General features: G+C 38.8%; 9 protein-coding genes, 1 long non-coding RNA gene and 1 other non-coding gene across 13 annotated transcripts in view; 7 read left to right on the top strand and 4 right to left on the bottom strand.

Moving 5' to 3' along the window:
• The window catches only part of adam17b (ADAM metallopeptidase domain 17b), a 23,016-nt gene extending 17,139 nt beyond the window's left edge, over positions 1-5,877 (bottom strand). Inside the window, exons 1-8 of the mRNA XM_067383954.1 lie at positions 5,285-5,877; positions 3,050-3,182; positions 2,825-2,958; positions 2,643-2,731; positions 1,572-1,758; positions 1,183-1,310; positions 329-415; positions 143-253 (exon numbers count right to left, since the gene is read on the bottom strand). Of these exons, the coding sequence (XP_067240055.1) occupies positions 143-253; positions 329-415; positions 1,183-1,310; positions 1,572-1,758; positions 2,643-2,731; positions 2,825-2,958; positions 3,050-3,182; positions 5,285-5,372 (957 nt within the window). The 5' untranslated portion in view covers positions 5,373-5,877. The remainder of the gene's footprint in view (positions 1-142; positions 254-328; positions 416-1,182; positions 1,311-1,571; positions 1,759-2,642; positions 2,732-2,824; positions 2,959-3,049; positions 3,183-5,284) is intronic.
• Positions 5,878-6,590: 713 nt separating this feature from the next.
• ywhaqa (tyrosine 3-monooxygenase/tryptophan 5-monooxygenase activation protein, theta polypeptide a) lies at positions 6,591-24,331 on the bottom strand. The gene is made up of 6 exons (XM_067383952.1): positions 24,255-24,331; positions 23,152-23,576; positions 13,357-13,480; positions 10,601-10,764; positions 7,850-7,945; positions 6,591-7,686 (listed from the first exon to the last, which is right to left on the bottom strand). Exons 2-6 carry the CDS (start codon positions 23,443-23,445, stop codon positions 7,627-7,629), a joined length of 738 nt encoding a protein of 245 aa, XP_067240053.1. The 5' UTR covers positions 23,446-23,576; positions 24,255-24,331; the 3' UTR covers positions 6,591-7,626.
• Positions 24,332-51,640: 27,309 nt separating this feature from the next.
• Positions 51,641-61,784, top strand: taf1b (TATA box binding protein (Tbp)-associated factor, RNA polymerase I, B). Its single transcript, XM_067383051.1, has 15 exons — positions 51,641-51,733; positions 51,831-51,929; positions 52,205-52,292; positions 52,396-52,493; positions 52,989-53,081; positions 55,036-55,144; positions 55,242-55,386; positions 59,110-59,209; positions 59,297-59,444; positions 59,556-59,733; positions 59,869-59,906; positions 59,985-60,066; positions 60,149-60,219; positions 60,305-60,539; positions 60,682-61,784. Exons 1-15 carry the CDS (start codon positions 51,716-51,718, stop codon positions 60,911-60,913), a joined length of 1,734 nt encoding a protein of 577 aa, XP_067239152.1. The 5' UTR covers positions 51,641-51,715; the 3' UTR covers positions 60,914-61,784.
• Positions 61,785-66,784: 5,000 nt separating this feature from the next.
• Positions 66,785-67,790, bottom strand: LOC137018423 (uncharacterized). The gene is made up of 3 exons (XR_010894907.1): positions 67,676-67,790; positions 67,171-67,321; positions 66,785-67,031 (listed from the first exon to the last, which is right to left on the bottom strand). It is a non-coding gene; the product is annotated as an uncharacterized lncRNA (long non-coding RNA).
• A 247-nt stretch (positions 67,791-68,037) lies between these two features.
• Positions 68,038-72,667, top strand: klf11a (Kruppel like factor 11a). Its single transcript, XM_067383050.1, has 4 exons — positions 68,038-68,178; positions 69,097-69,342; positions 70,940-71,816; positions 71,906-72,667. The coding sequence occupies exons 1-4, from the start codon at positions 68,149-68,151 to the stop codon at positions 72,190-72,192; spliced, it is 1,440 nt and encodes a 479-aa protein (XP_067239151.1). The 5' UTR covers positions 68,038-68,148; the 3' UTR covers positions 72,193-72,667.
• A 1,248-nt stretch (positions 72,668-73,915) lies between these two features.
• Positions 73,916-79,744, top strand: rrm2 (ribonucleotide reductase regulatory subunit M2). Of its 2 annotated transcripts, XM_067383049.1 has the most exons (11): positions 73,916-74,290; positions 75,287-75,386; positions 75,581-75,649; positions 76,482-76,628; positions 76,791-76,907; positions 76,994-77,127; positions 77,368-77,462; positions 77,547-77,680; positions 77,783-77,887; positions 78,009-78,122; positions 78,323-79,744. In XM_067383049.1, exons 2-11 carry the CDS (start codon positions 75,294-75,296, stop codon positions 78,473-78,475), a joined length of 1,161 nt encoding a protein of 386 aa, XP_067239150.1. In that variant the 5' UTR covers positions 73,916-74,290; positions 75,287-75,293; the 3' UTR covers positions 78,476-79,744. The 2 variants fall into 2 exon arrangements, with proteins under 2 accessions (XP_067239150.1, XP_067239149.1); XM_067383048.1 differs by lacking the exon at positions 73,916-74,290 and having other exon boundaries at positions 75,027-75,386; positions 78,323-79,742.
• Positions 77,161-77,296, top strand: LOC137019556 (small nucleolar RNA SNORD94). Its single transcript, XR_010895098.1, has one exon. It is a non-coding gene; the product is annotated as a small nucleolar RNA SNORD94 (small nucleolar RNA).
• A 4,984-nt stretch (positions 79,745-84,728) lies between the features above and the next one.
• actc1a (actin alpha cardiac muscle 1a) lies at positions 84,729-88,555 on the top strand. The gene is made up of 9 exons (XM_067383951.1): positions 84,729-84,822; positions 85,612-85,763; positions 85,888-86,016; positions 86,158-86,268; positions 87,247-87,331; positions 87,454-87,615; positions 87,721-87,912; positions 88,026-88,207; positions 88,301-88,555. The coding sequence occupies exons 2-9, from the start codon at positions 85,635-85,637 to the stop codon at positions 88,442-88,444; spliced, it is 1,134 nt and encodes a 377-aa protein (XP_067240052.1). The 5' UTR covers positions 84,729-84,822; positions 85,612-85,634; the 3' UTR covers positions 88,445-88,555.
• Positions 88,556-91,177: 2,622 nt separating this feature from the next.
• Positions 91,178-93,501, top strand: scg5 (secretogranin V). Its single transcript, XM_067383047.1, has 6 exons — positions 91,178-91,292; positions 91,629-91,863; positions 92,003-92,152; positions 92,335-92,447; positions 92,958-93,011; positions 93,177-93,501. The coding sequence occupies exons 2-6, from the start codon at positions 91,641-91,643 to the stop codon at positions 93,291-93,293; spliced, it is 657 nt and encodes a 218-aa protein (XP_067239148.1). The 5' UTR covers positions 91,178-91,292; positions 91,629-91,640; the 3' UTR covers positions 93,294-93,501.
• Positions 93,502-93,714: 213 nt separating this feature from the next.
• Positions 93,715-95,906, top strand: grem1a (gremlin 1a, DAN family BMP antagonist). Its single transcript, XM_067383950.1, has 3 exons — positions 93,715-93,827; positions 94,165-94,718; positions 95,770-95,906. The coding sequence occupies exon 2, from the start codon at positions 94,166-94,168 to the stop codon at positions 94,697-94,699; it is 534 nt and encodes a 177-aa protein (XP_067240051.1). The 5' UTR covers positions 93,715-93,827; position 94,165; the 3' UTR covers positions 94,700-94,718; positions 95,770-95,906.
• Positions 95,907-98,001: 2,095 nt separating this feature from the next.
• On the bottom strand, positions 98,002-136,790 carry fmn1 (formin 1). 2 transcript variants are annotated; one of them, XM_067383948.1, is made up of 17 exons: positions 134,081-136,790; positions 133,655-133,760; positions 132,426-132,487; positions 131,451-132,121; positions 129,412-129,553; positions 128,527-128,614; positions 127,909-127,970; positions 127,152-127,240; positions 120,989-121,118; positions 120,633-120,779; positions 120,427-120,486; positions 112,796-112,916; positions 107,137-107,229; positions 98,819-98,870; positions 98,524-98,673; positions 98,282-98,363; positions 98,002-98,113 (listed from the first exon to the last, which is right to left on the bottom strand). In XM_067383948.1, exons 1-17 carry the CDS (start codon positions 136,022-136,024, stop codon positions 98,069-98,071), a joined length of 4,044 nt encoding a protein of 1,347 aa, XP_067240049.1. In that variant the 5' UTR covers positions 136,025-136,790; the 3' UTR covers positions 98,002-98,068. The 2 variants fall into 2 exon arrangements, with proteins under 2 accessions (XP_067240049.1, XP_067240050.1); XM_067383949.1 differs by lacking the exons at positions 120,989-121,118; positions 127,152-127,240.
• Between the last annotated feature and the right edge of the window lie 7,389 nt (positions 136,791-144,179).

The raw sequence follows: 144,179 nt of genomic DNA, 5'->3' as shown, positions 1-144,179 counted from the left end.
GAAACAATATACAAGTCCTCAATAATATTCTTCGCTCTCAAGTAGAAGCGACTCTCATTGTTACAAATTAGCACAGCTCAGAATACAGAGAGGACGCTTTCATTAATTCAGTCATTCGCTCCCACAGTTCCAGCTTGCTCACCTCCAGGAGCTTCTTGACGTCCCAGACATCTTTGTTCCTCACAGGACTCCCTTTCATGTTGAAGTGGGCACCTCCCGGGTCTACTTGTGTGGGTGTCTTGTTAATTATGATCTGAAAGAGACAAATGCATGTTGCTGGCTCCAAAATAGCATTTCATTGGAGTTCTTCGCCACGAACCATGCTTACCTGCTGAATCTGAACTCCATAACCTTTATACTCTTCATCCCAAGATGTATTGCGGTAAATGTCATCCACACGATCGATCAGCTCAATCTAAACACACCCAAGGCAAAATTTAAATTAAAATTAAAAATTATTTAAAGTTTTTCATTACAATACTGTTCAAAAGTTTGGGGTCAGTAAGATTTTTTTAAGAAGAATTTTTTAAAAGAAGTCTTACCAAGCTTTATTCTCAACATGGGTGCTTTATTTGATCAAAAATATAGTAAAAACAGTAATATTGTGAAAAATTATTTCAATTTAAAACACATTTAAAATAACTGTTCTCTATTTGAATATATTTCAAGATTTGAAATGATGTCAAAGCTGAATTTTCAGCAGTCATTACTCTAGTCTTTACTGTCACATGATCCTTCAGAAATCATTCTAATATGCTGATTTGCTGCTTAAGAAACATTTCTTATTTTATCAATGTTGAAAACAGTTGCTGCTTAATATTTTCGTGGAAACTGATTTTTTTTTTTTTCAGTATTGTTTGATGATTATACAGTTTAAAAGAACAGTGTTTATTTGAAATAGGAATCTTATAACATTATAAATGTCTTTACTGTCAATTTTGATCAATTTAATGCATCCTTGCTGAATAAAAGTATTAATTAAAAAAATCTTGTAAAACCCTAAACTTTGAATGGCATTATATGTCGAACACAAAAATATTTTATTGGTTAGAAATTAGAAATTGGAGTCACTGGTCTAATAACACTGTCCTATTGAAATGAATGTGACAATTTGCATCAGAATGATTTTATGCTCAATTTATGCAGAAATTTGTTTGTGTGTTTCACGAAGACTTTTTATACCAGGTAGTTGAGGGTGGTGCTCTCCTCTCTACGGCCCATGTTTTTGAAAAAACGATAGTCGGCCACAAGCAGCAGAGGGCAGGTGTTTTTACTGTGATCTGGTGTCTGTCTTCTCTCTCTCAGGTGCCCTGTGGAACAGATGCAATGGAGTGAAAAAAAAATAGCAAAAATAGAGAAAGGGGTGAAAAGGCGAGAGACATTAACCATGGGTGACAAAGCAACTATATAAAGTGGTAACTCAAATTACACTGTTTATATTTGGCTCAGATAAGCAGGAAAGGTCACATTTAAACCAGATGTGTTGTTACAGAGAGCCACAGAAGGAGTTTTCAGGATTTAATAACCAGTTTTGACATGTTAAACATCTACAAATTAACACAAAGTCTTACCATCCTCCTCTTCAACTTCATCTAGTGCTCTGGCTGCCCGCACACTCTCTGGCAGCATCTCCATGTCATCTGTGCTGATGTAGCCACATACTTTTGGAGCTGCCAATCGGCTCACGTTCCTGATGTCTTCAGAGCGATATACAAGCAGCCGATGATCATGAGAGTCTTCAATAAACCTCCACAGTGGCTGCAGAAACCAAATGAATGTGTTAATTAAAGGGAACCTATAATGCCTCTTTTACAAGATGTAATATAAGTCTCTGGTGTCCATAGAATGTGTCTGTGAAGTTTCAGCTCAAAATACCCCACAGATCTTTTATTATAGCTTGTCCAATTTGTGTGTGAGCAAAAACACACAATTTTTGTGTGTGTCCCTTTAAATGCAAATGAGCTGCTGCTCCCGGCTTCTTTCCAGAAGAGGGCAGAGCTTTAACAGCTCACGCTTCGGTTGCTCAACAACAAAGCTGGAGAATTTCACGCAGCCAAAATGACGATTGTCAGCCTTACATTGTTCAAACCGGAGTCAAGACACTGATGGAGAGACTCAGGAAGAAGTTACAACTTATAGAATGCATCTGGACATTTCTGAATGGTTAGTGGATAAATTTATGTAGTTGCTGTGGAGTTGATTCGACTAGCGTATGTGCTATCATGTTAATCTTTTGTGCAAATTCCGCATTGAATTGACCCTGGTTTGTGAAGCAGTCCAGCGTAAAATGACAGCATTGCAACAACACTCTTCTACAACAACTCTTCCTCTTCTCTAAAGCAGCCCAACATGGCCTCACCCCCTTTGTTGCATGTTCTTGGGGGCAGGGTTTATGTTAATTATAGGGAAGAAACTATACAAAGAAGAAGCTCGTTGTAGTCCCACCCAGCCATTTGTTGTAATCCTTAAACAGAGAATTCTCCCTTTGCATTGAACTTTGAGCATTGTAACTTTGCAGATGATGTTTATGCTCTAACAGCAACATTACACACTAACTAAAGTTAAAAAAGTGAAATCGCAATGAACCACCCCTTTAATGTATTCTCTTTGCTGAGGTGCGTAAATTTGTGGTGTTATGATACCTCAATGTTGTATTCGGCTTCATCAGTAAGAATATGAGCAGTGAAGTCATTGTCACCAATATGCGCTTGTACGCGGGAATTCTCCTCTCCTACAAATTAGGGAAAAAAACTGCAAATGAAAATTACTAGACCTTAAATTTTTAATGCATTTTAGATATTAAAATACATAGAGTTGCAGTTACCAATGACATGACCAGTGAAGAAGTTTTCTCTCTGGACCTCATACATCTTTTGAGTGCCATCTTCTCCTACTACCACAGCCTTAAAGTCATGAGTGAAGAGCTCTGTGTTGGTTGTCAGGTACAATTTGAAATGCCTGGGGAATATTTAGGAGAGCTTATTAAATGACTGAGCTTTAATCTTGGCAGTAACTGTGTCATGGCGGTTCATGGGCGATGAGTACTCACCTCTGTAACGCAGTGAAACTGAGAAGCCTCTCTGCGTGTGTTTGTGATTGGACATCTCTCTTGCGAACCGAATGCTGTTGAAGATTGGACAGCTGAAGAACATCAAAGTCTGACAGCAATGAGCTGAGCTGGTCTGAAAGAGTCATAGTGAACAACTTTATTCAAGATTCAAGATGACTTTATTGGTTCCTAAGGAAATTTGTCTTGGACAAAAGGCTGCCACATAAAAACAAACAATTGTAGTAAAATAAACACAAAAACAAAACAGACACTACTACTCAATTCACACTGCCTTACATCCTGAATTTAGAAGATTCACTGATAAAGGAATGAAAGAATTTTTATACCTATTCAGGTATAACATCAGGTATAGCGTCTACCTGAAGGGAGTAGTTTGTATTAGGGGTACAGGACATGGGAGGGTTCCGCTAGAATTTTCTTTGCATTTTTAACTATGGCCTTCTCAAAGGGAATTTGGAAGGAAGGAAACTCCCTCACCCCTATCACTTCCATTGCTGTATAAACCAATCTGTTTATTTGTGATTTTAACTTAACTGATATGTTACCAAACCAAGCTACAATTCCATAACGTAACACACTCTCAATCACAGCATGATAAAATAACATCAGTACCCTCTGTCCAACCCCAAACACCCTGAGACTTTGCAAGAAGTACATTCTCTGTTGGATCCTAGTGCAAACATAACTCACATGGATATTCCAAGACAGATTACAGGCAATATGTACACCCTAGTATTGGTATAAATGAACCTGGGTAATACAAGTGTTCTGGAGGATCAATGGAGAATGATCCCCGACATGTCCCTCTGAATTCCGAATTTTACACATTACCCATACTTTTTAAAGTGAAATTATAAGTTTCAAGGAGCAGGGTTTTTTAAAAGTAGGACAAATCTGTGTTTTCTCTCACTCCATAATTGCCAAGAATGGGTTTCTCTCAACTATGGAAGCCTGTTTCTGCCATGGAATAAAAAAATTAAAAAGGTAATTGCAACATTTATATAACAATTCTGGTTTTATTCATATATGTTCATATATCACAATTTTGAGTTTACATCTCACAATTCTGACTTTTTCCCTTCTGAATTCCGAGTTTACATCTCGCAATTCTGACTTTTATCCTTCCGAATTCTGAGTTTACATCTCGCAATTTTGACTCTTCCCCTCTGAATTCTTACTTTGCATCTCTCAATTTTGACTTTTTCTCTCTGAATTCTGAGTTACAATAAGGTATTTGGGAAAAGCACACTATGGCTATGATGATGTCGCAGAAAAAACATAATCTTTCGATTTAAATGTGTTCATAATGTTTTCAAAGTATTCCTATTAGTAGTTTACATCTCGTAATTCTTACTTTTCCCTCTGAATTACGAGTTACCATCTCGCAATTCGGACTTTTTCCCTCTGAATTCCGAGTTTACATCTCGCAATTCTGACTTTTGCCTCTGAATTCCGAATTAACATCTCGCAATTCTGACTTTTTCCCTCTGAATTCCGAGTTTACATCTCACTATTCTGACTTTTTCCCTCTGAATTCCGAGTTTACATCTCGCAATTCTGACTGTTTTCCTTCTGAATTCTGAGTTTACATCTCACAATTCTGACTTTTCCCTCTGAATTCCGAGTTAACATCTCACAATTTTGACTTTTTCCCTCTGAATTCCGAGTTTACATCTCACTATTCTGACTTTTTCCCTCTGAATTCCGAGTTTACATCTCGCAATTCTGACTGTTTTCCTTCTGAATTCTGAGTTTACATCTCACAATTCTGACTTTTCCCTCTGAATTCCGAGTTAACATCTCGCAGTTCTGACTTTTTCCCTCTGAATTCCGACTTTACATCTCGCAGTTCTGACTTTTTCCCTCTGAATTCCGACTTTACATCTCGCAGTTCTGACTTTTTCCCTCTGAATTCCGACTTTACATCTCGCAATTCTGACTTTTTCCCTCTGAATTCCGACTTTACATCTCGCAATTTTGACTTTTCCCCTCTGAATTCCGAGTTTACATCTCGCAATTTTGACTTTTCCCCTCTGAATTCTGACTTTACATCTCTCAATTTTGACTTTTTCCCTCTGAATTCTGAGTTACAGTAAGGTATTTGGGAAAAGCACACTATGGTTATGATGACGTCGCAGAAACAACATAATCTTTCGATTTAAATGTGTTTATAATGTTTTCAAAGTATTCCTACTGGTATCCCCAATAACTCACCGTACTCGTCGTCAAGGACATCTCTAATGGGTCTCCTTGAACACTCCGCCAGGAATAAAGACGCCAGAAAGAAAACGATGCGTTTCATAGCGAGGACGTTAATGTAACATACAGTACTTCACACAGCAACACCATTTAATCCCATGGATTACCAATCTGCGTGAGATCAACATCTGGACATGGCCAAACAAATGCACACGCGCACATCTGGCTGGACAAAAAACAAAGTCACAAAGTATCAAAGAAGAACAAAAACACGCTCACTTCAAGACGCTCTCGTCCATGTCGGTTGATGTTATAAAGAAAAAAGATTCACTCAAAACCAAATCATGCCAACATCTGAGTCTAGCGAAATACCCGGAAGTATTTGATGTGGGATGGATGGATCAGATTCACCGCTCCAGGAAATCACTATTAACTTTATCTACAGATCGTGTTGAAGGCGTTATCAAAACACAAATTTGAAGGGCGGTTGATTTTAAATTCTCGCGTGACAGTACGCAGGGTATTTTAAATGGGTTTTAGAGAGTGTATCCGCGGTATGAGTTACGTAAGAGGATAAACTCTCGGGCTGTGCTCAAAAACTAGCGAGCTGTCTATCTAGACCGCATTTAGTGGGCGTCACAGGCGCGTGAACGCGCCTCTAGTCAGACAGCTCACTAGGTTTTGAGAACAGACTCGGTCTCGTCCAGACTCTATTTTTAAATTCTTACCTCAAACCCCATGAAATTCAGTCTAGCGTCTAGTCTCATTTGAAGGACAGTATACAAGCAGCTATAAATCTTTTATTTAGGAAGCTATTACCACAAACTAAAAGAATTAAATTGATTTGCACAAGTACTAATTATTAGGCTGCCTAAGAACATTTAAACCATCTATGACAGAGTGAAAGAGAAAACAATCGAAATGTGCTGTAATATTTAATATTTAATCATTATTATGTATAGTTTCCTCTTCTGGAAAATGGACCAAAAATACTGATGACTCATCCTGCACTCAATCATTTTGACCAATCATTTGCATTCTAGAATGAAAATATATGATTATAATTAGACATTTCAAAGTCAAGTAATGTAAAGTACTACTGGCTAAAAAAGAAGGGACAAACAAACTTTCTATTTTAACAGGAAATGCATTCTAAAGCAATTTCATGGGATCTTTAAAGAAATCATATTTATTTTGTCACTATTAAAGAAGTCTACAGAATACTACAGAAACCCAGTCAAAATGCATTACATCATCTCACAAAGAATGTAAAAAAGTCACCAGGACAGACTGACATAAAACAAATTTCAAGACAAAACTGTATGGTTTATAAAATGGTCATTTTAATTCAGGTTACATAGCTGTTATGTAGGGCTTGTACATTTTCACAAGGCTTTGGGGGACTACAGTCAATGATTAGTGAAAACAACAGTGGTCCAAATAACTATTGACATCACTTGACAAATCAAACATCCTCTCAACATGTGCATAAACCTGCAATGAAAAGTACTTAACCAAACTGTGGAACATGTATGCAGTATTGGTTCCCATTCCAGTGTATATTGAAAAATGGGCATGCATGATATTTTTTTAATCTTTTTTTTTTTTTTTAATCATCACAAGCCATCGCAAGGTAACACGTTAAAGTGAAAACCATAACCAGGCAGGAGTGTTTCGTGACCTTCAAGATGAAGACATGATTCAAATGGTCTATGGAAAGTGCATACTTGGCTGAGCAATGCTAGCTGACTTGGTACATCAGAAAACAGCCATCTTGCTATCAATACTAAAGCACAGGCTCATTTTAAGCCAACACTATGACAGCCAACAAGACATTTATCTCATTCAAGTGTATGTTAATTTCCCTAGAGAGATGTATAATGGAAGGTGATATAGTAGGACAGGAACTAGCCATGCTTGAGGCAAAACGCTCTGCATTTTGTGAGCGACACTTCCAATATTTCAGTTTACCAGAATATACACACTAGTCGCTGTCACAATTAAAGGACAATTGATTTTATGTGAGGCTAATACTTTTCTACAGCAGACACTGCACATTATGAAGGCCAAAAGGACAAAAACACAAAACTGAGGAATGGAGATGTTACTTTAACTTAATATTTACTTTCATTACAACCACAAGCCAGGTGGTGGAAAATGGAGGGAGAGAGAGAGAGAGAGAGAGAAGAAAAAAAACAGACCGACTGGAATTCCCACACTCACAGCTCATTGGTAATGATCATGGGCTTTTACATGGCTAGAATAATCATAAGTGAAACAATAAGGAATGAAGAAGTGTAAAAAGTTGTCTTTTTCCAGGATTCTTTCTTTAATCTGTGGAGAGAAGATGTGGGCGTTTAGTTCTCTCCTCCGTTTCCTCCTTCACCCTCATCTGCAGTGTTGTCAGAGGTCCATAACTGATTAAAAAAAAGGGGGGACAAAAATGTGTGCTTGAATATTGAACATCTACACTTTGAACTATAAATATAAATGATTATGATATAACTTCTATCAAATCTGCATTCCACAGTCTCAGAGAAGACTATTTTTGTAGGGTCAGTATGACTGTTTGTAACTCACTGTGAGGTTGTCTCTAAGCAGCTGCATGATAAGTGTGCTGTCTTTGTACGAGTCTTCATTCAGTGTATCCAGCTCTGCAATGGCTTCATCAAAGGCCTGCAAGCACAAGGCCACAATAAGTTGAGGTATGTGAACGAACAGTCAAGCCCCTGGTATGTGAACCATGTGCCTGATGAAATTCAAAGCTTGAGGAAAGTATAAAAATCCAGAAGGACAGGTGGGTAAAATTTCCATAGGAATTTCCCTTTCACCGAGTTAAAGGTTTAATAGTAGGTGAAGTAACTACAACCACCTAAAAGAAAAGAAAAATGGCCCTAATCCATTCTGGCATTGTTTTGAGAAAATTCCCAAATAGCTTATTACAGGTAGTCCCACCCCAAACTCATTATTGGTCAAGCTAGAAGCTGATATGTTGGAAAAAGTTAGCATTAAAAGGGAGTGTCCATCCACAAATATAAACTGTCATCATTTACTCACCCTCAATGCCATTCCAAACCCTTAAGACTTTGTTAAATCCTTTTAAAGTATTTTTTATAGTAGTTTTAGTTCACCCAAAAGTGAAAATAATGTCATTTATAACTCACCCTCATGTCGTTCTAGACCTTAGTTCATCTTTGGAACACAAATTAAGATATTCTGATTAAATCCAATGGCTCAGTGAGGCCTCTATATACAGCAATGCCATTGAAAATCTCAATCTTTTTGGCACACAAAAAGTATTCTTGTCGCTTTATAATATTAAGGTTGAACCACTGAACTCACATGAACCGTTTTAAATATTAGTACCTTTATGGATCTTGAGATTTTCAATGGCATTGCTGTCTATAGAGGCCTCACTGAGCCATCGGATTTAATCAGAATATCTTAATTTGTGTTCCAAAGATGAACGAAGAACGGCATGAGGGTGAGTAATAAATGACAATTTTCATTTCTGAAGCCCGAGATGTTTGCCACTTGAAGAGATATGATCGCTTTATATGATGAACAGATAAACAAATACACCACACACTAAAACACATCATTGGTTCTCACACATGCACACACATTTTAGTTTCTGTGTTTACCAAATGTGATGAGCCCCATGTATGATTAAGGCTGGACAATTAATCGAAAAGCAATCGAAACCGAAATTCAGAACCTCTAAAGCAGAGTTCAGACTGCACGATTTTCAAAGTAGTCGGGTCACTGTCCTTTTCACACTGCATGACTATCTTGGCCAGCATTCAGTCGCTGCCGTGTTCACACTGCACGATGGATCGGCGATACGTTTCGCAAACTACGTTTCACAACCAAACACGCGAGATGTGACAAGGAAACAACGCGATATCACGCAAGACCGGAGTTATTATTATTATTATTATTATTAAAAACGGTAGCCGGCAAGAATCTTGCAATACGAATTGCCTGTGTGCTGATTTGCAGCAAAAACAAGAAAAAGAAAAGAAGAATGGAGGAGGAAATGGTTGGGGAGACTGTGGATTGTGTGTTCTGCAATGAGAGTTGGAGGTAAATACATAACTTTTCAATGTGCTGCTGTTGCGGATGGTCAAGCAAAGGTTTGTGCTTTGTTTCTGTTTGATAGAATTGTAATGTTTATCTTAAACAAAGCCATGCTTGATATTGTGGTCTATAACTCCTCCCCGAACTCCCCGCTGATCTGTATCTTGCTCTCTCATTGGCTGTCGGTCATCGCCGATGTAGTTTTCAGTCAGAACACTTTTCACACAGCAGGATTTTAAATCGCAGACAGGTCCAGATATTTAGCATGCCAAATATCTCTCAGATCGCGTCTTTGCTCATTCACACTGCGTGATTGTCACTCGCGTGAACGAGCACCGATTTGCCTGTGATTTCGGGCATTTGTCGGCGATTTCTCAAAACCTGTCGGCGAGCCAAAATCGGGGCTAAAATCGTGCAGTCTGAACTTCGCTTAACTGATGCAATTTTGCCATGTCGGTTATTTTGTTTTTTTAATCTTGTTAATACCTCCCCCTTAAAAACATACTATCGCGTGTGTAGCCACGTGACTCCGCCCCGTCCAGTCAGTGGCATAAAAGCAACACGGAGGTGAACGCCGGTTCAACACGTAGTGATGACGCGTGAGCGTTGAGCCTTGCGTCTTCACTAAACTTTGTCAGTTGTATTTGTTTTAAGGTTTGCCAGTTTGGACATTCAAGTGATTTTATGCGATTGGATGTAAATTATTTCGAGCTATCGTGCTTGCGCAGCTGCATTGTGGCACGAACACTCATATAAACAGTAGCTTCGCAAAACATGACGGTCGCGCGCACAGAGAGGAACACAGAAACTAGTTGTCAGCGCTGTCCTGTGATTTATCACTAAAGTAGCTTAGGAACTCAAAACTTATAGCATATAATTTCCTACTTTTGAAGGAACTATTTACAACTCACAGCTTCACAATTAATAGAGACGGTATGACTAATTCACACACGCAATCACTCATACTGGTACTGTGCTATTTATCTTTATCTGATTTACAATGAGCAGAAATCTGTAAGAAATGTTACGAACCATAGATAAAATAACTGCTGATAGATTGATTACCTGGAATTTCAATGGACAGAAACCTCTCAGGTTTCATTACAAATATCTTAATTTGTTTTTCAAAAGATTAACCAAAGTCTTTTGGGTTTGGAACAACATGAGAGTAATTTACAGATTAAATTAATAATTCCTGATAAATAAGTTTAATAAATAGCAACAGAGTGATGCTGTCATCTAAAATCCTACTTGTTTGGCCAAAGCGCAGGCCTGCTCAGGAGAGTTGAGGATCTCATAGTAGAAGACGGAGAAGTTGAGAGCCAGTCCCAGACGAATGGGGTGTGTGGGCTGCATCTCCTTCTTACTGATGTCAAATGCATCCTGGTAGGCGCCTTGAGAGTTGGTTATCGTTTCTGTAAGGACAAAAAGCATTTATAATTTTAATAAGAATTTGTTAACATAAAGTCTTAAAATTATGTAGTTAAGATCAGAAGTTTGCTGAGACCTCGTAATGAGCCCTGGCCCCCTATTTGAGAATCACTGCTTTCAAAGTTTTGCACCCAAAAATGAAAATTCAGCCTCATGTCATTCCAAACCAAAGACTTTCGTTCATCTTGGGAACAAAAATGAAGGTATTTTTAATAAAATCTGAGCAATTTCTGTCCTTCCATTGACAGTCCACACAAATACCACTTACGACTTTGATGCTTTAAAAAGTTCATAAAGAGATCGTAAAACTAATCCAAATAAATCGAGCGGTTTTCTTAAGAATCATGATCGTCTAATATGACGAACAGATTGAATTTAGGTTTTTATTCACATAAAAACATTGATCACCGAGCATAAACAGAAGCCCAACTGCACTTGACACGAGAGAACAAATCTCATTGGTTCTTGCGGAACCTCAAAAGTGGAACATGAGGGTAATTAATGACAGAATTTTCATTTTTGGGTGAACTAACCCTTTAATACAACAGACTGATGGCATAAGTATGAACATACCTAAGCATTATCAATTACAGAATGCTTTGGTTAAAATATGAAGACATCTAAAACTCATAATGTACAAAAAAAAAAGTCATTCATTTTAAATCAGAGAGAAAAAAACCCTTAAGGTCTTTGATTAAAGATCAATATGGCGAAATATATTATAAGATGCTTGGAAACATATTAGAGGAGGCATATTTTAAACTGGTTCTCCATGGCTGCTCCTGTTCTGTAGCCTGCCAGAAGGGGAATAAAAACCCCAGAAGACTGTCTCCCAGAAGGACAAGCAGCTGACTTGAGGAGGGTGTAGGAGATGGCCTAAGGCAGCTAAATACTCTGCACAGAACCCAAACTCATTCATCTTGAATTTGAAGCCCACAAACCCAATTTAGCCTAGAGCAGAGCACAAGATGCAGCACTGACATGGTTTCCCAAATACAGATTTAATTTATTTAATTCACATCAGAGATGGAAACATTTGTGCTTAAATATGAGGCCATTCTCAGCATTGATGTAGATTCTGAGAGAATGAATGCATCGTGCTGTGTCAGATGCCAAAAGCTCGGTCAGTTTTTGCTTTCACTTTCAGGAAATAATTGACTGTGGTTTGAGACTCCTTCACCAGCATAACTTGTGCAAAGTTTGCATATTGCATGTGTGATATCCATGGGCTCGCCTTTTGTGTGAAATATTTCTTTAAGATAGGACATTTTTCTTCATCACAAACTCTATCTTTGCTCACAAAATGACAGAAAAAGATTCTAATTTCCCATGATAAAACAAAGTAAATACAATAAATAAATTAATTAATAATGAAATAAGTAAACTATTAGATTTTCTTTTTTATGTGTATTCAATCAATGTTGTTGCTTATACAGGATTAATTTTGTTAATCTTACATGAGTTAAATAGATTTCCTGATAGGATTTTTGCATAACCTTTAAATAATGAGAAAAATGTAATTTGATTGTTGACATATAAATATATGTATGTAACCATTCATGTATTGAAATCACATTTTCTGTCTTTTTTTTTTTTTTTTTCAAGATATGATGTTTCTGACAGGAGTTTTTAAAAGAGTGCTAACTGTCTAAGAATGTATTAAGGGGATGAACCGAAGGTTTCAAGCAGGTCGCTGCCAAATGGAGGTTATGCCATACATGTAAACATTAGATTTTGATAGATGAGCATGAAGATATACATGTTACATTTTATTTTTATGCTTAAGTATTGTGTTACTTTTCTGTCATACATTTGGTAAAAAAAAAAAAAAAAAAAAAAGTTTTGTATGCTTTTCCATTTTTCTTTGATGTTGCAAAGCTAATCTACAGTTTCTGTGAGAAACAACTTGAGAATGATGACTCTTTCTGTCGTCAAGGTCAGTTAGCTGGGAAGAAGTTAGGGAGTTAGATAAGATGTTTCCAATTAAAAATTATTTACACACGTCAGCTATTATGGGCTGTTGGTTATTATTATGGGATGTCGAAGAAACGGAAATTGTATAAAAATAGTAAAAAGAAATAGGATGAGTGTTTTTAAGAATAAATTCACTTAATTTTGTTCATTTTTTCAAGACTTAATTTTACATTTGTATCTCAAGTAAATGTATCTTGATTTAAAAAAAATTAATATTTGTGTTGGAAAACAGGACAAATATACTGAGAAAGATATTTTTTGTTGCAATGCATGCAACATTTAATGCCATGACTATATGAATTAATCCCCCGGTTTCACAGACAAGGCTTAAGCTAGTCCAACTGATTCAAACTGATTTTGGGTTTTTTTTTTTGTTTTTATAATCTCAAATGAATTATTTTTTTAAATAGACTGCAAATACATTTTGTCAGAACCTGTGATAAAAGACGTTATTTTGTTTAGCAGTCTATTCAGAATCGTGGGAGATTTGTGATCTTTATTTTAAAGATTTTATCCAGAATCGTGCAGCTCTAAATGCATTATTAAAAAATAACAGGCATATACACCCTTTCTTGACAGCAGAAATGCAGTAAGGCACTTACCCTTCCTGTCATCTCCAGAGGCAACCTCCGCAAGATATCTGTAGTAGTCACCCTTCATCTTTAAATAGAAGACTTTGCTCTCAGCATTTGTTGAGTTCTCGATCAAATATTTGCCCAGCAGTCCCTGAGGGTGGGAAGAGAGAGGATATGTAAGGAAAGACAGATAGAGAGCTTGTTTATCTACTTTAAAGAAAACTGTTACAATTAACTAATTGAGGTGGAAATGGCTGCAGTTTTATGGGACTGTAAATGTGAAATATTCATTGCAAAAGTATGCACAAAGTCTGGTGTATTTTATACTGAGAAATCAAATTCTTTTCCACAACCAGTTTGAGGCCAGTGCACTGATATTCAGCATCTTCCCCAGTTTACAACATTCTGGGCGTTGGTGGTTCAGTGGGGCTGTTAGACAAACCACGCAAACACATAACTGTAAAGCACAGAATGGTGCAGACTTCCTGTGTGACAGCCTAGCCCTTTCATTGCTCAGCCTGTCATTTTAGATCTGCCGAACTAAACTGTGTTCACTTCCCTAATGTGAAACAAAATGAGAAGGAAAAAACAAAAATGTTTTTTTAAAAAAGGAAACTAAAGAGAGAGGAAAATGGAAAAAAGAACAAATGGAGAAATTAAAAAGTAAAAGACTGATATAAGTGCATTTAGTCTAAAGAGGGCAGTCATGGCCCCACATGACCCTGTGATTACACAGTCAGAGCAGCAGCCACATCACATGTGCTTCCTAATGCCTGATTTAACAGCAAGCCTGAGCACTGCAACACACACACACACACACACACACACACACACCTTACCCCTCATACACACACACACACACACACCTTACCCCTCATGACAACACAGACACGGATGTGTCAGAACATAAAATCCACTGTCAGGGGTAAAAAAGAAACCTTAAAATGTTCATAGTGAAGAAACAGTAAAGCTTTCTGGACTTTTTCCCAATGTTTAACAAGCATAAAGCATATAAATATGTGACCCGAAGATTAACTGAATTTTGATGGAATAAAGGTCACTTTTGGGGTGTTTTGGAACAGAAGAAAGCGAAACCACATACAAGCAATCTTGTGTAAAAAAAACAACAAAAAAAAAACCTCAGAAACAGCTACTGTAACCTAAATGAGAAAGCTTAGATTTTCTATTATATATAATTAATACCTGTGATGGCAGAGCTGCATTTTCAGCAGCCATTACTCCAGGTTTCAGTGCCACATGATCCTTCAGAAATCATTCCATTATGCCGATTTGCTGCTCAAGATTTCTTCTTCTTATTATTATTATTATTATTATCAATGCTGAAAACTGTTGTTCTGCTTAAAAGATTTGTAGAAACAGTGATCTATTGTTTCCAAGACTCTTTGAAAAACAGTTTATTTGAAAAATAAATCTTTAAAGTGTCTTTACCAGCCCCTTTAATCAATTTAATGTGTAATTGCATATTAGTGTTGTCAAAAGTGCTGGTACTTCGGTACCAAGTCGGTACAGAAATTTTGAAAATGTGACGATAACCGCATTTCTGTAGTACCGGGAGTACCGAGTATACTGGTATATTCGGTACCCACTGATAGGGCTGTGCCAGTATTTTACATGAATATGACATGAGTGAAGCAGAAGAAATAATAGGTTAACAATAGGCTAATAGGTTAGCAATTAAATGTGACATCGCAGCCATGAAACATTTTGGTTCATGCCGAATGAGGGAGGTAGCCTATGCGAGTTCACACATTTAAGTTTTGCGAATCGCAATCTGGTCACCCGATTATCAGAGAATTTAACAATATTCCATTAGTTATTCCACTGAACCTGGAATCTCTGTTTCTTTTCCCAAATCTTCACTCAAGCAGGGGATTATAAACGTTTCTTCCTTTGGTTCGCTTTTAATTAGGCCTATTATATTCGCATTCTTTACTGTGGTAAAGTAGAAAAAACACCATAGGACAGAAACCTTTTTGCTTGAACGTCAATTTCTATTTAACACAGTTTGAGCTTGTTATCAGACTTTATAATGCATGTCAAGTTTATTTGTATAGCGCGTTTCACACACGCCAGTGTTTTTTAGTTTCGCTTTCTCTGGCAGCGCAAAATCAAACATAGCCTGAATGTCTGAAGATAAAACTAGCTCTTCAGATCTTTTACAACAAGTGTCAGTTGTTTGTAACATCAGATAACAAGATATTAAAGAGAAATGGTCTCTTTCCTGCTCGTGTCCCACATCCCTCTCAAAGCGCCGAGCGGCTATATGACACATCTTTGCGTGGAAACAAAAAAATAATGTTTTTTCGAATAATACTTAACTTTTTTATTATTTAGGTTACCATTATTTACTGATATTTATTTAGTTTAAAATTACATTTTACTGGCTGCTAGGGCTGCACAATCAAACAAATTTCTAATCGCGATTACGATTACGGATGCCACGATTTCGTAATCGTTCAAAGGCCCGATTATAAGGAAAAATATCCACTTAGATTATTCTGCATGTTTAAGAGGTGTGTTATGAGCATGTCACGTTGTGAGAGGCGAATCCCAACTACTTCAGTGTGTAAAAGGTCACCCAGCACAAAAGGAGCGACCAGTGATGTAGGTGTACGCCGATATGTCGAACGCACACGAAACAACAGGACCCGCCATTTTCAAAAAGCAGTGTACACAGCCTAGTGCTGTCAAAAATATCTATATTTCTATATGTATCTATAATGAAATATCAGAAAGGTTATAATACTCCTTTCTTCAGTATCGATACACCGATACCAGCTGCGCGTTCTTGCTGTCCTCTCTGACAGCTAGTTGAGACGCACGCACTCTTCTCATTCAATCGTCTCGTGCTCTCCGGTTTAATAGTAATGGTTTGACCGGGTCTGAATTTCAGCGCGGGATTGCGCATAATTCTATTAATTCTCGCAGATTTCGCGCTCAAATGAAGCGCAGACACACAATAAAGCCGCCTTTGACATACAAGCGCCAACATAAGCTCTTTTTTGCGGATTATTAATGGTCAAATACACTCAGAAACAATGTCACAATGCCCATCATGGTGAGTATTAACGTAAAACAGTTCAGGAAGAATGTGTCTGTCAACTCTTAAAAGGGACAGTAGCCGAATAAACATGCTGCTCTCTACGTTGTTAATGTTAACCAAACAACAAAAGAAATTAAAAAAAACACTTACTGCTCTTGACTGTCGCTTTAATTGATTTAATCTGTATTCAATTTTTATAAGGAAGATTATCCAATGTTATTTTACATTTGATTAGCCTACTTTGTTTCTTTATTAGGTTTCTTACCTGATCACTACTGTTAGACAAAACAAAATAAAGAAAGCAAGCAGTCTATTTAATTTCTATCTTTATTCTATTGTATTTATTTGTGCTATTGTTAGTAATTTGTTCATTTTTTCTTATTTTATTACTGTTAAATTGTTGTTTTTTTTAAATTCAGTTAACCATTTGAAATCAAGCAGACCAAGTAAAAAATTATTATTGCTTAAAACAGTGGTATAAAGCTATTCAAAACATCATTCAATGTAAATTGTGATAATTATAATTAATAATCGCAATTACAATTTCAAGGGAATAATCGACAATTATGATTTTTGTCATAATCGTGCAGCCCTACTGGCTGTAGTGTGTTGTTTCACTGAAGGAATAGCTAAAATAAACATGCACGTCTGTTTCAAAATGGATGTTTGAGAATTTGTTCAAAAAAATTATTTCGATACACATATACATTTTATATATATATACACATATATATACATATATATATATATACATATATATATACATATATATATACATATATATATACATACATATATACATACATATATACATACATATATACATATATATACATACATATATATATATACATATATATATATACATATATATATATACATATATATATACATATATATATATACATATATATATATACATATATATATATACATATATATATATAAATAAATTGGTACAGAGAACCGTAAAATTTTACTGGTATTGGTACCAACTACTGGAATTATAGTATAGTATATATAAAATATTTCTTTCATAAAAAAAAAACTTTTTGAACAGTAGTCTGTTTTATGCAGACTACCACATTCATCATTCCATCAATTCATTCCAGCAATCAAGCATCAATGGGAAAAAAAAAAAACTTTATGTAACATTAGGAAGGATAAAAAAAATAAATAACGCACTCTCATTTTTAATCTCCTAATGCAAGTTCAAGTTTAAACATCAGTGTTTACTGCCTGCTGTTAAAAGCAACTAAACTTAAAATGTCAAATGTCAGTAAAGCAAGCGTGACATTTAACCCCACTGTACACATTAATCTGTCTAACAGCACAGCTCTAATGTCTATGAAGCCAGGGATCACCTTCCTGTTTACCATCCAGTAATCTGGCTGGTACCACCTTAAGAAAAGGAACAGGAACAGGATTTGATAATGAGAGCAAAGAACTGATGCAGCCATGAACACTTCAGTCCAGCTGAACTAAAGGGACTGATCCCGAGTCCCCTGCAAAGTGTAGTGATGGTCAAAGACATTTTAAATGTAGAGATTTTGATGCATCTTTGAGCAATCTGTGGAAGTCTGATGATGAAACTAGCATGACTCTAAGTTGCATAACACTAACAGCCAAACATAATGGAAACAAATAACTAGTCATTTCCCCTGAAGGAACCTGAGGTTAAGTGCCTTCTTCAAGGGCAAAATTGTGAAAGGTCATGGCTTGTTTTGCTTGAACCAGCAGCGTTCAGTGTTTCCACACCATTCACATTAAAACACAAATAGAAATTTTAATTTAAAAGTTGTTTGCAAGACAGATTATATCAATGTTATTTTAATAGTATTTGTATACTATTCTAATATTCATATATATTTTGAATTAGCATTTATTTTTATATTTTCAGTTTTTATTTTAATTTTAACTTACATTTTAGTAACTTAGTATTCTGATTTTGTTTTGGTATGCACCTGATGTCACAGTAGGTGGGAGTCACTGCAGTTACATCCTGAGTGTTACATACTGAGTGGTAAAAAGACAGTGGAAGCGTTGGTGTTCTGCCTGAATGCCGCAAAAGACAACAAAATCACATTTAAAATGTGAAAGAGACTTGCCATTGATCCAGCGTTTATTAAAAAACATCCATTATGATGAGCCTTATGTTCTACAAAGGGGGATGGTTAGATAATGTTAGACAAACCCGGTTTTCCTTACAAAGCAAGTATAGATAAATAGATAGGAGCACAAAGGAGTTCAGTTCACAAAGTGGAACTCTATATCGTCTGTCTGATGCTAACAGTTGACAGTTATCCAGATATCTTTTAAAAGATTGTACAAAACGTATTGAAAACCAGAATATCCATTTATGTCCTGGTCACTTTTATCCCATCTGGAAGTACGACCAAGCGCCGTCAAGTCAAATTTATTAACGCTTCGCAATATACAGTTTCCAGGCGGCTTTACAGAAAGTCATAATGTTGTGTCTATAATACCATAGGGCTTCAACAAAGTTTTAGGGCTGGGCAATTTGACGATATTTAACAATGATACAAGTGATCATCCAGATTTAGATCTACCTATATTGTATTTATAGTGTTGTCTAACAGATAAAGCATTGACAGGCTTTGCTTTATGCATTTCCCTTCCATCAAAATCCATGAAGCAGTAAGTTGTAAGGAACACTGTCGAGTCCAACTGCCTTTGATTTAAGAAGATGATCATGTTTTACTCTCGTTTTCGCAGTTTTTCCACATTAAATCCAGTTATGTTGCAGGATGTTTTGCCACTCAGTCCGGCTCAGTCCATGCTCTGGTGGGAAAGTGATGTCAATGCTAGTGTTGTCAAAAGTACAAATTTCTGAACACAATGGCCAATCAGAGTTGTATGAGCTCAAAGCATCACATTTTTAAAATGGATCCTTTTGACAACACTAGACACCCCCTATATAAATAATATGATTTCGATATTGCTTTAATTTTTTTAAATTCTATTTTAGTTTTAGTAGTTGTAGTACTTACAATTTTTTTTGCAGTTAGTTGCTAAGATATTTCTAATTTTCATTAAATTATTTTATCTAGTAATTATAATTTATTTAGTTTTTTTCTTCAATTTAAAAATTATTTTTAATAGTTTTAGTTAATAACATTGACAAATACATAGCTACTTTTGAATAGCAAGCAATGGACAAAGACCCATTTCAAGTCACATGGTGTAGTTACAGAACCTACCAGCAGGGGCAAACTGGGCCATGCTAACCAGCCAAATCTTGACCCTATGATAGTCACCCTTTACACAAAGAGAAACTTCATAGTCATGACCTTTACTCGACACTCCAATGGATATCCTCCCTGTGTGTCAGCGGCCCCTGACCTTCCTCTCTTCACGCACTCTCTTTTTTTGTCTGACAGGAAACCACTTCTTTTAATGCCCTTCCTCCCGTTCTCTTCAGCATAAAGAGATGCAGAGAAAACGGTGGCTGACATGATGATGTGCACGTCTATTTCCTGCCACCTTGTGAGACATGTAGCCTACAGTATGCATGCACACAATGACTCTCCATTACAGGATGGGCCCTTCATGTTAAGAATACCACTCCGCACAGTCAGACGGATTAGCAAAACACAATCCTGAAACAAACCACGCTATTAAAAAACAGAGCACACTACAACAGTCAACTGCAAAGCAATCCATCGCCACGGAAACTGTCTTAAAGGCTACTTTTAGTAACTGAGGTCATTTGTTTCTAACCACAAATATTTTCTATCTGCAGCATGTGACAATGGTAAAAGCTCCTTTGTTAGACCTGTGAAGAAAGATGCAGATAATGTAAGCTGAACTGATAAGCAAAACTCTTCATTATTAAGAAAAAGCCATTTATGAAGAATTATTTGCTCCCTTCAAGCTGGTTTAACAGACAAACCTTTATAATATAAAGCCCAGCTTGAGTTTAAGTCAAAAAGTCAGAGGTTGCACAACAAAATTATCATTATCCACCACTATGATGGCCTGGGTTGTACATTTTCCATCATGCCCTACCCCAATCCATTTTATCTGTCAGTAAATAAGTATTACACTTGGTATTTCTAACGAACAAGAACTTGTAATCTTTTAGTCTCTTCAAATGCAATGTTGCAGGCTCTTTTTCTTTTATTATGCTCTCGCAATATAAAAGACAACACTCGTCACTCTTGTGATCTGGTCACCTGATTTAATGAACAATATCCCATTAATTACTGCATTGGAATCTTTAGTTTTTCTCTCAAAATCTTTACTCATGTTTCGAAAGTAGGAAAATGCAGCAGACCAAATATATTTTCCTCTCTCAAAATAAAATAAAGCATTTTAAAAGGGTTTGGTCACAATAAAATTGAATATTTTTCATTATTTTCAGTCCCTTGTTCTACACACACATGACTGACTTTATTCTGTGGATAACTAAAGAAGCTATTTTGATATGAAATTTTTTGATATTGGATCTATTGACTTTCAGTGTACGGATAAAAACACATTTTTCTATTTTGTGTTCCACAGGAGAAAAAATGTCACACAGGTTTGGAATGACATGAGGGGGAGCAAATGAAAACAAAATGATTATTTTAAGGTGAACTATCTCTTTAAATTATTTGTCAGACTGTCAATTTCATCACATAACATTAATAGTCTTGTCTGTACTGCAGCAGAATTTCAACAAGTTTGATAAGATGACTGGGCTACCAGGGGAGTGACAGTGGGAATCCAATAGTGATGACACAGAACCTCACTGTCACAGCCTGTGGGAGAAGAGAGAGAAAGATGCTGTACTTCTGCCTGCAATACATATCGATTGTGAGAAGCTGAAGGCTTGGTTCTTGCTCTCTGCACCATTTCTCGGAGGAATCAATTCTCTAATAGTTCCACGAGAGCCTCTTACAACAAGAGCACTGTGATGAGGTGCCAAGCTAGACACTGGAACACTGTATGCGGCTGTTTTTTCCTCTAAATATGCCACGGCTCAACACAGCACTCCTTTTGAGATGAATACGATTCTTCTTAATTCAATGAGGTTAAGGGGGGGAACATAACCACTGGGTTCAATGCTCGTCTGCCATGTACTGCCAGCGATGACACTGCTAACAGTGACTGATCCCTGCTGGTGCTCAAAACCAGTTCCATATCATCGCTAAACCTTAAAGGCTCCATATGTTTATCCATATATAATGATGGTCCATATGTAATACTGATGCATAGAGGTCAGCAAGGAGGGAAAAAAGCTAATAGAAATTAAATATAATGAAAGATCATTCAAAATAGTAATGAATAATAATGGCATATAAAATAACTCACCATGAAATCAACATTTGCAGTTCTTATCTTTTATGGAATACTGCAGTATTTATTATACATGATTTACCCATGCAATTCATGTGATCTTGTAACCTTTAATCAAAACAACTTCCCCTCTCTCTTGCAATGACATCTCTTCTCTGATGACGGGACAATAACCTCTTTTTCCAGCAACCTGCTTAAAACCAACTTTTAAGCTTGCTTTAAACCAACTTTAAAGTTGGCATTAAAAGGAAGCAACAGTCTTTTCTTCCTTATTGTGATTTACGAGTGAAACAGCTTCTCAAACATGCAAAAAAAGTAGGGCAGGACTTGATTTTGTCCATCAAGAATTGACTGGATCATTGTTATTTGCTATTGCTGCGATCTCATGTGACAGGCTGTCCCGTCCTCATGAAAAATGTCATCAGAGAAGAGATGTTGTTAGAAGGAGGAGAAGTTATTTTGTTATTTTTACATATTTAAAAAATAATGATGTTTATGGATAAATCATTTATAATAAATTCTGTGATATTCCATCAAAAAATAAGAATTGTGAATTAGGATTTCATGGTGACTTTAAATGAGTAAAATAGAGTGTCAAAATTTAGTATAGTTAGTATTTAGCCAGCAAAGTGTGTATACAGCATTTTATATAGCCAGATTAGCAAATAAAGAGGCAGTGTAGATTATAGATGTACTGAGTATGGATATAGAAGTATAGATATCTAGTGAATACAGAGTCAGTATTGAGTATAGTTCGGATATAGTTATTACAGTATATTTGAAAAAAAAAAAAAAAAAAAGATTTTTCGATTAATCAGGGATTTTTTATGTGGTTGATTCAACATCGATTCTCAAAAGCCACGAATCGATTTTTCCATATTTATTTCCGCAAACACTGAACATCAGACAACTTGCAAATAATAAAATGAATTCACTTTCACCTCTCCTTGTGAATAAACAGAGAAATTCACACAAATTTGTCTCTAAATGTCACCATTGCGAGTATCCAGGTTAACAGTCATTTATGGTTAGTAGAGAAAACACATTAATGCATCATTATTGGATCCGCGCATTAGTCTTAAAGTGACAGCAACCTAATATTCCTGCAGCTGTCTGTGTTTTTGTTAATCAAACTACCAAAAAAAAAAAAAAAAAAGGAGAATATCACTCATTCTTGTAACTTCAATAAGGATTAACCTTTATTTAATTTGCACAGAAAAGATTATATGCGGTGTTGTTTTACATTTTATTATTCAATTTCTGTACCTGGAAACTACTACTACTACCGAAATCGAATCGAATTGAGATCTTGTGAATCGGAATCGAATCGGGACACCTGAATCGATACCCATCCCTAATAGCGAGTGTAAATTAAAGTCGATATTTATCTAGCATTGAGAGTCAACAGAGCATAGTCAATACGGAGTACATTCGGGCATTATAGAGAACAACCTTACCAACACTTCGTTGCAAATATCGCGTAATTCGGCCTCCACCTTCTCCCTGTACTCCTTCACCATTTGAAGCTTCTTGTCGTTGCCCTCGGTTTTCTGTTCAATACTGGAGATAACCCTCCAGGCCGACCTCCGGGCCCCGACGACGTTCTTGTAGGCGACGGAGAGCAGGTTTCTCTCCTCGTTGGTGAGCTCGGCTCCCTGCTCCGTCACCAGCTTCATGCACGCGGCCATGTCATCGTAGCGCTCCGCCTGCTCCGCCAGCTTGGCTTTCTGAATCAGCTCCGTCTTATCCATGATTTAATCGGCCGTTAAACTCCGGGAAATGGCGAGTCCAGCAAAGAGGGGAGGGAGAGAAAACAGTGTGTATAGGGGGAAAGGAGAAGCTGGCTGGCCAAAGCAGTAATGGTGAAGTAATCCAGGAGCACCTGAGGATAAATTATGACAGTTTTAATCAATCAGATGTTCAGAAGGGACACAGCAATTTGTTCAGATTAATAAATATTATATTTTTATAATATTTTCCGGCTTTTAGCTTGTCAAAAATGTGTTATTATGCTACACAATACATATTTTGTTCAATTTATATCACATGAGGTTTAGAGCCATACACATGGTCGCTACTCTCATATTAACCTCTTTATGTAATTCTCAAAATAAACAGAATAGAGATGTTTGATATTAAATCAATTTCTCCTTCTCGAGTTACTCTCGCTTGTCTAATCTAATACTGTCCAATAGCCAGCCGATGGCTAACCAACTACTAATGGACCACGACGAGCGCCACGATTCCATGTCATTTCCAGCAAACCTGTCCGCTGCTCGTGAAGATATGTTTTAAACATCGTTTAAGATAAATAATGCCAATACATATCAAATATTTGCATTGGCTTTGAATAATGGCCAGTTCACCTGATAGCGCGTGTAATTGAATTGGTTAGCTTGTGACAGCTAACGTTAACGACTGCACTCCTGTCTGACAGGGCTGGAGTTTTACAAAATAATGCCTGGCAGCGAACGCTAAGATCAAACATTATCAAATACATTACATAACTGGAGTAGGGAATAATATACGACGAGGCAAAAAAGTAAGAAAACGTTCCCACCTTGAAGAACGGTACCAATCAGCTACTCCGCGAAAGCTATATCCGCTTTGGGTTGGAGGGAGAAAAGATTCGCCTTCGCCTCAACCGAACATGAAAAGGGGCGTGGCTTTTACAGCGCAAGTCCAATCAGATCATACTTTTTAAATGTCTATCAAGCTATATTGACCAATAGTAGATAAAATATTGAAATAAAGGCGGGATTAGAGGAGGATCACGCTGAGACCATGGAGTTTACGCCAATTAGAGCAAGTGAGAGGACGTCATCCTCACGATGGACACGACCCCCCGATTCTTGTGCACTCAGCGGGCGTGGTAGGATCATTAATTCGGAAAATGAATGGTGTGCAAATGTTTGATATATTTACAACATTGTAAATATGTTATATCCACGTTTACGTCGTATTTTCGATAGAAGTCTAAACATTGCGCTCGCATGTAGCGCTGTCTGCAATAGTGCTCTTATTGACACTGAGTAGTTGGCTGCAGTTTAACTGTATTCTAATCATCTGCTATTATTACACTATACATGGAAGATCTGTATATGCATTGCTTTGAAAAGGTGTCTGCGAAAAATATGTAGTACACCATATTTAAATATGAATATGAATGTAAATGTTTATGGATCAGGACCAGAGCTTTGTATTTCACATTATAATGATTGAAGTAAAATTTTGAATGAATTTGAATGTTCATGAACCCATATGCATCTAATAATCTTTTATAAAATAAGAGGTGGTAGTTTAGGATGTGCATAATTTTTAAGAGCCCAACTGTCCATTAGTTTAATCAATATGTTAGAAGATCATGCATTATAAATGTTCTCAGTAATGATATACCAGTTTACAGAGAACAGACATACATTATGTTGTACTTAATATGTACAATGACTGAATCAAACAGAGTCTGAAAAATGGCTGCAAAGTGGTTGTAAGTGGTTGTAAATTACCACTTTGTGTTCATGCCAGTGAACTATATTCATTATGTCTGACTTAAGATTTTGTGTTTTGATCACTTTCTTCCATTTCTAAGACATTAAATGCTTCAAAGTAAAGAAAAGAAGCACTCATACTTGAATTTTAAATTGAAGTGCCCAAAACATTTCCAGCAAAAGGAATAAAATGGGGGACTGAATTGAAAATAGTGGACCTTTTGCTCCAGGTCACACTCGGCTCCGGTCAGACTTCACAATAGGTCACATGGCCTGCTCTAAAACAGGAAAAACTGCAGCTCAGTTACCGGGAATGATCTCTTGCCCTGTAATCCCATCCTTTTGTTATGCCCCAAGGACTGGAAGGGTGTATGGTGTTTTTATCACTGAATGGGGCCTTTCTGATTCATGACATGGCATTCCTCAACTCCATGATGCGATGTATAAATACTTAACTTTCACTGGATATTCCAACCAGATCATATTTTACTGAATCACAGGAACACAAGGTGAGAGATGCTAATAGGCCTGCACTGCCTTCTGTTTAAATCATACACCACTTCATCTTTCTATATCTTCCACTTTATACTTCCACTTACTTCACTTTATATTCTTCTATCAGGCTTAAAATGATATGGGGATATTACAGTGATAGAGAGCAGTAATACACCGAGCCTCCTTCTCAGCACACATCTAGCCTATACTTGGCTTATCTAACACTCACATGGAGCCTGAGAGCTGTGGAGAATGTGTGAGTCGGCATATGATGATGAGTGCTGGGCATTTATGTGAAGTTTCTGAACTGCTGCACCCGCTCTGGCCTCGCGGCTGTAAAACATTCATAAAGAGCAGAAGGAGAAAGAAGGAGATGGAAAGTGTTCCCTGATTAGAAAAGCCTAAGATAAGGGAGATGTCTCTAATGAGGTAGGCTCCCCATTTGCGAAAATATGGTTTTATGATTATGGTTATATGATTTTCTGGTCCTAAAATAAATAACATATATGATTAATAATTATTTTTGATAATAATACTGATTGAGCAACATAATTTGTGTAACATACAAGAGCATATAGTGATATATTATGTATAGCATCAATTTTTACCATATGAAAATGTTTTGATATAGAAAGATGTTTCTTGAATAACTTTTAGGTACTTCATGAAGCATCTATTTGCTTGTATTACTTAAATATCACTAAATTAATAAATTTGAGTATTTCAAGGTAGACTTGAATTTGTATTATTATTTTATTTTTATTTTTTTCATTTTACTATCTTTATTTTATTTGGCAGCTACAGGAAAACTTTTCTCTTTTTTTTTTCTTTTTTTTACCATTTTTATCACCTTCAACAAAATCAACACTTACAGTCAAACCAAAATTTATTCAGACACCTTGAACATTTAATTCATAAATACAGTTTATTCACTGTAGTTAAAAACATGGTAATAAAATATGACAAAATCTCAGAGTTAAACTGTGTTAGAAAAAAAAAAAATTATGTCAGATAACACTTAAGCAAACATGGTCAGGTCAAAGTGTCTGAATAAGTTTTGGTTCCAAATTTTTATCAATTTTAATCCACTGTGTGAAGAATGTTTGGGTATAATATATGACAGTTTACTTTATTTTGCTAACATCACTTGCATAAATGAACTGTAGTGTCCTGCACCCACTAGTAAAAATATATAAAAAATGTCTGAATAATTTTTGGATTGACTGTTTATACTTCCATGATTTTATAATAATTCTTCTATGTTTTTACTATTTCTTATATCCCTCCCTGTTGTTGCTTGTACTATTCTGGACAATGTTTGAAACTTTGTATTACTATCACTTCTTGTGTTTTTGCCTCCTTAAGATGAATCACTTGTATTCCTCATTTGTAAGTTGCTTTGGATAAAAGCGTCTGCTAAATGAATAAATTAATGAAATAATATCATTTTTTTTTTTGTTTGTTTGTTTTAATTATACAGTGGCATGAAAAAGTATGTGAACCCCTTGCAGAATCTGTGAAAATGAGAATTATTTTAATAAAATAAGAGGGATAATACAAAATACATGTTATTTTTTGTTTAGTACTGTCCTGAGTAAGATATTTTACATAAAAGATGTTTGCATTTAGTTCACAAGACAAAACAATAGCTGAATTTATTAAAATAACCCCATTCATAACAGTATGTGAACCATTGATTCTCAATACTGTGTGTGGTTACCTGATGATCCACGACTGTTTTTTTTTTGTTGTTTTTTTTATGTTTTGTGATGGTTGTTCATGAGTCTGTTGTTTGTCCTGAGCAGTTAAACTGAGCTCTGTTCTTCGGAAAAATCCTCCAGCTCCTGCAGATTCATCAGTTTTCAAGCATTTTTGCATATTTGAACCCTTTCCAGCAGTGACTGTATGATTTTGAGATCTGTGTTTTCATACTGAGGACAACTGTGGGACTCAAACTCAACTATTAAAAAAGGTTCAAACATTCACTGATGCTCCAGAAGGAAACACGATGCATTAAGAGTCGGGGGGTGAAAACTTTTGAACAGGATGAAGATGTCACAATTTTTCTTATTTTGTTTAAGTATCATTGTTTTTCATTTAGTACTGCCCTTCGGAACCTACAGAAGATACTTGTGAAGATACATGTTTCCCGGCAGGAAAATTAAGTACAATTTACCTTGATATTTGAATTCAAAAGTTTTCACCCCTCGGCTCTTAGTGCATTGTGTTTTGTGTTTGAATGTTTGAACCTTTTTTAATAGTTGACTTTGAGTCCCTCAATTGTCCTCAGTGTGAAAAGATGAATCTCAAAATCATACAGCCACTGCTGGAAAGGGTTCAAATATGCAAAAAAGCTTGAAAACTGATGAATCTGCAGGAGCTGGAGGATTTTTCTGAAGAACAGAGCTCAGTTTAACTGCTCAGGACAAACTAGAGACTCATGAACAACCATCACAAAACATAAAAACAGTCGTGGATCATCAGGTAACCACACACAGTATTGAGAATCAATGGTTCACATACTTTTGAATGGGGTTATTTTAATAAATTCAGCTATTGTTTTGTCTTGTGAACTAAATGCAAACATCTTTTATGTAAAATATCTTACTCAGGACAGTACTAAATAAAAAATAACATGCATTTTTGTATGATCTCACTTATTTTATTAAAATAATTCTCATTTTCACAGATTCTGCAAGGGGTTCACATACTTTTTCATGCCACTGTATATCTAAATATTTCTACCTAATATAGGTATTCTCAGTAGCTACATAAACCTAAACTTTTAAATAATATAAAATGTTAGATCAAGTTATTTTTGTCATTGAACCAATCTTTTGGATCAGAAAATTGGGCAGCGCATAACACATACTGTATGTTTTGAGCTTCATAGTGAGTACAGAGCAAGATAAAGCCTTTTAGTGAGATGCATATTGCATTGCTCACACCGTCTCCAATCTTTCCTCCACCTCCTCCCAGCCCGTCTGCTGTCATGCGCGATCACAAACTGGATCAGTCAGGCTGTCGGCTCACACTGTCTGCACAGGCGAGCGTTATTACGTAATGGTTTCTTTTTCAGTGAATAAGAAGGAAAAATGTCCCTGGGCGTTGTCTCGTCTCCTGAAAACCTGCCTGGAAACAAAGATTACTCAGACCTGTTATCATGGCTGTGTAAAATAGTTTCTATTTAAATTTTCTCTCAACCCCACACTGAACTCCAGTGTTACAGCATCCAAAAACAGGGATGTTCCAGAAAAATAAGACTCATCAGAAAAATCATTCTGGGAGTGACCAGAACTGAAGAAACATGAAGAAGCATGTGGAATATGATTCAGATGGGTATACTGTCTTAAATGTGCCTGTGCATGAATGTCCTCTGTGAACCTGTGAACCAACACAGCTGAATCAAAGGCTTTGATGGAATCAAATCTCTGGGGACTATTATCTTGTCATTCCTCTTTTTCTCCACTTTATCATGGCAGCAGTTGAAATTTCCTTTCTGCTTTCCTCTATTAATTATCTGATTTCAGCCTTTGATTATATTGATATTCACAAAGCTCTCTGGCTGCATCACAAATTGTGTTATGATCTGATTTTAAAGAGCCTCCTTTGTTTTGTGGTTATGTAGATACTATGTGATTCATAACCAAAGAAAAAAAGAAATATTACAAAGTACATTAGCATTAGTATTATTCATATATATATATTCCGTGTCAAATCAACCAAATTTCGGACCTTAAAAATAAATATTCCAAAAGAAAAGTTTATCAAGAATGAGAATCTAGAAGGATATTAAGGTCTTTTAAATCTTTTAGAGTTTTAGGCATGACAACTTTAGAAAAACAATATTTATAGCACTCAGGTATGTTCTATGCAGTTGAGCTGATAGAAAAAAGAGATACATTTCAAGTTTTAACATTATTAGTTCTTTAGATATGCCTGTTTAAAATAAATAAGTATCAGCTGTATGCAAAGTCACCCACATTTTGTTTTTGACCACTGAAAATGTGTAGCCTACAATTTACCAATTTACTCATGGAGCCACATTAACATGTCCATATCTCTGGGATTGAATCACTGAGGGCCTTTAAAATGAAGATACCAAAAGGAAAGTTTGTTAAGAACCAGAATCTTAAAGGATATTAATATATCTTTAAAACTTCTTGAGTTACATGCATGCAACTTTGCAACAACTAATTTGCAACAACCATTGGCATATAATGAAACAAAGATTGCTAAAGTCAACAGATTTTACTAATAGACCTAATAATCTCTGTGTAAAAATAAAACAATGATGCTACCATCTTTCTAAAGTCATTTTTACACCCCTCTATTTTGGTTTCAAATCTCAGGTGAAAATTGTAATTTTGACCTCAAAATTATGGATTATTCAGTAAATATAAATCTGTGACATTTAATATTGTGGCTTTCATCACTATTTGTGTTTGTCTTAGTACAGAAAAATATTAACAAAATCAAAAATTTGAGCCGGGGACCTCTGTTTGAGTTGACACAGAATGACACATACATGCTGCCAAAAGAAACCAGTGTCTTGGGGCAGTTGCCAATTTCTTATTCTGGGATCTAAGCTTCAAGATATAAATTTGTATGGGCACATATTATAGAGTTTGGCAATAGCATAGGTTAATTTTCACCACTGGCACCATCTCAATTTAATCTCTCACTTTTCACACTCATAGCTTGTTCAGCTTGGCTGCATATGATAGGCTGAAAATTAAAGAGCGATGGTATGACTTTAACCTTGATTTAACAGTTTCTGATGTTGAAGAGAACAGCATAACCCTGTTAAATTTCTGGGGCCTTCCAAAAGCAGGATGCAGATGGAAGCTCTAGGTGTCATTTCTGAGGTCTCATCATATCTGGGGTGCTTTGATGTATAACACTTGGGCTCAAGTTGTCGCCCTCATTTCGGGCTCTGTCAGTATGCTGCTGGCCGTCAGGTTTCATTTATCACTATGCAGAAGCTGTTAAAGTATTTAGCACTGATGCTAAATATGGCTACTGTGAATGTTCTTACATCTGCATGTATGTGGTTCTGTAAATCCTCAGAAAAATGCGACATGTCAGAAAAGTAATAATGTTACAGAATGTTGGCAAGTTAAAGCCAATCATTATATATAGTCATTATATACTGTATATATTGTTTCTATCGTAACAACTCTTAGCATGGTAATGGATATGACAATGTTAATGTGTTTGGTCTTGGCAGAATAGATCTGCTATGCTGCTGCTGTAGATTATAGCTGTTGTTGTAGATGATTGCTGCTGCTGCAGAACAAGTACAGGAACTTGCTACTGCCAATACACCGATACGGTGCTGCACAAATAGCATATATCATCAACACATAGCAGATACGGGTGGAGCTGGGGAAGGTGGAGGGTTTTAGAGGAACTCTGAAGTTTGCTGCAAACTGCTACAGTGAATGTATCCAGCCATTTAAATGTGTGAGCAACAAGATCATTGGCTGCAGAAGTGACAAGGACATCAGCTTGTGCCAGTAATTAAAGGTGCCCTAGAATTTTTTTTAAAAAGATGTAATATAAGTCTAAGGTGTCCCCTGAATGTGTCTGTGAAGTTTCAGTTCAAAGTACCCCATAGATTTTTTTAATTCATTTTTTTAACTGCCTATTTTGGGGCATAATTAGAAATGAGCCTGTTCAGGGTGTGTGGCCCTTTAAATCTGGTGCTCCACACCCCAAGAGCTTGCGCTTGCCTTAAACAACATAAAAAAAGTATAACATAACTCTCAAAATGGATCTTTACAAAGTGTTCATCATGCAGCATGTCTAATCGCGTAAGTACAGTGATTATTTTGATGTTTACATTTGATTCTGAATGAATTTGAGGCTGTGCTCCGTGGCTAACGGCTAATGCTACACTGTTGGAGAGATTTATAAAGAATGAAGTTGTGTTTATGAATTATACAGACTGCAAGTGTTTAAAAATGAAAATAGCGACGGATCTTGTCTCCGTGAATACCTTAAGAAACGATGGTAACTTTAACCACATTTAACAGTACATTAGCAACATGCTAACGAAACATTTAGAAAGACAATTTACAAATATCACTAAAAATATCATGTTGTCATGAATCATGTCAGTTATTATTGCTCCATCTGCCATTTTTCGCTATTGTCCTTGCTTACTGATTCAGGGGTGCACATCCAGACGTTAATACTGGCTGCCCTTGTCTAATGCTTGAACATGATCTGGCATATGCAAATATTGGGGGCGTACACCCCGACTGTTACGTAAACTGTTCTTCAGAGGTCTTTTAAACAAATCAGATTTATATAAGGAGGAGGAAACAATGGAGTTTGAGACTCACTGTATGTCATTTCCATGTACTGAACTCTTGTTATTTAACTATACCGAGGTAAATTCAATTTTTGAATCTAGGGGCACCTTTAAAGGGTTAGTTCACCCAAAAATGAAAAATGAAAGCAACGAGAATACTTCTTGTGTGCCAAAACCAACCCCCCCAAAATAATGACTTTTCAGCAATATCTAGTGATGGCTGATTTCAAAAGTCGTTATTTTGTTTTGTTTTTTGGTGCACAAAAAGTATTCTTGTCGCTTTATAATATTAAGGTAGAACCACTGTACTCACATGAACTGTTTTAAATATGTCTTTAGTACCTTTGAGAGGTTCAGTGACATTGTTATCAATGGAGGCCTCACTGAGCCATCGGATTTCATCAAAAATATCTTAATTTGTGTTCCGAAGATGAACAAAGGTCTTACCGGTGTAGAACGACATAAAGGTGAGTAATTAATGACAGAATTTTCATTTTTGGGTGAACGAACCCTTTAACGCTGTAATTATCATCAGCTTGCGTTAAGACCCATCAGCCTGCGCCATCAGAGTTTCATGACAGAACTATGTATATAATCCATATTTTTGCTGGCACAAAAGCAATGAGGGGTTTTAAATGTCTACACAATCTCTTGAACTAGCTGTAAATCTCAAATCATAAGAGATTTGTATAGAACAATACAAAATATGGATCAGTATTAAAACCACATTTCTGGTGATTTGGGCGTTCTCTTGTTTAAAGAGAAATTGACTGCCGATGATGCTTCTAGCTAATGCTTTTGTTGCCTACACTGTGTTCTAAAAGTACAATCTGTGATCACAAGCATAATATATAACATACTAGACAGAAGCCAAAGGCAAGGCTTATACTTTGTTGTGGTTTCTGTCAGATGCACACAAATACAAGCGCACACACATGCAAAGGGACATTCTCAGACTTTTTTTCTCTTTCCTTCTTTTTACATCACTAACACACACATTAAAACATTCTTTTGGTTTTTTCTTAGGCATACAATCATGAATTTGCAGCAATTCCATTCAGTGCAAAAATCTTCTCTATCCAGAGCCTGATAGCACATGGTGCTCTAAATTGGCAGAGTACCAACGGGCCTTTCAGTCCAAGAGTGAGTGAAAGGGAAAGCCCACATATGGAGTCCGTAGACCACTCATCCTCAAAGCGTGCCTTAGCTCTCAGGGTAATTAAATATTCATTGCATGCTCAAAAAGACAGTACACGTTTCCTCCATTTTCAAAGTGGCCTTGAAGTGGAACTTATCATATTGGCCATAACTCAATCAGGTTTTCATGTGGTGGTCATCAAGTGCACACATACAGCAGCCTGTCTGGGGAATATGTCTTAGATATTAAATAAACACATAAGTACTTTAACTTTCCAAAGCCATCAGATCTTCTTACTCTCACTGAGATCACTGACTTACTAGGGGCCACTATAGTTCTGTCAACACTAACTCTACTAATCCATTTGTACTGCATACCTTAGTAACTCCATCAGATATAGCTGAGATCAGATTATCTTGTTTCTACAACACACTAATAATACAGAGTGCTGTGCAAATTACTTTTCGTTGGGATCAGTCTTTCATTCTGCATATCCTTCAAATCCTGCATTGTTAATGCACCAATATTAACATTGAAACTTTGAAACAGGTTCATGAGACGTTTTAATAAGACATCTGTATAATTAAAAGGAACAACAGTAGTTAATAGTCTCTTATTGGCCTGTTTAGCTGAGCCATCCATAGAACAAACAAAACAAGCCCTGAAAATTGATAAAAGAACACATATTACACAGACACTTAATATTTAATGATATAAGATGGTTAGTTAATCGTGTTTGATAGATTATACCTTCAATAAAACACTTGAAATGGGTTTTTAAAAGCTGTTTTATGCATCCCTCCTTATCAGTGTTGCCAATTTAGTGATTTTGTCACTAGATTTAGCAACTCTCTCACCCCTTTTGAGTGTTTTTTTCAAAAGCCTAGCGACAAATCTAGCAACTTCTTGGACAAACCTTATCTAGATTCTTATCTCATCTATAGATCACTGATCTATATTTATATAAATCAGTAAATATTGCCATTATGACATTTAGCGATCAGATTTAGCAACTTTCAACTGAAAGCAGTTGGCAACACTGCTCCTCATTGTGTTTCCCTTGTGTGTGTGTGTACGCGTGCTCCAACGGTAAGACAAAGATTTAAAGTTAACAATTCAAGTGTATTTCATCTGCTAACAACCTCAAGTATAATCACTTTCCTGTTTATGCATTGTGTTCCTGCCATATCTGCAAATAAACCTGCCTGTTTGAGTTTTACCTCAGTTCTGGTCATTGTGTCCAAGCCTGACTCTGACAGTTATATAACAGACATTAATCACTTAGTTTAGGGCATTTTTAAATGTGACAATTATATTAATTGCAATTATAATGGTCTACATATTTTATCAATACACATGGATGAATTACACACACAAATAAAGCAGCCTGTACACTATAATAAAATGACTGTTAAAAAAAGAAACAAATTTACACTAAAATTTATATTCAATTTATAGTAAAATACCGTTTTCCACTGAAACAGTAATATACCATAAAAATAATGCATTCTGGGTAATAATTGTCATTTTAAGAAAAGAGGCCTATAGGCTACTTTCTCAAAAACGACAAATAATATTACCCCAAATGCATTGTAATATACAAAAGTAATATACTGTAAAAACAATGCATTCTTGATAATATTTGTCATTTTCAAGAAAGCAGCCTATAGGTTAATTTCTCAAAAATTACTAATATTACCCAGAATGCATTGCTTTTACAGTATATTACTGTTTCAATGGAAAACAGTATTTTACTGTGTAAATTTGTTTACAGTTTTTACATTTATTTTTAGATTGATATTTTTTTTATACTGATTTACAGAAATTATTGTGGCATACCTCAAACTTTCATGAATATTTTAGAGTAATTTATAAGAACAGATTTGCAGTAATTTGTTTGCTTAGTGGATTATGGAGTGGATCCCATTGTGCAGCTTCCCCTTACCACGTTGCTGTTCAAATGAGTAATTGCTTTGAGGACTCTCTGTTGGGTCCTTCAGAAGAGCCTGAAGAGTTGACTATCAATAATTCATGTTTTATCTCAGTTTTGAGAAAGCTCAGGATCACATACATACTGTGTTGCTGCTTCTGCCCACATCACCTCATTATCCAGTGAATGTCTGAATAAACCATATATTTAAGAATATGTTTTGAAATACTACTGCAGCATTATAGTTTAGACAGATTTTTGCAATCTCTCTCTCTCTCTATAAAAAATCACTCTTCTATAACTTTAAAACAGATGAAACAATGACAGCTGGACACTTTAAATTAATTAAATACAAACTCCCATTATATGAACACTGAAGGGGAGTATAAAGCAAAACTGGACACTTAAAGAAGCTTAACCTTGAGGGAGTGAATTGGAGTTGGTGGAAGGACAGTGCCTAGAGCAAAGAAACTAGTGAGACATGCAGCCTCAGTCTGGTCATGAGATTTCATCACTCTAAAAATACATCCTCTCAAAAGCCCAAAGAGCTTTTCTGTGCTTCCAGTACATGTACGTGTGTGTGTGTGTGTGTGTGTGTGTGTGTGTGTGTGTGTGTGTGTGTGTGTGTGTGTGTGTGTGTGTGTGTGTGTGTGTGTGTGTGTGTGTGTGTGTGTGTGTGTGTGTGTGTGTGTGTGTGTGTGTTGAATAATGAAGTGTGAGAGCTGGCAGAGAATGCACAGTATACTGATTCTCCTTAGACAATTCTCCACCAAGCTTTTGCCACATCATTTTGACTCTGCCCCTTTATGGAAATAAGAAGTTATGTTGGGCTCTATTAAAGGGATACTCTAGCCAAAAATGAAAATTATCATTATCATTTACTCACCCTCATGCCATTCCAGATGTATATGACTTTCTTTCTTCAGATGAACACACATCTAATAAAATTGTGTAGTAGCCCAAAAGATGACACTTCAAAAACCACACAAAGCGAACACGATGGTAACCCATATGACCCCACTGGATGAATCAGAGTATTCTGAAGCAGAATGACAGGTAAAATACAAATATTTAAACTTTTAAAGTAGTATTTAATACTAATGGTTTAAACTAATATTTCAAACTTTTTAAACAATAAACCATCACTTTCGACCAACTGTCATAGGTGTGTTCATTAATTCATGCTTGATGTAAATGTCAGAAAGTTGTGAAGAGTGACGCAAACGCGCTGTAAAACTTGAGAAGTGACGGTTCCCTATCACTTCTTGTGCTAACGTAGCACTTCACAATGATCTCATGAACTCACACCTGACAGTTGGCCAGGAACGATGGTTTATAGTTTAAAAAGTGTAAAATATTAGTATTTTTCTCACATATGCCTATCGTTTCACTTTAGAAGACACTGATTAATCCATTGGGGTCATATGGGTTACCATTGTGTTCATTTTGCTTGGTTCTTAAAGGTGCCCTACCTTTTTTTAAAAAGATGTAATATAAGTCTAAGGTGTTCCCTGAATGTGTCTGTGAAGTTTCAGCTCAAAATACCCCATAGATTTTTTTTTTCATTCATTTTTTTAACTGCCTATTTTGGGGCATAATTATAAATGAGCCGATTCAGGGCTACTGGCCCTTTAATTCTCGTGCTCCACGCCCACGGAGCTCGCGCTTGCCTTAAACAGTGCATAAACAAAGTTTACACAGCTAATATAACCCTCAAATGGATCTTTACAAAGTGTTCGTCATGCATGCGGCGGATTATGTGAGTATTGTATACTGTTATATTGTTTAATTTGATTCTGAATGAATTTGAGGCTGTGCTCCATGGCTAACGGCTAATGCTACACTGTTGGAGAGATTTATAAAGAATGAAGTTGTGTTTATGAATTATACAGACTGCAAGTGTTTAAAAATGAAAATAGCGACGGCTCTTGTCTCTGTGAATATAGTAAGACCTATGGTAACTTTAACCACATTTAACAGTACATTAGCAACATGCTAACGAAACATTTAGAAAGACAATTTACAAATATCACTAAAAATATCATGATATCATTCGATCATGTCAGTTATTATTGCTCCATCTGCCATTTTTTGCTATTGTCCTTGCTTGCTTACCTAGTCTGATGATTCAGCTCTGCACAGATCCAGACGTTCTGCCCTTGTCTAATGCCTTTCATAATGTTGGGAACATGGGCTGGCATATGCAAATATTGGGGGCGTACATGCCGACTGTTACGTAACAGTCGGTGTTATGTTGAGATTCGCCTGTTCTTCAGAGGTCTTTTAAACAAATGAGATTTATATAAGAAGGAGGAAACAATGGAGTTTGAGACTCACTGTATGTCTTTTCCATGTACTGAACTCTTGTTATTTAACTATGCCGAGATAAATTCAATTTTTCATTCGAGAGCACCTTTAAAGCATCAAATTTTGGGTTACTATCCACTTGCATTATATGGATTTTCAAAGATTGATTATTTTTCAAAAAACCTTTGTTTTTCTTCATCTGAAGAAATAAGTCATATACATCTGGCATGGCATAAGGGTGAGTAAATGATGACATCATTTTCATTTTTTGGGGTGGAATATCCTTTTAATACTCTCGCTTTCTTCACTTTATTTTTAACCATCTGTAAAAATTTAATCGTTTTCACGGATCCGTGAGAACGGAGATCGTTTTTACAATGTTGTCATCTGTACACAAAGGAAAAACTATTCAATTTTTAGTACATCATTGTACAAACATACAAGTACAAACATGCCCATAGTTTTTACCGAGTTCTCATTCTTTGTTTGTTGGTTTCTGATTAGACACACCTGTTCCTTGTTTTGTTGATTACCTATCTCTGTGTGTTTAAGCCCTCTGTTTGCACATTTCTTGGTTCTGTGTCGTCACTGTTAATGTGTGTAGTATTTCATGTTCTTGTTGTTTATTAAAAGCCTCTTTACTGGAGTACTACTACATGTTATCCTTGAGAGGCACATTTCAGCTGCTGTATACTGAAAAAAAAATGACCAATACACCAATAACCTATCAAGAAACATCCCCATTTTTGCTATTACAGTACAATGACATCTTCATTAACAAAGAAGCAAAATGAAAATAAAATTCAAAAAGCAAATAACAGCAGGAATTGCTATGCTGAATACTACCATCCTGTCTTCCCTTTTCTTATTAGTATTTCTTTTGATGTCACAATATTATGTCTGAATGCTGTTTCGAAACCACTCTGTCCCACCACCTCTAAAATCACACACACTTTCACACATATAAACACAATCATACTGTAGCTAACAAGGGAAGGGTGAGATGTGTGTGAAAAAAAGGAATAAAGGCTGCATAATTCATGTGTGTGGGCAGGTGTCACCGCATTCTGACAAGCCTGAGATTTCTAGTGACTAAAAGCCACAAAACTTTACATTAACAATGATGACGAAGTGATGCTTTGTTCTGACCCTCACCCACTGATGCAACTAATCTATGAGTACATGACCACATGCCAGCAGAGTCATCATGAAATAATGGTGCTATTCTCTAGCTAATGCATGTTAATACCTATATGCGGCAGAAATATTAAACTAATAATGTAGATTGGAGACATATATCTCTATGGAAACAGAAATGTTATTTTGCAGTATATATATTTTTTCTGTGTTTTGCAGAGGTTATCAATCTGAAGTGCAGGTTAATGTTTGACTTGATAATCTCTATGATGTGTGAAAGTGCTATTCAAATAAATGGGTCAAAAGCCATGGCAATAATTACAGTCCTCTGTGAAGAAAGAAGAGTAAAGCACTAACCAAACGCTTGGCACTTTAATCTTCAGATAAATCACTTTCTCACTGCAGAATCACCAGATGCTTCTCTCATGCTTACATATTAAAACAAGAATTAAAATCCCAAGAATTAAAAATTTAAAAAATCATCAGGAATGTAAAAATAAAGCTAAGATGTTGTAAAGTGAATGAAAAAAAAATCAATACTCAAGTACTGTATACAAGTATGAAATATGATATTTGGTGTCAGTAAATATTTAATATTATTTGAATTTATGGATCTTAATACTAAATACTGTTCAATAAGAGTAAGAGGTCGGTAAGATTTTTTTTTATGTTTTTGAAATAAGTCTTTATTTATAAAATACAGTAAAAACGGTAATACTGTGAAATATTATTACAATTTAAAATAACTGTTTTCTATTTGTATATATTTTAAAATGTAATTTATTTCTGTGATGGCAAAGCTGAATTTTCAGCATTGTTACAGTCTTCAGTGTCACATGATCCTTCAGAAATCATTCTAATATGCTGTTTTAGTGCTAAAGAAACATTTCTTATAATTAATCGTTATAATATCGTTTGGATATTATAATATTGGAGATATTGGGAACTTGTGATGTCACGCAGGCAAATGTATTTGCAAATGTATTTGCATATGACCTAGACATCAACGAATAGTTTTACATCATCATACCAAAGGCCCCGCCTACTGGCATTCTACACCAGGGTCGCGTTCCAGTTCGGGTTTTTTTTTATGCCCTTTCCTTGCTAACTTTCAGTCTTGTTGACTCGGATGTAAGTCTCTGCTTGCGATGCATAAGTGTACACTACTGGCGGAACCGACATCCTAAGCCCTTGATCAATTGGAATCCCCTATGGAGTTGATTTTTTTTTTTTCCCCATATGAAATTGTTTAATGCAGCATTCTATATGTATATAGGTGTGTTTGGGTTATTTTAAATATTCCAAAAAATAATTAATCATATTATAGAGTGGGGTAAATTAAAAGCGATATGCGGTGACGTCACAATCGTGTTGCATTGTGGTATATGGAGCTACCATTATAATCACTGAAGCTGCCCGTTCACTTTATTTCATGTGCTTGAGTGCAGACCATAGACTGTAGGTGCAGACAAGAGGACAAATAAAAAGTCTGCTTTGACACATCCTGTTTAAACAGCTCATTTGTATGAGTCTCTCTGTACAGACTTCAGAAGGATACTAGCATCATGGAACAAGTGGATGGTTTGTTTTTAATGGTGTCCTGGCTCGCGTCTGAGGATTATGTTTGTTCAGTGAATTTGACCGCAGATAATTTGGTAAACAAGGCACAGTGTAATGGAGAGTTTGCAAAGAAACTTTTGTGGACCGTTGAAGCAGTCAGCTGTATTGTATCTGAAAGCAGCTACATCGCAATTCTTAAGTTAAGGATTTCATCTTGTCTTGACGGTTTTATAATGTTTTCAAAACACTCACTTGCAATAGCGAGTGGGCATTGATACTGTTTCTCCTATGCAGTGATGTTAGCCAATCATAACAGTGGCTTATACTGACAAGTTTTAAAAGAGCCGCCCCTTAAAATGGACCATTTAAGACAGAGGGACCAAATGAGGGTTGAAAATCATTTTTTATCATATTTGTGTTGTATTGTTTTGTTCAAAAAACTTTATTAACATTATAAGTGAACCTCAAGGAACAAAAATAAAAATCCATGTCATGACAGCACAACTGTTTTCAACATTGCTAATAAAAATAAAAGTTTCTTGAGCACCAACATATTAGAATGATTATCTGAAGGATCATGTGACACTGAAGACTGAAGTAATGGCTGCTGAAAAGTCATTTTTTTTAATAATATTTGACAATTTTACTCTTTGACTATATTTTGCTCAAAAACATGCAGCCTTGGTGAGCACAAGAGACATTTCTCAAGAACATTAAAAAATCTTACTGATCCCACACTTTTGAACGGCAGTGTATTTTGCTTGCAATATATATATATATATATATATATATATATATATATATATATATATATATATATATATATATATATATTGTCAGAATATACAACTTTTAAATGGCTGTTAATGGAGAAAGATGCTTTTTGCAGTCATATGTTGTAGTTACAGCATCTACCAGCAGGAGCAAATGGGGGCATGCAAACTAGTTAAACCATGTCACCTTGGATGAGATAAAATTAGACTAAGCTTTTAAGAAAATCCCACTGTGCTGTTTTATCATTGTTTGCGCATCCCATGAGGACAGGAAATGTAATAGCTCTTATCTTCTCAGTTAGAGATACAGATAACGGTATGCAATTAGATAAATAACAACGCTTTATGAATCAGGCATGAAATGACCCTCCCTAAGGGACATATTAGTAAAACCTGGAAGCCAGTTTTCACCATAACACTTCAAAGTTGCAGTGAACTAGGCTTTATAAGTCATTACATAATCTGGGATGCTTTAATGCAATGTTTTGCACAAACAAACTATTAGCAATAAGCTCAGTACTCTGGAGGGCGATAGAGTTCCCTTCAAATATGTGTTTCACTAAAGCAGATGTGATATTATAAAATTAGTTAGCTAATAAAGCTCATTCAGATTCTTTTTAGATTTTCTTTGTCATGACAGCAGTTGACCTTAACAGAAAAATCAACACAGTCTCATTGCAATTTGTAACTATTTTAAGTTTTGACGAATTGGTGACTAATTCATTTTCACATACTAGGAATTCATGCGAATACACTACCCTGTAAAATAGTTTTCTCATGAGATGGGGCTGGAAAAAAACAGACTGTAGAAGGAGTTTATGCTAATGTCAATAATATAACCTCTTGGGGCAGCATTGAGAACAACATGTATTTTCATTGTATTATGAACAGTTTGACAAATTTTACCCTAACCCTAAATCAAGAGCAGATAAAATTGAGCTTGAGTAGCTAAAAGTGTCTGTGTTCATGTACTTGCGTAGAATAGTTCTTAATTTTGGGCTTAAATTTACACGTGTGCCACTCCAAAACAGAAGAGGCTTTTACTATGCACTGCCCACACAAAGCTTTTGTTCTTTACTATCTTCAAAAGAAATTGAGCATGTTCAAGTGAGGTGTTTTATAAAAGGCTATGCAATTACTGTAAGAGGTGTATTGGAATGTAGTAGACGTGACATACGATGGACCTATTTTTAGTTGGTTGCAAGGAGTTAGTTACCATAGAATTCTTCTTTCTCTTTGCCTCTTTTCTCTCACACATACTCTATCTCTCATTGTCATAGAGTCCACCGGTAGTTGCTATGGAGACAGCCCCCGTTATCCCACGCTTGGTATTGTATTTTGAACAACCCTTTAGCAGGTGGGGGAGCCGTGGAGACCAGATCTGCCGATGGGTATGTACCAATCACAATTTAAGACCTCACAGGGGAACCCTGGGTATTTGCACCTTTTAATGTAATTATGTAAAAAAAGCTGTCTGTTAAGTCTTTAATGACGTGACTGTCTTCGGTTTCAAACACAGCCTTAATAGGCCTAAAATGTTCTCTCATGCTATATTGCTTAATTAAAAGAAAGAAACTATTGGTCATCTGCCACTGCATTACTGTTCAATGAACTCCAGAAAATAATAGGCCACACCCACTTATGGGATTAAATATAGCGTTAGATAAATATGCATGAGTGTCATATTATTAAAATTGTCTATATACCTCTCCTATTATTTCATACATTGTAATAATAGACCTCAATCACAAATAATTTAATACATTTTGTGTATTTATGTGAGCAGAAAATGTACTGAAACTGGTAAGCATGCACATAAAATTGTTTTTGCCGGTTTAAAGGTGCAATGTGTAAATTTAGGAGGATCTATTGACAGAAGTGCAAAATAATATACATAACTATGTTTTCAGTGGTGTATAAAGATGCTACATAATAAACCATTATGTTTTTATTACCTTAGAATGAGCCATTTCTATCTACATACACCGTGGGTCCCCTTACATGTTAAATCGCCATTTTGCGCCAGCATGTTTCTACAGTAGCCCTAAACGGACAAACTGCTCTACAGAGCGCATTTGCTTGGCTTCTCTCTTCTTACGATGACATTTTTGTCCTGTGTTAACTGTGGTACTTTTACTATATTGAAATTCGCAATCTCACCGCTAGATGAAAATTTACAAACTGCACCTTTAATGTTCATAAAGCTGAATTATTCTAAAAGAGAGATAGAGCTTATTATTTGCATAAAATAACACGCAAACCATATCCATATAAGGGTTTTCTCTTCTGAGAGCATGTTCAAGTGCCAATTTTCAAAACCAATTTTGAAAAATGGGGAGATGGGGTAATGTCCTCATAAGTCACCTCTTCTTGTAATAGCTACAGTACAGTCCAAAAGTTTGGAAGCACTAAGATTTTTAATGTTTTTAAAAGAAGTTTCGTCTGCTCACCAAGGCTACATTTATTTAATTAAAAATACAGTAAAAAAACAGTAATATTGTGAAATATTATTACAATTTCATATAACTGTGTACTATTTAAATATATTTGACAAAGTAATTTATTCCTGTGATGCAAAGCTGAATTTTCAGCATCGTTACTCCAGTCTTCAGTGTCACATGATCCTTCAGAAATCATTCTAATATGCTGATTTGCTGCTCAATAAACATTTTCAATGTTGAAAACAGTTGTGTACTTTTTTTTTTCAGGATTCCTTGATGAATAGAAAGTTCAAAAGAACAGCATTTATCTGAAATACAAAGCTTCTGTAGCATTATACACTACCGTTCAAAAGTTTGGGGTCAGTAAGAATTTTTATTTTTATTTTTTTGAAAAGAAATTAAAGAAATTAATACTTTTATTCAGCAAGGATGCATTTAATCAATCAAAAGTGGCAGTAAAGACATTTATAATGTTACAAAAGATTAGATTTCAGATAAACACTGTTCTTTTGAACTTTCCATTCATCAAATAATCCTGAAAAAAAATATTGTACACAAATATTTTGTACAATTGTACACATTAAATGTTTATTGAGCAGCAAATCAGCATATTAGAATGATTTCTGAAGGATCATGTGACACTGGAGTAATAATGCTGAAAATTCAGCTTTGCATCACAGGAATAAATTACTTTGTGAAATATATTCAAATAGAAAACAGTTATTTTAAATTGTAATAATATTTCACAATATTACTGTTTTTACTGTATTTTTAATTAAATAAATGTAGCCTTGGTGAGCAGACGAAACTTCTTTTAAAAACATTAAAAATCTTAGTGGTTCCAAACTTTTGGACTGTACTGTGTGTATATATATATATATATATATAAAATTGTTTTATATAGGCCTAGACTACATGCAATCATGTTTCAGACTAGCTGTGCATATGCATATAGCCTGCATTTTGTCATGTGTTTTGTATATTACTTATTTCTGAAACTTTTTTTAAACATTTGTTTCTTAGGCTACTTGGAATTTGTGGTTCTGAAGGCTTTTGTAAATTAATTGCAAGCTTATTGATGAATAACACCAGCAGTTATAGAAAGTGAATCACTCTCCTCGGAAACTGAAGGAGCCAGCTGAATTTCAAAGGTCATCCCAGGATACTGGGAAATGCCTCATTCCTTTCTGCTGACCACAGTATATTCTAATGGGGCTGGTAGAGTCACGTCAGTCAATTACCGGTCATGCTCAGAGATCCAAATTGCAGTTGTGGGGAAGTAGGAAAGTCTTGAGTCTTTTGTTTACAAAGAAGCAGGAATAAATAGCCATCTGGAAGGAATAAATAGACGCATGGAAATCAAGAATCTGAGCAGCTCATTGATTCAGAGTGTCTTGGAAGTATGTTGAGCTTTAGTGTTGCAGAGATGTGTTAGGCTTACTGCAGATTGTGTTAATCAAACATATGGGACAGTCATACTGACTTCTGCTGTCCTCTAAACATATGCCTGTCCAAAGTATTTCTGAAAGAAAGGAAATGTGTGCAGCTTTTATCACCATGGTAATGGCGGGCTCAGTAAACAGCGGGTCTGCTGACAGGCTACCGCAGTGACTAATGATGGCGATGAGGTCATTTGTTCCAGAGTGATGGGAGGAACTAAAATCTGGTGTGCATGTCTATATGTGCAGCTTCACCCATAGATGTAGTGAAAATGTGTATCGTACTTGTTTAAACTACCGTAGTGTGCTGTACTGTGAAGTGTGGATAATGTTCACAGAAATATGCAGCCTATTATTTACAGACCAGTGTGTAAACAGCTATAAAGATTTTAATGCTGCAAAGTAACACAACAAATATGGTCATGTTTGACTGGCTGTAGAATGTTCTGGATTAAATATAAGATCATATATGTTACATGTGTGTGTTTGTGGACTTTTATGTTGAGTGCCATGTTGTAGTTCTTTGTAGTTTTTCCCCTTGATTAGTCTACCCAGGTGTGTCTCATTATCGTTATCTTGTTAAGCTTGTTTGCCCCTGTGTACATAGCCCTTGTGGTTCGCTTGTACTTGGTCAGTCGATGTTTGGTGTTTCTTGCATTTACATGCTCTCTGTGCTCCCTGGGTTTTGGATTAGTTTGTGTTTGTTTATTAATCATACTCTCTGCACTTAGATCCTCACCTCTGCCTGTTCTCTCCAAACGTTACAAATCGACTGACCAAGCACAAGAGAAACACAAGGGTTATATACACAAGGGCAAACGAGCTTAACAAGATAATGAGGTAACTAGAGACACCTGGAGAAGAACTACAACATGGCACTCAAGGCAGGAAGTAACATAAAAGTCCACAAGCACACACAGGGAACATGTAACAGGCTGAATCCCAAATGGCATCCTCAACCCTCATGGTTTTCCTCTGAGTCCACACTTTTTAGTGACGTAATGCCGCTTTGACTGCCAGGTAAAGTCCTCTGTGTCGCTCACAGACTTGCAGGCTCAGCTGAAGTGCACATCTAGGGCGCACAGCGGCTGCAAAGGGGGTGCTCGCGAGCACCCTTCTGAAACCTAAAATGATGAATGGGAAAAACTACGGTCTTGTGGCAGCTATTGTAAGTCCACAAGTCCGAAAGTGCATAGAGCTGTGCCATTTGGGATTCAGCTAAAGAACTGCAACATGACACTCAAGGCAGGAAGTAACATAAAAGTCCATAAACACACACAGAGAATATGTAACAATGTAACATTTAGATAATTTGCAAGAACAAAATTGTTTTGTCACTTATTTATCAATTTGACTGTCATATTCAAGGCCATTTTGATAGCTCAAAAACATATTTAACCTTGACGCGTCAGGTTGATTCCTCATGACTTTTCATAATTATATGAGAACTGCATAATTTCTCCATGGAACCTATTACATTTGTTTGTAGTCTCTTATCTTTTACCCTTAAAGGGTTAGTTCACCCAAAAATGAAAATTCTGTCATTTATTACTCACGCTCATGCCGTTCCACACCCGTAAGACCTTCGTTAATCTTCAGAACACAAATTAAGATATTTTAGTTGAAATCTGATAGCTTCTTGAGGCCTCCATTGGGAGCAATGGACACTTCCTCTCTCAAGATCCATAAAGGTACTAAAAACATATTTAAATCAGTTCATGCGAGTACAGTGGTTCAATATTATTTAATATTATTAATAATCAATGCTTCAGGAAGCATCGGAGCACAGATGAATTTGTGTGTCAAATCTGCTGTTCAGAGCACCAAAAGTCACGTGATTTCAGCCGTTGGCAGTTTGACACGCGATCTGAATCATGGTTCGACACACTGATTCATTTATGCTCCGGTGCTTCATGAAGCATTGTTTTGAAATCGGCCATCACTAAATAAGTCGTTATTTTGTTTTTTTTGCGTTCCAAAAATATTCTCGTCGCTTTATAATATTAATATTGAACCACTGTACTCACATGAACCGATTTAAATATGTTTTTACCTTTATGGATCTTGAGAGAGGAAGTGTCCATTGCTCCCTATGGAGGCCTCACGGAGCTATCGGATTTCAACTAAAATATCTTAATTTGTGAGGGTAAGTAATAAATGACAGAATTTTCATATTTGGGTGAACTAACCCTCTAACGTTTATTAAAAATAAAAGGGTTGTGTTTTGGCTGGGGTCAAATTTACCCCAAAATGTCACTACATTGAATAGCAGTTATACTTCTGAAATGTTTACTTTGTGATCCAACAAATATGATCCAAGTAAATACTGCAATAAATTTAAATTACTATAACACTGAGGTCTCTGAGACCCCAAACATGAACATACAATCAGAAAATTATTAAAACAGGTAAATTCAAATCATCTGATTAATGTGTAACATTTAGATTCTCTCAGTGAAAAAGGTGGTTGATCCAGACCCCACAAAACATCAGATCCTTTGTGGGCGCATAATTCTAGCAGTTCTGACAGCCTCTTTGAAATGAGAACTGTGCACGGTGCATGCGCTCTCATCTTTGATTATGCATGAACTACCCCCTCCGTTTGCTCCGGCTGCCACTACATGGTGTGGTTGCCATGGTAACCGACGGGACGCAGACCTGAGATGGGCAACAATAGGATTTTCCATGTGTGTTGTGTGTGAGAGCGAGTGAAGATTCTACTGCCTCCACCTCAGCATATCAAAAGATGTATTTGATTATGGATAATATCTGTACAATTGAAGCATGAATTAAGTTATAGATTCAATATTTTAAGCTTATTTAATAAATCATATGTGTTTATTTGCTCCAATTTCATTAGTTAAAACAGCAATGTGTATACAGAAGGTTTTAGTATGTCAATGCAGTGCTTGGCAACATTCATCCCAACTCAACAAAAGAATGCTGCCAGCCAAGATAGGCTGATTACCTGGCTGAAAAGAATATTAGTCCAAGGTAGTTTATGCTGGTTTGGTTCTGGTCTCGTCTGTGAACCATGTTGTTCACCAACAAAAATGTCTTTCTGATGAAGCTGGTTGACCAAGGGAGGTTAACATGGTTAACAGTGATGTGCAGAAGCATCGCTAAAAGTAATTTAAATTAGTTTCACTATATTTCTCATTTTAAATCATGTTGCAAGTTTGTTTGTAATTGCTGTTTTCTTGTGAGTTTTCTATTCACTTTTTCTTCTTGACAGCATTTCAGCAGTAAAGACTCAATAAATCTCTTTTTTTACTCATTTAAAGTTCTTAATTCATAATATGAATAATATATAAGGATTATTCAATTTGATGGAATTTTATACAATGAAATTCGTAATTCGCCTATTTTGGGTTGGTTGTTTGAAACTGATTAAACCGTTTTGAGACGAATTATTATATTGATCCGAGTGGTTTCAGCGTAATGACTCATTCCTAATCGGAGGTTCTTCCAAACCACCTTTCACGTTGCGCATGTAGCCTACTTGTGTTACATTCAGGCTGAGTATAGCTATTTTCATGGTTAGGTTAATAACAGAGAAATGAAAATGTCCCATTTAAATGAATTGGCTGAATTGTTCCACGCACGTTACGTACCTACTACATAGGCCTACACATGTTGAGTGTTACGTTTAGATTAAAGGCACAATTTTTGAATTAAAATATCCAAAACCACTAGAGCAATGTTATATATTTTGTTGACTTGTGTGCTTACATTATCCCAAATGTTTCCAAGAATGTTTAAATCCAGGGAAATAAGCAATTTTAACCAGGACACGGGCCATGTCTGTGCATCGCCTTTCGTTTCTGCTCGCACAACACTCTGCTTCATACTACAGTAATGTTAAAGGTGCCCTAGAACTATTTTTAAAAGATGTAATATAAGTCTAAGGTGTCCCCTGAATGTGTCTGTTAAGTTTCAGCTCAAAATACCCCATAGATTTTTTTTTATTAATTTTTTTAACTGCCTATTTTTATAAAGAAAGTTCAAACAGCTAATGTAACCCTCAAAATGGATCTTTACAAAGTGTTCGTCATGCAGCATGTCTAATCGCGTAAGTACAGTGTTTATTTGGATGTTTACATTGATTCTGTATGAGTTTGAGGCTGTGCTCCGTGGCTAACGGCTAATGCTACACTGTTGGAGAGATTTATAAAGAATGAAGTTGTGTTTATGAATTATACAGACTGCAAGTGTTTAAAAATGAAAATAGCGACGGCTCTTGTCTCTGTGAATATAGTAAGACCTATGGTAACTTTAACCACATTTAACAGTACATTAGCAACATGCTAACGAAACATTTAGAAAGACAATTTACAAATATCACTAAAAATATCATGATATCATTCGATCATGTCAGTTATTATTGCTCCATCTGCCATTTTTTGCTATTGTCCTTGCTTGCTTACCTAGTCTGATGATTCAGCTCTGCACAGATCCGTTCTGCCCTTGTCTAATGCCTTTCATAATGTTGGGAACATGGGCTGGCATATGCAAATATTGGGGGCGTACATCCCGACTGTTACGTAACAGTCGGTGTTATGTTGAGATTCGCCTTTTCTTCGGAAGTCTTTTAAACAAATGAGATTTATATAAGAAGGAGGAAACAATGGAGTTTGAGACTCACTGTATGTCTTTTCTATGTACTGAACTCTTGTTATTTAACTATGCCGAGATAAATTCAATTTTTGAATCTAGGGCACCTTTAATAATCTCATCCATGAACATGATTTCTGCCCAGTCCTGTCCTGATTCTTTTCCATTGGCTGTAGACATGAAGACAACACCTCCTGTGATTCCGCGAAATCAAGGTGTCACCAAGCTACACCTTGAATAAGCTACCTCTAGTAGTGAAAATTTACATAGCGTGACTTTATGTGTTAATATGATAGCAAAGATTGTTTCATGGTCAGGTTTTAATGACAGAGAAAGAGGCATTTCCAGTGAATTGGTTGAACCAGTCTCAGCAGTTTGAGTTGATCAGAAGTGGTCTTAAATTACTTACTGAACTGATCCGGCTTAGCAGTTCCTTCAAACTACCTCACGCGTTGCGTGCTTATACACACGTACCCATTTAGGTTAAGTGTTATAAATATGAGAGTTAATAGTGTTTCATACTCTTTAATTACAGATGAAGTCTACTGTGTGGTGCAGCTCACAACAAGCACTGGCTGGTTTTTGGGCCAACCTCAGCTGCCGTGAACAGCAGGAAGCTGAGTCGTGATGGGAAAAGCAGTGAGAGCATGTAATATTTATACCAGTTAGGAACTAAGTGTACAAGACTCAAGTATAATTTTCTCTTCGCCCACAGCCTCCTACTATCTCTATCCATGCCATGCGACGTCTGTGGGGATGTGTAACGTGCCATACTGGAGGGAGTGCAATCCGCTGCATTATTAGTGTGAAGAATAATACCACCTGGCTGCAGTTACTGACTATTCCTGATTTCCATTGGCAACAATGCTGTGTTTTGCATAGAGAACATGAAAGAAAGCTTGGGAGGCAGTAAACCATGAAATTGGCCCAGTGGTGAAAGAAGCAGCTTTCTTCAAAGAGGTGGGGAGGAGGAAGGGAGGTTTGCTTTGCTGATGCCTACGTGAAAAAAAAAAAAGAAACACACACACACACACACACAAGAAAAACACATAGGCCTATGCACACAAAAGACAAATGTCACATTGCACATTGAATCTCCCTTTATTTTGTCTGGAACATATAATTGCTGATAATGTGTTAAAATTCCCTGCAGCTCTTAATTTTGAACTTTAAATGCATAATCTGTACATAAACATTAATGAATCATATTATAAATATGGTGTGCTTATACGTGGCTGGAGAAATGTCATAAAAATGTAATGTTTGATATGAATACTGCTAATAAGACCATCATATAGACAAGGACACTTTTATAACTGTCATCATGGAGTGAGGAGAACAGTAGGAAAAAAAGAGAATGCTGCTCAGGGTTACTTATTTATTTTGTAAAGGAAATTTGGGGGGAATGGATGCAGTCCAGGTATGGGAACTATGATATTGTTTACGCCCCCAAGGCACTGACAGATTCATGGACTTATACTCCATCTACTGTTCATTGTCCATGATGACATATGTTTTAGTATATGCAGGAGAGACATGGCAGATAAAGTGGTAATAATAATAATAATAACTTATGCATTTGTATTGCCAAAGCAACACCCCCCCCCCCAATAAAAAAAAAACACAATATGTAAATTAATGATAGCAATTGGTACATTAAATCAAATAATAATATAAATAATAAAATAATTGAATTTTTTATTTCTACATACATGATTAAAATTTAAGTCTTATAAATATATAATAAAATTATATTATGTACAATTATTACACAATTGCTCTTTTATGTATTAAGCATATGTACAAAATATAATAATATAATAAAAATAATCAACCAAATTTGAAGTAAATATATAAAATAAGGGATATAATAATTATTCTTTATTTCTACACACAGTGCACAAATATGCATTATTATGATGACCATTATTAGTTTTTTGCGATTTTTTTTAATAAAGTATTTTATTATAATTCATATTTAAGCATGTAATTTTATAATATTCAATTATTACACAGTTTCTTATATTAGGCATATATATATATATATATATATATATATATATATATATATATATATATATATATATATATATATAAAAAGAATGCATTTATTTTTTTATCATAAACGATGCATAAAAAATAAACAATAAAATTAGAAGTAAATATATAACAAAATAATGAATGTCCACAGTAATAAAATAAACTAAAGGTTTAAAACCAATTTTTAAGTCTCAAATAAATTTAGATTACCTTGGACTTTTATTATGAAAATTATGCGTAATTTCCCTTTCCATGCGCTGCTTGATCACAGAAGGCAAACAAAACTGTGTGCGCAGGATGGAAGTTTATATGGAAGTTTTCAGAAGCTCATATTAAAATCATGGACGAAGAATTAACTGTGAGTTTCTCCTAAAGTTAGTCTTGTTTGGCGGTTTGCACTGTTATTTCGATATGGGAGCTTATGATGATGCTGCTTGCTTGATGTCTTCTTCCAGGCTGAATACAGTGAGCCATGTGGCCAGTGCGCTGCTGTGGAATGGGGAGTTTCAGATGGGGGTCACTTCTTCTGCAAGAACTGCCACAATGTGATCGAGGTTGGTAGATAGACACAAATTATTAGATACCCGAAGCTCTCGCGGTCATGGAAATCACAGGGTTTTTTCCCACTGTTTTCCAAGGTTAGAAAATTCTAGAACACTGAACATTTGTGTGGTCGATATACGTGTTTTTCGATTGTAAAATATTTAATATTCTACAGACTCTCATTTTATATGTGGTTTCTATAAAATAATTTTAATTCAGTGATGCAAATGACTGAAATAATTAATGCAATAATATGCAAGTAATATATTTTCACATCTTCTCCTAGAAAACGAAGGAGGTGTTTGATGAGTCCACCCTTCATAGTAAAAACAGCAGGATCTCAGCATTAAAGAAATCCAAGAGAAAGAGAGAGGGTCAGTCAATGTCTTCTGTCCACTTTTGATAAACTGGTATGAGACATTTAGAGTTAAAAAGCACTGTCCTTTACATGATCTCATGTCTTCTGTCTGATTTCAGAGGATGACCGAGAGTGGATGGTATGTGAGGGATTTCAGTTCATCTTGAAACACCAGGCCAAGGCTTTGGTCAGTCTTGGTGTTTGCATGAAGTTTGAGGTTAGTAGCTTTGCCCCCAGTTTCACAGATTAACAGGCATTAAGCTTTGTCCCAGACTAAAATGATGCACTCAAGTAATGTTTTTTCTAAGGCATGTTTTTAAAAACTACTTAAATATCCTATCTGAACTAAGGCCTAATCCTGGCTTAATATAAGTGCTGCTTGCGAAACCAGACCTTAGTTTAATATATCACAGTCTTAAGGCCCTTTCACACCGAACGCCTGCACGATAGGTTTTGCTGACCTGAATGCATTTTCCCTTGTGTGTGTGTATCATTGATTTTTTTAATTTGGCTTTAACCTCAAAAATCGACACACTGGTCAGAAAAAATCTCGCTTTATCACGCTGTGATTTGCTCCGTAGGGATATGTTTTGATTGAAGAGTGTCATTGTGTTGTACATTCACATTATAAATCGCACTCAGTGCGAAAGACCCTGTATAGATGACAAGAAGAAAGTGACTCTGTAAGATCCGTCATATTTTGTTTTGACAGACAGAAGTTGTATGGAATTTCTGGAAGAGATACCTGCAGAGCACACGGCAAGCTTTCACAGAAACTCCAGTGTACACTCCAAGATTTACAGTGGTAAGGTTTATGTTGAATTTTAATGTTGCATTAAATAGAAAAAAATTGGATTTTGTATAGTGTAAAAAAAAATCATCCTCTCTTTGCTCCAATGTTATTTTATTATTATTTATATTCTATTATAGTATTAATATTTTCAATTTGCTTTTATTTATACATTTTCAGTTTTATTTTAAATTAAAGGTACACTGTGTAACCTTTTTTGTTCAAAATTAACAACATTTAAATAGTCAATACATAATCAATCACACAATTAAAAAAAATGCTGAACAGAGTGTGTGCTTGCAAAAAGTGAAAGCGACAGAGCTTGAAATATAACATAATAAAAACAAGAATCAACATTGGTTTGGCTTTTCTGAGATGGACTGAGTGATTTGAAATGTTGTATAAGCCAAAGCAACACAGTGTTTTATTTTGTAAAAGTGACAAGGTATTTTATTGAACTAATAAATTATGTATCTGTCTAACAGAGTTCATTGTAAAGCATTAACTATTGTGAAGGGTAGGGCTGGGCGATGTATCGAATGCTTTTGTCACGCGCATTTCTTCAGTAAAGCCGGTTCCCTGATTGCCGCTAAATCGCCATCACCAGCCCTAGTGAAGGGTAATTTCATTATGGTTGTTGTAGCGCTGTGCTGCTGTTTATTTTCAAGGAAGTACCCTGTCTATTATTGGGTATACTGTAGCTACAGTAATGTCTTCAGCTAGTCAGCTTGAGATCCTTTCCATCTAAACTGGTCATATTTCTTAAGCCTAGTAGTGAATGATTTATGAGCAGCAGGATAATCTCCCTCTTGTTTTTTAGGTAATGAGAGCAGTACACAGAGCCGAAGCACAACCAAAACATATTCATCAAAAAAATGTTCTACTGCAAAATGCATGCAGTTTTGCTTTTTAACCGCTTGAGGGCCAAAAGTTACATAGTGTACCTTTTTAAGTTTGAAAAGTTTGGTTAAGTGCTTTTTGTCATTTTTTTTTTTTTTTTAAAGGTGCCCTAGAATCAAAAATTTAATTTACCTTGGCATAGTTGAATAACAAGAGTTCAGCACATGGAAATGACATACATTGAGTTTCAAACTCCATTGCTTCCTCCTTCTTATGTAAATCTCAATTGTTTAAAAGACCTCCGAAAAACAGGCAAATCTCAACATAACACCAACTGTTACATAGTAACAGTCAAGATCATTAATATAAACGCCCCTAATATTTGCATATGCCAGCTCATGTTCAAGGCATTACACAAGGGCAGCCAGTATTAACGTCTGGATCTGTGCACAGCTGAATCATCAGACTAGGTAAGCAAGCAAGGACAATAGCGAAAAATGGCAGATGGAGCGATAATAGTTGACATGATCCATGATAACATGATTATTTTTCAACAGTGTGTAATGTTAGCTTTAGCACTATCAAACTCATTCAGAATCAAATGTAAACATCCAAATAAATACTATACTCGCATGATCCGACGCATACATGCAGTATGCATGACAAACATCTTGTAAATATCCATTTGAGGGTTATATTAGCTGTGTGAACTTTGTAAATCTTTGGGCCAGGGAGCGCGAGATTTAAAGGGGCCGCAACCTATATCGGTGCATAGTTAATGATGCCCCAAAATAGGCAGTTAAAAAAATTTATAAAAAAAAATCTATGGGGTATTTTGAGCTGAAACTTCAGACACATTCAGGGGACACCTTAGACTTATATTACATCTTGTAAAAACTGGTTATAGGGCACCTTTAATCACTTTTCATATTTCTATTTAGCTGTAATTTATTTGTATTTCAGTTTGAGTAATTTAGTACTTCAACTTATAGTATTTCAGTTAGTTGCCAAGTTGTTCATCTAATATCTATATTTTTTTTGTTTTATTTCAGTAACAAAAAATGATTATTACATGATTTAATTAACAGTAACCACTGCTGTACTTTCTTCCTATCTTTTTGCCCTCAAGTACTCGAAGAAGAAGAAGAGTGAGTCAGAGCCTGACATTCAGAGCGAGCTGTCTTATCACGGTAGTAGTGAGGCTACTTCAGATAATTCGGGAGCGTTGTCATGCTCAGGTATAAATATCATTATGAATATGATTTTCTGTCAGCTCGCACATTTACACCTTATAAAAAAAATGGCAGTTGAGCTGCATTTAGTTTTCTTGCGCAGGTTACACCAGTGAAGGACAGTCATCTCTTGAATCTGCTCTATACCGACATTCATTCCCTCTTATGACCATGCCACGGACGCTGGCCCTGTGCCATCTGGCTCTGCTTTGGGTCCGAGAGGCCATCACTCTGACTGACTTACTGAGGTTTGGAGGATAAACGCTGCTTATTTCGACTCTACGTTCACACTGCAGGCTGAAACGACCCAATTCCGATTTTTTTGCCCCTATGCGACCTGTATCCGATCTTTTCATGACAGTCTGAACGACACAGATCCGATCTTTTCAAATGTGACCCAGGCCACTTGGGTATGTGGTCCTGAATCCGATACGTATCCGATCTTTTGAAATGCGACCTCCGTCTGAACATCCAGACCACATGTATCCGACCTGTACGTCATTGATACGCTACAAATGTCATAATTGTGCGTGGAAGTAGGCGGGAACGAGAAGATAAACAACAACCATGGTGGACGATGCTGCTGAGACCAGTCAATGGCAGGGAAGCGAGGTCACAGATTTAATTAATATTTGGGGTGACAGCTCTATTCAGGCCAAACTCGAGGGCTCTTATCGGAAGCGGGCGGTTTACGAAAACATTTCCAGCGAAATGGCCGAGCGTGGTTACAGACGATCCTGGCTCCAATGCCAGCGAAAAATAAAAAGCATCCGAGCCAAATACAAGGAGGTTAAAGCCTGGAACAAACGAAGTGGCCATCTACTTCCGCATACAACGAGTGACGTCGTTGACCGTTGTGTACTCTTCTGCGCATGTGGGTCACTTTTGGGTCATTTCACGTTCACACAGGAGATCACAAAAGGTCGCATTTAATTGAAAATGTGAACGGCCTTGCAAAAAAATCGAATTTTTTCAAAAAATCGGAATTGAGCATTAAGCCCTGCAGTGTGAACGTAGCCTAATTGCCTTTTGTGACCCATTTACTTCATAATGTGACATTTATGAGTGAAATAGGCCATAGGGCGGGATATGATACTATCATTTGGGATTGTTTGGGTTTGGCTATTAAAGGGTTAGTTCACCCAAAAAATTAAATTTCTGTCATTAAGTCCTCACCCTTATACACAAACCCATAAGACCTTAGTTCATCTTCGGAACACAAATTAAGACATTTTTGATGAAATCCGAGAGTTTTTGTTTTTATTATCCCCCACAGCAACCAATGTAATTACTGTCTTTCAAGGTCCAGAAAAGTGGTAAAGACATAGTCAACATGACTACAGTGGTTCAACCTTTGTTATAAAGCGACAAGAATACTTTTTGTTCTGTTTTTGTGCACAAAATGTATTCTTGTCGCTTCATTACATTAAGGTTGAATCACGTTGATTATTTTAACGAAGTCTTTACTACTTTTCTGGACCTTGAATGTGGTAATTATGTTGTTTTCTATGGGGGATAAAAAAAAATTGGATTTCATCAAAAATATTTTAATTTGTGTTCCCAAGATGAAAGAAGGTCTTACGGGTTTGGAAACTTCATGAGGGTCAGTATTTAAAGGTGCCATCGAATTAAAAATTGAATTTACCTTGGCATAGAGGAATAACAAGAGTTCAGTACATGGAAATGACATACAGTGAGTCTCAAACTCCATTGCTTCCTCATTATATAAACCTCATTTGTTTAAAACGCCTCCGAAAAACAGGCGAATCTCATTAATATGTACGCCCCCAATATTTGCATATGCCAGCCCATGATCAAGGCATTACACAAGGGCAAAACGTCTGGATGAGCACAGCTGAATCATCAGACTAGGTAAACAAGCAAGGATAATGGTAAAAAATGGCAGATGTAGCAATAATAACTGACATGATCAAGAGAGCCATCGCTATTTTCATTTTTTTTAAACACTTGCAGTCTGTATAATTCATAAACACAACTTCATTCTTTATAAATCTCTCCAACAGTGTGTAATGTTAGCTTTAGCCACGGAGCACCATCAAACTCATTCAGAATCAAATGTAAACATCCAAATAAATACTATACTCACAGGAATCGATGTATGCATAACGAACACTTTGTAAAGATCCATTTTGAGAGTTATATTAGCTGTGTGAACATTGTGTTTGCTGTTTAAGGCAGTCGAGAGCTTGCAGGGGCGGGGGAGCAGGAGATTTAAAGGGCCCGTGCGCTTAATTGGTGCATATGTAATTATGGCTCAAAATAGGAAATTAAAATTTAATTAAAAAAAATGTATGGGATATTTATAGCTGAAACTTCACAGACACGTTGAGGGGACATCTTAGACTTAATGCCGCAGATGAATCGCCTTTGATAATGAACGCGATATTGCGTGGCTTATCAGTGAACTATGGATCTGTTTATTAAATTCTGCTCCATTTGAAAGCAGGTGATGGCGATTTAGCGGTAATCAGGGAACCGGCTTTACTGACGAAATGCGCGTGACAATCTCATGCGATATATCGCCCAGCCCTACCTTCATGTCGTTCTACACCGTACCCAAAAATGAAAATTCTGTCATTAAAGGATTAGTCCACTTTCAAATAAAATTTTCCTGATAAGTTACTCACCCCCATGTCATCCATGATGTTCATGTCTTTCTTTCTTCAGTCAAAAAGAAATTAAGGTTTTTGATGAAAACATTCCATGATTTTTCTCCATATAGTGGACTTCAATGGACTCCACTGTTGAAGGTCAAAATTACAGTTTTAGTGCAGCTTTAAACGATACCAGACGTGGAATAAGCGTCTTATCTAGCGAAACGATCGGTCATTTTCTAAAAAGAAAAAGTAAATGTATATGCTTTATATTGTTTTATGGTGTATAAATTTTACCTTAACACCTTTAACCTTATTATTTATTATTCTCAGGTTAGGTAGAGTAAGTCAAATCTGAAACAGTACTTACAATTTGCTCAGAAGACTTCTCTGTGGTCTGTTCGTGCTCAAGGGTTTAGTAATAAAAATAATGGTAGAAAGTTATTTGCAATTAATGGAATAGTAATTTTTAATTATAATTTACCAAAAATATTGGCAAACAAAGGTTATTAACAAAGTTAACAAAACAAAGCAAAGTTTCAATCAAAGGTGTAATCAGCTGGGTTTCTCGTGTTGAGAGACACTGCTCAATCAGTATCTGCCTGGCCAGCCTTCTCATCAGTCTTTTATACTCAAACAGTTCACTGCTGATGTTAAATTCTCGTCTGTTGTCATCAGTTTGAGAATGCCAAGTCTTAATGTATTTTTTTTTTTTAGAAAATGACCAATCGTTTCGCTAGATAAGACTGTTATTCCTCGTCCGGTATCGTTTAAAGCCTTTTTGAAGCTGCACTGAAACTGTAATTTTGACCTTCAACAGTGGAGTCCATTGAAGTCCACTATAAGGAGAATAATCCTGGAATGTTTTCATCAAAAACCTTAATTTCTTTTTGACTGAAGAAAGAAGGACATGGACATCTTGGATGACATGGGGGTGAGTAAATTATCAGGAAAATTTTATTTGAATCCTTTAATTATTCACCTTCATGTCGTTCTACACCCGTAAGACCTTTGTTCATCTTCAGAACACAAATTATTTTTGATTAAATTTAGTTACTTCTGGCCTCCGACTGCAACACAATTACCACTGTCATTCTTTGGAATAACATGCACCAATGAATTGCATGCATGTAAATGGGGTCGATTTTTTTAAAAATTTTATTTCATGCTGACTTGATGCTAATTATGTGTTTGCTTTGCATGGGTCCATGCATGGTATGCACTGTGCAGCATCAAAATGTTGCTTTGCGGTCTTTTCAGCCTGGGTTCAGCATTGTTAGTGATGACATGATGCTTTTTACACTGTGTATACTTGTACAGGATCATTTGAAAAATGTCTGATTTTGTTTTTTGCAGGTTGGTCTCAGAGAGACGTGTCCCTTATATAGACATTCAAGATGTTTTTCCACAGGAGATGAGACTGTTTGGAAGAGATGTCGAATTCTTTCGAGTTCGGGTGAGGATAACGCAACCAGTTCACACTTCTTCAGTCATAAATCAGTGTGTTGTATTTCTAATGGCTGTGACTTCTGGATTTCTACAGAAACTTCCTCTCTACTCAGTGGTCCATAGAGAAGCTTTGTTGCTGGCTAAGATCATGAAATTACCTTCCTTCCCAACGGTTTCTCAGGACTGCCTTCTCCACCCTCTTCCACTCACCGTCCGATATCTGTTGGAAGCAAACCTCCCAGGTGAGTGTTTTTGACTATAATGGAAAATTGTGTCAAATGATGGCTTAATTCTCTTTTTATCTGTTTGTTTGGTTCTCGTTTGACTAGCTGTATGTCTCTGATCCTCCTCAGATGCCCTTCATGTTTGGGTCCACAAGGTTATAAAAGGGGCAGGTATGGATGATGACTCCTATCTGACCTTTGACCCCAACAGAGAGAGCCCTCATCTCGTGCGCTATGAGATTGAGGCAGTAGCTGTCATCATTGTCACCATGAAGCTCCTTTTCAAGTTGGATGATCATGTGGAGTGGTGCGTCACTTTAATTTGTTACTGAGGGTTTTGATGTTATCTTTGGGGTCTAAAAAGGTCTTTTTTATACTTAACTGGCTTTGTAAATTAGAATTTTTTGCTGAATGTTTCTCTTTTTCTCATTAATGTCTCAAGGAAGATATCTGAAGCGGCCAAGAAGAAGAAAAAGGAAGGTAACACTATTTTGCCAGTTTTTATTGTGATGTGTTTCATTATTGGTACCACAACATGCTCTCATACGCTTTTCACAGTCTTCAGGTTAAACAGGTGGTTTGAGATAGTACAACCCGTCTTGGAGAAAGCCAGACAGAATGAGGAACGAGAAGAAGCCCTGTAAGACACAATTATTTCAATAGTTTCCATGACTTTTATTGACAAACGTTTTACTATAATCTTTTCTGTTCTTCTCTTTCAGCCGGAAATGGAAACCCACTAATCCTTTCATTACATCTTTGGGCAGAAAGCACTTAATCATGAAAAAAAGACGTAAGCTGATCTGGTCACATCTCAGTAATGATCTCAGTCGGTATCTCTGTCTGTCATCCAATGCTGTCCACTTTCACATCTCCAGGCATGGCTGATTTTTTGGAGCACAGATTTCGTAGGTTAAGTGAACCTGAACCAGAACAACTGCCTTCCACCACAAAACCTCACTCTAGTTTTCGCTTCAGCTGGGGAAATGAGGAGGGTTCGGATGGACCCAGTATGTATAACAGTCGTTTGAACTGTATCTTCAGCAAAGATGGGTTCAGATACCTCGCCAACCAAAAATACTGGCATCCTGAACTGAGGTTATGCGTATCTAAGTGAGTCATCACAAATGCTTTTTCTCAATGACATATACTATAATACTTTATTATATATTTTATATTATATAATGCAATGTGTAAAATATTTTCTCATACTTTTTTTTCTTTTTTTTCTCTCTTCTTACTTTCCCTTTCATAGGTCATGCGGTGATCATTTCCCCGAAGTTGAGCCCTGGTTGCCCAGGATGTACTCGTGGGTCCTTGATCTTTTCTCTTTCATTCTGGGGGTCCGTCAGGCAGAAGTGCACAAAGCGGTCCTCGACGTTGAGCGTCGCTTCTTGAAAAGAAGTCATTCTGCATTTAAATGGACTTATAAATCCATCCAAAATGAAAAAATGAAGTCCAAAAAAAAAAAAAAAATGTCTAGTTAAGTTGTCATGTAAGACAATGTATGTGTGCATTATTATTTTCAATAGTGTCTTACACAGTTTATCTCTGTTATGAGACTTGGAATGAACAGTGTCTGTTTCCCTCAAAAATGTTACTTTTCTTGTATTTTATATTTTGATTATTTGATCATTTGATTTTGGTTGTAGCTGCACAGATGAACCAGCAGGGGGAGTAATGCGCCTCTCAATTGAGTGTTGATAGATTCTTTTGTCCTGCATCTCACTAAAATGGTTTTGTCTGTGATTTGTGAAAGAAAAATTTATAGTTTTGTAAATAATGGTTCTGGTTATATCTACTGCTTGAGGGTTTTGTGTCTGAGCAGTTTTCTTTTCTTAAAGTCTTTGTATTAAGAGACCTGGGTGAAGGAAACCATTTCACCCTTTTCAGTTCAGACTTGTTTAGGAGAATGTGGCCTTATATTTGACCATACTGTGACTTAAAGTAATTGCATATAATATACATACTCCAGCTGTCCTGTTGCTCTAGATTCTGCTGTCACGAAATTAAATATCATACGTGTCCTTTCAATATGCCTCAATTGTGGCATATTGTATTGCGAAGTGACAAATTTGTTTCTTAAAAATCTCATGAGATATTGAAATAACACCAGATGTGATAAAGCTACTGATGAAAAGAGTTCATATTGTTTTTATTTGTCTGCACATGATTTCTGTCTTTGTTTTGCTGCTTTCAAGATATTTGTTGTACATAATTTCAAGTTGATGGAAACCTGTGTTCAAGAAATGTTTTGGACACACGCTTTATTATAATTGCATTGACGTTATATTATTATTTTCGATATTTCTCTTTCTCTCTCTTACAAAAATGGATGGAAGGAGGGAATAAAAGAAAGGAAAACTTTTGTGTTTATGTTTGAACTTTTTGACCGAAGAGTTGAGTCCCATTAGCTAAAGAGGAGTTGGACTATTTCAGCCAAGAAATAAAACAACCATGTTTCCAGAGAGAAATAAACATTGAAACAGTAAGGCAGGAGTGATGGAGGGAGGAAGAAATTTGAGAAAGACTGAGCCATAGGGGTGGCCGAGAAGGGAAAACCAGGACAGAGCCTGTGTGGTGTCATGGGTGTTTTTCTGGCACTATTTCTCAGCAAAACAGCTGACTGAGCGTGTGTGTATGTAAACATCGTCTACATGCTTTCTGCGTGAAAAGCCCTGACGTGCACAAACGTATACTCAGAAACACTCTTTTTTTCCAGCAAAACAAATTACCCAGCATGCTTTCCAGGGTTGTTTTCCCTTCTCACGTGTAGTGGGGCTGTTTTCCTGGCATGTTTTCTGTTTGACTTGGGTTCTCCCAAACAGACAGCACTATTTTTGAGCTGATCACACGCCGTGGTGCCAAATGGAAAACACTCGGTCTGGGGATCGCACGAGCGGGGTTTAACCTTGGCTTACTGACCAGGGTTTGTGTACACACAGATAAACATGCTAGACCGGCACAATTTCATTGTAAACAAACGACGGTCGTATCTTTAGTGTTTTATCTCACACTTCACTTCCTCTCCTTCCCCCACCTCTGTTTCTTTTCATTCTACTTCGTGTCAGTATTTGACGCTGAAGTTTTAGCTCGTTATGCCTCTTAACTTTTCTTCTGAAAGTGGTCGCAACCATTTATATTGTTTTTCATACTACGAAACTACATTTAGGAAACGTTTTTATAATAGAGTTGACACTTTTCATGTTTTAAGCAGTCTCAAAAGCCACTTCCCCTCAAAATATTGTCTCCTCACATGGTAACATTTGAGCTTCAAGTCAGCAAAACAATAAAACTCTGTAGGCCTAATTCTGAAAAATGTGAGCAAGCATTATTTTCCTGCAGTTTATTTATGGTCATAGGTTAAAGGGCAGTGGACTAACATCTTTAGTGAACTTATCAAGCTCTATTCAATTGATAAACTATCACAACAACAGATATCCATGTCTGGCTAAGACTTACTGCTGAATCAAAAATTATTCAAAACTTTGTGGTAAGATTACAGTAACTTCTTTCTTTCTTTAAGAAAATAATACTTTTATTTAGCACACATGAAACTGATTACAAGGTATTTATAATGTTACAAAAGATTCCTAAAGATCTTATGAATAAATGCTGCTCTTTTGAACTTTCTATTCATTAAGGAAAATCCTGAATTAAATAAAAAGTATCAGTTTCAAGAAAAATATTAAGCAGCACCTGGTTTCTGATGAATAACACTGATAAAATAAGTTTCTTGAGAATCAATTCAGCATATTAAACTAATTTCTAAAGGATCATGTGACACTAAAGACTGAAATAATGGCTGCTGAAAACTCAGCTTTGCCATCACAAGAATAAATTACATTTTAAAATATGTTAAAATACAAAACAATTATTTTAAATTGTAATTATATTTTACTGTATTTTGATCAAATAAATGCAGCCTTTGTAAGCATAAGGGACTTCTTTCAAAAACATTTATTTTAATTGTACAAACCCCAAACTTTTTCAGTAATAAGAAATAAATGCTTACAGACTTTGTGGACTCCTTTGTGTGCATCATGCAAAAATGCTTTGCAAAATATATAACAGACTCACAACGTGCCTTTATCACTAATGCTATGTTAAATCAAGTAGACAGGCCATCATGTTTTAGTTGTGTGCTAGTGTGAGTCAATGTGCATTTATCCATTTATAGGTTGCATATTCAGAACTGAGGGGTGCGAATATTGTGAAAAATGTTCTCATCCTTCTGCGTGAGTCGTGGGTGTGGAGGCGAGCTGTTTGCTCTTACAGTCTCAACTCATGTGATGGTGCCTCTGAGAATTCATGTAACTTACTCAAAATGCTGAGTTAGTTTCATTCCAGTACAAAAACTGTGAGGATAAAGCACCAACACTCTTACTTTGATTTATGATGTTAATTTATCAACATTTATCTCTAACGGCCATGATGGGGAAGATTCAGGCTACGTAACACGGAAAGCATGTTGCATCTCAGAGGTTAAAAGCGAGCCCACCCTTTTTGGATGACCTACTTTTTGAGAACCCCACCTATCTGAGCTGAGCTCAAGTCATTCAGTTCAGACACGCTGCAGCAGCACATTGGATGAAGCCCCAAAGTTTCAACTGTTTTTCCTCAGCAGCCAAAAGCGGACAGCACATCTGCCACCCAACCCTCCTCATAGCCAGTGTTTGCATGCCCTGTTTGGCCTCTCTCTTTCACACACACAGACACACACACTGCCTTCCCTGGCTAGCAGCCTAACCCCCATAAATGGCCTCACTACCCTCCCAAGATTCCACAGTCTCTGGGTTCAAACAGCTCATTCTCGAAAACACAAGCTATGGTGATGAATCTAGAACCTACAAGTTGTGTGTGACGTATAACAGTGCAAAATTTTAGGTCTAACAATTTATATAAAGATTTGTATAATAATGTCTAAGCTTCATTTAAAATGATGTGTGTAAAGCAAAGGTTCTCCAGAACTCTTTATATAATTTTATTCCTCATTAAATAGACTTTACTGACTTTAAAAGTTGTCATAATTACCAAACTAAAAACACATGAATAATTCAAGTAGAAATATCTTGTGAAATATTTTCTATTTAGCACTTGTATTTTATGCTAACATTTTAGTTCTAATTTTAAACAATGTTATTTATACTTACTGAGAAACAAAAATTATTACATTTTCAGTAAGTACTGGAACTCAGTGGGGTTAGCTCTTTATATTTTTATATACCAAATACTTCCTTCTAATATATATTATTATTTATATTTAAATATAACCATTCAGCAGCTGTATTCAGAAATTACTGTGAAAATCGATAAAGAAAATAATTGTGTTATTTAAACACTCAAATGTTTTTTAAGGGAGCAGGTGTCAATCGGAAAAATAAAAAATACAGTCATAACCAAATAACCAATCATTGCATTCGGACCGAATGCAATGATTGGACAAACATTATTTTGGTCCTGAGACTTCCACAGAAGATTATGTACATATTTTAATATTTAGACGACTTCTATTATTGATTGCTATCAGGATGTGAAGAGAGTTTCAACCAGTATAACAAGTGTTTATGAAAAACATTGCCTGACCTCCTTTAATGCTTTTTTCCCCCGAGCAAAGACACATTAATCTGATCAATAGTGACAGTAAAGACTTTTAGAATGTTACAAAAGTTTTCTTTTTCAAATAAATGCTGTTCTTTTGAAATTTCTAAGAATACTGAAATGTATAATGGTTTCCACTAAATTATTAAGTAGCTAGCAGTTTTACTTCTTTCAAAAACATTAAAAAATCTCACTGAACCAAAACTTTTTCTGTGTTTTCAGGATATCTTCTTTCCTCCGTCTTTTACTTTTTCTTACAGCTTTTGCTAAATGAAGACATGTTCCTTATTTACATGGAATCATCTAAAGACCTTTGTGTCTTTTCTCTTTACATGTCACTCCCAGTTTCAACAAATATAAAAACAACAGAAAAACCCCAGTCCTGCTGCTATCAAAATATAGTCTAATAATTATGAAGCAAAACCGGATGTTGCCTTCTAAATCTCCATGCAGTATAAAGAAACGTGTTTCACCAATAAAAGTCCTCTTTTGTTTAAATATTTTTGATGGTTTAAAACTTTAAGAAGGCTTAAAAAGCAATTATTTCGTTATTATGTCCAATTAGTTGTAAATATTTTCTATGGGATTAAAGGTGCCCTAGAATCAAAAATTGAATTTACCTCGGCATAGTTGAATAACAAGAGTTCAGTATACATGGAAATGACATAAAGTGAGTCTCAAACACCATTGTTTCCTCCTTATATAAATCTCATTTGTTTAAAAGACCTCCGAAGAACAGGCAAATCTCAACATAACACTGACTGTTACGCAACAGTCGGGATCATTAATATGTACGCCCCCAATATTTGCATATGCCAGCTCATGTTCAAGGCATTAGACGAGCCAATATTAATGTCTAGGTGAGCACAGCTGAATCATCAGACTAGGTAAGCAAGCAAGAACAACAGCGAAAAATGGCAGATGGAGCAATAATAACTGACATGATCCTTGATATCACGATATTTTTAGTGATATTTGTGAATTGTCTTTCTAAATGTTTCGTTAGCATGTTGCTAATGTACTGTTAAATGTGGTTAAAGTTACCATCGTTTCTTACTGTATTCACGGAGACAAGAGAGCGTCGCTAATTTCATTTTTAAACACTTGCAGTCTGTGTAATTCATAAACACAACTTCATTCTTTATAAATCTCTCCAACAGTGTGTAATGTTAGCTTTAGCCACGAAGCACCATCAAACTCATTCAGAATCAAATGTAAACATCCAAATGAATACTATACTCACATGATCCGAAGCATGCATGCAGCATGCATGACGAACATCTTGTAAAGATCCATTTGAGGGTTATATTAGCTGTGTGAACTTTGTAAATGCACTGTATTATAGTCGAGAGCTCGGGGGGCGGGGGAGTGCACGATTTAAAGGGGCCGCAGCCTGAATCGGTGCATAGTTAATGATGCCCCAAAATAGGCAGTTAAAAAAATTAATTTAAAAAAAAATCTATGGGGTATTTTGAGCTGAAACTTCAAGGGACACCTTAGACTTATATTACATCTTGTAAAAACTGGTTCTAGGGCACCTTTAAATATTTCCAGATCCGCGTCAGAAACACTTAGTCTTTATTATCAGACAAAATGGCTCAACCTTCCCTATATGTATATAGATTTAAATATAGCTCTTTAATAGGACATTAGCTGCCTTGTGTCAATTATGTGTTTAGGACTCCACATTCATTTTTATTATAGAATCATCTTTGTGGAAAAAAGGCTACATTGTTTGATTATTATACATTTGACGATTTTATTTTACAAATGTCGACCATAAGTTCCCTTTATTTCTTTGCTAAGAACATTAATGAATGCTAAACATTTCCAAGGACAGCAAATGTCTTCCTCAGCTATACAACACATCACAGACAGAGAAATACAATCTTTTCTGTCTTTTTCACTGAATATCTGAATCTCTGAAGAGGAGGGGTAGACTGATGAAGCCTTTTGTCTGCTCAGCTCTGCTCACCTAGACAGACCAGCAAAATCACAGCCCTCCTGCAGGGACACACAATTAGGATATACCAATGATTTACACACATTTACACCTGTTCCGACTAATAATTTCAGTGTAAGAACAGCTAATTATCACGAAAAACATACAAAGAGAGATACACATAAAGGTTAGTGTAGTTACAACAAAGAGATGCAGCACATTCATAGGCTCCGCCCTGGATTCTTTCACAGAAAGCTGTTCCACTGAGGTTCCTGAGTTCAGTTCAGTTCACTGAAACCAGGTCCGTGTACGCACGTCAGACGTAATGATTTCCGGACCACTCTTGTGACAACTGTCTTTTCAAACAGACAAAAAAAAAAAAAAAAAAAAATGCATTTTAGAAAAATTGTGCATCCGCAATTTTTCTAAAATTGTTTGTTTTTGTTAAAAAGGCGAAGTAAATATGATTATACAATATATTTCGATATTATTATTGTCATTAGTCGCATTGTTGTTGTTTCATTTTAAGTGTACAGCTATTATTCAATACTTCTTTTAGCAGCGCCTTTGTGCACCAGTCGCATGAGGCTACTAAACATGACAACAGTTTATATTATAAATACGGACATATTTTTATTATATAAAAAGTACTGTTTTCGCTTATATGTTTCAGTTTTGTCTTGAACACAGGCGTTGGCTCACGTACATCCAGTGTGGACTCAGCGCGCGCTCGTCTGCGCATGCCACACTCCGATGGCACAGCTAGCCAGACGCGTGCGAGTATCTCACGATTCCGCTCGTTCGCTGCGCCGACCTTTCCCCCAGTTCTCGAGCACCGGGTTCACCGGGTTTACTCTGACACCGCTGACTCCTCTGTAACGCCCCCCAACAGCCACGCACCCCGTTTCAGCCAATCAGCGAGCGATCACGTACTGATCACGCGCTGCCTGCTTTTTCATTGGTCCTTTTCCGCTACACCTTTGTTTTTGATTGGTAACATGTTACCACCCGCCAGAGCGCTCTGAATTTTGTTTCTGTTTTTTTTTCTTTCTGTTGTTTTTTTGCGCTTCTGATTCACTCAGCTGAGGTTGGACCCTGCTGTAAAAAAAGTGGTTAGACTTGTGTGCCCGGGCTTCGCATCACAACTGTCTTCTCATTGCTTTTAAGAGACGCACACATATGCTGAATTTTGCCTCTGACTCCGGCCGGGTAAGTTGATTTTATTGACAAAGTGGCTTTATTGCTACTTTTTTAGTATTTGCGCATTGACCCACTAATGACAACCTCTTTTACTGTAAGTTGCACCCCGTGTAACATAACTGGATGCTCACTGACGGAGAACAGTTGACTTTGAGCAAAGCAATGTTTATAATTTTGGTTTACACACACAAAAGCATACTTGACAGCTGAAATGAACCACATTCTTTGTGTTAAATTGCTTTAATTAAATAAGTGATGATGGCCATTTGCCGCAATCATTGTTCATTTCCCTCCTGCATTGAGCTGCAGTGCTACTTTACGTTCAAACTGTTGTCATCAGTTTTTTTGTTTGTTGGCGACCTTATGTGCCCCCTGAACATACTTGAGTTTGAACATAAATTTTGACCTCCTTCATTTATACATTCATTTGTCAGTTATTTCAGAATGCATTGTTTGTGTTATTACAACAACGTTGTGCATTTTCTCTATCATGCTTGGTGTTTCATAAGGGCTCTATTATGACAAAAAGAGTAACCTTAATGCAAAACGTCTTGATATGGTTAACCACTTGGATTATACTTTTTTTTTTTTTTTGCATGGCACACTCACATGGCTTTTTGGTTGGGTGCACGTCACTCTTAAATCTATATTTGGCGATGGGAGGTTCCCAGCAGCTCACGGTTAACGCTGTGCAAGGCGCTGGGTGGGTGTAGTCGCCAACTACTGGGGCCCCTTTCTTTGCTTATGAATGGCAGCAGCAGCTATTTACAGCAGATGCATAACAAACATCATCATTTTGCCAGTTTTATTTTATGTCATGAAATCAGATAGGAACCGTTATCTTGATGGTGTCAATTTACTGCAGTTTATTAACCAGCCCACTGTGGCATTAAAATGATAAATGTGCTTTTTTTTAATAATCTATAGTCTAGTCTTGTGGACATCTGCGAGGTAATGATGGAGAGAAACAGGCATGACAGTGAGAAGTCCTGCTCCTCCACTCTGGAATACAATGACCTGGAGGCTGCGGAAGCTTTGGTGTGCATGAGCTCCTGGGTCCAGAGGACGCACAAGCCTCGCCCACTGACGCCCACCTCAGACTCCTGTGATTCTCTTGCCTTGCAGCCTGAAGTCATTGAGTCCCCTAAAGACCTGGTCTCCCTTTCATCACTGGTGAGTGACTCTAAATTAAAAAAAATGGACTGTGTGAGCATTATAAATGATTTTTTCCAAATAAGATTTGTGGATGCTGCATAAGTGAAAGCTGTTATGGCCTACTTCATTTTGAAAGAGGAAGACGTAAAGTGTATAGTAGGCTGGAATAAATTACATGTTTAAAATCAGAACAGATTTGAAAACACTAGGCATCACACTCTTGCTGACTTTGTAAATGGTTATAAAGAAAAACCGGGCATCATACACTAAATGACTATCACACACTACCAAAAACCAGGAATCATACACTAAATGACTTTCACACACTACCAGACTTTCAAGTCGTTACGAACACAACAAACTCAGCCCATTGCTAGGAGATCCATGGTAAATTAAAGCAATATTTCAAAATCAGCTCAAAATACAAAATGTTTTGACTGGATAGAAGTGGCATCATTTAACCAAAAGCCAGGGTATGGCAGACTCTGATGACATCATCCAGTCTTACTCCCTCGACGTGACAGTCTCACTTTCTTCACACAACTTTTTCCAGCACTTCAAAGCTCAAAAGTCTGAATATTATCCAATTTAAGTGTTATTTTTAATATGATTACCAAAAGCACTTTTGTTCATCCTACAAAGATTGTCCTCATTTGTAAAACTAAAAGTCAATCAATCAAAAACCACAGCCAATCAGAACAGAGTGTTTCGGGGCATTTGCACGGCACCAGAGATTAAACTTGGCGGCACTTGCAAAGAAATGGATAAGTACATAATCAAATTCACAAATATTACACTGTTGAAACTTTATTAAAAACACATACTAAAGCAATCTTTGTCATAGAATACAGTTGTTCGTTCACAGTTTGAACGTTCTTGCTTCCATTTGCAAGATTTGAGGTGAAAGCTTGGAGCAGTAAATGATATTTAAAGTCACATTAACTGCTTTCAACATTAAATAAAGCACATAAACATTACCTGAGATTATCATTTCCATACTTTGTGTTGTTGTTCCAGCCACAACTTCGCAAAACAATAAAAAACGTTTCTAAAATAGAATCATCGCGGCTGGTTAGGACAACTGGTAACTTAAAACACCTCTGATTGGTCATTATTTTCAACAGAAATGGCTGCAATACTCAACGCTGCAAAATTACGTTGTGAATAGACACACTGGCAGCGCCGTTGATCTTAAATGACATGAATATAACATCCACATCCTTTTCTGTTTTATTTAACAATACAAATTATATGTTACACATAGTAGTATGACTCCATTAATTCTGAATGCAATGAATAAAATTATATAAGTTGCATTGACTTGACCAGGCAGCCAAGGTATGGCAGTCGCCACACCCTGCCATACCCAATTGACGCCCATGCTGGATAGAATCATAGTCTAAAGCTACAAAATTAGAGTCTGTGCACATCATACACTATATGATTTTCTGTGAAAATCAATCAACTCAGACTTCCCAAAATATGAAGACTGGCTCTGACTTTCGTCAACTAGGGTCAACTTGTCCAGATTGAAAATTGGGCAAAAATCATGTAGTATATTCCAGCCTTGAAGAAAATTCCCAATGCTCAATGCAAATGTCTTCTCTCCCACCAGTGCATGACCCCTCCCCACAGCCCAAGCTTTGCGGAAACTTCAGGCACAGCGGTTCTCAGTACCTCAGTAGCCTGCTCAAGTCTCAAAACACATCCCAGACTATGCTCAGCCTTGACCAACAGGGCTGCATGTCACATCAACTTGCATCCCAGTACCACAGTCCTTCTCAACCCAGCTCCGCCGCAGACGGCAGAACAGTCCTCGTTGCGCAGAGCCACCAGTGTTATACGGCACACCGCCGACAGATCCATGGACCACAACATTCCATCTCCGACCACAGGGCAGGAGAAGCCATGTTACACAGAAATCCCTCTACAGCACACAGAGCCCAATGCCAACCTCAAAGCAGAACTGCAAAGCTGCAGTAGCCCATGTGACACTGCAGAAACAGAGAGAACGGCCCCTTCTCCTGACTCCCCATGCTTTGCTATCCCTACTTCACAGTCCGCCGTTCCACAGTCGCCCATTTCCAGCCCTCCGGTGCTCTGTCAGGTTTTTCCTGTTAACGGGCAGACTGGAATCATCTCAGCGTTCGTTCAGACTCCAGTTCAGATGCAGACCTCAGGGTCAAAGCCCATTCTTCCACATTCTCAACCTCTTCTGGTGAGCTCACCTGTGGCTCAGGGCACTGTGATGTTTGTAGTCCCGCAGTCTCAGGTATCCCAATCCTCCACCTGCCAGCAGAGCGTTGTTACGCTTGGGAACACGAAGCTCCTGCCTTTGGCACCCGCTCCAGTCTACGTGCCCTCAGGTCAGAGCAGCGGAGTGACACAGTCTGACTTCTCACGTAGGCGGAATTACGTCTGCAACTTCCAAGGATGCAAGAAGACTTACTTTAAAAGTTCCCACTTGAAGGCTCATTTAAGAACCCATACAGGTTTGTATCCATTTGGCAGACAATACATTTTTGTTCTAATCGGTTGCACCCATAAAGATGTTTATTGATAATCTCCCTCTGTTTCTCAGGCGAGAAGCCATTTAGTTGTCATTGGGAAGGGTGTGACAAAAAATTTGCCCGTTCAGATGAACTCTCCAGGCATCGTCGGACACACACGGGTGAAAAGAAGTTTGTCTGTCCTGTCTGTGAGCGTCGGTTCATGCGAAGTGACCACCTGACCAAACACGCACGGCGTCATATGACAACCAAGAGGTCTACAGCATGGCCTAACGAAGTTCGTGACGTAAACAAAATGGCCACTTCCCAAGCACCATCTTCCATGCCCCTTAGTATGCTTCTTCCTGCCTCAAACTAAGTTGAGACTCCTACCACTCACCTCAGTCACCTCAGGACAATATCCCACTGACCATTTAATGGGAAATTCAAGAAAACCAAGGCTGCTACACATCCATGTACATAAAACAATGTGACATTGCACTGGATTTTTACTTTAATCATGGTTGTTTATAAGGAATTCTTGTTTACTTTTATATAAGTTATGTCTCCCAATATGTATTTACTCCCTTTGCCAAAGTCTTTGCATCATTTCATCTGTTACTTACTCTTTACTGTTGTATATATGTATATAAATATTACTATCTATATGAATGTAATGTGTATTCAAATTTGCATTTATTGTTGATATATAAATAAATGTTATTGATGTTACTTCTGTTAATTGGACAGTATTCCTGTATGTGATACTACCTGCAATATTCCATATTATTTAATAATAAACATTTGTAGTAAGAATATAGAATTTGTTTTATTTGTTACCTCTGATAAATGAAAATATATTACTGTATCTAATTACAAATTACTTGTGTAATTCAAGACATTTTAAAAACATTACTAGGCTTTAAAAACAAAAAAGAAACAAAAACCTCTTCAAAATGGTTCACCAAATATATTTAATATAAAAAAGATTAAACTTACCTATGAAAAAACAACAAAAAACACAGGCTGACAAGTGTTACACAACGTGTAAAACGTGGGTAAAGAAAACAATAGAATCATTACATAGCCATGAACTGGTGTGACGACACAGTTACACAACACTAGCTCAACATCAATTCTCAAACATTGTCACCCCACAGCACCCAGTAACAAACCTCGTCCAATCACAGCGCTCCATTGTGGAGCGGTTAGGGGGCGCGACCAATCACAGAAGATGACTATTTGTAAATATGGCAGCAGCAGCTTGACTGACAAGCCTTGGTCTCCGCCCATTTGCCTTACTGACCGATATTTCCAAACGGAAAAAGGAAACACAAAATAAAAAAGCAGTAACTGCAAAAGTCGATTTAAGACACAATATTTTCTGTTTTAATGATGATTAACTAAACCAAAGTGAGAAGTAAAATAAAAATTCATGACGTGGTGTCTTTTTTTTTTTTTTTAAAGCAATTGGCGGACGGAATACAATGATTTTTTATGCTTAACAGAATCTTTTTATATATTATAATGTATGATAATATATGTACATATGATAATAATATCCTTTTAACAACTTGCAGACGATCCATATAAAATCTCTCGAACGACAGGTGAAGTGCGCCCCCTGCTGTCTTTAGCGTTACAGGCAGTTTACTGCAACATTCGAGGCTTTGTTTCGTTTTATTTCCTCCACGGTGTTGATCCCACAATCGCATTTGGTGATTTCATAGTAGCTATAATGTTTTGTGTGTACGTGTATGTATATTTTCTCCTATTTTATCTTTGCATTCGGCCTATCATTATCATCATATCCATAAAGAAACAGTCAAATAGCATCCTAACTAACGTTAAATAAGTACGTTAATGTAACGTTGTCTGCGAGAACATTATGGAGATGTGATGATGTGTATGCAGCTGATAATGTTTCATATTTTTGTTCAAATGTTTGTTAGCAGAATTTATGTGATGAGTTTCTGCAAAACTAACACATCAGGTCTGTGATGATTGTCCTCCTGCCACTAGGGAGCAGTATCCCAGAAGCATCCAGTATTTTATCCCCGGCAGTGACCTCTTGGGCGTTTTATTGTTCCTTGTCCCGCGTCCTGAAAATGTTGTTTGTTTTTAGAAAACAAAGGATTTTAATATTTTCGCTATTGTAAGATACATTTTCAACACAATTTGGGTCATTGTGTTATGCCGATTTTTTTATCTAATCACAAACCTCGTAGGAGGAAGTCTTTTTTGGTTTGGCCGTGGCGAGCTACTGGCTGAACAGCTGATTGTTTGTTGTGTAATGTTTAAAAATCACTTGAAATACATAAACTTATAATCTCTCTTTTTAGACACTAAAGTCTACAGTTAATATGAATGAATTATGCCCACCGTGATATTTGAACTTATGGACAAGAGAAACAAGAAAAAGAAGAAGATAAACAAAACACTAGTGTACGCCACGTCAAAGGGATGAATTTATGAAGGTAGTGATTTTAAAGATCACATATCTAGTTTATGGTCATCATTAAAAATGAATATTTCAGTTTTTTGAAGTATTAGGCATAATAATACGGGTTGACGTTATGTATTTGAATTGTTTGCTGAAATCTGGCGCGCAAAATTGCTTCCTGGCAGGTTTTTGTTGTTTAAAATAGGCTTGGTTTTGTTGTTGGCTTGTTATATAAAGATGCACTGAGAAATATATTTTCCACACTGATCGATTTTTTCTCCCCATACAGCAGTTGGGATGTTGTTTTACCTTAAACAACATTTATTGTGTAATGTTTAATGTTGCATCTGTATGTAATCGACAGCTGCTGTCTTTATGGCTTGAGTGGTTTAAATGGCACTACGTGTCAATTTATATGAACTTATTCTGTTCGACTGGAATTATAAATTATATCAACTCTTTATAATAAAGTGTATCCAGAAATTCTATATCCTGTAAATGTAAGACTTTCTTTGGTGGACAGTTAACTTGACCAAACATTTCGCACAATATATTATAAAGCATTTCGCATATAATGTATTGCAAATGAAATGTTTTGTACAAAATATTAGATCGATTTTATTATTTTTTCCTCATATTCGCGCCTTTTTAAACCTGTTTGCGTAACTGCATAATTATCCGGTTTTGTGTAACACTTCTCATCCCCCAACATCTTTGAATTTCCCGCGAGGCGTAGTTCTCACGTGACACCGTGGAGCATTTTGATTGGTCCATCTGATGAAAGAGTTAAAAGGACCAAACAAAGCAGTGAGGTTTGCCCGTTTCCTATTGGCTGAGAATGAGCGCCAAGAATCAAATATAAAAGGGTATCTCTAGCGTCTAGGCTTCATTTCATTTTCTTCGCTTCAGCTGGATTCTGGATCTTCAAGCTCACACTTTTCTTTTTAATTTATTTGTATCCGACTTTGTTTTAGAAGTTATTTCATTTTAAACCTTTTACCTCATTTTCTGTTTTGCCTAACGCTTTAAGCTTCACAATGATGTCAACTCGCTCTCCACTGAAGGCCAAGAATGAAAACGCAGTTTCTGCAAAAATGAATAACATGTCCTTGATGGACAAAGAGAACACGGTAAGTTTATTCTTTTATGTGTTTATACGTGTGTTTCTAAGACATGTAACGTTACTGAGATGTTTAAGTATAGTCTTGCTCAGTACTTTATACTATGACAGAAATATCACTTATGTTGTTTAATTAGAAGTCAAATATTAGACGGTTAGTCTTGAGATAACGTTGTAAAATGTTTGCTTTTGTTTTGTCCTCAGCCACCTAGTCTGAGCTCCACTAGAATTCTGGCGTCTAAAACGGCGCGCAAAATCTTTGATGATTCAGAGGTAAGTTACGTTCACTTTTACTGCACAACTGCACGTTTCTAAAGGATTTCCAGTAACAATGAGTGTCAAATATATACCAGTTTAAACGATTGATTTATCTAGCGATGTTTTAAAGGAGATAAAATTTGGCGGATTCAGAGCGCGCCAAATTGGACTGGTCCTTCCAAACTTTTCAGTCCTTTGATAAGAACATGGCTCTATGGTAAAAACCAATCTAACTGCACAGCGTGCTGTTAATTTAAAATGGGGGTTATTGTGTATCTTAAGCCGGGTTGTACGCTGATTTGGCGGGTCAGTATCGAGCTGGTTTAATGTAGCGTAAACGACGCAGAATTGTATGTGAAGACTTACGATTAAATGTTAATATTCTGCAAGTTACACGTTTCGAGCTATATTTATATTAAGTTACGTGTGTGGGGTTTTTTATAAATCCGGTTAACTTGACTGGAACACCCTTGTTTCACCGGCAAACTAGACCGGAAGTTGTAGGTCCAGTTTATAGTACGACATTTAAAGTCCGACGAAAGCTAGTTGGACTTTAAATGTCGTAGTAACAAGTAACGCTTTTTTTATGAAATGTCTTACTCCTACTTTTTTTAGCATGGAAAAGGTTTATTAAGGCAACAAACCCAGACAAAACTAGCTTTTCGTGCATATTGGTCAAAATGGTAAATATTTTGATGTATTTAAATGCTGCGAAGTCATGTTTTGCGTAGTTATTAACCGTTCTTCCCATTCACATGCAATGTAATAGGCAGTGGCTATAAAATTTTAGTTGCCATAGTTTGTCTCGGCAAATAATATTTTTATTTTTTTATTTTTTTACTTTAAGGATCAGACAAAAGCCAGGAAAGGAAATCTGGAGGAAGAGCCCCTTCTAAAGGACAACCCCCATCGCTTTGTCATCTTCCCAATTCAGTACCATGACATCTGGCAGATGTACAAGAAAGCAGAGGCCTCCTTCTGGACTGCTGAGGAGGTGAGCTTCAAAGAATATTTAATACACCAGAAGAATTGAAAGTTTGTTCCATATAATTATGGTTCTTAAAACTGTGTTGTCAAATACAACGATAAAGCTGCTTGTATGCTTGCCTTGATTTTTAGATTGCAGTGTTTTTCAATTTTATATTATTTTTCCAAGGTTGACCTGTCCAAAGATCTTCAGCACTGGGATTCCCTGAAAGACGACGAGAGATATTTCATCTCTCACGTTTTGGCTTTCTTTGCTGCAAGCGACGGCATTGTCAATGAGAACTTGGTGCGTTCAGAAGCAAACTTTCACAAGATTTTCAAACTTCTGTAAAGTGTCACTGTTCTTATTGCATGTCTTCTGTGATAATTTAGGTGGAGCGATTTACTCAGGAAGTCCAAGTGACCGAAGCCCGTTGCTTCTACGGTTTCCAGATTGCAATGGAAAACATCCACTCTGAAATGTACAGTCTGTTGATCGATACCTACATCAAAGATCCCAAAGAGAGGTGAGCTATTGAACATGTTGTGGGCGTTATTTGGGAGCAATGATGAGTGGCGCAGGGGTACGTACCTCAGCTGATAATGGGAGCTGAGTGTTGACTGCTCAAGATCAGTGGACATGTGGTCCATTGGTTGTAGGGTGTCAGCACGAAAATATCGCCTTTACTGAGCTCCCTACATTACGTTCTTGTCAAATTTCTAACTTGACATTTTAACTAAAGGAAGTGTTTCTTTTGCTCCTGTAGAGAATTTCTGTTCAATGCTATTGAGACGATGCCATGTGTAAAGAAGAAGGCTGACTGGGCACTTAACTGGATTGGTGACAAAAATGCACAATACGGTATGTTGTATTGACGTACTACTGCAGTTATTTGCTAAATGACTTTAAATTATGGCCTGAGCTAATTTAAGTCTGTTTGTTTAGGGGAGAGAGTGGTGGCTTTTGCTGCAGTGGAAGGAATCTTCTTTTCTGGGTCTTTTGCTTCTATTTTCTGGCTAAAGAAGAGAGGACTCATGCCTGGACTCACCTTCTCCAATGAACTCATCAGCAGAGATGAGGTAACCATTTTGAGATGTCTTCTAACATGGGCATGGATGCACTTAGACGTGTAGTGTTATAGTTAATAGAATTGATCTTAACATTTGTTCTTTTCCTCACAGGGTCTTCATTGCGACTTCGCCTGCCTCATGTTCAAGCACTTGCTCAACAAACCATCAGAAGCTACAGTAAAGAAAATCATCATGAATGCAGTTGAGATTGAACAGGTTTGTGTGCTTGCACAACACCAAATCCCTTTCAGGATTTCAACCAGTTGTATGTTAACACACTTTTAAACTGCATTGAATGAAATTAGATTTGAATCGGATTTGTCTTTTAACTTCCTAGGAGTTCCTGACTGATGCTCTGCCAGTAAAGCTTATTGGCATGAACTGTGACCTAATGAAACAATACATTGAGTTTGTGGCTGACAGGCTACTGCTGGAGTTGGGATTCGACAAGGTAGGTTTATTTAACTTCAGTATAGCCAATTTTATTTGACTTGTAAACTGACATGATGAATTGAATTGTGCTAGTTTAGCATCTTTGCTAATGGTGGTAGTGTAGCCTTGTTGTTGGCTAATATCCGACTACAAATCAAACTTGTTCTGTGCCTTCAGTTTAACAGATGGTATTTGTCATTAACCTAAATTTCTTTCTAGGTCTATAAAGTAGAAAACCCTTTTGACTTCATGGAGAACATTTCCTTGGAGGGCAAGACCAACTTCTTTGAGAAGCGAGTTGGCGAGTACCAACGGATGGGAGTCATGTCTGGAACTACAGATAACACTTTCAGACTGGATGCTGATTTTTAAAGACTCAATCTTAGTGCCCTGAATGGACAATTGTAAGCTATGGACCCTTTGGACTCTAAAGAGATTCAACCTCACTTACTCTACAGTGTTTACATTATTATTATTTTTTTCCTTGAACATTAGTTTTAATGATATGATACGATACTGAAATTGCTTTTTATTTTTGTTGTTTTAAATAATAATAAAAAGGACAGATCTACTTGCTGCATTTCTACTCATTGCTTTTCCTGTAGGGTGTGGCAGAGACTAGGATTAGGGGTCAATGACATGATTTGCATATTGTTTAAGTGCATTATTTCCATTTTAAAATTCATGTCAGCACTATTTTATAAAACCTATTTAGTTAGTTCATTTTTAGTACCTTTAAATGGATTAGGATTAAAATGTACCTTTTAGAATATCAGGTTGGTACAAATGAAGACTAAGAACTTTTGTAAATGATGTCTTTAATAGAAATAATTTTTTGGAACCTTTGTTAATGACCCTTAGACATTTCTGTCTACAACTGAGTTTTGGTCCCAAATCTCAAATTTAATGTGACAACAGCATCTGTCTACTGCAAATATTAGTGATGTGACTTAAAGCAATTAGTGAAGTGATTTAATGCTGAAATGGGTTAACTTAGTATCATTTGTAAGATGTGAAATTATCTTCAACAGTATTAAACAATAAAATAACCATGTTGGTGCATGTATAGTGCTGATCAATTTCCTTAAAGGCACAATTTGTAAATTTGCTGCTAGAGGTCACTTATTTAAAACAAAGGTGTAGCTTGATGACTTGATTTCAAGAAAGCATGGGAGGTGTTGTCTTCACATTACAGCCGGTGGAAAAGAATCAGGATAGGGCTCGGGCAGAAATGTTCATGGATGAGATTATTAACGTTTCTGTATTATGAAGCAGGGCCAAGTGCTGTGCGAACAGAAATGAGGCCGCTGTGGTGCGATTGCTAATGAGAAACACGTCTTTAGAGCAGTGGAACCTTTATTATGCCGCAGTCACCGCTTCTGCTTCTTCCGGTCAAGCATTTGTGGGGTAAAGCAGCGCTGTTGTATCATATTATATCCATTTGTGTGTTGAAAGTTGTTATAGTGCTACTCTGTGTTTGCTCAGTGGCTGCTATGAGATGCTTGTTGCACACTACATAAAGCCAGATCGATATAGGGTAACATGGTACTTGCTGTAAATCAAGAAAATGAGAATTTAAACGACTTACTGTGTTGAGCTATATAACATGATTAGTTTTCTGTCGATGAATGTATCCATCCAAACATTCGCTCTCCTGTCTAATAAAACACCATGATTTCTATAAAATAAAACCAAGGCTAACGTGGGTATGATGTCATTGATAGGTGATGCACGGACATGGTCCATGTCCTGGTTAAAATTGCTTATTTCTCTGGATTTAAACATTCTTGGAAACATTTGTGATAATTTAAGTACACAAGTCAACAAAATATATAATACTATTCTAGTGGTTTTTGGATATTTTAATCCAAAAATCTTTTATATTGTACCTTTAAATCCAAAACATCTCTTCTAAAAGTGTATAACATTTGGCAACTTTTCCCATCATGGCTGCCGCTGTCTCCTACACAGGCTTAATAAAATCTTTCAGCTGCTGTAAAGCTTTATAGCATCTGCCCAAACTGGAAAAGGCTTACTGACTTCAACTAGTCTTTCAAAATGTCACTCTGTTTTTCATTTTGAGGTATGACGAATCAAAATGAGTTTTCACTGAAGGTTGATTTTCAAAGAGTGCTACAGTTCAGAACTGATCTTGGAATTCTGATCAATACATTAAGACAGTAACTACTTGAATGATCAATATTAAATTCACACTGCAGTTTTTCAATTTCATATTTTAAACTTCTCAAGGTTAATCAAGACTTAATGTTTTAATACACTACGTGGATTACATGGTTTTCTCCATGCACACCTGTAATGAACAACATTGCTGACATGGAAACTTCTAAAGCACTCTATATATTTATAGTAGTCATTATCTGGGGCACTCCTGGTATGAGCTGGTGACCGACCGCTCTCCTCTAAGTGCTTTCAGAACGTTTCGAAACGTTTCTGCATGGGACAGCATGAACTTTAAGATGTAGGAACTTAAACACGAAGAACAAAGCATTAACATTGTCTGGCCTGCTTTAATATAGCCCAATTAATCCTTTATGTTTATTTACATATGCTAATATCAGTTTTCTTTTGCACATACTAAAACAAGTGTTATATCTTTCCTCAATTCACATTTCTATTTTGGAGTGTAGCACAACTGTCACTGACTTGTCAGTTGATCTGTGCTGCTGCAACTGCTGTGAAAACACTGTAATGGATGGTCATGAACATGTGAGTCTTCCTGTCTGCGTCAGTAAGAGTGTCTGAATATGAACAGTGTTTTGACTCTAGGACATGTATATTACCGTGGATCATTTATATGGGTTTTTATCATTAGCATGCCTGTCAGCGGTCCATCATTCTGAAGAGTTAATACCTGCTTTAGCCGACACATTGACACACAGTAGATCTTGTTAGCAGACATTATATCACTGAAACAGTGTCACAAAAGGTAGTAAAAAGCTGTGGTTAATAGGATATAAATAGTTCTATCTAAGTTCTATCTATCTATCTATCTATCTATCTATCTATCTATCTATCTATCTATCTATCTATCTATCTATCTATCTATCTATCTATCTATCTATCTATCTATCTATCTATCTATCTATCTATCTATCTATCTATCTATCATCAGCTAGCTAGCTAGCTAGCCTGCTAGTATTGTTTTTGTATTATTTAAATACTATTATAGTATTATTCATCTATTTAATTGATCTAATTTTAAGGTCATCTAATATTTATATTTTATTTCAATGGTAATTTATTTCAGTATGCTATATTTCAATGAATTAAAACGATTTTCAATACTTTTGGTTAATGATTATAGCACTGACTTACTTACTGGCATTCCCCCCCAATTTTCTAGTAAAGAAGATAATTACTCATCTTTTATGACCTCACATTTGATACTTAAAGTGAATTGAACCTAAAATTGTGTATTTCGGATATATGACTTTTATTGAAGGCCCTGTAAACACTATGTGATGTGGATCAGCAGCCCAGCATATGACCCACATCACTCTCTGGTATGGCTCAGCAGGGTCATGTCACAAACAGGTTGATCAACAAACCTTTGTTCCCAGAGTAATGAATGTTAAAAAGCATTTGGGCCCAACAGTTGCCACACTCCAAGTGGTGGTCTACTGGTAAGCGCAGCTGTCTGAAACAGGCAAATCCTGTGTCCCCTCCATGCCCTTTTAAGGAGACAGGACCCTGTCAAAGTGCTTGTGTTGGTTGCCTGCTTTGTTTGACCACTGGGCCTCCCACACCGCAGCGCTTCTTAACTGACGCTCATAGATCACAACCCAGTAAATATTGCCATGGTAGAATTACAACTGTTACTGTACTTTAATAGCCCGATAGGATCACCCAAATTCCTTCATTTATCTTTCCTGAACATCATGGGTGCACACTTTTCACTAGAAAAGATTCTAAGCTGGATTATAATTTCAAAGAAGCCATTAGCAATGATCTCATTTTGCTAAACAGCATCATCAGAGCTATAATAAGATGCTAGTATCGGTCACAGTACGTGAGGGTTTAAGGGAATCCGAATGCATTGTGATCTGTAGATATCTATCAAGCTATAGTGAAAAACAAAAACAGCTAATAATAGCACATCTAACAGAGAGGCTTGAACTTTATAATGCTCAAAAATGCTCACACATAATCCAACTTTGGCACAGCAAGCCGAAGAGTCTATAAGAAACCCTAGAAATCTGATAACGAAAGGTTAGAAAATACTATCACGCTGATATCACAGTCTTTTTCAGTCAGGCTTGAGCTTTGAGGATCACAAATAGAACATTATCTTCTGTTCACCAAGCCTGAAACAACACAAGATAACACCTACATGCCAAAACAGGAGGGAATGTCAATTTTAAAGTCAAATGATGAAATAAAATGAATTTGTAATATGCATGTTTTAACCCAAAGTATACGCGTAGAGTCAAACTACGGTATTTCACAAATGGAGGAATATACAGAGGAAACATTCTCTGTTTTCTCACAGTGTCGAGTGAAAGAGATAACGGGGGAGAAGGTGACAAATAAGGAGTTGGAGCCAAGCAAGCAGCACTGAGGAGCAGCACTGATGTGTCGCCAGGAGCACCTGTCACTCACCATGACCCTAAAAGGACAGAGCTGGGCCAATCAGAGAACAGCAGTTGGAGAGAAAGGACACAGGTCCTTCCTAACACCCCCACACCTCTCAGCTGTCTGGCATGTTATGGGCCCGATCGCATACCAGGGTCCAGGCCATTTGACAAAGGTGGTGTTACTCAGGTCTGGCTCCTAGATGTGACCCCATGCATCTAGTGTTACATCCCCTGTGTTCTGAACTTTCAAATGCCTGAGAAGACAGATCATTTTTTTTGACAATGTATGTCATCACTGACCTTACACATATATTGGTGTATTGTTCCGTGTCAAAGGTCATGATTTCCTGACATTCCTATAAGTATATTTGTTTGGTGTACACAAAATGCTGGGTTAAAAACAACCCAAGTTGGGTTGAAAATGGACTAACCCAGTGGTTGAGTTAAATGTTTGCCCAAACTTCTGGCTAGTTTTATTTAAATCAACTATTGTTTAAAAATGACTATTGCTTGTTTAAAATGAACCCAAAATATTTTAGAAATTAACATTTATTATTAAGTTTAACGAATAATAGTTAAACAATAAACATTTATTAAATTGCTTATTAATAAATGTTCACCTTTTGATTATTATTGTTGCCTCTAGTAATTATGTGTCTGATTTTTAATTTCCAACTTATTTTGGGTTTGTTTTAAGCCAGCCATAAAGTAATTGTAAAACAATAGTTTAAATAAAACTACCCAGCAGGTTGGGCAAACATTTAACCCACCCGCTGGGTTAAAACAACCCAATCGCCGGCTTTGTCCATTTTCAACCCAACTTGGGTTGTTTTTAACCCAGCATTTTTTAAAGTGTATGTGACAACATACAAACTGACTATTTTGCATGTGCTATTGTCTCCTTTTGCCTAAATTATATTATAATTCTGGTGGATACGATTATTATTTACCAATAAATGGTTAATATTAAAATTCTATACTATTTTGTCTAAATAAATTAAAAATAATAATAAAACTATTAGTATTTATTGAATTAGATTTTATTTTATAGTTCTCATTTAGTAATTTTTTATGTGCTTTTGTAATTTTTATTATATATTATATATTATTTTTATTAATAATTTTTATAATATATTTTTTAATAATTCTATTTAACTTTTTTTTTTTTTTTCAAGTTTTCAAGTAATTTTAGTTCTTCAACTTGACCTTATTTTATTTCAGTCTGTTGCCAAGGCAACATTTCCAATTTTTGTTTATGTCTACGTTTAGTTTTTCAACTAATAATTATATTTTATTTTATTTCAGCTGTATTTCAATTAAGGAAAACAATTTTTTTTAGTTTTAATAAACAATAGCAACACTGATTTCACCATTACATTATACAGTATGAAACAGTATGTACAGTATGAAAAATGAATTTTGATATTTGCTAAAGTTTAATTTATCAGTGTTAAATTATTCAACATTTTTAAACGTTACTTTTAAAAAGTATTAGATGACAGCAAAAGTAATCTAAATGTAAAAATAAGAGAAATTAACATGTACAATTAAATATCTAATATCTGCTCTGCCCATATGATAAAATAAAAAAAATCTCTAATATGGTCCGATAACCTAGCTATGGTACTTATCGTGCATCTTTAGAAGAATGGCATCATGAAACAGTTAGCGTAACATTTTTTAGCCACATTCATAGAAAACAATGTAACATTCAGTGATCAAGAAGTATTTAATGTTTTTTGTCACACATAATAACAGAACATGACATAAAACATTAAATAATATATTAAAAGAGATGGAGAACAATGAAAGAATAGTAATTGGCTTCTTTTGGCCTTCCATTTGGCTCTGAAAAAATAACAAACCGTTTTCCACTCCTAATTTTGCTACCAAAGAGGATCTGTCACCTCTTAAGAAACATCTGTCCATTTTGGTATTGCTGGAGACCATGAAGTACAGGATATACTGGCTGTGGGCCATTTTCTAGCATCTCTTATTTGGTGTTGTGTGAACTCCTGATCCCGCCCCTGAACCCCAACCCCCCCAACCACTAGCATATTTAAGGGGCATCCTTCTCCCATGCCCTTCATCCCAGTGGAAACCCCAGTCTTGTGCTACAACTTGGTGAGTGCTTGCTATCTTTATCTCTATGGACTACTTCAGGGAATACAGACAGAGAGAGAGAGAGAAAGAGAAAGAGATTTGAGAAGGAATAACCCAACACTACATCTCCTACATGGGAAGGAACATAAATCTCTGGAATTCATGATGCAGATGGTGGATAATTGGCTGTTTTTACATCTATAGCAGAAACTACTTTTCCTGATAATTGTTCATCTTCTGTGATAAGTATCTGTAGCTGTAGCTAGAGAAATGTATGAAAAGGATGGTTGGGCATAAAGATATAACACTGGTAGTAATGAAGGATAGCAGGATGAAGCATTGCTAACTAGTTGTATTTGATTGACTGAAGGATTCAGTGGATTGAAATCCATGTCTAGATCTAGACCTCATAAGGGTCACTTAAAAATGCTCTAATAAAGGAAGTCAGCAACAGATGTAGCGACGTGACTCATGTTGCCAGTGGATCTCCTACAGGTTCTAGATAGCTGAGGAGGCGACCCTTAGGTCCTGCTCTGTCATTTGTCATCAGACAACTGCGAAATAGCCACAGATAGGACACTCGGTCAGGAGCTTCTGTTCAGAATGACAAGAGCTGACGCCTAAAATAGTTTAAAAGGGCTCTGCTGTGCTGCTTTTGGCCTTTTATTGACCTTACCCGATGCTGCATTTTCTGTCTTGACCAGTTTTAAATGTAAATGAAAGGTTATTTAATAGTTATTTTTAACTTTATTATTTTAACTTTTTTGTACAATTAATACATTCTCCTAACATGTTTTTTTTCTCCTATAGGACCATTCTAAAAAAGACCAATCATGTGTGATGACGATGAGACTACCGCGCTTGTGTGCGACAATGGTTCTGGTTTGGTCAAGGCTGGATTCGCCGGTGATGATGCTCCCCGTGCTGTCTTTCCCTCAATTGTTGGCAGACCCCGTCACCAGGTGGGCCTCCAATGCATGTAGTAAATTCCTTGTTCCAGCCATGCATCATATTGCATGCTAGAAAATGTATGCAATATATTATACAAACAAATTATATATCTGACCCATGACTTGTTTACCTCAGGGTGTGATGGTCGGTATGGGTCAGAAAGACAGCTATGTGGGAGATGAGGCTCAGAGCAAGAGGGGTATCCTCACTCTGAAATACCCCATCGAGCACGGCATCATCACCAACTGGGATGACATGGAGAAGGTAGAATTATTACAAAATTCAGATTTTTTTTTTTTAATCCATTAATCAAACATTAGGATTTTTCCTCCTATTAGATCAGTCACCAAGGTATTCAACTCCATGCTTTTATCCATTCATTTTAATGCATTTTAATGTTTTCAGATCTGGCACCACACCTTCTACAACGAGCTGCGTGTGGCCCCTGAGGAGCACCCCACTCTGCTCACTGAGGCCCCCCTCAACCCTAAAGCCAACAGGGAAAAGATGACACAGGTAAGCTAATGCAGGGGTTTACAAACTTTTCCTATTTTTTTTGTTTTTTTTTTGCCCTGGACTCAAATATGAATGTCCCCTCGTGAGGGACCCATATGTTGTGGAAGCATATAATAGCTTTCAAATTTTTTAAAGCATAAAAAATATTTTCAAAAAACACATTTATACTGTAAAAAAACTGCAACAGTAGCCTACAACTTTATTAATGTGAAATTATATAAATCTTATTTATTTATTTTTTCTATATTTCTCTGAACGTTTTCACGGACGCTCTAGCATCCCCTTGTGGCCTCCTGAGCCTTGGGTTTTACATCTATCTATCTATCTATCTATCTATCTATCTATCTATCTATCTATCTATCTATCTATCTATCTATCTATCTATCTATCTATCTATCTATCTATCTATCTATCTATCTATCTATCTATCTATCTATCTATCTATCTATCTATCTATCTATCTATCTATCTATCTATCTATCTATCTATCATCATCATCTAGCTAGCTAGCTAGCTAGCCTGCTAGTATTGTTTTTGTATTATTTAAATACTATTATAGTATTATTCATCTATTTAATTGATCAAATTTTAAGGTCATCTAATATTTATATTTTATTTCAATGGTAATTTATTTCAGTATGCTATATTTCAATGAATGAAAACGATTTTCAATACTTTTGGTTAATGATTATAGCACTGACTTACTTACTGGCATTCCCCCCCCCCCCAATTTTCTAGTAAAGAAGATAATTATTCATCTTTTATGACCTCAAATTTGATACTTAAAGTGAATTCAACCTAAAATTGTGTATTTGAATTTTATTGAAGGCCCTGTAAACACTATGTGATGTGGATCAACAGCCCAGCATTTACCATCTATCATTTAATGTTTATTTTATTTCTAGTTTTGAAAATGTTTCTTATAATTGTAGTTTAGTTAACGATAATAACCCTGGCTGTATTTTTCTCTCTTTTCAGATCATGTTTGAGACCTTCAACGTCCCTGCCATGTATGTTGCCATTCAGGCTGTGCTCTCCCTGTACGCCTCTGGTCGTACCACTGGTCAGTGTCAATCAAATCACTAGAAGCAAGTGGCATTAATTCCTATATAAATCTGTAATAGAAAGCAATACATTCTTGACATGTCAATGAAATACTTGATATGCCAATGCATCATGTTACAGGTATCGTGCTGGACTCTGGTGATGGTGTGACCCACAACGTCCCCATCTATGAGGGCTATGCTCTACCTCACGCCATCATGCGTCTGGATCTGGCCGGTCGCGACCTTACTGACTACCTGATGAAGATCCTGACAGAGCGTGGTTACTCTTTCGTTACGACTGGTGGGTGCCCTATGAAGAATAATGTAGTCATGTATTGCCATTATCGCAAAATAAACGTTTTCATTGTCTTTTCCCAATATATTTTCTCTCTTTTCTCTTCCATAGCTGAGCGTGAGATTGTGCGTGATATTAAGGAGAAGCTGTGCTACGTCGCTCTGGACTTTGAGAATGAGATGGCCACTGCTGCCTCTTCCTCCTCTTTGGAAAAGTCCTATGAGTTGCCTGACGGCCAGGTCATCACCATTGGAAATGAGCGTTTCCGCTGCCCCGAGACCCTCTTCCAGCCCTCTTTCATTGGTATGTTTAAGTTGGGCCTTGCATCAGTGCATGTTGCTGTTCATATCATGTTCATGCTCCCTTCTGAAATACGCAAATATCGCTAACATAGTTTGTGACATTGCACTTCACAGGTATGGAGTCTGCTGGCATCCATGAAACCGCCTACAACAGCATTATGAAGTGCGACATTGACATCCGCAAGGATCTGTATGCCAACAATGTCCTTTCTGGCGGTACCACCATGTACCCTGGTATTGCGGACCGTATGCAGAAGGAGATCACTGCTCTGGCCCCCAGCACAATGAAGATCAAGGTAAACTTTTAACTGACTAAATGAGCTCTTGCTTGTTTTATAGCTCCAGTTTCACAGTTTAGCTACATTCATGTTCTTGTGTTGGTCCTCTAGATCATCGCTCCCCCTGAACGTAAGTACTCCGTCTGGATTGGCGGTTCCATCCTGGCTTCCCTGTCCACCTTCCAGCAGATGTGGATCAGCAAGCAGGAGTATGATGAGGCAGGTCCCTCCATCGTCCATAGAAAGTGCTTCTAATCCTCCGGTCCCACTCAAGTCAATCCAACTAACCCTCCGTATGCATTTGTACTGTGCCTTGTGCTGTATATACATGTACTGTTGTAATAAAAGTTGTGAAGTGTAACAGTATTTTTGGTCATCTTTGTGTTTTGTCTTAGCTGCATTTTCTTCATCAAATATTCAATTAGTCACATATGTTTACTCAACAAAAGCTTTTAGTTTATTAAAGGTGCTAAAGAGGATCTTTTCGTCGACTGAGAAACCAAAGACTGTTAGTGAGTTTTTGAAATGAGCGCATGCATAAGAACAACCCCCCTCCTTCACAGCTCATTTCGAGAGAACGCCTCCCAAAACTCATGCACGTGTTATTTGGATATAAAAGGAGCGTCTCAGCCTCAGCGTCTCACCACTTTGTGCCAAATTTCATGAGAGAAATGTCAAACAATTCAAAAATCTAATTTTTCAATGCAACATTGCAAAGTGTTTAGGTCTTACACTATCTACCATACAATATTGTGAAAAGATTCAAGGATTCTAGAAGAAATATCAGTCCATGTAGGGAAAAAGGAAACCAAAGGAAACCTCTGTTGAATGTGCATGACCTTCGACCCCTCAGCTAGCACTTTATGAGAAACCATTATGCTACTGTATTACAGTTTTTCTCAGTCGCTTTGGTACATTTCTCGAATCAAACTCACAATTTGCAAAACAGTAAGTGCATTTCTCAAAACAATTTGTACAAATAGCAAAACACCATGGATAACCTGCAAAAGCCACTCTCTTACTCAAAATCCTTAGTTCATCTCTCAAAAGTAAATATCTGTGTCAATGAACATGTCAGTGCCATCAGAATGACAAGTCCTTGTGTCATTGTGTACGGATAAGACAGTCAAATTGTTTAGTCATGTTCTCAATATAACCGTTTACTCTGGAGGGACGTTCTGATGGAAACTATGGCTAAAGTTTTGATGACAATTATTGTCAATTATAAGTTACATCTTAGTGTATGTGTGAGTGTAATTGCAAGAGAATGGAAAAGATTCAAATTTACTCTCTTACTGTTTGTACTGTATTTTATTGACAGAACATGTCATTGAGTCATTGAGTCATGTCGTTATTGAGTCATGTCATGTCGTCAAGATTCACCTGGGAGCAATTTACCAATTCAGGACAGATTTAGAAAAAAGTCTAATGGAAATATAGAAAGTATAGAAATATGCTTAACATATTATGATAACTTGTTCAACCATTTTGCATGTAAAGACTTATGCTATGAGCTCGTGCCTAAATGTTGTGGGGGGTGAGACTATTCAACAGAGACCCAATATAATACATTTTGATCAACATGACATAAGCAACTGATAATGTAGGAAACAACAGAGAATTGTACATAATCATTTGCATGGATTTACCAAAGCATTTGCAACTTGTTCAAAGAAATGAGAAACTGCTTTTTTGATGTGCACAAGTGACACAATGATGTGAGAATTGAACAGGTAGTTTTGAGAATTTCAATTCTGATCTGAGAAATGTACCAAAGCGACTGAGAAAAACTGTAAATATAGCCACATGGGCTCGGAAGTACTTTGGAAAACCGTTGTCACTTAACACAGACTGCCGCTGCCTCAAGAAATGCAACTTGATTCTCTGTTATGCAAGGAGAAAACTATACATCAATTATATGCAGAAATGGTCAAAAAGACAGTAGAAATGTGTGCTTTGATCATACGAGTCAGTTTGTTTTTGGGAAAAACGGACATTGAGTTCTCAGTCCCATGACGAAACGGACCATCCAGACTTTCATCAGCAACCAGTGCAAAAGCAAACATCTGTCATGGTATAGGGGTGCATCTGCAAATGCCATGGGTGACTTCCATATGTGTGAAGATACCATTGACATGGAGGCATATATTGGGATTGTACAGAAACAAATGCTGCCATCAAGATGACATCTTTCCTGTGAAGCAAGCCATCTAGGCTCCACTTGCAAAACTGCAACAATTAGTATCCCCAACTCCCAAAAAGTGTAATTAAAAGGAAAGGTGATGTGACACAGTTGTAAACATGCATCTGTCCCAACTTTCCAGTGTGTTGCATTCATCAAAATCAAAATTTGATTGTTTTTACAAAATACAAATAAATTGGTCACTGAAAACGAAATCTTTTCTTTGAACTTTTGTCAGTTAAATAACTGTTAAAGAGAATGAACAAATCACAGATTCATGATTTTATCGCATTTTACAAAATGTCCCAACTGTTAAGGAAATGGTTGTATAATGTCAATACCATCATATTTATGTAAGTAAACAAGTGAACACAGTATGTGTCACACATTAGTGGGTAGTAGCTACATATAAATATTGAATTAAATAAGATATAATTATATATTCCATAAATATTGTAATATAACCTAATTAATGTCTGTTTGCAAGAATAGACTACCAAGGAAATCAATGAATTATTGAACCATAGCTGTTGGCTATTATTCTTTGCATTGTAGGCTATGGGCTATTTGCATTGTAAACGTTAATCTATTATTATTATAATTCGATTAAAGTGACGACACGACACACCTCACATAGCATGTAGCCAAGTGACATTATTAAAGACAATACTCAATATATATAATAATAATTATAAGGAGAATATGAGGTTTGTTCCCTTATGGGCCTACCGTTTCCACTAACATACAGCAGCATGTTTTAACGGATATGTGCTCGTCACTACGTAAACCAATGATCATTTGTAGAGGTGAGACGATTCGGCTGCTTGGCAACAGAGGAAATGAAGCTAGGAGGAGGAGGACGAGGACGAGGACGGCATCTGTGTTGAACCCGACACACTCTCTCTCAATCCAGATTACATGGTAAGTTATCCCTTTGTATTCGGTAAACTTTTTATTCTGTGTACATTTCGTTGAATGTTTAGCTTTTCAACGAGTATTTTTCTTAATGTGCGAGTATATAATAACGGCCTATGTTTTTATCAAGCCTGTTTACTTGTGACGTAGTTACATTCAGGGATGTGCGTTTTCTTTGAGCTCAATAATAGCTAAATTATAGATCATAACATCAAATTTATAACCCAATTTACACATTATATGGTCGGTGAATATAAAATAATAAAAAAATGTATATATTTTGTTTACATCTGACGTTTTAGCATACATCGCAGCAAAAATGTTTGTTTATTGTCGGTGTAGTGAACGTCAACAATGGGTTCGGCTCCGAAAATGACACACACGGTTCTTCTGAGTGTCATCATAAGCTCGATTGCCGTCGTTTCTGGCCGCAGTCCACGCACGGTGGATCAGGTGTCGGAGGCGGATATCCAGCGCCTGCTTCATGGTGTGATGGAGCAGCTGGGAATCGCGCGGCCAAGGGTCGAATATCCCGCACACCAGGCCACCAACATAGTGGGTCCGCTCAGCATCCAAGGTAAGAGTTTCTTTATATACAAGATGTAAATGATTATACAGGGAATAAAAGAACTGGCCACTGAGTTTAAAGGGTTATCCTTTGCATAATACTCATTACGCGGTTACCTTTATCTGTAATTTTACACTTTGTCCAATAGGTGGTGCCCATGAGGGACTCCAACATCTCGGGCCGTATGGGAACATCCCTAACATTGTTGCAGAGTTAACTGGGGACAGTGTTCCTAAAGACTTCAGCGAGGACCATGGTTACCCCGACCCTCCCAATCCTTGCCCCCTTGGAAAGACTGGTATGCAGATCCAAATGCAACCAAATACAGAAATATGCAGTGGTTCCACCATTCATTTAGATTATCAATCACATATATAATTACCAAGAATAATTCATTCTTTTCTGAGGCAAATAAACAACTCAAAATTCTATGAAAGGTTTGAGATTGGGGAGAATTAAAATGTGATCATGTCTTTACAGCTGCTGATGGATGTTTAGAGAACTCTCCAGACACTGCGGAGTTCAGTCGAGAATTCCAGAAACATCAGCATCTCTTTGACCCTGAGCATGACTACCCTGCGCTAGCGAAGTGGGTAAGTTCACACTTTACACCTTCAAACAGGCTGGAGTAGACTTCTGATTTTTCATTTAAATGAAATGAATGATTCATTTAAAGTGCAGTGCTCTTACTTTAGTTTCTAAATTATTATTTAATTGACGATTCTGTCAAGTATCTTTCTGTACTTACATACGTATGTACTCCTCTACGTTAAGTTAACTACATAATAACTGTAATTTAATGCAAAATAATAATATAATATAAAAAAGTGTAGAAGGACCTTAAATTACCTCTATAAAAATGTTAGTGTAGGTTTAGGCTAGTTTTATTTTAATAGGTGGTGACTTTGTATGAAATTGTCTGATTTAATTTTAGAAAAAAAGGTAAGCTACATATGAAATTGTACGAATTTACGACTTTGCCACCAATTCGCCAAAATGTCACCAGTGTGTTGTAGCAGTTAATGTACAGAGAGTGTATAATGTACAGATATGTAAAAACTGGTCTGTAACAGACTGCACTAAATATCTTTTTTTTCTTTCAGAATAAAGGACTGTTGTATGAAAAGCTGAAGGGTGGGCCAAAAAGAAGAAAAAGGGTACGCTATACATATGAATATAACTAAACCATTATTTTTATTTGTATTTTTTGGTTGCATTTTTCTTAATAGATGAACACATGAATTATAAGATATACCAACATTACATACATGTCTCGTATTGTCAGTAAAAAGTCACAGGATCTGTCACTGACTGTGTTTCAGAGTGCCAATCCATATCTGTTGGGACAGAGGCTGGATAACGTGGTGGCCAAGAAATCTGTGCCTCATTTCCCTGAGGAAGATGAAGTTGAAACTCCTACAAGCAATATCAAGACCTGAACATTATGTTGTTCATAAAATTTGTATGAAAATGACTTTGCGGTTTCACAGTAAAGTAAGAATTAAATTATGTGTGATATTCAAATGAATCATATTATTATAGAGCAAGGGTGCAAATTGTAACATGAAAGATTATTCTCTTGGCACAACTTTTGTTGTAATACCACCTAATCAAATAAAAATGATGTATATGTTCATGTGCAGATAATCTGTGGTATGTGTTTTTACCTTCGTGATTCATCTAAATTACAAATATGCATCCGAAATAGCTTCGTCGTGAAGGAACTTACTCTCTTAAAGCACTAGACCATCCCCAAGTGCTGTGAATGATCTTAGGCTGAGGAGGCGTGGACTGCCCCATTCTCTTAAATGTCAGTGCTCAGAACAGAGCTCCATACTTTATTTTGACTCTGACTCTTCAGTTTTGGATCTTTTGGTTCAACCTATTTTGAATTGTAGTTTGTTATGGTATACAAAGACCTTTGTGAACAGCTGAAGTCCATGTGAAGAAGTTTGAACCATCATTAATCTGAGGTAAGTGTGCATATCTACTGGATAATGGCTTTAAAAATTATGTAGGGAATTGAGATAAAATGTTAAAATTTGTATTAAATAAATGATAACTATAACGTATATGTAACATATATAACATTTTCTAGCTGTTAATTTTATATTGATGTTAAATATTTTATAAAATTATGTAAAATAATACTGTATATTTTTATTAAAAACCTTAAAATAGCAAACTATATATATATATATATATATATATATATATATATATATATATATATATATATATATATATATATATAAATAAATATAATTTACTATATTTTAAATTTAACGTTACATTTGCTTCATTTTAAAGAATGACTAAAGAAGCATTAGCTGTCACTATCGTGGTCTTGTGGCTGCTTTGCAATCCGGCGAGGATCAGGGGAACCGGGGGATTTCAAGGCGCCATTCCTCACCCAAATAAATACAGCCCAAACCAGTCGGAACAGTCACCGCAGACACCGCAGGCCAGTTCTGGGGGAATGGGACCGCCTTCAGTCGGGGACGAGGTGCTGGACTCCAGCCAGGAGGCTTTACACGTAACGGAGCGCCGTTATCTCAAACTCGATTGGTGTAAAACGCAGCCGCTGAAACTGATGATTTACGAGGACGGGTGCCAGCCGCGCACCATCATCAATCGTTTCTGTTACGGACAGTGCAACTCATTCTACATACCTCGACACGTTTATCAGGAGGACAGTGCGTTTCAGTCGTGCTCTGTGTGTAAGCCGAAGAGTTTCACGACTGTCACTTACACGCTCATTTGTCCCGGGCAGATCCCCAGCACCAAGAAGAAGCGCGTGCGCCGCGTGAAACAGTGCCGCTGTACTTCTGTCGACTTGGATTAAACTTGCTGGCGTCATTGTTGTAGGCAACTTGTGTGTGTGTGTGTGTGTGTGTGTTTTGTCTGAAAGTCAAGCTTAAATGCACTCCTATAGCTTAACAATGTAGGAGCATTATCGCTTTGTTTCCTGCATCGTTCAAATGTGGCTTTTATATCGTGAAGAAATACAACTGATGCAATTAAATGTACTATAAAACAAGTTGCATAAGTTATAATACTATAAAAAAGAGTGACATATTAAAAATATGCTTATATTATTTTCCACTGTGTGGATCAATGTAGATACATTTGGGTGTAAATAGGTAATTTTGTAACAACATTCCAATGTGTTTTGTTCTGGTCTTACAGTATTTCACAATTGCTAAAACACTAAAATCCATTTTCAAAACCAAAGTTGCAAGTGTACAAACCACTTTATTGATTGAATCACACAGTTTGCAGAACTTTAAACACTTATCATGTGGTTAGACACAACAAGCAAATCGGAATCACTCTTTGTGCAAAACTGTAAACACATTGTCATTCACAAAGCACATGTAGCATTGTGGTGCACTTAACTCAGAATGGCACAACACAGCCCCCGAAAGTGAAACACGAGCAACACACTGTTGTCATCGGTAACACACAAGCACTCAAAATTGAACACACCTATTTCAAATCAGTAATGTGTTGCACCTAATCAGTAATCAGGATATAAAGCCATGTCAAATCCAAATGGCATGTGTGATTTTCACAATGAAGGGCAGGAGAGAAGGAGCAAGTGGAAGTGGAAGTGGAAGAGGAAGAGACAGAGGAGGAGGAGACGGAGGAGGAGGAGGAAGAGATGGAGGAGGAGGAGGAGGAGGAGGAGGAGGAGGAGGAGGAGGAAGAGACGGAGGAGGAGGAGGAGGAGGAGGAGGAAGAGACGGAGGAGGTGGAGGAGGAGGAGGAGGAAGAGACGGAGGAGGAGGAGGAGGAAGAGATGGAGGAGGAGGAAGAGATGGAGGAGGAGGAGGAGGAGATTGTACATATTTGGTGACATTTCAATGCATTAGGCCTGTCTGTACAATTCTAACAAGAGGTTTTATTTGATAGAACTGAAAGACTGCCACATGCCGGTGGAAGGAGAGGTATGTTCTCACAACAGCAGGAGACCATTATTGTCAATATGGTCCTTCAAAATAATCTCATTCGTCTGCGTGAAATACAACAGCGAGTTGAGGAAGACAACGTGAATTTTGAAGGAATCAACAGTGTGAGTCTCTCCACAATTGACCGTGTCCTGAAACGCAACCTGATAAGTCTCAAACAAGCCTACAGAGTACCATTTGAGAGAAATTCTGAAAGGGTAAAAGAGCTACGATATCAATATGTACAAGTAAGTAATCATGTCCAGCGATTATACAGCACTATTGAGTTACTGTACATCCTTACTGTGTTGAATGTAATGTAGCACATGTATACAGAGGCATGAAGCCTGGAATGCTATGTCATTTACGTTACTTCAAAATTAATTTTCGTTAATTTCTATAGAGAATGTTTCAACTGGATTCCATGGAGAGGCCTCATGAGTGCATCTTCTGGATGAAGCTGGCTTCAATCTCACCAAGAGGAGAAGGAGAGGCCGCAACATTATTGGTCAACGTGCCATTGTAGAGTTGCCAGGGCAGCGTGGTGGCAACGTGACCATATGTGCTGCCATCAGCAGCTACGGGGTTATTCACCGCCATGTGACATTAGGGCCTTATAACACTGCCCATCTTCTAACATTTCTGGATGCTCTACAGGAAGCACTACTGAGACGTGAACGGAGAGGTGATGAGCAGGCAGAGCATCCCATGTATGTGGTAATCTGGGACAATGTGAACTTTCACCGTGGTCCTAGAATTCATGAGTGGGTTGAAAATAACCCACGTTTTATAAATGTGTGCCTCCCACCATACTCGCCCTTCCTTAATCCCATTGAATAATTTTTTTTTGCATGGAGGTGGAAGGTCTATGACAGAAATCCTTATGCACAGGAAAATCTCCTTCAGTCAATGGATGCAGCATGTGACAACATTGGAGTGGAAGCAATTCAAGGTTGGATTCGGCATGCTAAAGGATTCTTTCCCCGTTGTTTATCAAGGGACAGGATTGCCTGTGACGTTGATGAGGTCCTGTGGCCTGACCATGCCCAGAGGCATGATGCTGAGGCAGAATGATTTCAAGACATTGCTTACTATCGATCTGTTGCATATTTAGTTTGTGACTACATTTTATGCGTGCAAGTACTTGATAATAAAAACTTTTTTTCCTTGCTCTGCCCTGAGTGCAGTGTTTTGCATTTATCTCTGTAGTGTGTAATGACTGCTGTGTAGTGTTTATGCATTAGCTGGATGTGTGTGTTATTTGAAAACAGTGTTTGGTTTTGGGTAAAGATAACATAGTTCTGAAGCAATTGTTTGATATAGTAAGACAAGTCAAAGATTTTGACAGTATAGCTTAAGTTTGGTGATTTGTGTTTAAGGTTTTGAGAAAGCGAGAGAAACATTCAAAAAAAGTGTTTTAGCAATTCAGAAATACTGTAATACAACACTGTAAAGTGAAATGAATGAGGTGCCAAAGTTACAACTTTCTTGATCACTTTGAATTTCATGACTGATGAAGAACATCTAGGCGAAACTCTATTAAATAATAATGACAGAAAACAAGTTAAATGGATGGAAATAATTGTTTTTATAACAATGAAAACATTTGACAGTGATGCGTTTATTGCAAAAGGAACACGATTACTGTGATTAAACGGCAATGAGATGTGATGAAGCAAGATGGCTGTCATCAGTAAAAATGGGTGATGTTGTTCAAAATAAAACCGATAAGGATATTATTTTACATGTACATTATTTTTATGTTTTGTAATATTCTGTAATGTTTTAATATGACAATAAAAAGTTACACAATTTTGTTACTCAATATACAAAATAAAGTTACTGCTTTTTCCAAGTCGGATATTGAGATTGCTGTTTTCAACATGTTTGAATGCTTAATTGGAATAGCAGATGGAGTAAACTTGTAATATAAACATTTCTTAATTGTTTCTCACTTTGAAAATCATTCATTCATATCTTAACCATAATCAAAGGGATCTTTGGATCATAAATGTGCAAGTGAGTGATTGGTTGTTGGGCTGCACATAGGATCCAGTAATATGATGGACAGGCTGTCATCCTGTACAGCAACACATGCAGTCTGGAGAAGTAGTGTCACATAAGCAGGTGAACTTCATTTTGACCCTATACCAACAATGCAAGTGCCTGGGTCTTGAATATATATATATATATATATATATATATATATATATATATATATTATATATATAATATATGGTCCTCTTTGTAAATGCCAGAGATGGTTAGCTGGTAGTCAGACTTGCTTCTTTCAGACGCAGTCTCTCTTTCTGTCATAAAAAAATAAACAGAAACATGTCAATTTGAAGTGTTATTTAGCTGTGCTTGCATTATTCAGAAAGGTTTTAAAAATCTGATTCATAAAAGTACAATAGCTACTAGTGTTTGCTTATCTATCCACCACGCACACTTCATCAAAGATGAAGGCAGATGCTTACCAGTCCATTTGCATTGGCCCTTCTGGTCTCAATCTTTTTCTCTGCTGTCATGTTGCGCACAGATTGTTGGGCCTCTTTGATTCTGAAGTCAAAAAGAATGCAGATTGAATGCATTTTTCTTACCAGTAATGTTTCAATTCCAGCAAGTTTTAATGCATGAAACTCAAAACAACAACAGTCAGTGACAAAATTACCCTAAACTTGGTTGATGCTAAATGCTCAAGATGCTAGTAACTTCTCACCTCTGTTTGGATATGACCTTGTTCTCTCTCTTCCATCTAATCTTGAAGTCATTGCAAAATTCAAACCAAAGTGTGAAAACATGGCCTGGCACAGTGTCCTGCTCCCCGGAACGTGACTTCAGCCCAAAGTACTCCACTAGGTAAGAGAAGCTGCGAAAGGAAAGACATGAAGCAAAGTTGGAGACAATAAGGAACCAGGCTTTTCAGGATGACCATAATTGTAAATTACTGTAACTGAATGTCAAAAATGTTTATAAAAATAGCATTTTTTGTAATAAGTGTGATGTGCCTGTACCTTTTATGTGCCGATATCACTTGGTGTTCCACAGCAATTAGCTCTTTTTGTGCTGTTAAATGAAAAGATGTGTATCAACATTTGCATTTAGATTGTTTCATAATCAGTATCATATTTTTCATTTTCATAAAGACTCCTGCAAATGGTTTCAACACTGAGAGCAAATATCTCTTCTATTACTTCAGGATCTTAGCTAAAATTCCCATTTAGTCATGAAAACGTCTTGGGTTACGAGTGTAACCCTTGTTCCCTGAGTAAGGGAACGAGACGCTACGTCAGTGACGTGATGGGAATCCTCTGCATTTTTGTGTTCGTGAAGCACTATTGTATCTAACCAATGAGAGAACGCGACGTCAGAGGCGGGTGACGTCACGAACCGGAACCTATAAAGCATGCCCGGAAACAAAGAACGCTAGCTTCTGTGACATGTCTGATGTAAGCGCTCCAGGCATGCTGGAGGTACGGCAACGTGACGTAGCGTCTCGTTCCCTTACTCAGGGAACAAGGGTTACACTCGTAACCCAAGACGTTCCTCGTGGGAACTATCGACGCTACGTCAGTGACGTGATGGGAACGCTGTCCCAACTACGCCGTGCCTCCGAGTGCCTGGCTACTATCTTGTAAAACCAAGCACCCGGAGTTCTACTCACATTAAGATTATAAAATCTGATGGTGTGCTAGGATGACCATCCAGCAGAACCACATATGTCATTAATGGATACTCCTGACAACATTAAGGCCTTTTAGGCCGCCATACCCCTAGTCGGGTGAACACGGACAGCTAATGGAGATGGCTGTCCGGCCCCCTCATAAGCAAGTGTGATAGCCTCGACTCACCCCCTTGCTCATTCTCTGCTTAGATGCTGGACCTCCTTTCTAATGAGACCCATAAAACACACAAACAATTTATCTGTTTTTCCCCACAGGGCAGCTCTGTGGACATATGCATCTAAAGCCATCACTGGACAGAGCAGATTGAGTTTCTCCTGATCCGAAGTTGTAAATGGAGGAAGATGGAAGGCCTAAAGTACGATGGAACCTGGGACTTTGGTGGGGACCTTAGGCATATAGCCTGGTCTAGTGTGCAGGAACGCTTTGACCATTCCAGGTGCAAATTCCAAACACAAAGAAGCAGCTGAAAGTGCTTGAAGATCTCCCTATTCTTTTAAGAGATGAAATAGCCAGTAGAAATATGGTCTTTAAAGGTGAGGAATTTCTCTGAAACTTCCTCTAGTGGTTCGAAGGAGCCTCGGCTAACCCTTCTAATACCACGGCCGAGTCCCAGGCCAACGTCCTTGTAGGTACTGAAGGCCCCAGCCTCAGAGTACCACGGAGGAAGCGTATAAAAAGGGGGGGCTCGACCTACCGAGGAATCCCCAGAGGACTATGGCCAAAAATGGCCGCATACACTTCCTCGTGGAGGGAGCTCTGGAGTGGAGTATGGTCTCCACAACCTCAGTTGGGAGAGCAGCATGTATGAGCCTGGCCCCTCAGAGGCCAGGCCCACAGTCTCCATAGCTCTGGGCATGGATGAATTATCATGCTGCCCGCTTGAGACAGGAGGTCCTGCCTGAGAGGAAGCTCCATCAGGGAGCCATCTAGAAGTGGCACTAGGTCTGAGAACCATATTTTGGTTGGCCAGTACAGGGCTATCAATATTAGACTGACCCCTTCCTGGCGTATTTACTCCAGAACTCCCGGGAGCAGAGCGAACGGGGAAATGCATACAGACGCAGCCTCGGCCACGTCTGTACCATGGCATCCAGACCCAGTGGTGCTGAATGAGATAGGAAGAACCACAGTGGACACTGGGTTGATTCCCCTGAAGCAAATAGGTCGATTTCAGCTCGACCAAAGTTTTCCAAAGTGAGCTCCACACCTCAGTATGGAGACTCCATTCCCCGGGCCTCGGCCCCTGCCTCGACAGGGCGTCTGCTCCCACATTTTAATGCCCTCAGGTCTGGGAAGAAGTATTTTACTGCAAGAAATACCGCCATCATTTCCAGCCGATTTAAGTGCCAGGAACTGATGGTCCTCCCAGAGACCCTGAGCTGAGCGACCACTCATGATCGCCCCCCAGCCCATGAGAGAAACATCCGTCGTAAGCATTACGCGACGACGAGAAGTCCCAAACATGGGTTCTGGGACAGGAACCAAGGCTTTTTCCACATGACCAGAGCACGAAGGCATCGCCGCGTGACTTTTGATCTTGCGAAAAGGATTTCCCCTCGGAGAAAACCCCTTGGTCCTGAGCCACCACTGTAAGAGTCTCATGTGCAGAAGGCCAAAAGTTATCACGTTGGACGCAGCCGCCATAAGACCTAACAGTCTCTGAAACTTTTACAGTGAATGACTGGTCAAGAGAGACCACCGTCGTGTTGTCCGTACGGACCAACACGTGGTGGCCCCTCAGGTCTGGGAGGAAGTGTTTCAGTTCTAGAGACACCGCCATCATCTCCAGCCGATTTATGTGCCAGGAGAGCTGATGGTCCTCCCTTAGACCCTGAGCCGAGCGACCACTCATGATCGCCCCCCCAGACCGTGAGGGAAGCATCTGTCGTAAGCATTACGCGACGACGAGGAGTTCCCAGCACGGGTCACTGGGACAGGAACCAAGGCTTTTCCACATGACCAGAGCACGAAGGCATCGCCGCGTGACTTTGATCATGTGAAAAGGATCTCCCCTCAGGGAAAACCCCTTGGTCCTGAGCCACCACTGTAAGGGTATCATGTGCAGAAGGCCAATAGTAATAACGTTGGACGCAGCTGCCATCAGACCCAACAGTCTCTGAAACTGTTTTACAGTGAGTGACTGGCCTAACTTCACCCCATTCACGGCTCCGAAAATGGAATTCACACGAGCAGGAGACAGCTGCGCCTGCATCGTGGTAGAATCCCAGATTACTCCTAAATAGTTTGCAATCTGACTCGGAACCAGCACACTCTTTTGGCATTGAGCCTCAGCCCAAGCTTTCTCATGTGCGACAGAACAACATCTCGATGTTGAACTGCCAACTGTTCTGTTTGAGCTAATATCAACCAATCGTCGATATAGTTCAGCACGCAGATGCCCTGGAGTCTCAATGGAGCCAGCGCTGCATCCACGCACTTCATGAACGTGCGGGGTGATAATGATAGGCTGAAAGGAAGAACCCTGTATTGGTAAGCTTTGTCCCCGAAAGCAAACCTGAGGAACTTCCTATGAGAAGGATGGATGGATACATGAAAGTTAGCATCTTTCAGGTCTATCACAACAAACCAGCTCCTCGGACCTGATCTGTCCCTTCTTTGGAACAATGAAGTATAGGTTGTGAAACCCTGACAGCTTGCTGGGAGGAGAACCCCTTCTATAGCTCCTTTTTGCAAGAGCGTCATAACCTCCTGTTCCATTACCAGAGACTGCTCGGGGCCACCACTGTGGGAAGGACCCCATTAAACTGGGGCGGGCGAGACCCGAATTTGTAACCCTTTTCTATTGTGAGCAGCACCCATTTTGAAATATTTGGGAGAAGTTTTCATTCTGCCTTATTTACAAAGGGAAACAGTCTCTCGAGACTGGCCTCTGGTGTTTTTTGAACACTTGACTCGGCACCCTGAAGCGGCGAACCGGCAAGGAACAGCCGAATCAAATGATGACCGGCCCTCCTCGGAGGATCGGTGGAGACTGCTGCGCCCTGAAACACACTGGGTGGCAGGGTTAGCAGAACGGCCCCCTGAGGGCGCCAAAGAGGGATGAGTACCAAGTATTTTAATACCCAACCCTCTCTGGAGGGGACTGCCCTCCAATGTCCCGCGCCACTGGCATCAGGACTTCTTCGAAGCCTTCTTGGAAGTAATTACAGTCCGCAGATCTGTGTTACCCCACAAAGACTTCGGCTGTGTCGCCTGTCCCTGTCCCCAAGCTTTCTGCGGGGGACCAAGGGTGGCGACACTTTCTTTTAAATTCCTCAGAATTTAATGTATTCAATATTTCATTTAATCCTCAAATTAAATGCAGCCAGTTCTTATATAAATATATATATTTTTGAACAGACTGAATATATTTAGAATACAAAAAAGAATTATAGCTCGTAATAATTCGCAACCCAGCTAACCAAAATACGTGACTGTTACGTAACTGCAACGTAATTTGGTGACCAAACTTTCGTCGTGGCGACGTAACTAGTTACGTCGTGGCAACCGGAAAAGTGAAAGGTGCCTATACGTCGCCACAACGTAACTTTGTGACGTTGCCAGTTAGTAACTGCGACGTCGTGGCAACGTTGTGTATCAATAGTTGTGTGTTGGTCATCAGTTGGTAATTCTTATTTTTATTTATTTTTCTATGGGCGGACATGCAGTAGTTTAACCTAATTTATGTCCTCATTTGCCCAAACTAATGTAAAGGCTATTCCAACAGCTGTGAACGATGAATGCAGACTCGAAATGAATTCAATTCATTTATTTTGAAAAACACACAGAACATGAATAAAACTCCAAATAAAAATAATGAAATACACTCAAACTATAAAATAAAAACATATAGCCTACAGCGAAACATAAAATAAAAGCATTCAAGACGTTTTGCTCTCAGTATCATTAAAAACATATGCTATGCTAACGTAACATTTTGCATAACATATATTTCAGACGATCAAGGAAATCACAAAGGTAAAAATATTAACAAAAGTACTTAAAGTAGACTGTGGGTAATGTTACTTAACCAATCTGACGCAGTTGTTGAACTTTATTGCTATAAACTGACGAGAAACACGGAGAAACGTCCGACGCTGTCCTCTCCAGCAGCTTGAATGTTTTCCGGTTGCCATGGCAACTCTAACGGACCACCTGCACTATAGTAATCTTAACAATTAAAAAGGTTTTGCGTCTTTCCAAAGTTAACTTTATACATTTTTATAAAAGCCATTTATTCGTTGTCACCTCGGAAAAATAAATTCTTCTCTCAGAAAAATTAACTTTACACTCTTATCAACATACTGTGGGCACGCGCGCACTACATTTGTGGAGGCGCGCGCTGTATGTCACGTCACTATATATAAAAAACAGTCATCCATACTCTGATTTGGTGAAAAGAAACCTTTTTTTTTCTTAAGGGGACATTTCAGTCTTGTGTCTGACATTTAATTACACGTTTTATATTGCAAATTCTGGTAATAATAACATATAAAGAATGTGTAAATGATGGTAATGAAATTACGAGCACATGACGTTGCTGCTACGTTGCCAGTAAGTCATGGAATGACCATTATATTACGAATAGAGGACGTATCTGGAACGTCCTTGGTAATCTTGTAACGTTTGGAGAACGTACTGACGACGTTGTGATATGGTAATTTGATGGTAATATTATTACGGGCATACAACGTTGTAGTTACGTTACTAGTAAGTCATGGAATTACCAATATATTACGAATAGAGGACGTATCTGGAACGTTCTGGGTAATCTTATAACGTTAGGAGAACGTACTGACGACGTTGTGAGATGGTAATCTTAAGGTAATGCAATTACTGGCATGCGACGTCGTAGTTACGTTGTCAGTTAGTAAGTCATGACATTACCAAAAAGTACGAATACATTACGTAACTGTTACGTCGTGTGTTAGCTGGGAAGGTATTTTAGGGAAAGAGAGAAAGGGAAACTCCCGTCTGCTCAGATCCCTTAATATATAAATATATATACACATATACATACACACACATGCATAATTACGGACACGTGATACATGCGCAGCCTCGGCAAACGCAAGACCCGAGCTGTATATTCATTCTTGCAGACTTAATCTACGCGCTGCCTCGGCAACGCGAGATCCGAGCCATATATTCTTTAATGAAAACCCAATCCACGCGCTGCCTCGGCAAGCGCGAGATCCGAGCTTAGACTTTTATTCCCTTCGCTGTGCCTCGGCAGCAGCGGGACCAGACCCGCGGGGAACACTCGCCGCGGCGCCCTCCTCAAAGAGCGCCCGGCGTGAGCGCAGCGCCCTGAGAGTGAGCCACTCACAGTGCACACAGACAGCCCCCTCAAGAGCTGCCTGTGCGTGCTCAACTCCCAGGCATTTCACACACATCTCATGTGTATCTCCCTCCACGATGAATCGCGGGCAAGGAGGTGCACACTTAGTGAAACGCTGGCTTTTCTCCGTCATTTTATATATATATATGTCTATTATGTGTCTTATTTCACTTGTTTAGAAACTCTTGTCCTCAGACAAAGAGATCACTTTCTGGCGAGATGGTAGACAGACAACAGTAAATAAGACAGACAAGATACAAATAGCGCTTACTGAAGACAACAGAAGCTAGCGTTCTTTGTTTCCGGGCATGCTTTATAGGTTCCGGTTCGTGACGTCACCCGCCTCTGACGTCGCGTTCTCTCATTGGTTAGATACAATAGTGCTTCACGAACACAAAAATGCAGAGGATTCCCATCACGTCACTGACGTAGCGTCGATAGTTCCCACGAAAGGGAACATTATTTATGAATGTTCAAAATGTCCAGTTTTTTGAAAGTTTTAAAAATGTTTTTTTTTTTTGGTTATGCGAATATTAAAGGTGCAGTGTGTAAATTTTAGTGGCATCTAGCGGTGAGGTTGCGACAACTATCGGCGCACACCCCTCGCACCCCTCCCTTTCGGAGAAGCTACAGTGGCCGTCTGGTCGACATGTCGTCGTCTGAGAGAGCAGAGAGTAGCCTGTGTGAAGCAATGAGGTTTCTTCTTCTAACAAAGAACGGTCTCTGCTTCTAATAAACCAGACGACTACTACTAGTACTTTGTATGTATTGAACATAGTGACGATGCAAGCTACCTCTAAAAACACGAACGATTTAGAAGAACAACAACATAGTGACTAAACACACTCTGGTTCTGTAGAGTGTTTGTCCGTTTAGGGAATGTTCTCTGAAACGTTCTAAAACAAGTAGTAAGATTAAAAAAAATGTTAGAAGAACATCCAACTAAAATGTAAAAAAAAAAAAAAAAAAAAAAACAGTACATGAACGACGTATATATATGATGCTTTAAATGATACCAGACAAGGAATAAGGATCTTATCTAGTGAAACGATCAGTCATTTTCTAAAAAATACAAATGTATATGCTTTATAAACACAAATGATCGCCTTGCGTGCTTCCGCTTTCTGTATTCTTCAAAAAGCTTATTCTGTATGTCCTACGCCTTCCCTATTTTACTTACGGAACGAATGCAGCGCCAGTTCCGTTTTTTTCTGTAAGTAGAATAGGGAAGGCATAGGACATACAGCGTAAGCTTTTTGAAGAATACGGAAAGCGGAATGGTGGAAGCACTTGCAAGGCGATCATTTGTGTTTATAAACCATATACAGCTGTAAGAAAATGACTGATCGTTTCACTGGATAAGACCCTTATTCCTCGTCTGGTATAATTTGAAGCCCTTTGAAGCTGCACTGAAACTAATTTCAACCGTTTGGAGACCATTGAAGTCCACTATAAGGAGAATAATCCTGGAATGTTTTCATCAAAAACCTAAATTTCTTTTTGACTGAAGAAAGAACGACATGGACATCTCGGATGACACGGGGGTGAGTAAATTATCAGGAAATTTTCATTCAGAAGTGAACTAATCCTTTAAGACACCCTTGCCAGAACTTAGGCCAAAGTTTGATTCCCTGTTAGCTTGGCTGCATAACGTTATGCTCCCAAATTCCTAGCCTTTCTACCTGTGTTTCTCCTTTACTAAGAAGTCTCCTTCATTGCCAGTCTCTCTGTAAGTCTCTCTGATTCCTATCTCCATGTCTGTCTTCTGAACTTGACCAGCTATCTTTTACAGGTAGGCAGTCACAGACAGTTATCAGGTCCCCAAAAGGGCATACGGCAGATATTCTTCATGACTGCAGGATGTGTGCTGTCTTATCTGTGCTGTGGAGACAATCAAATAATTGTAGTAGGAAGAATGTGAGGAAAGGAAAAGCTGTGTTTTAAACTCGCTGCTATATACATAAACTACAAAAAGAATAAATCTTATTTGTCTAGTTCACTATAGCTAGCATTGCCTCATCCAACTGTTCTGTAGTGAATGACGACCAGTTTATATCTCCATATATCTGCCTCTATGATCTGCAAAACAAAACAATCCTGTATACAATCTAAGCAAACATTTGTACTCCTCTCCATCAATCTTTTAGAGAGGCAGGTCATCTCAGAGACCAACTAGACTTTATATCTGAACAAGGTAGACGAGAGGGATTGGCTGATGTGACAGAGCACATAAATAGAAGACTTAAAAACTTTGAATACAGATTCTCTTCTAAAAGGTAATGTCACACATCATAGCATAGCTCACCATTGGCAATGAAAAAGTCCATTTTCTCCTTGAAGGGATGTATGTGCTCTTGAGAAGAGTTGGTACACACGGTTTGAACTTCCTTTTCACAAACTGTACGAGACAAAAAAGAATAACACTGGGTTAGAGTAAAGTCCCCGACCAGGTCCAATTTTCAGAAGCCAGTCATTGTAAGATAAAGTTTACACTAACTTTAACGCAATATTTTATCCAAAAATAAACAGTCTTCTTTTCTGTTAGACCACCATGAGCGCTTACTTTTTATTCCAATAACCTAGATCTTGCAAAATAAATGCCACAATGGAGCTAGTAGAATTACTACTAGAAGTTACGTTCTTTGCAGATGCCTTCTTACTAACGTGATTTATAGTCAAGTGTACAATTATTAGCCCTCATAAATGGTGATTTGGAAATTATTGTTGATGAAAATAAGTGATTTGGGCATTATTGGTGACACTAATACAAAATTCAAAATAAATAATAAGAAAAATGCAAATATATATGACCATTCAGAAGTCTGGGGTCAATAAAATTTCTTTTGAAAGAAATCAGTACTTTTACTCAGCAAGGATGCATTAAATTGATCAAAGGTCACAGTAAAGACATTTATAATGTTACAAAAGATTTCTCTTTCAAATAAATGCTGTTCTTTTGAACTTTCTATTTACCAAATAATCCTGAAAAAAGTATCACAATTTCTACAAAAAACTGATATTGATAATAAGATGAAATGTTTCTTAAGCAGGAAATCAGTATATTAGAATGATTTCTGAAGGATCATGTGACACTGAAGACTAGAGTAATGGCTGCTGAATATTCAGCTTTTGCAATCACAGGAATATATTACATTTTAAAATATATTAAAAAAGAAAACAGTTATTTTAAATTGTAATCATATATCACAATATTACTATTTTTACTGTATTTTTGATTAAATAAATGCATGAGACTTCTTTCAAAAAAATATATTTCAAAATATATTATTAGTGAAACTAATAAAAAAGTGTTACTTATTTAAATGTAGTGTATGTGGCCATGTTCATCACTCCACTCTTGCCACATTCTGTTTAAGCACCAACTGCTTTTTAACTAGGAGTCCAACAATCATTCACAACTTCAGCTTAAGTTGGCTTTATCAAGTCATCTATAACAACAGCTACTGCAGTCAAAGCCGTTAGCACATCAATGATTGCTTGCACATGGAATGAAAGCACTTTCTGCTGATGAAGCAAATGCTGTTAGTGCCTAATTATGACATCAGAGCAGTGAATTATGTCGATTACATCTGTAAAAACAATGCTTACAGTAAATTGATTTTGGTTAATGGGGGAATTTCCAAAGTCTAAAAACAAGCTGAGTATCAGACTTCTATGTATGCTGGATATTGTACTATTGATATATATATATATATATATATATATATATATATATATATACACACACACACACACACACACACACACACACACACACACACACACACACACACACATACACACATCGAACAGGCATAACATTATATAACATTATGACCACCTTTGGCAGTCTCTCCTTGTAGAGGCATTGACTCCAATAGACCCCTGAAGGTGTGCTGTGGTATCTGGCACCAAGATGTTAGCAGCACATCCTTTAAGTCCTCTAAGTTGCGTGGTGGGGCCTCCAAGGATCGGATTTGTTTGTTCAGCACATCCCACAGAAGCTCGATTGGATTGAGATCTGGGGGATTTGGAGGTCAAGTCAAGACCTCAAACTCGTTATTGTGCTCCTCAAACTATTCCTGAACCATTTTTGCTTTGTGGCAGGGCCCATTATCCTGCTGGGAATACAGTTTCCATGAAAAGGTGTACATGGTCTGCAGCAATGCTAAGGTAGGTGGTACGTGTCAAAGTAACATCCACATGGATGGCAGGACCCAAGGTTTCCCAGTAGAACATTGCCCAAAGCATCACACTGCCTCCGCTGGCTTGCCTTCTTCCCATAGTGCATCCTGGTGCCGTGTGTTCCCCAGGTAAGCGTCACACACACATGTGGCCATCCACATAAAAGAAAACGTGATTCATCAGACCAGGCCACCTTCTTCCATTGCTCCGTGGTCCAGTTCTGATGCTCACGTGCCCACTGTTGGTGCTTTTGGTGGTGGACAGGGGTCAGCATGGGCACCCTGACTGGTCTGTGCAGCCCCATACGCAACAAACTGCGATGCACTGTGTATTCTGACACCTTTCTATCAGAACCAGCATTAACTTCTTGAGCAATAACTTCAACTCACTCTTTTGCTGCCTAATATATCCCACCCACTAACAGGTGCTATGATGAAGAGAAATCAGTATTTTTCACTTCACCTGTCAGTGGTCATAATGTTATGCATGATGTTATTGGTGTATATATATAGTTTTGTTATATTGCAGAATTTTATTATATTTTGTTATATTGCAGCCATTTGCTAAAATCATTTAAGTTAATTTTTTTCCTCAATGTACACACAGCACCTCATATTGACAGAAAAAACCACAGAATTGTTGACATTTTTGACGATTTATTAAAAAAGAAAAACTTAAATATCACATGGTCCTAAGTATTCAGACCCTTTGCTGTGACACTCATTTATTTAACTCAGGTGCTGCCCATTTCTTCTGATTGTCCTTGAGATGGTTCTACACCTTCATTTGAGTCCAGTGTGTTTGATTATACTGATTGGACTTGATTAGGAAAGCCACACACCTGTCTATATAAGACCTTACAGCTCACAGTGCATGTCAGAGCAAATGAGAATCATGAGGTCAAAGGAACTGCCTGAAGAGCTCAGAGACAGAATTGTGGCAAGGCACAGATCTGGTCAAGGTTACAAAAAAAATTCTGCTGCACTCAAGGTTCCTAAGAGCAGTGGCCTCCATAATTCTTAAATGGAAGACGTTTGGGATGACCAGAACCCTTATTAGAGCTGTCCGTCCGGCCAAACTGAGCTATCAGGGGAGAAGAACCTTGGTGAGAGAGGTAAAGAAGAACCCAAAGATCACTGTGGCTGAGCTCCATAGATGCAGTCGGGAGATGGGAGAAAGTTGTAGAAAGTCAATCATCACTGCAGCCCTCCACCAGTCGGGGCTTTAAGGCAGAGTGGCCAGACGGAAGCCTCTCCTCAGTGCAAGACACATGAAAGCCTGCATGGAGTTTGCTAAAAAACACCTGAAGGACTCCAAGATGGTGAGAAATAAGATTCTCTGGTCTGATGAGACCAAGATAGAACTTTTTGGCCTTAATTCTAAGCGGTATGTGTGGAGAAAACCAGGCACTGCTCATCACCTGTCCAATACAGTCCCAACAGTGAAGCATGGTGGTGGCAGCATCATGCTGTGGGGGTGTTTTTCAGCTGCAGGGACAGGATGACTGGTTGCAATCGAGGGAAAGATGAATGCGGCCAAGTACAGGGATATCCTGGACAAAAACCTTTTCCAGAGTGCTCAGGACCTCAGACTGGGCCAAAGGTTTACCTTTCCAACAAGACAATGACCCTAAGCACACAGCTAAAATAATGAGGGAGTGGCTTCACAACAACTCCGTGACTGTTCTTGAATGGCCCAGTCAGAGCCCTGACTTAAACCCAATTGAGCATCTCTGGAGACTGAGACCTAAAAATGGCCGTCCACCAACGTTTACCATCCAACCTGACAGAACTGGAGAGGATCTGCAAGGAGAAATGGCAGAGGATCCCCAAATCCAGGTGTGAAAAACTTGTTGCATCTTTCCCAAAAAGACTCATGGCTGTAAATCTAACAAAAGGGTGCTTCTACTAAATACTGAGCAAAGGGTCTGAATACTTAGGACCATGTGATATTTCAGTTTTTCTTTTTTAATAAATCTGCAAAAATGTCAACAATTTTTTTCCCCTGTCAATATGGGGTGCTGTGTGTACGTTAATGAGGAAAAAAATGAACTTAAATGATTTTAGCAAATGGCTGCAATATAACAAAGAGTGAAAAATTTAAGGGAGTCTGAATACTTTCCGTACCCACTGTATATATATATATATATATATATATATATTAGAGAGAGAGAGAGTGAGAGAGAGAGAAAGAGAATTACAACTCAATTAATGTCAATGAGGTCCAAAACCGCTTTGGATCCCATGAATCTCATTGTATGATGATATCTAAATATCTTCTTTTGCATTCCACAGAAGAAAGAAAATCATAAAGTTTTTAAATTTTTATCTCTTTAAACCCTTTTTGTTTGTAGGCAATGAACAAGAAAACACAATAGAGCTTAAGCTCCACCTGTGACAGAGTCAGAGGTTACCAAATGTCTTTTTTCTTAGTAAAATCTGTTTTGATGCACCTCTGATCACATCTTCAGATAGTCACGTGGACGTACATAGCACTGTTTGTTCAACATCCAATCAGAGGATCAGAGGAGCCAGTCTCCTTCCCCAGTCATAATACACCCTGATGGGAACCCCGGACTGTTGGATACGCTCCATCTGCATCTCACCCCGGATAAGGCTACACATACTACTGTTTTCATTGAGCATTTGTGTAAACTGTGAACACAGCTGGCAATGAAGAAGCAGTTTTAAATCTTTTGCACAGCAATTCTACAAGAAATATCAATTAATTATAGTTTAGATTGATCAGATCCTCATGTACTGTGTCCACCAAGGCGGCTCAAAGCTACATTCAGGTTTTCTCAACTGTGCACCTTGGTGAGCCAAACCACTGCCACAATGATCTCAAAGAGATCAAAAAGATGTCTCAAACGCAAGCCGGATGAATCAGCTGTGGAGACTCAAAGCATTAGATGTGCTTCACAATGTTGTCATAATTGTCTCTGGAAAATAAAATCACAGGGACATTCCCTTTTTGTGTAGGCACACAGTGACTAATTTGATTAGTGCTGCACTTTCTTGCTCCGCAAAATTACATCGCAGACAAATGCGGTCACCTTGAGCAGCCAAAACCTCAGTGGGGCTGTAAGTAATTCGAAAAAATCGAACAAACACAGCATAAAAAACAAAGACATGATTCTCTCTAAGTCATGAGGGGAGTTCAAACAGCAGGACAAAAAAGGGAGAGCGCGATGGGCCAGATTTGGCAGTCTCTCCGTCGCCCGATAAGAAAGGCTTGTTGAGAGGTAAAGAAAAGAATCTCTGACACACATCTGCGGGGCCACACTGAACACGGACTGATACAGTGTAGCAGGAGAATGGCAGTGCATCTCTGTGCAGATAAAGCCCATCCCGCCAGCGATAAGCTGCTCTTCTCTCAGATTACATAAGCGCCAAAGCACTGTAGCCTTTGGCCCCTCCGACGGAGCTAAAGAATCACACAATGCCAGAGCATCTGATGGGCAGGATTAAAGTCATATCTAAAAGGCGCCATGGCAAAATCACACAGACTCCACTTCGTCTCTGCATCTGTGCATGGCATGCACATATATACATAGGCAAACATGTCTGTATATTCCACCTGATCTGATGTGGTTTAATAATGAGTTGTTGCTAACAGATGCTGTAAAGTCCTCAGGATTCAGCTGGAGCCATGTTGCAGGACTGAAGCCATCCATCCACCCAAACCCATGTAATCTTGCTTCTTTTGATGCTACAGTAAATCATTGCCACACTAAAGTATTTTCTGAAGACCTTGAGAGTGTTTTTGGTAATTCTTACCCGTCAAGTCTCTGTTCATCTTCCTGAGATCCTTTGAAAGGTCATCAAACTTCACTTGAGAGGAAAGGAAAACATCTTGAGGTTCAGGCAAAGGAAAGATGCTCTTTTCTGTCCCAGCATTCTGGAGAGAGATTGCATACATGATCGAGAAAGACTTAAATGACACTTAAATGACTTTCTATGTTTTTAGAAGTTCTTAGAAATATTTGTGGTTGTTTTTTTTTTTTTATGTTTTTGAAAGAAGGCTGCATTTATTTGATCAAAAATACAGTAAAAACTTGTTAAAACTTTGTTTTCTAATTTAATATATTTTAGGCCATGTGTCCACCAAAGCTAGGCGCGCTGCTGAAAACGCCTGTGAGCGCTTCTGCAGCGCAGCGTTTTTTTTTTCCGTTGAGAAAAATGCAATGATACGGAACATCTGCGGCACTGTAACTTATAACTGATTTTGCCAGAAATTTGTTTCAGACTTAAAATGTCAACACAATGTAGAGTACTTGCTATGTATGTTCGGAGACCAGCAATATTAATTTGTCCTCCATTTTGTTACGTTCTCTGCTTGTTGATGTCGTTGTACAGCAAGAACAGGGTTGCCAGGTTTTCACAACAAAACCCGCCCAATTTACCCTTCGCAAAGACCCGCCCCCCTTAGTTATTGATGCTTTGTCCGACAAGCCATGACGCTGTCACGCCACACAGAGTGAAAAATACATTGCGGAGCAAAGAGGAAACTGACAACACGTCGACAAACAAGACAGAGCTTGTTACTTATGATATTAAACAAAGTCCCAGCTTTCAAATTGTGTATTTTTTTTTAAGAAATTCGAACAATAAAACTGTTTTGTGGCTCTTTAATGTGTCATGACCATGGTTGTGATAGATCGCTGTAGCACCTCAGCTCAAGCGGCTCGTGAACCGATCATCTCTTACTACTATTTAACTAATAGCATCAAATAAACATGAATGAACATGAAAAGGAATGTTGTTACAAACTCTGAAAGATGTCAGTACACACCATTTTTCAAGTTCAAGTCCACGACGTTAATCTTCTAACTTCTGTGCTTTCAGTGCTTTGTCGGACAAAATGGTGGATTCTGCGTTATGATTGGTTAGATCGATTTTCAATCAAACTCCCGGCGAAGGGTCAATTGCTCATCAAAACTAGCCCAAAATTAGCCTAATCACATTTCAGGGGGCTCCCACAGTAAAAATCGTGTTCCGGGGGGTAAAATTCGCTTTTTTGGCAGGGCTCCCCTGGTAAAATTGGCATTCCAGAGACTAAATATTCAATCCGCGGACATGAAAAACAACCCGTGGTAACAGTGTAAAAGCAAAGACTACAGAATAACACAAGACGTGTCACTCGTATTGTTTTGAATGGGAGAAAGTGTAATGCACAATATGGCGGAATAAGTCCCTTCTTCTAAATAAGAGCCAATCGCCAACTGGTAAAGTCATCGCGTCATTTCAGCGGCCCTTAGAATCACCGGTTTCTATAGAAAAAGTCAGACGCGCGCCTCTGAAGGTCTGCGCATGCGCATTAGCTTGACCCAGTATGAGAAATACAGTTCCCTTTCGTGGGAACTATCGACGCTACGTCGGTGACGTGATGGGAATCCTCTGCATTTTTGTGTTCGTGAAGCACTATTGTATCTAACCAATGAGAGAACGCGACGTCAGAGGCGGGTGACGTCACGGACCGGAACCTATAAAGCATGCCCGGAAACAAAGAACGCTAGCTTCTGTTGTCTTCAGTAAGCGCTATTTGTATCTTGTCTGTCTTATTTACTGTTGTTTGTCTACCATCTCGCCAAAAAGTGATCTCTTCGTCTGAGGACAAGAGTTTCCAGAAAGTGAATAAGACACATACACAATATATATATAATGACGGAAAGCCAGCGTTTCACTAAGTGTGCGCCTCCCTGTCCGCGATTCATCGTGGCGGGGGACACACACGACATGTGTGTGAAGTGCCTGGGAGTTGAGCACGCACAGGCAGCTCTCGAGGGGGCTGTCTGTGTGCACTGCGAGCGGCTCACTCTCAGGACGCTGCGCTCACGCCGGGCGCTCTTTGAGGAGGGCGCCGCGGCGAGTGTTCCCCGCGGGTCTGGTCCCGCTGCTGCCGAGGCACAGCGAAGGCTGCACTCGTGGGGTTCACAAATGGATCTAGCAGAGGGGGGAGAGACGGGCTTTGCCTTATCGCTCCCCTTACCTGCTAGATCTAGTGTCTCTCCTTTGGTGGTGGAAGCACGCGCGGCGGTTTCTTCCCCTCAAAGGGAGGCACCGGCACTGAATATATCTTCCTCCGAGGAGGTCGATGTTGAAGGTGTCGAGGGTGGTGATGAGGGACCGTCATCCTCATCTCCAGCCCATGAGGAGCTTATGGAGGTAGTGACCCGGGCAGTAGAGAGACTAAATATAAGCTGGCCCGCGGAGGAAAGCGTTCCTAAAGTTAAAAGCAAGTTGGATGAACGCTTCCTCCCAGCTAGGTCACTACCCCAGCGTCGGGGACTGCCGTTCTTTCCCGACCTCCACACCGAGGTGTCGAGGTCGTGGAATAGACCTGTGCAGTACCGTGTCTTCAGCCCGCAGACATCAATGTACAGCAATATTACTGGGCTGAAGCAACACGGTTATGGGGCGATGCCTCGGGTTGAAGAGACGCTTGCGAGCTATCTCTCGCCCGAGTCTGCATCGTCCCTGAAATCCCCGACGTTGCCCACCAGACCTTTAAAGCAAACATCGAATCTGGTGGGCAAGGCTTATTCGGCAGCGGGTCAGGCTGCGGCATGTCTGCACACTATGTCAATACTGCAGGCATACCAAGCTGACCTGCTGGGGGAGATTGACGAAAGTGGGGAGGTAACCGTCGAAACCATTCAGGAGTTGAGGAAGGCCACAGATTTAGCTCTCCGTGCCACCAAGGAGACGGCCAAGTCAGTAGGCCGCTCTATGGCAGCCCTGGTGGCCACGGAGAGACATCTGTGGATCAACCTAGCTGATATTAAGGAGAAGGATAAACACATCCTTATGGATGCGCCGCTTTCCTCCGGGGGCCTGTTTGGCGACGCAGTTAATACTGTCGTCGACAGGTTCGAGGAGGCGAAAAAGCAGAAAGCGGCGTTCCATAGGTTCCTCCCCCGAAAATCTCATCCCCCTGAGGCTGCTGGGCGGGGGCAGCCTCAGCCGATAGCCGGCTCCTCGGGACACAGGTCCCAGCAAAAGGCTAGTGTGGCCGCCCGTGCTCCCCCGCGGAAAGCCTGGGGACCGGAGCGTGCTGCACAGCCGAAGCCTTCCGGGGGTAGGGCGGGTCTGAGGACCGTCATTATTTCCCGGAAGGCTTCCCAAAAGAAATCCTGACGCTCATGGGCCAGGGTTTCTGAGGGCAGCCCCCTCCGAAGGGGTTCGACGATTAATTTCTATCGTTCCCCATCGGCGCCCTCAAGGGACTGTTCTGCCAACCCTGCCACCCAGTGTGCGACAGGGCGCAGCAGTCTCTGTCGATCCTCCGAGGAGGTTCGGCCAGCACGTGATTCGCTTATCTGCCGGTGCGCCGCGTCAGATAAACGAGCCAAGTGCTCAAAAAACACCAGAGACCAGTCTCGAGAGGCTGGTTCCCTTAGTAGAATTTTTGGAGGAATGGAAATGTCTTCCGAATATTTCGAAATGGGTGCTGCTCATGGTAGAACAGGGCTACAGAATTCAGTTCGGTTCTCGTCCGCCCAGGTTCAGTGGAGTGATTCACACGGTGGTTGCTCCAGAGCAGTCTCTGGTAATGGAACAAGAGGTTACGACGCTTTTGCAAAAAGGGGCTATAGAACGGGTTCCCTCTCCCAGCAAAATGTCGGGCTTTTACAGCCGCTACTTCATTGTTCCAAAGAAGGATGGGGGGTTGCGTCCGATCATAGATCTTCGTATACTAAATCGATCTGTGAAGAAGTTGAAGTTCAAGATGCTTACACTCAAACAGATTATTCCACAGATCAGATCCGAGGACTGGTTTGTGGCGATAGATCTGAAGGACGCATATTTTCACATTTCCATCCATCCTTCTCACAGGAAGTTCCTCAGGTTTGCTTTCGGGGGCGAAGCATACCAATACAAGGTTCTTCCCTTCGGCCTATCACTATCACCCCGCACGTTCACGAAGTGCGTGGATGCAGCCTTGGCTCCTCTGAGACTCCAGGGCATCCGCGTGCTGAACTATATCGACGATTGGTTGATTTTAGCTCAAACAGAACGTCTGGCAGCTCAACATCGAGATGTTGTGTTGTCGCACATGAAGAAGCTTGGGCTGAGGCTCAACGCCAAGAAAAGTGTGCTGGTTCCGAGTCAGGTTGCCAACTATCTTGGGGTAATCTGGGATTCGATCACGATGCGGGCGCAATTGACTCCCGCTCGTGTGACTTCCATTCTCGGGGCCGTGAATGGGGTGAAGTTAGGCCGGTCACTCACTGTAAAACAGTTTCAGAGACTGTTGGGTCTGATGGCAGCTGCGTCCAACGTTGTTACTTTTGGCCTTCTGCACATGAGACCCTTACAGTGGTGGCTCAGGACCAAGGGGTTTTCTCCGAGGGGAAATCCTTTTCGCATGATCAAAGTCACGCGGCGGTGCCTTCGTGCTCTGGTCATGTGGAAAAAGCCTTGGTTCCTGTCCCAAGGACCCGTGTTGGGAACTTCATGTCGTCGCGTAATGCTTACGACAGATGCGTCCCTCACGGGCTGGGGAGCGATCATGAGTGGTCGCTCAGCTCAAGGTCACTGGGAGGTACACCAGCTCTCCTGGCACATAAATCGGCTGGAGATGCTGGCAGTGTTTCAGGTTCTGAAGCACTTCCTCCCCGACCTGAGGGGCCACCATGTGTTGGTTCAGACAGACAACACTACGGTGGTCTCCTACATAAATCACCAAGGGGGATTGAGGTCTCGTCCACTATGCAAACTGGTCAGTCACATCCTCCTGTGGACCCAAGGGGAATTACTCTCGCTAAGGGCGGCGTATATTCCGGGGTATTTGAATATGGGGGCGGACGCTCTGTCGAGGCAGAGCGCGAGTCCGGGGGAATGGAAGCTTCACTCAGAGGTAGTGGAGCTCATATGGAAAACATTCGGTCGAGCGGAAGTCGATCTTTTTGCCTCAGAGGAGTCAACTCAATGCCCTCTGTGGTACTCTCTGAGGCATCCAGCTCCTCTGGGGTTGGATGCCATGTTACAGACGTGGCCGAGGCGACGCCTGTATGCTTTTCCCCCAGTCTCTCTGCTCCCGGGGGTTCTGGACAAAGTCCGTCAGGAAGGGGTAGACCTGATATTGGTGGCTCCTTTCTGGCCAACGAGAATATGGTTTGCGGACCTAGTATCGCTTCTTCACGGCTCTCCTCTGGAGCTTCCAGTCAGACAGGATCTCCTGTCCCAAGCGGGCGGCATGATTTTACATCCCCGTCCAGAAATGTGGAAACTGTGGGCCTGGCCCCTGAGGGGGCAAGGCTCATAGAATCTGGTCTCCCAACCGAGGTTGTGGAGACCATCCTTCAGTCCAGAGCTCCGTCTACGAGGAAGCTTTATATGTATAAGTGGAAGGTGTTCTCTACATGGTGTAGTCATCTTAAGGTAGACCCTGTCCATTGTTCTATCAGCTGTGTGCTTCGGTTCCTTCAAGAAAAGCTTTCAGAAGGCCTAACTCATTCCACACTAAAAGTGTATGTGGCTGCTATTTCAGCTTATCACATTCCTATGGGTGGTGTCTCGGTAGGTCGAGACCCCTTAGTTGTTCGCTTCCTTCGTGGTGCACTGAGGTTGAGGCCTTCAGTACGCCAAAAATCTCCGACCTGGGACTTAGCCATTGTGTTACAAGGGCTGGCTAAGGCGCCCTTCGAGCCTTTGGAAGATGTGTCAGATAAAATGCTCACATTGAAGACTGTGTTTTTATTGGCCATCTCATCCTTGAAAAGGATAGGTGACCTTCAAGCTCTTTCGGTTCTACCATCATGTTTAGAGTTTGCACCAGGCATGGTTAAGGCCTTTTTACATACAAGGCCTGGGTACGTACCTAAGGTCCCCACTAGGGTCCCAGGTCCTATTGTTCTGGAGGCTTTTTATCCCCCTCCGTTCACTAATCCGGATCAGGAAGAACTTAATTTGCTGTGCCCTGTGAGGGCGCTGGATGCATATGTCCACAGAGCTGCCCTGTGGAGGAAATCAGATCAGCTGTTTGTATGTTATGGGTCCCCGAGTCGAGGGGGCCCAGCGTCCAAGCAAAGGATGAGTAAGTGGGTGGTTGAGGCCATCACTTTGTCTTATAAAGCCCTGGGGCTTCCGTGCCCCTTGGATGTTAGGGCACACTCAACAAGAGGTATGGCTGCTTCAAGAGCTCATATGTCAGGGGTTCCCTTGGCTGACATTTGTGGTGCTGCTGGATGGTCATCCCAGCACACCTTCATCAGATTTTATAATCTTAATGTGAATAGAACTCCGGGTGCTTTGGTTTTACAAGATAGTAGCCAGGCACCTGGAGGCTCGGCGTAGTTGGGACAGCGTTCCCATCACGTCACCGACGTAGCGTCGATAGTTCCCACGAAAGGGAACGTCTTGGGTTACGAGTGTAACCCTTGTTCCCTGAGTAAGGGAACGAGACGCTACGTCATGTTGCCGTACCTCCAGCATGCCTGGAGCGCTTACTTCAGACATATTACAGAAGCTAGCGTTCTTTGTTTCCGGGCATGCTTTATAGGTTCCGGTCCGTGACGTCACCCGCCTCTGACGTCGCGTTCTCTCATTGGTTAGATACAATAGTGCTTCACGAACACAAAAATGCAGAGGATTCCCATCACGTCACCGACGTAGCGTCTCGTTCCCTTACTCAGGGAACAAGGGTTACACTCGTAACCCAAGACGTTTTTTTGTCATGATTCAAGCGTTTAGAAGTTAAATTTATGAGCCGGTTGTTGTTAGATTTCAAATATGAAATTTAATCTTAAGGTTGGCGAACAGTTTTGGAGAATTTGATGTTTCCCCATTCAAAGAGATAGGAGCTGCATGATGCCCAGGATGCCCAAGAGGCGTTTCAAAGATGGCCGCCAAGTGAAATGACTTGTCTTAAAGGGACTTTGGTAAAAGTAACCCAATTCTGCGGGAAAACCTCAGACTTGGCAACACTGAGCAAGAATGTAGTGACAGTTGGTCGGTATCGTTTGTCCCGCCCATCCTCCACTCTGATTGGATGGCTGACTAAAAAGTGACAGTGATGAGCGCAAAGTTGAACATTCTTCAACTCGAGGCGACCAGTAAAAAACGCCCGAGCTCTCAGGGCTTGAGCGTGAAAAAGACGCTCAGCGCCTCGTTACGCTCCTAGCGTTTAAAAAAATGCGGCGCTCTCATTGAAAACAATTGGAAAAGTACGCTAGCCGTTGGAAAAAACGCTTTGGTGCACACATGACCTTAAAATGTAATTTATTCCTGTGAATGTAATTTTTCAAATTAAAATTTAATATAATTTAAAAAGAATCAAATTAAATAAAAATTCATATAGGACGAAAAATAAGTCACGTTACTGACTCTGAAAACAATGTGAACAGATATAGATCTGCTGTGTGCATATAAAAAATTGCATATGAAAGATTACATTCATGCTTTACCTCATCAAAATGACGCAGATAATAGGAAACAATGTAGTCCAACAGACTAATTTGATTTTCCTGTAGATATATAGAGAATTATGTCAAAAAAAGTACATCAAACTGCTATCAAACAGAAAGAACAAATCATGTTGAGGCTCAGTGTGTGAGGCTATAGTGTCTTCACAGTGCCAAACATGGGCTTACGAAATGAAGAATATCTTTACCCTGCTCTTGACATCTTTAAGCTTGGGAAGAATCTCAAGCCCAAAGCCGTCGGCCTGTCCTCGAGCTCTGCTCCCTCCATTCATGTAGTTTCCCAGAGCAAGCACCAGTCCCATCACCTCCTTCACACTATCATTCTCCAACAGATACTAAAACACAAAAGACACATCAACATTTATTTGTGCATTTATCACATGGAGATGTTGGAGATGTTGGAAACAAAGCAAGCACTTAGACCTCACTCAAATAAACCGCAGCTGCCTAAGCTGTTTTTTTGCTCTTAAGAATGCCAGCGTCGATACTTTATCAAATGTTTGATAATATCTGAGGTCTGACCCCTTTGAAAGTGCCTTTGTACCTTGCAGACGTGGAGAATAATCTCGGTCTTGCGCTGTATGGAGGCAACGGCGTCAGTGAACTTCGACTGAAAAATTAAACAGTGAACTCGACTGGAGAACTCAGGGATCTGGGAGAGTTCATAAAGGAACCTGTCAAGGAAAAGCAATGAACATCTGTCAACCTTAACTGTGTAGTGATGAAAACACTACTTTTTCTTCGTTTGTCCTCAAATTAAAGAACCTTAGAGAAGTATACATTGCAAAGTGCATATAGAAAGTGCCCTTGTAAGTGACAATTGACGTATCACTAGTCGCTAAATGCATGAAAAAGAGAGTTCCCTTTCGATACTTCACTCGTACTGCGTATGGGGAAAGGTCTCCCTTTTTCCCCGCTGCTGAAGCCTTTTTCAATAACGCAGTGTAACTGCACCGTCATTGGTTCACTCATAGACAAGTTGTTGAACCAATGGCGGCGCGGCATAGCTGCGCGGCCTATGGCGACAAAGCGCGCGAATATTCCCGCCGAAATGGGCGGGGTATAGGGCTATATAAGCAGGCGTTTCGCCATAGGATTTCAGTGTTTTCTCCTTCAGCGACGACATCTACTTCTCTTCGCTGATCTCCGCCTGAAGCCGAAGAAGCTCGCCGCCTTCTGCTCTCGCCGCCGTCTGAAGAGGCTCCCGCAGCGGACTCGCCTGGACTCGCCGGTGGAAGAAAGCGCCGGCGCCCTCGCGGACTGCAGCTTCTAGCGCCGTCGCCGAGCCGCCGCCTCCCGCTTCCCGCTTCCGGCCGCTTCCTGTGCGTCCCCTGCCGCCATCCGGCGCGCCGCCTGAGAGCTTCATCCGCGGCTTAAACGCCGCTCTAAAAGAGCGATTTCCAGCGGTTTTCACCGCTTTAAGAGCTTCCGCGGCCCTCGCCGCTCTAAAAGAGCCACCCAATTGCCGTTTTCACGGCAGCGGCGTCTCACGATGCCCCGCCACTCATGTGGTACTTGCAGGGCCCCCTGCACGACGACGATGGACACAGCGAGTGTGTCGCTTGCCTGGGCAAGCCCCACGCAGACGGCGCGCTCGCTGGAGACTCATGCCCGCACTGCGAGTGTATGAGTCTCGCTTCCCTGCGCTCGCGGGTCGCCTTCTTCACTGAGGGCGATCTCGCCGCTCGCGCCCTCCCGTCTCCTTCCTCCCGCGGTCCGGCGAGGAAAAGACAGCGGGGTAGAGCGACTCAGCGCCAGGAGTTGAGCGAGCTCACGCCGGCCCAGCCCCCGCGTGCCTCGCCCTCTCCTCCCAGGGAACTCTCTCCAGTTCTGTTCTCTCGCCCTGAGCAGCGTCCCTCCGCAGAAGCGAGTGACCTCGTCTCATTCGGGGGAACAGACGACGAACAAGACGACTCCATGTCTCTTGCGGCTTCCGAAGCGGAAGGATGGGCTGGCGAGCCGGAAGACCCCGCTCCACCGCCTCCCTTGGAACCCATCGAGCATGGCCAGGGCATGGATGCCGAGCTCTTCCGCATCCTGTCTAGAGCCGTTGAAGAGCTGGACCTCGAGTGGGCCCCTCCAGAGGAGCCGTCTCGCAGCCGCCTGGACGAATGGTTTCTGCCAGGCCGCCGCCAAGCACCTCGCCAGCGTTCAGCGCCCTTCTTTCCTGAGGTCCACGAAGAGCTGACGAAGTCGTGGCGCGCTCCTTACTCTGCCCGCCTCCACACTACGCACCGCTCCGCCCTCACCGCCGTCGACGGCGCCGAGGAGAAGGGATACGAGCGCTTGCCACCCCTAGATGAAGCGGTGGCTGCTCACCTCTGTCCTCCCGCGGCTGTGGGTTGGAAGACGAAGAGGGCCCTTCCTTCCAAGCCCTGTCGGACCACCTCTACTCTGGCTGGACGGGCTTACACCTCGGCGGGCCAAGCTGCCTCTGCGCTCCACACCATGGCCATATTTCAAGCATTCCAGGCCAAACTCCTCCGCTCTCTGGATGAGTCTGGAATCGACGCGCCAGCCTTCAAAGATCTCCGCAGCGCCACGGATCTTGCCCTGCGAGCTACGAAGGCTACGGCCCAGGCCATCGGTCGTTCCATGGCCAGCCTGGTCGTGTTGGAGCGCCACCTGTGGCTCAACCTAACGGAGATCAAAGACCTAGACAAGACGGCCTTCTTAGACGCCCCGGTCTCGCCTTCTGGCCTGCAGTGGATGGCTTCACTGAGCGCTTTACTGCCGCGCAGAAATCGTCTCAGGCTATGAGGCATTTCTTGCCTAAGCGCTCCAGCTCCGCTTCTGCGTCTAGCCGCCCCAGGACTGCGCCGGCTCAGCAGAACAAACCAGCCCCACCTGCAACACAGGCAGCGCCGCCCCAGGAGCATCGCCAGCGCTCGCGCCCTGCGAAGCGCCCTCCCTTCCCGAGGCGCCAGGGACCCCGGCCCAGGATTGTGCTGGACCCGGTGCCTCCGAAGTCGTCCTGATTCGTCGGACAGGAAGAGGATGGGGGACCGTCCCGTTACGACCGGACCACCCCAAAAGCTCCCACGGGTAATTTCCCCTCCGCCTCGTTTATTTCCGGGCGTGGGAAACATACTCCAAGTGACAGCTGGGCCCACACCTGTTGCGCCCACTCCAAACGCCGTTTTCACGGCGGACAAATTTTTACCTCATCACAAAAAGAGCAAATTTCCTCTTCCACCCCTCGCGGTGTACGACCCTCTCAACGGCGGTCTGTCACCCAACATTATTCAACCCCTAGCCACTCGGGCCGAGGCCTGGCAGGCCATCCCCGATGTGTCAGAATGGGTCATGGGGATCGTAAACCAGGGCTACTCGCTCCAGTTTGCACGACGGCCCCCCGCTTCGCCGGGGTGCTTCAAACATCGGTCAATCCGGACGACGCTCATGTCCTCCGGGCCGAAGTCATGTCGTTGCTGGAAAAAGGAGCTGTGGAAATGGTTCCTCCGTCAGAGAGCGAGACAGGCTTTTACAGCCGCTACTTTCTGGTCCCCAAAAAGGATGGCGGTCTCAGACCCATCCTAGACCTCAGGCTTTTGAATCACTCCCTCATGAGACGGAAGTTCAAAATGCTGACGCTGAAGCAGATCCTCGCGCACATTTGCCCCGAGGACTGGTTCTGCTCGCTGGACCTGAAGGATGCGTATTTTCACATCCAGATAGCCCCCGTCACAGACGATTCTTGAGATTCGCATACGAAGGGGTGGCATACCAATATACGGTCCTGCCCTTCGGGCTGTCTCTGGCTCCCCGCACTTTCACCAAGTGCATGGACGCGGCGCTTTCCCCTCTGAGACAGATGGGAATCCGGGTTCTGAATTACCTCGACGACTGGCTCATCTTAGCCCGTTCGCGAGACGAGCTGGAACGCCACAGATCCGTGCTCCTCAGCCATCTACAATGCCTGGGTCTCAGGGTCAACTTAGCCAAGAGCTCGCTATGCCCCACTCAACGAATTTCGTTTCTGGGAGCAGTTTTCGACTCGGTCCGTATGACGGCAGTAGTCTCGCCAGAGCGCGCCCTGGCAATTCAGCAGCTCACGGCATCTGTCACGAACAAAGCCTATCTCCCTCTGAAGTTTTTCCAGAGGCTGCTAGGGCTGATGGCTTCCGCCTCCCCGGTGCTGCAGCTAGGCCTTCTTCGGATGCGGCCTCTTCAGTACTGGTTGAAGTTCCGGGTTCCTCCCAGCGCATGGCGGCACGGCCGCCTATGTCTCAAGGTCAATCGGGCCTGTCTTCTAGCCCTGAAACCTTGGATGGATCCAGTATGGTTCCAACGCGGAGTCCCCTTACAGGCGGTCTCACGGAGGACGGTGCTCTCAACAGACGCCTCCAACTTGGGCTGGGGCGCTGTGTGCGAGGGCAGACCGGCCTTCGGCTCGTGGAGCCACGAGGAAAGCCATCTACACATCAACTGTCTAGAGATGCTAGCAGTGATGAAAGCCCTTCAGTTCTTTCAGGCTTACTTGACGGGACGTCATGTTCTAGTTCGGTCAGACAGTATGACGGTGGTGTCATACCTGAACCACCAAGGCGGTCTTTCGTCCAGCCGCTTATGCGCTCTGGCGAAACGACTGCTGGAATGGGCTCTTCCGAGGCTTCAGTCGCTCAGAGCGACTCATGTTCCTGGCAGGAACAATCTGGGTGCGGACATGTTGTCACGGAGCAACATCCCCTCCGACGAGTGGATGCTCCACCCCCAAGTGGTCCTCACGATCTGGGAGTTCTTCGGGAAGGCAGAGGTAGACCTCTTCGCCTCAGAAGACAACTCTCATTGCCCAACATTTTTCTCGAAGGAAGTAGATGCTCTGGCCCACACATGGCCCAGCACGCTCCTTTATGCTTTCCCTCCGATCGCACTGATCCCCCAGGTCATCAGGCGTATCAGAGAAGACCAGCACAGAGTCCTTCTGGTGGCCCCGCTCTGGAGGAACCAGGTTTGGTCCTCAGAGCTATTCAGGCTCTCTCTAAGAGCCCCGTGGCCGATTCCCCTGAGACGGGACCTCCTCTCTCAGGCAAACAGAACAATCTGGCACCCACAGCCGCAGCTCTGGGCTCTGCACCTCTGGTCCCTCGATGGGAGCCGACTAGCCTCCCCGAGGACGTCCTAAATACCATTTCTCAGGCTAGAGCCCCATCTACGAGGCGCCTCTACGACCAGAAGTGGTCAGTCTTTGTTGATTGGTGTTCAACACGCAACATAGACCCTGTGGAGAGTGACGTATCTTCCATACTGTCTTTCCTCCAAGAACGCTTGGAAATGGGGCGCTCCCCTTCCACGCTTAAGGTTTACGTAGCAGCCATTGCAGCGTTCCACGCTCCTATTGCTGGCCAATCGGTGGGACGAAACGGGCTCGTGATCCGTTTTTGAGAGGTGCTAGGCGTTTGAATCCTCCTCGCCCTCTCACTATTCCCTCCTGGGACCTCTCGTTGGTCCTCAGGGCCTTGAAAGGAGCCCCATTTGAACCAATGGGTTCAGCCGACCTCAGGCCCCTAACACTAAAAACCGCTCTGCTACTAGCACTAGCATCGGTAAAGCGTGTTGGCGATTTGCAGGCCCTCTCTGTGAACCCTGCATGCCTCGAATTCGGGCCTGGTGACTCTAAGGTCGTTCTGAAACCTAGGCATGGCTACGTCCCTAAAGTGCTCTCAACTCCGTTTAGAGCTCAGGTCATCTCGCTCTCTGCTCTTCCTCCCTCGGCGGACGAACCAGAGCTGCAGCTACTCTGCCCAGTCAGGGCATTGAGGACCTACATAGACCGATCACAGTCTTTCAGACTGTCGGATCAGCTCTTTGTTTGTTTTGGCGGCCGCACCAAAGGGTCTCCGGTCTCGAAACAACGCATTTCCCGTTGGATAGTGGATGCTATTAACCTGTGCTACTCCTCACTGGGCACTAATTGCCCCATAGGAGTCAGGGCCCACTCCACTAGAGGAATGGCTTCCTCGTGGGCTTGGTCCAACGGAGTTTCCATCCAAGACATCTGTGAGGCGGCCGGCTGGTCTTCGCCGTCCACCTTTGTCAGGTTCTATCACCTCGATGTCCCGACCTTACAAGCTCGGGTCCTGTCGGTGTGATTAGCGGCTTCCAACAGGTCCCGCTTCACGCCACCATAGGAAGTATCTTCCTTCAGTGTAACCATGGGTTCGGTTAGGCTTTGCCTCCGCTTGTCCTTTTTGCCCCCCTCTGGGTGGCCAAATGCAAGCTATATCGTTCCCAGCCGTGGCACGGCGTGGTTGAATTCGTTCCCCATACGCAGTACGAGTGAAGTATCGAAAGGGGAACGTACTCGGTTACTAACGTAACCTCGGTTCCCTGAGATACGGAACGAGTACTGCGTCACTTGCCGTGCCACGAGGCTGCGGCTCAGGGTCGTCGCTTCAGTCGATTGACACTGAAATCCTATGGCGAAACGCCTGCTTATATAGCCCTATACCCCGCCCATTTCGGCGGGAATATTCGCGCGCTTTGTCGCCATAGGCCGCGCAGCTATGCCGCGCCGCCATTGGTTCAACAACTTGTCTATGAGTGAACCAATGACGGTGCAGTTACACTGCGTTATTGAAAAAGGCTTCAGCAGCGGGGAAAAAGGGAGACCTTTCCCCATACGCAGTACTCGTTCCGTATCTCAGGGAACCGAGGTTACGTTAGTAACCGAGTACGTTATCTGCTGTGTTTCTGGAATATCTCACTGTTCAGGCTTGTCCAGTAGTTTGACCTGCTCCTCGTCTGAGGTTTCATAGTGTTTCTTAATCTTCTCTAACTCCTCAGGCTGAGCTCTCTGGGAGAAACAGAACAGACGCATTCATATGAAAACTGACCAATGATACACACATAAACTTATGAAACCACAAAGGACTATCAATTATTTAGTTATGTTGGAACTGGAACTAGAGAGACAAGAAGGGTGATACAGAGTCTGCAGACTTTTTGTGCATTTTCTGAAGTGATTTTGGGGTGAAAGGTGAGGGTTGTTGTGAGACACTTACAATGGAAGTTAATAGGGCTAATCTGTAAACATTAAATACTCACTATTTCAATAGCATAGCCACAAAAATTAAACAAAATATGTGATTTTAGTGTGAAAAAAAAAACGCTTTTTAACTTTTTCTGTGTAAAGTTTACATCCAACTTTTTTACCATGACAACTCATAAACCCTAAAATGACTGTACAAATTATGATTTAAATAACTTTACAGCTCAATAATAGAATAATAAATAATAAATTGCTTTATAAACAATTATAATCTCTACATTTCTTACTCCTCTAAAAAGTGGCCTCATTCACTTCCATTGTAAGCGCCTTATCGTAACCTCCATTTTTACTATTTGAAAAGGAGAAAAAATGCAATGGGTGCAAATGTGTAGAACTTTGTGAATGCAAATCGGAGACAAGGATTTAGTATGGGCCTGTACATAAGTAAGTGTCCAATATGGCAGGATACTTACATTTTCGTACATGGCTTCAATAGCATCCAAGTCAACCACAGAATTGTCCAGATTCAAAACAGCTGTGTAATGAAAAAGTATTAGTCTCTAGACAAGAATACTGATTAGTTATTGGACATATGTGTGTCATGGATGTGATATGTGAATGTAAAAGTCTAAATATGTATTTGAGAGCTTTCCCCCCCCCCCAGTCACAGCTCAATTTACTGTAATCATCAAAAACATCTGCCTGTCTGACTCTGTTAAGGCAAGCTGTGATGAATTCAAGACTGTCAATGTGAAAAGTATACGTTTAGTAAGTGAGGCTGATATACATGCGAAAGAATATTTCTAGTGGTAAACCGCAAGACAAGTTTATTTAACAAACATACAGCCAATTTATCCTTGATAAGAGCTGGAGCCAATCACACTGTTGCAAGATATGTCTCTATATACAGAATTATTTCAACATCATGTCTTAGCTTGCCTTTCACTATCCAGGCCACACAAATATGTATCATTTAACATGTCTGTTTATTATTAGTGGAGGCAAAATTAGTCTGGACAGAATAAAATGACACTCTGCTAAGCTGGTGGTCGAGCATTTCTCACTATATGAGGCTGTTCAATGTGATTTACCTTGCTGGATGTCCTTCATCTCTAGGTGGAGACTTGAGATTAAGATGCCCACAGCCTGAGAGCGCTTGCCATCCAGTAATTTAATGACCTAAAAAAGTTCAACAGTAATGATAATAAAAAAATAAATAAAAAAAAATCCAAATTCACAAGACAACCCACATTTCCAAATGACTTTGACCTTCTGCTTATACCACCATATGAATACAATGTTGTAAAGACTCATTCTTGTATTATGCAAAAGTGGAACGAACAAATAACAAAAGAAACTATGGGAAATTCCAAACCTCCATTATAAAATCCGCCTGCCAAAGGTAACAATGGCATGATCACATTTCATAAACAGATTCATTTATTTCAAATTATCCTCATTTTCAATATAATTATATCAATTTCAAAGGCTATTGTAGAGGCATTTGTGGGATCCAGATATTACGCATAAGCATTTGCATCAGATCAGTGGATTTTCTATAAAGTGACTGCACCTGACAAATGATGTTTCTGTATAAGAAAAGTAATTAGCAGAGGTGAATGGATGAATGCATCAGTTGTGCTACTCTTCCAGGCATACATATAATTTGGAAGTATTGAAAAGTGCTCCACCTAGTGGACACTAATCAAATCTGAACATTTTAAACTTACTGAGCCATGAACAACATTTATGCATTTTAGCAGATGCTTTTATCCAAAGCGACTAACAGAGCATTTTTAAATGAACTGAATCAAACCCACAACCTTGCATTTACTATATAAATGTGTAGCAAACTGCTTTTGCTATATAGATATAAAAAGGCAAAAAGCATGTGTATAAGATGAATGGGACTGCCATTCAGAATAAGATCCCCTATACTTCATGTAATTTTTCTCGTCTTCAGGGAAGAGCGGTACCTTCCTGGCTTTGGTTTTCTTCTCATAGGCTTCAGATAGGGGCTTTCTTTTGGTGGGCGAAGTGGCTTTAGCAAACAGTTCCGCAAACTCATTGGTGTTTATTATCTGTGGCTCTTCCAGGGAACTCCATAGCATATCATTCCTAAGAAAAGACAGAAAGACATGTGGAGAGATTTTATTTTTCTTAATTTTCTTCACAATTTTTTTCTTCACTTTTTGCCGTTTCGACAGTTTCTGTTCAGTCTAATGCTTATCGAGATCAAAATCATAGTACAGTCCACCAACCAAAGCCTTTCCTAACACTGGCATCTGTAAAAGCCACGTTACATGAGTTACACGAGTTATTTACTGTTGCTGAGCAACCATGCCAGAAGGCAGGAAAAGGAAAATCAACAGGAGCAGAATGTTAGTAATCTGACTTGCTAAATTTTCTCTCCCATAAAAATAATTAAGGAGCCAGGACGACGGCGCATAGCTAAGCTTGACTGGGTTCGGCTTTGGCTTGACAAAATGCTCACGAAGAGAGCAGAAAGCTTTCATGAGGAGTCAAATAACATTGCAACAGCACAGAGGTGGCCGGGGAGCTGAATCCCACAGAAATCCACACCGCCACTAGAGGTCCTGGAAAGACTGCCGCTCAGCCTGTGGCTGGCCCCTCATGCAGACAAATGTCTGCAGTGGTCTGTCTTAAACTTCCCATGAGGTCTGATGAGGGAGAGTTGAAAATGTCAGCATCACTTGTGGACATACATTGCGTGTTTGAGGAAACTTTTGATTGAGGAACAATGGAAATTTTGTTTATATGGCAGGGTGAATACAGGTAGAGTGGGATGATATGCTGTTTTTTTTTTTAGTTTAAAGTACTTATCTATTTAAAAGCAAATTGTGATCAGTGTTGTTATTGTTATCTAAAACTATCTATAACTGAAATAAAAATAAATAAATCTAATAGAAATAATAAAAAAAAACACATAACAAAAGTACCAAAACTTAAACAAATATTAAAATAAAAATGATAAAAATATAAGCTATTTCAAAATATTAATAAATACTATAATACTATTTAAATAATCCTAAAACAACACTGTGTCAGTGGCTAAACCCTTTATCACGATATCTTCAATGATCACTAGTGATGAATGATCAGATGTTTTATTTAGCCTTTATGACATTATTTGACCATGATATTATTAACCTTGACATAGTCATTAAGGGGCCTTCTATAAAATATAAATAAATATAAATTCTATACAATTTTATATATGTAATGTTTTATGTTTATTATGTTTTTTTGTCACATGCAATGACTTAAAATATTATTTATTTTTTGAATAAGACATAATAATAAAACACTATGCCATACTACCTACTAGTAGTGTTGTTAAAAGTACTGACCGCGATACCAAGTCGGTACTGAAATTAAAAAAATGTGACACTTTGAGCACTGTTAAGTGGATTCGTAAACACCTCTGATTGGCCGTTGTGTTCACGCACTCATCAGATATGTCTGTGATTGGCTACGATGATCAAGGCACAGGAGCGTTTGAAAGCACACGGAAGTGTTTGAATATGAAAGTGTTTTGAACGATTGGCTACAGCCTGGGGGGGCGAGTGGAGCTCCACTCAAGGACGGAAATGCGTCACCTCCACTAGTGGAGCTTATTGTAAGCGTAGGTTTAGGGTTGGGGTAGGTGTAGATGTTAATAAAACACAAGTGGAGGTGACTTATTTCCTGTTCGAGTGTAGAGCTCCACTTGCCCATGGTCTACAACCAGACTCTTCTCGTTTTGAAAGCGGGAGTGGAAGCGTTTGAAAGCAGGCGTCTTTTAGCGGACCTATGTAAGCTCTCTGTGAAGAGCGTCATTGATGTCTATTGATGGTTTTAATGTGACGTCACGCCCTGAGGGGAACGCCCCCTGGAGGGCAAAACAATGCTTTCCTCCATTGCCCGCCAGTCATTTTTACTTGGTTTGTAGTAAGATCTAATCTAGTAAATGGCCTGTTTCAATTAAAACATGAGATAAGGTGATGAGAGATACCTGTTATCTTGAATCTGTATTCGTGTCCAGTAGAGAGGTTTCATTGGACAGACTGGCTCCACTGAAGGTTTGCGAGGAGGATTGTCTACTGCTGTACTGAGGAAGATACCAACTCCAAAAGGGGGATTAGAGGTAGAGTGGAGGGGTGGTGGCGGTGGAAGACCACATCCTGTCATGGGTGGAGGTGGCGGAGGAGGTGGAGGAGGCACACTTCCTGGATTATCCAGTGGCGGAGCAGGAAGTGGAGGTATATTAGGGGTACAAGGGCCAGGGGGAGGAGGAGGAGGAGGAGGTGGAGGTGGAATCTTGTTTCTATCCATCTGTAACTGAGGTGATACAGGTGGGGCAGCTGGAGGAGGAACTGTCTTTTGTCTGCCAGTAAAGTTTTTTGTTGAGTTGACATCAGCATTTTTAGGCAGGGGGTCAAGACTCCTGCTCTGTGCTTCCTTGGCCTCCTCAGACCTGATGAATGTCTCTCTGTCTGTCTGAATGCATACAGAGTGGAAGGTGCGTGTTTTGATGTTGTCTTCAGTGGATACGGCAACGTCTCTGTGATCTCTGTGAAGATCTTTGTCTTTCTCTCTTTGTAAGCTTGCAACGGTTGCCGCTAGTCTGGACAGATCCTCTTCGTTTTTCTTTTGTAACTGGAAGAGCTCAAGTTTGAAGTCGGCCTGTATTAAAGAGTCCAAACAACAATATGCAGTATATATTTTCCAAGGGAATACATGAACTGGTGAAAAGGTGTAACATTTCATAAAAAATGTCTACGAATTTGATAAGAATAATGTAAAGTAAATGTAAACATTTAGCAGATGACCCAATCTTTGAAATCTTGAGTGTGTTTTGCATACTACAATGCATTTGTAAAAGCACTGATTCTGGAAACATACTTTTCCTGAGAAAGGTTTTAAATTCTTGATGCTATTAGTAAACTGTTTCCATTCAGTTGTAAAATACTGTTCTTGAGTTTCTCACCTGTAACTTCTCCACCTCTTTATTACATTCTCTTTTTAGCTGCAGAAGAGCAGCCTGATGCTCTGAGAACATAAAACAAGGACATCATTATGGCTAAACATACCACAAAACCTATTGAATAGTGCCAGAAACCACATAAAACAGTGATTTACCTTATAATATATACAAATGTACTACTATTCAAACATTTGAGGTCGTTAAATTTTTAAAAGCCTTTTATGCTCACCAAGGCATATTATATAACAATAAATATTATTACAATTTTAGATAACTTTTTTCTATTTTAATCAATTTGATACTGTAATTTATTCCTGTGATGGCAAATCTGAATTTTCAGCAACCATTACTCCAGTCTTCAGTATCACATGATCCTTCAGAAAACATTGTAATTTGCTGATTTTTTTATTAAATTAAATTTAAATTAAGAAAACCTTCTATTATCGATGTTGAAAACAGTTGTGCCGCTTAATATTTTTGTGGAAACAGTGATACATTTTTTCAGGATTCTTTGATGAATATAAGAAGTTCAAAAGAACAGCATTTATTTGAAATAAAAATCTTTTGTAACATTAAAAAATGTCTTTACTGTCAGTGTCATCAGATTTGGTCAATTTAATGCATCCTTACTAAATAAAAGTGTTAATTTCTTTTTCTTCTCTTTTCTTTTTCATCTTACTGACCCCAAACTTAATATCCATTAAATATAGTAGATATAAACTTTCCAATAGATGGCAGTGTTGAGAGTGTCTAGATTCCAGACAACCATGGGAAAAACTATTTGACTTTTATGTAAGATAACAAATTTCCTCAAGTATATTTAAGACATATGACAACAACACTCTGAGTGTGTGTACTTAGGTGTGTCTGAGGACTGCACACCCTTTAAATCTACAAGATACTGCAATACAGGCAATGCAACGGATGGTCAATAAGGTTTATTATAAAAACTATAGTATTGAATGTAAACATTTATGCAGTTTTCAATGCAGCAAGAATAATGATTGCATTACTGAGAAAACAAATATTCTTTCAATTAACAAACACTTTGACATTGTATCCAAAGTAAGTTATTTCATCTGCAGAACTGCCCTTTAGGAACACATTTAGATTTAGGGTGGAGATGTATTGGAATTTGTTTGGACAGTGTTGTTCCATTAGATACAAAGGCAAATATTTGAATCAGAGCAAACATTTACACTTTTTTTGCTACTTATACAATAAGCCCTTACCAGCTTCCGTGTATTTTAGACCAATCTTCTCCTCCTCATTTTTCGGTTTTGGTGGAGGCCAGACAGTCTGAAGTCGCTTTGGGGTGTGCTCCTCACTCACTTCAGTCTAAGACACAACAGAGTAACAATTAAAGTGCATTATACTGTTAAAATATGTTGAATTAAAGGGCCTAATAAAATAAAATAAAATAAAATAAAATAAAATAAAATAAAAAAGGATGCAGCATTCCCATGAACCTGCAGATGGATTAATAAAACAAATAAAATGAAATAAAATAATCAAGATGCTGCACCCCCATGACCTGGCAGAAGTATGAATAAAATAAAATAATTACATTTTTAGATGCACATAAACGAAGACTTTTCATATAAACTTTATGTATTGATACTGAGATGCCACCAATGAATGCAATCATCACTTCATACTTTAGAATCCGTAGTTTCTTTGTTGTCTGGAGACTTGCTTGAGGTCCTGTCAAAGAAAGCTCTGAGGACATCTTTGTCCCTGTTGATCTTCTTCTTTACAGTGTCCAGGTCCATGCGATTTGAAGTCTCCTTCTTGGCAGTTTTAACTGTGAAGAAAGCCTTCAATGCACCTAAGGCTGTCTCTGCATTTGCAGATTTGTTTGTTTCTTCAGAATGGGAAATGCCAGGCTCCTCTACATTTGTTTCTGGCTTTTCTGCAGGTTCCTGACCGATTGGAGACAGTGGGGGGCTTGACATGCTCTCTTGCTTTCTCTTCCCTTCCCCCTTGCTGAGGAATTGGGTAAGCTGTTCCAGGAAGTCTCCCTTGACTTCTTTCTTGTTAGACTGATCACTAAAAAGTCGTTTGGCAGGGTGCTCTGTAGTTTCTTTTTCCTCAAGTGCTTCTTTTTTGGGGCTGAGCAGCCCTGTGAAGAGGGACGCCAGTTGGAGCGGTTTCTCTTTTACTGTAGTGGGGTAGAGTATGGTTTGGTCGTCTGTGTTCTTCTCAGTGGAAGATGAATCTGTATCTAACACAGTGTCTTGTATTATTTCGTCCTCATTTCTCTTCATTTCTCCCTCGGTATGCAGTTTCGTCTCCACCTGGATGACTGAAGGAACTGGTTCTGGTTCTGAATTAGTCTTATTATCTAGCTCAGACAAACTGGAACTTTGTTCTTCAGTGTCACAGATGTCAGAACATTCTATAATCACACCTCCAGTCTCAAAATGTCTTATTTGGTTCTCCTGACTTGAGGTAGGTGGATGGATCTCCACAATATTGCTGTCTGAACTTGTGCTGCTTCCATTGAATATAGCTTGACTACCTGCAGTTTCATCCCTCAGATGGATCTTTTCAGTATCATCACATGATCCTGCAGAAAGAGCTTCAACACGTGTAATGGTGATGACCACAGTTTTGGCCTTCAAAGGTGAGTTTGAGGAAAGAACCTTTTTATCAGCGAGACTATGAACTTCACAATGTGCTAATGTGGCCTGAATGTCCATGTTTGTAGATGCCCTGTAGTTAGTCAGAATTTGTTCATTTACACCAGCTTTGGCTACCTCTGGAACATCTGCAGTGTTTTGAAGATTTCCATCAGACTCTATTTTGCTCTCAGAAGCAGATACTTCCTGGTGACTTTGCATTGAAATGTCATTATTGTTATTTGTGGATGAATTCAAAGAATCTGTTATTAAAAATTCAGTCAGATTATTTCTGCTTTGAGTATCGGTAGGGACGTCCTGACAGACTTTGTCCTTCAATGGTTGTTCCTCAACAAACAGCTCCTCATTGCTGGAGATATCTAATTCCATAACAACCGTTTCCTTATTATTGCTTTTTGAAACAAACTCTTGATCACTGTCTAAAGATCCTTCTCTGAAAACAGGTTCTGTATTATCCACTGTACCGACTGCTGGATCCTCAAGTTGTTTGTCCAGTCTGTTAGCACTGTCACAGGCTGAGACGTCGCTAAGTGATTTAGACGGTGTGTCAGCTTGACCATCTGTTACATCCTGGTCAGTCTGGCGCACTACTGATGTTTTATTGTAATGATCTCTCTGGTGCATAACATTGAGGTCTAAGTCCACTTCCTCCTTTTCTGAAGAAAAATCTATTTCATTAACATTCTGATGCTCTGATCTGTTGATTTGGTCCTTTGTCCTGTCTTCCTCAGCATTTGTATGTAAAATCTTAACAATTATAGCAAAATCCTCCCCTTGATCATCGAAATCATCCTGCCTTTGAACACCTTTTTGTTGACCATTAAGTCCTTCTTCTGTCAAAGAGCAAAAAGAAGTCACATCTGGACTCTCCTCAGTCAGTGTTCGGAGTTCATGTTTTTCATGGTGAGTAAAAAGGTTTGTTAATTTGTCAAAAAACGTATTGATGGGCTTACTCTCCATTTCCTTCCAGTATGTTTTACAGTGTCTTTAAGTTTAGTCTGTATTCAAACAAGCATATTTCACAAGTGATTAAAACCAAAAACAAAGTCAAAATTCAAACTATAGTTAAAACTCATGTGTCTATGTTTACAGTAACAAAAATTCTACGTTCGTTCCACTAGCCTTCCCAAGTCCATTCACCAAAACTTGAATTTCCAGCCCTTGTGCTGAACAACCATTGAGTAAGTTCCATTTATTGTCTTCTACTGGATTGAAAAACTGTTCAATTTCACTAAAATAATTTGAGGTTGGTTTAAGTCTAATGTCTAATGTTTTTGGTAATATGTTGTCCTTACATGAAGTTTCCAGAATCATGCATGCCAGAAAAATGTGCATTAAAGACCAAAGATGTTGTTCTCAGACTCTCATTACAGGAGTGCTGAAGAAATGGAAGAAAAACATTCCGCAACGACATTCCAAATAGTGCCAGCATGCAGCTTGCTCCCTTTATCCCGCTTTTACTTTCTTTTCCATGTTGGATTTTGTAATGTCTACTTGCTCTTAATCCACAATGTGCAGACGCCAAAACATTAAATCCTGAGTTACGCATACAGGCAGCGAGCGCTCCACCCACTTATTTTCTGCCACATGACAGGATTTGTGGTCCCACTCTCAGTCATCCATGAGGAAGAAGTAGCATCCAGTACCACACCCAGTAGAGCAAACAAAACTCCAGTAAGAGTAACTGTCCAGTCAAGACAGTCTATCCTGCTTCAGTGCATGTGTATGGCTGGATATCTCCTTCTGTCCACTTCACACTAGATAACATCACATTATCACCACGATTAACCTGTTAACCCCTCCTACATCCTTGTTTTGTCACCTATGGTTTTGTTTGTAGAGACTGTTCCTGAAACCATCACAGGTATGTATTTACTACAGTAATCCACAAGGAGAGAACAATGTAAATAGAGATTCTTTAGTATGTTTTAAATAATAGACCTAATAATAATAAATATACATTTTTACATCACATGAAAATATATATTATAGTTTTTTCCTAAATACTGTTTTTTGTGACATATATACATCAATGTATAAAGTAACACACAATAATGGTTCACTGAAAGTCTGTCAAAAATAAATACTAATACTCACAGTGAGATCATGGTCAGGAGAGACATGTGGGACAATGATGATTTCATCTTCTTCACTTTGTTTGTGCTTGGACACAGAGTTGCAGAAGGGTAAATTTTCACTGTGCACAAATGGCCACTTTTCTTCTGCATGCACCCTGTTCTCCTCTGTGAAAAAAACAAACAAAACAAAACTAAACAAATTTATTCCTACTCAAGGTTTGTAATGACCGAATATCAACAAAATAACCCACCAGACAGGTGGCTTTGGATTTGGACTCTGCAGCACAGAACATAATGAATATGCATTAGCCAGATGTATGAGCCAAAGGTTGTTTTGTCAGTTACAACAGCTAGCTTATAATTCTCTTTGTAGAAAATAAAAGCATACATATTTATAGTTACAATGCTATAAATGCTTATGATGTATTTGTCAACATATAAATTGGAATATATTATAATCCACATCCTTATTGCTGAGCATATCTAACAGGAATAGGCCTACACAGACTGCCACAGAGTGGACATTGAAGTGTACTGCAATTGAGAGGTACATTCTACAGTCTTCACAGTTTATTTAGCCTCAAATTTACCTTTCATTTAAAAAAACAAAAACAAAAAAACTAATATAAAGTAAAAACAAAAATGCAGAACCCAATAACTAGACATTCTGCAAGTGAACATAAATCATATTAAATCAGGCAAACACATGGAAAATCTCTACACAAGTCCAAGAATCAATAAAGCTTTTATCCATTAAATATACAGCTGAGGTTCACAGTGTGTTCACAGCAGCGGGAGTGTAGGAGACCTGAGATCCACTCCTCTCCCCAGGCCTCCCCCCTGCAGAGCAGGAAACAATGAACAAACAATCAATGGACAGATTTCATTGAATATGCAGGAGAGAACAGTGCAGTGCAGCAGACAGTTACATCATTTTAAAAAGGCACAGGTCATAGATTACTGTCTACTGTGGAAAGAATATTATTTCTTTCTATGAAATGTTACATTATCTGTGAAGCATCGTCATTTCTTTTTCTTTTTTTTTTATAATTAGGAATTAAAGAATGTGCAACTTGCTGGAATAAAAAGTACTTAAAGGTGCAATATGTAATATTTTTGCAGTAAAATATCCAAAAACCACTAGGCTAGTGTTATATATTTTGTTCACTTGAGTACTTAGATATCCCAAATGTTTCCAACTATTTGTAAATCATGAGAAAATTGCAATTTTAACCAATGCTGCGTCCCAATTCGCATACTATGCATCCTAAATAGTATTCGAAAAAAGATGTCCCAAATCGTAGTATGTTGAAATGAGTACTCCAAAGATACCCGGATGGTCTACTTTTTCCGGTTAGAATTCGAAGTGCAGATCCGTGCACACTTCTAACGGCTAATATTGCCCATAACACATTGCGCTGTGGACGAGGATTCGATTAGAACTACAAATACGAATAAAAAGTGTTTAAAAACTACAAACATGACGGACGTGCGAGGTACGACGGTTAAGATAAAGTGGCTTGAATGATTAATAAGCAGTGTCTAACCTGACAAAAAGATGTTTATTAAATGTTATCCACATTATATTTCATCTGCAACAGCATCCCAGCTAACACACGACGTAACAGTTACGTAATGTATTCGTACTTTTTGGTAATGTCATGACTTACTAACTGACAACGTAACTACGACGTCGCATGCCAGTAATTTCATTACCTTCAGATTACCATCTCACAACGTCGTCAGTACGTTCTCCTAACGTTATAAGATTACCAAGAACGTTCCAGATACGTCCTCTATTCGTAATATATTGGTAATTCCATGACTTACTAGTAACGTAACTACAACGTTGTATGCCCGTAATAATATTACCATCAAATTACCATATCACAACGTCGTCAGTACGTTCTCCAAACGTTACAAGATTACCAAGGACGTTCCAGATACGTCCTCTATTCGTAATATAATGGTCATTCCATGACTTACTGGCAACGTAGCAGCAACGTCATGTGCTCGTAATTTCATTACCATCATTTACACATTCTTTATATGTTATTATTACCAGAATTTGCAATATAAAACGTGTAATTAAATGTCAGACACAAGACTGAAATGTCCCCTTAAGAAAAAAAGGTTTCTTTTCACCAAATCAGAGTATGGATGACTGTTTTTTATATATAGTGACGTGACATACAGCGCGCGCCTCCACAAATGTAGTGCGCGCGTGCCCACAGTATGTTGATAAGAGTGTAAAGTTAATTTTTCTGAGAGAAGAATTTATTTTTCCGAGGTGACAACGAATAAATGGCTTTTATAAAAATGTATAAAGTTAACTTTGGAAAGACGCAAAACCTTTTTTTATTGTTATGTTTACGTTAGTGCAGGTGACGGTTAGAGTTGCCATGGCAACCGGGAAAACATTCAAGCTGCTGGAGAGGACAGCGTCGACGTTTCTCCGTGTTTCTCGTCAGTTTTATAGCAATAAAGTTCAACAACTGCGTCAGATTGGTTAAGTAACATTACCCACAGTCTACTTTAAGTACTTTTGTTAATATTTTTACCTTTGTGATTTCCTTGATCGTCTGAAATATATGTTATGCAAAATGTTACATTAGCATAGCATATGTTTTTAATGATTCTGAGAGCAAAACGTCTTGAATGCTTTTATTTTATGTTTCGCTGTAGGCTATATGTTTTTATTTATAGTTTGAGTGTATTTCATTATTTTTATTTGGAGTTTTATTCATGTTCTGTGTGTTTTTCAAAATAAATGAATTGAATTAATTTCGAGTCTGCATTCATCGTTCACAGCTGTTGGAATAGCCTTTACATTAGTTTGGGCAAATGAGGACATAAATTAGGTTAAACTACTGCATGTCCGCCCATAGAAAAATAAATAAAAATAAGAATTACCAACTGATGACCAACACACAACTATTGATACACAACGTTGCCACGACGTCGCAGTTACTAACTGGCAACGTCACAAAGTTACGTTGTGGCGACGTATAGGCACCTTTCACTTTTCCGGTTGCCACGACGTAACTAGTTACGTCGCCAAGACGAAAGTTTGGTCACCAAATTACGTTGCAGTTACGTAACAGTCACGTATTTTGGTTAGCTGGGATTGTGAACTTTTATAACGATGTGTTTGGTCATTAACTTTTAAATGCATCATTATGCAAAGATGAGGAGAGTTCTCTGCATGAAAGACCCATGACTGGCAGATCAACGTGCGACTACATTTCTCTCCGAAACGGTAGGAAAATAAATTTAATTTAAATGTGGAGGATTTTAACTGTGACATGATGATTGACACGGTAGTTTAAACAGTTACAGGTTGAGTAACTAAGCAACAGAACGTCCGTTAAAGACGCAGTTATGACGAGGTAGTATGTCCCAAAACTTGCATACTCTTCTACTACACACTCAAAAGTATGTACTTTTTCTTTACAAAAAGAGTACATACTTTTAGGACGTAGTATAAATAGGCGAATTGGGACGCAGCACAAGGCTCCGGGACGTGTGAGGAGTCGCCTATCAATTGCGTCATATCCGCGTTACCCTCGGTCGCGGTTATATTTTATAGAAACCACGAAAACACCAAAGACGCTTTAATATATTACACGTTTTAATAGAAAGGGGAACATCTGGGGAACATCTGTTTCTATTTATAGACAGAAAACTAACTATTGTTATATAGCTCAACACATTTAGTCTTATTGTTTAAATCAATTTTTTGCGAGTACCATGCTTTACCATGGCTCAGAGAAAAGCACTATTTGGTAGCTAAACATAGATGCAGCTTTATTGTTTATTAACAGTAATACATCATTTTCTCCATCATACAATACATTTTAAAATGAATTGCATGCCATTTATCAACACAAGCCATCCAATATTTAATATGATCTGTCTTACTGCAGTGTGCAACAGTGTCTCACAGCAGCCGCCGAGCGAACGCACAGAGTAACGTTATAATATTTTCAACACACTCAAATATATCTAATAATATGATAGACAGAGCCGTGTTACCTCATATTCATGACCGGAATAGCGGAAGCGATGCTGGCGACTGTGGCATAATAAAAGTTCCGCTACTCGTGAAGCATGTGTTGCGCAATCGCTCCAGCGGCCTCGTTCAGCTCCCACAACACTCGGTCCTGCTCTGCTTCATACTAAATAACCTCATTCATGAACATGATTTCTTCCTGACTCCAATCCCTATTCTTTTGCACCGTCCGTTGAGGTAAAGACCACATGTCCTAAGATTCCACTCTCAAACTTACCGTCATCAAGCTACGCCTTTGTTTTGAATAGGCTTCTAGCGACCTCTAGCGGCCAAAATTGTTACATATTGTACCTTTCTGCGTTTATGTAGGCATACAGGCTATATTATTTTGCAAACATTTGACAAAATTCGTTCTATTTGCAACGCCCTGCGACGACACGTACTTTGAGTCGCGCACAATAGCACAAGCATTGGTGTAAATAAATAAACACTACATAAACATTTAAATAAATGTAGGCTTATTCATATGTACTTTTATGAACAAAATGTGATAATTCAAATTGAAATAATTTCGTTTTACAATGTTCAATATGTAAATAAATAAATAAAAATTACAATACTTCCATATAAAAATGTATATAAAATAAAAATAACTGATATACTTTGTACAATTTACATAAAATATTCAAATTGATGTAAACAATCACATTCGAAACCTAGCTACTAAAAAGACATTAAATGGGAAATTAAATTGAATTAATGTGTGTTCCCCTAATCCGTATTATAATCATAAAGGTCACATTTCTCGTGCACGTTACTACTTACCAACCACTCCTGAGGTAAAAAATTGAATAAAACCTCTACTCATTCAACGATAATCTCCATTTTACCTTGGTAATTTTTTGCCAAACGTGCTGTAGAGATGGCGGGTAACTTTTCTGTCCATTATCTCTGTACTGTACCCTTGTTACTTGACTACCTTAGCGTTTTCTGTGATTTTCGGAATGAATATAACTGCTCCTTAGATCTAATGCAAGATGGCCGAAAACTCACTACATTCAACGTCAGGTACAACATTTTTACAACACTTTATAATTATTGGGACTATTAATGTGTCCGACAGGCCCAGAACAATATGATTCCTGTTTGTTTTGCATGTGTTGGTCACTTTTGCTTTATCTTAGGAGTTCAGTTTTTATCCATTGTGATTAAAACATTAATCTTGGACAGCTCTATAGTAGACACGCAGAGGTTATGTCATTAGCTTCATGGTGTGAGTTATTATTTTGTAAGCAGTGGACAGAACAGAAAGGGAGTGGTGAATGATTGTCCTGATAACAGATAGTGTAGGTTAAAAGAGTTGAGAGATAGTAGTGTGGAAACAAGCACATTGTACTTATTTAAACTTCACTCTACTAACTGTTCGATTAAAATAGAGAAAACAAAGAGAGGCCAACAAAATGTCAATAATACAAACACTTTGGGGCACAGAGACCAGGGTTGGACAAAATTTAGTATTGACTCTCTTTAAATTCATTAAGTGGAATTTGATTTGAAAAGACAGTAAGGAAGAATTTCACTGAATTTTTATAAAATAAATTCAGTACAGCTACACTTAAAAACATGTTAACTGAAATAATTAAACTACCAATTAAAACGTGCGGTTATAAGATTTTTACTGTATTTGAAAGAAGTCATATGCTCACCAAGGCTGCATTTTTTTGATCAAAATACAGTAAAAACAATAATTAAAATGTAATGAATTCCTGTTATGGCAAAGATATGGAAGAGGATTAGGGCCAAGTAATAATAAAAAATAAAACCATCTCGAGATTAAAGTTTTTAAATTTCGAGAAAAAACTCGTTACATTTCGAGAAAAAAGTCGAGATAAAATGTTGAGAATAAACTCATTAAATTAGTCATTAAATTTCTCGTAATTTAATGAGTTTATTCTCGTAATTTAATGACTTTATTCTCAACATTTTATCTCAACTTTTTTCTCGAAATTTAACGAGTTTGTTCTCGTAATTTAACAACTTTTTTCTCGTAATTTAATGACTTTATTCTCAACATTTTATCTCGACTTTTTTCCAAAATAACGAGTTTGTTCTCGTAATTTAACGACTTTTTTCTCGTAATTTAATGACTTTATTCTCAACATTTTATCTCCACTTTTTTCTCGAAATTTAACAATTTTTTCCTCGTAATTTAATTAGTTTATTCTCAACATTTTATCTAGACTTTTTTCTTGAAATTTAACAAGTTTTTTTCTCGTGATTTAACGAGTTTATTCACAACATTTTATTTAGACTTTTTTCTCGAAATTTAACTGGCTTTTTCTTGAAATTTAACAACTTTAATCTTGAGATGGTTTTATTTTTTATTATTGCTTGGGCCTAATCCTCTTCCGTACAAAGACGATCACTTGATTCTTTAAAAAAAAAAAATAATATGCTGATTTGGTGCTCAAGAAACATATCTTATTATTATGAATGTTGAAAACAGTTTTGCTGCAGCCTGCTTAATATTTTTGTTGAAACTGTGATACATTTTTATTTTCAGGATTCTTTGATAATTAATAAAGTTAACATTTATTGGAAACAGAAACTTACTTACCCCAAGCTTTTAAACAGTAGTGTGTATATATACAGTATGTATGGAAATCAATTCTGCTGCATCAGTTCAAATTCAAGGTTTAGGGTTGGAATTCAGTTAATTTTCAACTATATTCTGACACACACACACACACACACACACACACACACACACACACACACACACACACACACACACACACACACACACACACACACACACACACACACACACACACACACACACACACAAATCGTTTTGTGTGCATCTAATCTAAGGGTGCAGGCTTGACTCATCTTCAGGATGTCATTTCCTGTAAAGCTCAAGGGATGGGAACATTAACAGCTGGCCGTTGGGCTGAAACTGCTGCTACTGTGATACGTGAGTCTTAACATAATGCGGCAGGTAGCCACATTCACATTGCTTTCT

The sequence above is a fragment of the Chanodichthys erythropterus genome, chromosome 4, assembly GCF_024489055.1.
Source record: "Chanodichthys erythropterus isolate Z2021 chromosome 4, ASM2448905v1, whole genome shotgun sequence".
Lineage (NCBI taxonomy): Eukaryota > Metazoa > Chordata > Actinopteri > Cypriniformes > Xenocyprididae > Chanodichthys > Chanodichthys erythropterus.
This window is presented reverse-complemented; position numbering and strand designations above follow the sequence as displayed.

Bases quoted from the DNA above. Each gene is read 5' to 3' on its own strand.
- scg5 (XM_067383047.1), top strand. From the start codon at position 91,641: ATGGGTTCGGCTCCGAAAATGACACACACGGTTCTTCTGAGTGTCATC. The intron at 92,153-92,334 runs GTATGCAGATCC...ATGTCTTTACAG, and splicing joins TTGCCCCCTTGGAAAGACTG to CTGCTGATGGATGTTTAGAG. The intron at 92,448-92,957 runs GTAAGTTCACAC...TTTTTCTTTCAG, and splicing joins ACCCTGCGCTAGCGAAGTGG to AATAAAGGACTGTTGTATGA.
- fmn1 (XM_067383948.1), bottom strand. From the start codon at position 136,024: ATGGAGAGTAAGCCCATCAATACGTTTTTTGACAAATTAACAAACCTT. The intron at 107,230-112,795 runs GTAAGAATTACC...TGTCTCGTACAG, and splicing joins GATGAACAGAGACTTGACGG to TTTGTGAAAAGGAAGTTCAA. The intron at 98,364-98,523 runs GTGAGAAGTTAC...TTTTGACTTCAG, and splicing joins AAGGTCATATCCAAACAGAG to AATCAAAGAGGCCCAACAAT.
- grem1a (XM_067383950.1), top strand. From the start codon at position 94,166: ATGACTAAAGAAGCATTAGCTGTCACTATCGTGGTCTTGTGGCTGCTT.
- rrm2 (XM_067383049.1), top strand. From the start codon at position 75,294: ATGATGTCAACTCGCTCTCCACTGAAGGCCAAGAATGAAAACGCAGTT. The intron at 77,463-77,546 runs GTATGTTGTATT...CTGTTTGTTTAG, and splicing joins TGACAAAAATGCACAATACG to GGGAGAGAGTGGTGGCTTTT. The intron at 77,888-78,008 runs GTTTGTGTGCTT...TTAACTTCCTAG, and splicing joins ATGCAGTTGAGATTGAACAG to GAGTTCCTGACTGATGCTCT.
- klf11a (XM_067383050.1), top strand. From the start codon at position 68,149: ATGCTGAATTTTGCCTCTGACTCCGGCCGG. The intron at 68,179-69,096 runs GTAAGTTGATTT...AATAATCTATAG, and splicing joins TTGCCTCTGACTCCGGCCGG to TCTAGTCTTGTGGACATCTG. The intron at 69,343-70,939 runs GTGAGTGACTCT...CTCTCCCACCAG, and splicing joins TGGTCTCCCTTTCATCACTG to TGCATGACCCCTCCCCACAG.
- ywhaqa (XM_067383952.1), bottom strand. From the start codon at position 23,445: ATGGATAAGACGGAGCTGATTCAGAAAGCCAAGCTGGCGGAGCAGGCG. The intron at 13,481-23,151 runs GTAAGGTTGTTC...TCCCACCCTCAG, and splicing joins ATATTTGCAACGAAGTGTTG to GGACTGCTGGGCAAATATTT. The intron at 7,946-10,600 runs GTAGGATTTTAG...TTGTGCTTGCAG, and splicing joins CCTGCGCTTTGGCCAAACAA to GCCTTTGATGAAGCCATTGC.
- actc1a (XM_067383951.1), top strand. From the start codon at position 85,635: ATGTGTGATGACGATGAGACTACCGCGCTTGTGTGCGACAATGGTTCT. The intron at 85,764-85,887 runs GTGGGCCTCCAA...TGTTTACCTCAG, and splicing joins TTGGCAGACCCCGTCACCAG to GGTGTGATGGTCGGTATGGG. The intron at 87,332-87,453 runs GTCAGTGTCAAT...ATCATGTTACAG, and splicing joins CGCCTCTGGTCGTACCACTG to GTATCGTGCTGGACTCTGGT.
- taf1b (XM_067383051.1), top strand. The intron at 59,210-59,296 runs GTGAGGATAACG...GGATTTCTACAG, and splicing joins TCGAATTCTTTCGAGTTCGG to AAACTTCCTCTCTACTCAGT. The intron at 59,445-59,555 runs GTGAGTGTTTTT...GATCCTCCTCAG, and splicing joins GTTGGAAGCAAACCTCCCAG to ATGCCCTTCATGTTTGGGTC.